Consider the following 118,152-nt stretch of genomic DNA (forward strand, 5'->3'; position numbering starts at 1 on the left):
GCTGGCCTGAAAGGTTTTATTGGTTCCCAAGGGTCCCAGTGCCCTGGGTATCATGCCTTGGTGGCCGCTGGGCATCTATTGCAGAAGGAGAGGTAGAAGCAGTGGCGCGGCTGGCTGTTCTCAGTCTCCAAGGAAGCTACCTGAATGGGGCCCCAGATTCCCCTTCTCCCTTGCTTCTGCTCCTCAGTCACAAATTCCACTCCATTTCTGCTGCAGGGACTCAACTCTGCCAGTGTGGGTACAAGGATCCACCCTACCCCCACCCTCCAGTCCCTAAATCTTCAACCTCTACTGGTATACTAGCTTCTTCCTTCAGACGCTATGACCCCATACTTTGCCCTTGTACTTACCTCAGCATCACTCCATATTACCTCATAGTGAGAATGTCATACCTCTAGGGTCTCATTAGAGCTGGGGCTCTAATGAGAGATTACATTAGCCAGGCGTTTTCAGAAGCCTGCCTGGAGAGGACAGTTCTGTACTTGGGCCTCAGTTTCCCCACCTGATATGAAGCCTCTTGGATTCAAGACAGAGAGAATGGAGTGTGTTGAGAGGGATGGTCTAGGCAATACCTTATGTTGAGCCTTATTCTCTCCATTTGTAAAATGGTTAACCTTAACCAGAAGGCCCAGTCAGTCAGACTTCCCTTGCCAACAGCGCAACCTTTGTCTTCTACCCCACAGGAGAAATCAAAACTGTAGGGCATAGAGGAGAGAGATCCTCACTCCTCTCCAGGCACTTCTGGCTCAGATCAGTTATGTGACTGTGTTTGGCATTTGCAGGAATCAAGGTCATGCTTAGGAACTAGAAATAGAACTTGGAAACTATTGATGCACACTGGTGGTGCTCATACTGGGAAGTTGTGAAGATGAGACCACGCTGAGGGAGAATGCCGTTGAGAGGAAGGGGAAGTTGGCGGACCTGTCAAGTTTCAGTTCCACAGCTATCAATGATTCTTGTGTGATCTTGGTCAACTTACTCTCTATTTCCCTTTTTGGATAATATGTGTATGTGGCAGAGGGGCATGCAGTAGTGGAGAGTGGTCATTGACACCTTTTCCCTGTGTTAACAGCATTCCCACAGGGACAAAATTAGATTTTTATTTCTCATTCTCATCTCATCAAAATTTATTTTATTTCTCATCACACCACCAGAGGTCACTATTGACCATTTGTCTGAAAAGCAGTTAACGCAGTTCACAACTTGAAGACAGACTTGGTACTTTCAATAGTTTAATACACATTACTTAGAAAAATGAAACAATGTCCCAGGTAAAGGCTTTGATTTATACAGCACCCTAAACACAAAAGGAAAAGGAGTCTGTTAAGACAGTGGTTCCCAAACTTTGTTGCAAACGGAATCTTTAAAAGATACTGATGCCTGTGCAAAGATGCTCAACATCACTAATTGGAGAAAGGCAAATCAAAACTACAGTGAGGTACCACCTAATACCGGTCAGAATGGCCATCAACAAAAAGTCTACAAATCATAAATGCTGGAGAGGGTGTGGAGAAAAGGAAACCCTCCTACACTGTTGGTAGGAACGTAAACTGGTGCAGCCACTATGGAGAACAATATGGAGGTTCCTTAAAAATCTAAAAATAGATGCACCATATGATCCAGCAATCCCACTACTGGGCATATGTCTGGAAAAGACGAAAACTCTAGTTCAAAAGATACATGCACCCCAATCTTCATAGCAGCACTATTTACAATAGCCAAGACATGGAAGCAACCTAAATGTCCATCAACAGATGCATGGATAAAGAAGATGTGGTATACACACACACACACACACACACACACACACACACACACACACTATAATGAAATATTACCCAGCCATAAAAAGGAATGAAATAATGCCATTTGCAGCAACATGGATGGACCTGGAGATTATCACACTAAGTGAAGTAAATCAGACAGAGAGAGACAAATATCATATGATATCACTTATATGTGGAATCTAAAATATGATACAAATGAACTTATTTACAAAACAGAAATAGACTCACAGATATAGAAAACAAATTTATGGATGGTTACCAAAGAAGAAAAGGGGGAGGGATAAATTTGGAATTTGGGGTTAACAGAGACACACTACTATAAATGAGATAAACAACAGGGACGTATTGTAGCACAGGGTTAATCAATGAATTGGGCATGGTGTGATTTTGAGAGAAACTCTCCATTTCTGCAGAAGATATCAAACTGACCTAAGCACTAAAAGTAGTAAGATTTACTTGAGCAAGAGTTTAAGATCTTTGTGTCACCTTATTGTCCAAGTGCCAGTCTCCGAATGCCCTACCTTTGCACATTCTGGGGTCTAAGTGCCAGACCATCAGTGGAGATGAGGGATGCCCAGTGAGTCCCTGGCAATCTTCCAAGATCTCCACAGGTGGAACCCGCTTCTGCTTGAGGCCTCTAAAATTCCTATTAATAACAAGGTTTCTATGAAGATATTATGTCTCTAGTTTCAGTTGTGATTATTGCTCTTGCTTTCAGCAAACCCATAAAGAAGAAAAGCGGGTGTATATGGCCTCCAGGCTGGCATCTGCTGAGATGTTTGTCTTCTCTGTTGATCTTCCATAGTCAGTCTTCTGCCTGTGACTGCAAGGCTTTTTTCATGTTGTTCCCTTCCTTACTTCCTTCCCCTCCAGTCTAGGACTGTGGGAAACCAAAGGGGCTGAGTATGGCCCTCCCCACCTCCCCACTATCCTTGGCTGCCCTGGGGTACACAGGGACGCATGAGGCTGCTCAGACCCCATTGTCTGTCTGTCCTCAGCTCAGTACTGCTTCTGCAGGGCATTTGGCATCTCTGCCTGCCAGCTCTTTATTTTGCTTTTGTTGTTGTTTTCTGGTCCTCACCTCTTGGATTCTTTAGAGTTTTTTAATTTCATCCTCCCCTGGGCCCCTCTTGTGTGATGGTGGGGAGGCTGGGTTTGGGCAGAGCCAGGACCCCTTTCAGGGACACATACCTGCTTTTAACTCCTTTGCTTCCCTCAAACTCTCCCTCTCTCACCTTAATTTAGCACACTTTGAACAGTCAATGGTTTGGGAGGCAACTGGTCCCACCTGATGGCATAATTTCCCAAATCTTTTTGTCCTATAAACCCATCTAAACTTTTAAAACTTAAAAGACATGAATTAGATTCTCTGGTTCTGCTCTGTCATTCTTTCCCTGAGGGTGGTGAGTATATAATTTCCTGGTTCCCACTGCCTAAATTGGGGGAAAGAGTCTTGGTCACAGAAATATCGTAGAAATAGCAGTTAAGATACCAACATATAAAAGAATAAAGGAATGTGTGGGCCACCTGCCATGTGCTGAGCACAGTGCTAAATGCTTTAAATGAATTATCTCATTTAATCCTCTCAACAACTCTTTATGGTAGAAAATGAGGAAACTGAGGCAGTGAGAGATTAAATAACTATGAGACCATAAGGGTCCCATTCAACTGGGTCCAAGCTCATTCATTCACCAAATACTTATCAAGCACCTACTGTATGTCAGGCAATATTCTAGGTGTTGGGAATATAGCTGTGAAGAAGATAAAGTCTCTACTCCTAATTTGCTTCTTTTCTAGTGGAGGAGAAAGACAAAAAGCAAACATGTATGTATAATACATATTATATATATGTATAATATGATGCTAGATAGTGATAAAAGGTAAATAAGAATGAGAAAAGTAAGATAGGGTGAGGTGATAATACCAGAAATCTGGGGTGGAGGGTATGTTACATGGACTCTCAGGGAAGTGATATTAGGAAGGACCTAAAAAGAAGCAAGGCAGTAGTAAGTCATGGGAAGACCTGGGAATAAGTTCTAGGCACAGTGAACAGTAAGTGCTAAGATCCTGAGGTGAGAATGAGCGGGGGATGTTCAGGGAACAGAGAGAGGGCGTCTTTGTGCAGGGTGCAGTGAAAGAGAGTGGTAGGGTAGGAAATGGGGTTGAAGAGAGATAATGAGGTTGGACCGATAATGTAGGGTCTTTCAGGCCGAGCTAAGAAATTTTAGTTTTAATCTGAATATCATGGGAAACCATTACAATGCTTTGAGTATGAAGGTGATACTCTCTCTTTTTTTAAAAAATTGAAGTATAGTTGATGTACTATAAGTTACAGGTTTACAGTATAGTGATTCACAATTTTTAAAAGTTATACTCCATTTATAGTTATTATAAAATATTGGCTATATTCCCCCTGCTGTGCAGTATATCCTTGCAGCTAATTTTATACCTAATAGTTTGTACCTCTTAATACCCTACCCCTATATTGCCCCATCATTCTTATTTTAAATGTTTGAAGTAATATTTATGAAGTACCTACTATGTAATTGAGGTTCATACAATGATCTTTACTTTGCCTCTAAGGAGCAGTATGATTTGGGGTAAGTCTCTTAGCCATTATATGTCTTGTGGTCTTTAAAAGAATTCCACATATTCAAAATATACAATCTGATAAGTTATGACATATGTACACACCCATAAACCCATTACCAAAATCGAGATAATGAGCATATCCATCATTTCCAAAAGTTTACTTGTGCTCCTTTGTAATCTCTCCCTCACATCCCTGCACCCCACTCAGACCCAGGCAACCACTGCTGTCTGTTACTATAGATTAGCTTGTATCTTCTGGAATTTCATATAAATAATTATTTATATAAATAATAGTAAGTGCTATTTTTGTCTGGCTTCTTTCACTCAGCATAATTATTTTGAGATCTATCCATGTTGCTGTATTTATCAAGAGTTCATTCCTTTTCATTGCTGAGTAGTATTTTCATGGTATGGATAAAACAAAATTTCTTTATCCATTTACCTGTTCATGGATATTTGGTTTTTTTCCCAGTTTTTGACTGTTACACATAAGGCTGCTATGAAAATGTGTATGCAAGTCTTTTAAAGGGTACACACCTTCAGTTCTCTTGGGTAATCATCTAGGAGTAGAATGGTTGGATCATATGGTAGGTTTATGTTTAACTTTTTAGGAGGCTGCCAAACTGTTTCAAAAGTTGTGCCATTCGACATTCACATTGTTGCTCCGTATCTTCACCAAAACTTGTTATGATGGGTCTTTTAAATTTTAATCATTATAATAAATGGTCTCCAATGGTGCTTTTGACTTGCATTTTTCTAATGACTAATGACATTGAACACATACTGGAATTCTAATACCCAGTGTGATGGTGTCAAAAGGTGGAGCCTTGGGAGGTGATTAGGTCATGAGGGTGGAGCCCTCATGAATGAGATTAGTGTGTTTTTGTTTGTTTGTTTTGTTTTTTGTCACAGGCTTGTGGGATTTTAGTTCCCCAACCAGGGATTGAACACAGGCCCTTGGCAATAAGAGTGCAGAGGCCTAACCACTGGACCACCAGAGAATTCCTGAGATTAGTGCTTTTATAAAAGAGATCCCACAGAGTCCCTAGCCCTTTCCAGCAAGTGAGTACAGAGCAAGAAGTAAGCAGTGTGCAAACCTGAAGAGAACCCTCACCCAGCTATTCTATGCACCTTGATCTCAGACTTTCCAGCCTCCAGACTGTGAGAAATTTCTGTTGTTATAAGCTGCCCAATTGGTGGTATTTTCTTATTGCAGCCCAAGTGGATTAAGACAGTGGCCATCGGCAAGCTAAGGAGAGAGACCTTAGGAGAAACCAGAACTGTAGACACCTTGATCTTGGACTTCAAGCCTCCAGAACTGTGAAAAAAAATTTTTGTTTTTTAAGCCATCTATTCTGTGGTATTCTGTTATGACTGCCCTAGCAGACTAACATAGCCTCCGGTAAGGAAATGATGACATGCCCAGGGCTGCCCCTGCATTTGTAACAGGAATAGACAGCTCCTGTTTACAGCTATGGACAAACACGGAAACCAGGCACATTCCCCACCTTCCCTTGGCTGGCATGTCTAGTCCCTAAGAATCTTAGATGAGCCAGGTGCAGGTGTAAGGGAGAAGTGGCCATCTCTAGAAGGGATTGGAGTTCCAGGCTTTGAGCAAATCTCACTTCTTCCTCCAAAACAGACATTTTTAATGTAGGTGAAATGAAAATAAAATTGTAATTTTAGTCTTGAAATTTTAATTTAGTACTGAAATTGTCATTTTCAGGCTTGAAGCAGAAAATTAATCAAAAGAGGGTCATAAGGCAGGTATTTGTGGAGATGGGGGTATTCATGAGTGTTGTATATAAAAGAATGAGTTGTGGGCTGTGTTAGTCTAGCTGTTTTCTATAGGAGCCTTCTATGAGTTTTCGGCCCCAGCTGGGGCTGACCAGAGCAACTTCCTTGTCCACTTCTTGGCCTCACTGAGTTTGGTGAACTGTAGTCTCCCAGAGAGTCCCTATTGGTTGGCTGAAGGAGAGGATATTACTTAGGGCAACTTTATTCATCTAGAGCAGCGGTCCCCAACCTTTTTGGCACCAGGGACTGGTTTTGTGGAAGACAATTTTTCTACGGATCGGGTTGGGGGGAATGGTTCAGGCAGTAATTGGAGCACTGGGGGGCGGCAGATGAAGCTTCGCTGGCTTGCCCACCACTCACCTCCTGCTGTGCGGCCCGGTTCCTAACAGGTCGGGGACCGGTACTGGTCTGCATCCTGGGGGTTGGGGACCCCTGATCTAGAGGGTTTAGGAAATGGAGGTAGAGTTTAATTGACTTCAATCCAATCGCACCTAATCTGTAAATTCTTAGAAGAGCTCATGAGGGCGACGAAAGGAAATTTAGCTTTTTCTTTTCAGTTCTCTTCCTGTGTGCCAAAAGACAGCATCCCTCAATCCATACTGTACTTACATATTTTTCTGGATGAATTGGAAAGAGTAGCTCCAATACCCGCTTTATCTAAATCTGCTTTTTTTTTTTTTAATTGGAATTTGCAACCAGGAGCTCCACATTGAGATGTCAGGAATAGGTACAGAATACAGATTAGAGGATAGTTTTAGGAGCACTGGAGTGAGAACCAGTGGATTTCACCCCTAGTGCATCTATCCTCTGGAGCTCGGACTAATCTTCTCAAATATTTGGAGTTCATTAGATGACATCCACAATTCTTCAGCAAATTTTTTTTTGCCAAGCATGTTCTAGGCGTTGCTCTTCCCAACTAAACAATTCTGAAATTTTCAGTACTTTTGAGCAACTCTTCAGTGTGTTTAGCCTGGAGTTGAGCTGTGTGCACTCCACTTCAGCTTTTTTTTTTTTTTTTTTTTTTTTTTTCCTGTACGCGGGCCTCTCACTGTTGTGGCCTCTCCCGTTGCGGAGCACAGGCTCCGGACGCGCAGGCTCAGCGGCCATGGCTCACGGGCCCAGCCGCTCCGCGGCATGTGGGATCTTCCCGGACCGGGGCACGAACCCGTGTCCCCTGCATCGGCAGGCGGACTCTCAACCACTGCGCCACCAGGGAAGCCCCACTTCAGCTTTTTTAAAAAAATTTTTAATATTTATTTATGTACGGTGTATTGGGTCTTAGTTGTGGCATGCATGCGGGAGCTAGTTCCCGACCAGGGATGGAACCCGGGCCCCCTGCATTGGGAGTATGGAGTCTTACCCACTGGACCACCAGGGAAGTCCCTCCACTTCGGTTTTTGCAGTCCTGTTCTCCAGAAGCTCACAGGCTGAAGCAAGTATAAAATGGTACAAGAAACTGATGATCAAGTGTTTAAATGTACTCAAGGGTCTAAACATCTCGCCTGGCCCAAATCAGTAACGTGAAAAGACGAAGGGAAGGACACAGTGACCCCTGTGCCCACCAACTCCTGGGCGCGGAGGCGTGGTCAGCCCTGAGTGGCCTGGTCCAAGGCCAAAGGACTAAGGGCCCGCGGGGCGCGGCGGCGGCCGGGCGGGGCGGGCGCGACCTTTCCTCCGGCTCCACCCTCGCCCGGTTGCGGCCTCTTTAAGAATCCGAGCAGCTAGCGGGCCTGCTGGCACTCACGTGACTCCGCTCAGCTCACTTGGTCGCGGAAGTGGTCCAGCCTCCACGTCCCGCGAGGCGGTCTCCGGGTGCCCGGCGGGGCGGGCTGGCCGGAGCGGGCACCGCCGGGCGGCCCGCAGCAGGTTGCTGAGATGGTGCAATTGTACAACCTGCACCCGTTCGGGTCGCAGGAGGTGGTGCCCTGCAAGTTGGAGCCTGAACGTTTCTGCGGCGGGGGACGCGATGCGCTGTTCGTGGCGGCCGGTTGCAAGGTGGAGGCTTTCGCAGTCGCCGGCCAGGGGCTGTGCCAGCCAAGGTGTGCCTTTTCCACGCTGGGCAGGGTGCTGCGCCTGGCCTACAGTGAGGCCGGTGAGTAGCGGTGGGGTCAGGGGGCTCCTGGGCCCCGGATTGGGGCCTCCTTCCTAGAGGGCCGAGCGACGCCTATAGCTCTGGATGGGGAAGTACTTTGTGCTTGCCGGACGGTCTTGCCGGGTCTGGCGGCTGATGGAAGTTGTGCGCTGTGCGGCTGTCCTGGCAACCACAGGTTAGAGCCCGCCTTTGGTGGGCGGGGGACGCTGATTGTTCCTGCTTTTCTGGCGTCCTCGCCGGGAAGTACCTTGGTTGGGTGGCTGGATTCCACTCAACCCAGACACTTCAAACCAAATAAACTTCTTTTCGTATAGAAAACAAGTACACACAAAAGTAGGGAGAATAGTATCCTGAACCCCCAGTTACTCCCATCTTCAACAGTTATGCCAACTCATGGCCAGTCCTTTATCTACTTCTTGTCGATTTTTGAAAGCTCACATTACATGCTGATTTTTAAATCTGTATAAATAGAGCTCAGGTCTTAGACCCCTTTTTCCCCAAACAGGGTAACAGCATCCACTACTATTTTTCCATCAGAAACGCGAAGCAGTGCCAAGGGGGTACTGTGTGGGTGTATCCCTATTTTAGAAAAATCCAACATTTAAAAACAGGTACTTAAGATTACAGAAAAATTCACAATAGGATTCTTTTAACTGCCTGATAATACACTTAAAATTTGAATCCTGCTTTTCAAGAGGGGTGTAAAGGTGTAAATTGCAGTATTTAGGGTGGAAAAGCCTTTGGCTGAGGTACTTTACTAATAAAGTGGAGAGCACGAACCTGGAGGATTGGAGATCTCTGCCTAATCGCTACTCTGTCTGCAACTGATTAGGTGTGAGTTTATAGAAACTTTTGGGTCTCAGTTTCTGTTTAAAAAAAAAAAAGAAGTAATTTGAATGCTAGATCAGTGATTTCCAGACATTGGAATTTTGTGGATCAGCAAAGAATTGTGGGGCTACCATACACAGTATCTGACTGTTCATTTTGTCAAGTAAAGATATATATTTAAAAAAATGAAAAGCCCTACTGTTTACCGTCATCGTTATTTATACTGATAATAGGAGAAACACTTAGCTCCAAACATGGGATGTCTTTCTTTATGGGCAACTTACTATACTGTTATTACTTTTTCTTTTTGATTAGTGAAGACGTAATAGGGGCCCGCAGGCCCACAGACCAGTTTGAAAACCACTTATTAGATCTGTAAGTTCTCTTTCAGCAGAAGATTCTGATTTTGGTATGTTTTATGATATTACTCTCCTAATCATTTCACAATATTAGTAGTTTTCCCCATCCCACCTCCTTTTTAGACCTAGGAGTTCTCACCTTCAAGAGCTCTGCTGAGTGGCAAACTCACCAGTTTCAACATTAGTATGTGTGTGTCTGCTGGTGAGGGTGAGACAGACAAACAGACACTGTTTACATGACTTGTACCATTTGTCTTCCAAATGGGCATTTAATCTACAATTGGAAGTGGCAGGCGTTATGTAAACCTCTAGCTTTCTTGCCTGTCAGTAGTGGTGATTCTGGGGAATCCTTTGATGCCGCTACTTGTGTATAAAACACCCGATTCCTGAACCACAGCCTTAGAGAAACTGTGTTTCCTGGGGTGTGGCCCAGCATTGGGTGAGTCTGGTGTTTAGTCAGGATTGAGAATCACTGACCTAGAGCCTTACTGGCTGCTGTAGGCGTTGAGTAGTATGGTACTGAAGCCTTGAAAAACAAAGATATTTTTGTAATTCAGTTGGCTGTCTTAAGAAACTTCAGGAGTCCTGTGGTATGGCATTAGCATGAGTCAGATAGCTCAAGGGTAACTTTCAGCTTGAACGCAATGCCTGGGTACAGCTTCTATCAATCCACAGGTAGCAGACTCCTAGCTATGTTGATATCCAGATAACTCGTCTTACACTTTCCAGCTTTTTCTTTTTTGTCTCTGTCCTTCCACTCACAGTAACATGGACATGGGGATTCCTGCTCTAAGCCCAGGGTCTCCTCCACCCCCCCACCCTGTCAAAAACAAAGTGAATCTTAGATCAGGGATTTATATTTACTGTAAATGCTTTGCAGGTCTCTTATCCAAACAGAAAACATTTTCAAGTTTTTGTGTTTTTTTTTTCCATTTCTAATTAGCAGGATGCCAGTTTCCTTTCATAAAGTTTGGGGGTATTAGAATGTAGGTCAAAATTTTGAAGAATGGGCCCTAAATATCATCATCAGTAATGGAAATTTAATATAGGTTTTGTGTGTGAAGGGAGGAAGAGGAGATGTGAGAACTCGCTCTTGAGGGAGAAAGACCTGGTGGCCAGGGTTGAGTGCTGTGTGGGGAGCTCTGGTGCTGGACACTTGCTTATGGGGTGTCTGGAGGTGGTGAGGCAGAGAGGACAAGACCTTGTGACCCTCATTGCCTGTCCTTTAGCACAAGTACATGAAAGAGCCCTAGAATGTCTATTATCTTCCCCCAAGCCCTACCCTCCCTCAACTTTTTTAAAATCATAAAACATATTTTCATACATTGTATGTTATTTCTGCCTTCTGATATCCATTTTGTCATAGGAGTGCAGCCTTTTCCTTAATCTGGTATTAGTGTTAACCAGGTTTATGATCTTGTGCACAAAAGGAAAAGTTTACTCATTTTTTAAAAAAATCAATGACTCTCAGCTTAAGGATAAATATAAGAATGATTTTTTAATTTACTTAATGAAGACAGGCTGTTGTAAAATAAGTAAAATAAGGCCCTGGGCACATAATACCTTAAAAAGTTTAATTCCTTTCTCTTATAAAGGGCTGTAACCTCCACAGAATCCTCTAGACTTATATCTCCTTTGGAACATTTTGAGAGACAGCGTGGAATGAACATTGGCTTTTGAGCTAACCAGATCAAGGTTTAAACCCCAATGCCATCCGTTTGTTGTCTGTGTTGCCTTAGGCAGGTTACTCAGCTTCTCTGAGTCTCAGATTCCTGATTTATAAAATGGAGAAGGATAGAATGTCTTGAAGAGTTGTGAGGATTAACTGAGAGAACTCTAAAGCTCTGTTCAAAAGGCTTACCAGGTAGACACAGCAAGTTCTAGTTCATCATTTGTAAGACAAGTTATTAATTTGAAAACATATTAATACAAGACAGCATAGGCACTATCTATAGTTTGCAAATTATATATAAAACAGTTGATATATAGACTTTCCCAATTAAATAAGCATATATTTATAGACATACGATAAAAAGCTTTTATTATAACTAAACATTCTTAGTTTTAAAATTCATTTAGTAACTTGAATATGACACCAAAGCACTGACAAAAGAAAAAAATAGAAAAATTGGATGTCATCAAAATTAAAAAGTTTTGTGCATCAAAGGACACTATCAACAGATTGAAAAGGAAATCCCCAGAATGGGAGAAAATATTTGCAAAGCATATACCCGATAAGGGATTAATATTCAGAATATATAAAGAACTCCTATGACTCAACAACAGAACAACCCAATTCAAAAGTGGGCCAAGGATTTGAATAGACATTTCTCCAAGTGGCCAACCAGCACATGAAAAGATGCTCAGCATCACTAATCATCATGGAAATGCAAATCAAAACCACAGTGAGATACCACTTCGTACCCATTAGGTTGGCCATTATCAAAACAAATAGAAAATAACAAGTGTTGATGAGAATGTGGAGAAATTGGAACCCTTGTACATTGGTGGTAGGAGTGGAAAGTGATAGAGCTGCTGTAGAAAACAGTATGATGTCTCCTCAAAAAATTTATAGAATTACCATATGATCCAGCAGTTTCACTTCTGGGTATGTACACAGAATAATTGAAAGCAGGGACTTGTGCAGATATTTGTACACCAGTGTTCATAGCATTTTTCACTAGAGCCAAGAGGTGGAAGCAGCCCAAATGTTCATTGACAGGTAAGTAAAATGTACAATATCCATACAGCCTTAAAAATGGATGAAACTCAGACACAAGCTACACCACAAATGAACCCTGAAGACATTTTGCTAAGTGAAACAAGCCTGACACAAAAAGACAAATATTGTGTTATTCAATTTATGAATTCAGAGAGACAGAGTGGAATGCTGGTTGTCAGTGTCTGTGTACTCAGGCACTACTTCTGATTTATTGCGGTGTTCAGTCCTAGTTTTCAGCTTTATTCTTTTTTTTTTAAACATTTATTTATTTATTTATTTTTGGCTGTGTTGGGTCTTCGTTTCTATGCGAGGGCTTTCGCTAGTTGCAGCGAGCAGGGCCCACTCTTCATCGCGGTGCGCGGCCCTCTCACTGTCGCGGCCTCTCGTTGTGGAGCGCAGGCTCCAGACGCGCAGGCTCAGTAGTTGTGGCTCACGGGCCCAGTTGCCCCGCGGCATGTGGGATCTTCCCGGACCAGGGCTCGAACCCGTGTCCCCTGCATTGGCAGGCGGATTCTTAACCACTGCGCCACCAGGGAAGCCCTATTTTTTTTTTTTTTTAACATCTTTATTGGATTATCATTGCTTTACAATGCTGTGTTAGTTTCTGCTGTATAACAAAGTGGATCAGCTATATGCATACATATAACCCTTTTGCATCTCCCTCCCACCCTCACGATCCCACCACTCTAAGTGGTCACAAAGCACCTAGCTAATCTCCCTGTGCTATGCAGCTGCTTCCCACTAGCTATCTGTTTTACATTTGGTAGTGTATATATGTCCATGCTACTCTCTCACTTCGTCCCAGCTTACCCTTCCCCCTCCCCATGTCCTCAAGTCCATTCTCTACCTCTGCGCCTTTATTCCTGTCCTGCCCCTAGGTTCATCAGAACCATTTTTTTAATATTCCATATATATGTGTTAGCAAATGGCATTTGTTTTTCTCTTTCTGACTTACTTCACTCTATATGACAGACTCTAGATCCATCCACCTCACTACAAATAACTCAATTTTGTTTCTTTTTATGGCTGAATAATATTCCATTGTATATATGTGCCACATCTTCTTTATCCATTCATCTGTTGATGGACACTTAGGTTGCTTCCATGTCCTGGCTATTGTATATAGTGCTGCAGTGAACACTGTGGTACGTGACTTTTTTTTTTTTTGCGGTACGTGGGCCTCTCACTGTTGTGGCCTCTCCCGTTGCGGAGCACAGGCTCCGGATGCGCAGGCTCAGCGGCCATGGCTCACGGGCCCAGCCACCCTGCGGCATGTGGGATCTTCCCGGACCGGGGCACAAACCCGTGTCCCCTGCATCGGCACGTGGACTCTCAACCACTGCGCCACCAGGGAAGCCCCTGTGACTCTTTTTGAGTTATGGTTTTCTCAGGGTATATGCCCAGTAGTGGGATTGCTGGTTGTATGGTAGTTCTATTTTTAGTTTTTTAAGGAACCTCCATACTATTTTCCATAGTGGCTGAATCAATTTACTTTCCCACCAACAGTGCAAGAGGGTTCCCTTTTCTCCACACCCTCTCCAGCATTTATTGTTTGTAGATTTCTTGGTGATGGCCATTCTAACTGGTGTGCGGTGATACCTCATTGTAGTTTTGTTTTTTATATAAATTTATTTATTTTATTTATTTATGTTTGGCTGCAGTGGGTCTTCCTTGCTGTGCGTGGACTTTTTCTAGTTGCTGCGAGCAGGGGCTACTCTACTTTACGGTGGCTTCTCTTGTTGTGGCGCACAGGCTCTAGGCATGCGGGCTCAGTAGTTGTGGCTCACCGGCTCCAGAGCATAGGCTCAGTAGTTGTGGCTCATGGGCTTAGCTGCTCTGCGGCATGTAGGATCTTCCTGGGCCAGGGATTGAACCCATGTACCCTGCATTGGCAGGCAGATTCTTAACCACTGCACCACCAGGGAAGTCCCCCCTCATTGTAGTTTTGATTTGCATTTCTCTAATGATTAGTGATGTTAAGCATCCTTTCATGTGTTTGTTGGCAATCTGTATATCTTCTTTGGAGAAATGTCTATTTAGGTCTTCTGCCCATTTTTGGATTGGGTTGTTTGTTTTTTTGATATTGAGCTGCATGAGCTGCTTGTATATTTTGGAGATTAATCCTTTGTCAGTTGCTTCCTTTGCAAAGATTTTCTCCCATTCTGAGGGTTGTCTTTTCATCTTATTTATGGTTTCCTTTGTTGTGCAAAAGCTTTTAAGTTTCATTAGTCCTAATTGTTTATTTTTGTTTTTATTTCCATTTCTCTAGGAGGGGGTCAAAAAAGGATTTTGCTGTGATTTATGTCATAGAGTGTTCTGCCTATGTTTTCCTCTAAGAGTTTTATAGTGTCTGGCCTTACGTTTAGGTCTCTAATCCATTTTGAGTTTATTTTTGTATATGGTGTTAGAGAGTGTTCTAATTTCATGCTTTTCCATGTAAGTGTCCAGTTTTCCCAGCACCACTTACTGAAGAGGCTGTCTTTTCTCCATTGTATACTCTTGCCTCCTTTATCAAAGATAAGGTGACCATATGTGCATGGGTTTATCTCTGAGCTTTCTACCCTGTTCCATTGATCTATATTTCTGTTTTTGTGCCAGTACCATATTGTCTTGATTACTGTAGCTTTGTAGTATAATCTGAAGTCAGGGAGCCTGATTGCTCCAGCTCCGCTTTTCTCTCTTTAGATTGCTTTGGCTATTCGGGGTCTTTTGTGTTTCCATACAAATTGTGAAATTTTTTGCCTAGTTCTGTGAAAAATTCCATTGGTAGTTTGATAGGGATTGCACTGAATCTGTAGATTGATTGGGTAGTATAGTCATTTTCACAATGTTCATTCTTCCAATCCAAGAACACAGTATATCTCTCCATTTGTTTGTATCATCTTTAATTTCCTTCATCAGTGTCTTATAGTTTTCTCCATACAGGTGTTTTGTCTCCTTAGGTAGGTTTATTCCTAGGTATTTTATTCTTTTTGTTGCAGTGGTAAATGGGAGTGTTTCCTTAATTTGTCTTTCAGATTTTTCATCATTAGTGTATCAGAATGCAAGAGATTTCTGTGCATTAATTTTGTATCCTGCTACTCTACCAAATTAATTGATTAGCTCTAGCAGTTTTCTGGTAGCATCTTTAGGATTCTCTGTGTATAGTATCACATCACCTACAAATAGTGACACTTTTACTTCTTCTTTTCTGATTTGAATTCCTTTTTTTTTCTTTTTCTTCTTGGATTGCTGTGGCTAAAACTTCCAAAACTATGTTGAATAATAGCGGTGAGAGTGGGCAACCTTGTCTTCTTCCTGATCTTGGAAGAAATGGTTTCAGTTTTTCACCATTGAGAATTATGTTGGATCATCATTTGTCATAAATGTCCTTTAGTATTTTGAGGTAGGTTCCCTCTGTGCCCCCTTTCTGAAGAGTTTTTGTCATAAATGGGTGCTGAATTTTGTCTAAAGCTTTTTCTGCATCTATTGAGATTATCATATGGTTTTTATCTTTCAATTTGTTAATATGGTGTATCACATTGATTGATTTGTGTATATTGAAGAATCTCTTGCATTCCTGGGATAAACCCCACTTGATCATGGTGTATGATCCTTTTAATGTGCTGTTGGATTCCGTTTCCTAGTATTTTGTTGAGGATTTTTGCATCTATATTCATCAGTGATATTGGGTAGTTTTCTTTTTTTGTGACATCTCTGTCTGGTTTTCGTATCAGGATGATGGTGGCCTCATAAAATGAGTTTGGGAGTGTTCTTCCCTCTGCTATATTTTGGAAGAGTTTGAGAAGGATAGGTGTTAGCTCTTCTCTAAATGTTTGATAGAATTCGCCTGTGAAGCCATCTGGTCCTGGGCTTTTGTGTGTTGGAAGATTTTTAATCACAGTTTCAATTTCAGTGCTTGTGATTGGTCCATTTATATTTTCTATTTCTTCCTGGTTCAGTCTCAGAAGGTTGTACTTTTCCAAGAATTTGTCCATTTCTTCCAGGTTGCACATTTTATTGGTATATAGTTGCTTGTTGTCAACTGTCATGATCCCTTGTATTTCTGCAGTGTCAGTTGTTACTTCTCCATTTTCATTTGTAATTTTGTTGATTTGAGTCTTCTCCCTTTTTTTCTTGATGAGTCTGGCTAATGGTTTATCAATTTTGTTTATCTTCTCAAAGAACCAACTTTTAGTTTTATTGATCTTTGCTATTGTTGTCTTCATTTCTTTTTCATTTATTTCTGATCTGATCTTTATGATTTCTTTCCTTCTGCTACCTTTGGAGTTTTTTTGTTCTTCTTTCTCTAATTGCTTTAGGTGTAAGGTTAGGTTGTTGATTTGAGATTTTTCTTGTTTCTTGAGGTAGGATTGTATTGCTATAAACTTCCCTCTTAGAACTGCGTTTGCTGCCTCCCATTGGTTTTGGGTCATCGTGTTTTCATTGTTATTTGTTTCTCGGTATTTTTTGATTTCCTCTTTGATTTCTTCAGTGATCTCTTGGTTATTTAGTAGCGTATTGTTCAGCCTCCATGTATTTGTATTTTTTACAGATTTTTTCCTGTAATTAATATCTAGTCTCTTAGCGTTGTGGTCAGAAAAGATACTTGATATGATTTCAATTTTCTTAAATTTACCAAGGCTTCATTTGTGATCCACGATATGGTCTATACTGGAGAATTTTCCATGAACCCTTGAGAAGAAAGTGTATTCTGTTGCTTTTGGATGGATGTTCTATAAATATCAGTTAAGTCCATCTTTTTTAATGTATCATTTAAAGCTTGTGTTTCCTTATTTATTTTCATTTTGGATGATCTGTCCATTGGTGAAAGTGGGGTGTTAAAGTCCCGTACTATTATTGTGTTACGTTGATTTCCCCTCTTATGGCTGTTAACATTTGCCTTATGTATTGAGGTGCTCCTATTGTGGGTGCAAAAATATTTACCATTGTTATATCTTCTTCTTGGATTGATCCCTTGATCATTATGTAGTGTCCTTCTTTGTCTCTTGTAATTTATTACAAGACTTTATTTTAAAGTCTGTTTTGTCTGATATGAGAATTGCTACTCCAGCCTTCTTCTGATTTCCATTTGCATGGAATATCTTTTTCCATCCCCTCACTTTCAGTCTGTATGTGTCCCTAGGTCTGAAGTGGGTCTCTTGCAGACAGCATATATATGGGTCTTGTTTTTGTATCCATTCAGCCGTCTATGTCTTTTGGTTGTAGCATTTAATCCATTTGCATTTAAGGTAATTATCGATATGTTTGTTCCTATTACCACTTTCTTAATTATTTTGGGTTTGTTTTTGTAGGTCTTTTCTGCCTAGTGAAGTTCCTTTAGCATTTGTTGTGAAGCTGGTTTGGTGGCACTGAATTCTCTTAGCTTTTGCTTGTCTGTAGAGGTTTTAATTTCCCCATGGAATCTGAATGAGATCCTTGCTGGGTAGAGTAATCTTAGTTGTAGGTTTTTTTCCTTTCATCACTTTAAGTATATCCTGCCGTTCCCTCTGGCTTGCAGAGTTTCTGCTGAAAGATCAGCTGTTAACCTTATGGGGATTCCCTTGTATGTTATTTGTTGTTTTTCCCTTGCTGCTTTTAATATTTTTTCTTTGTATTTAATTTTTGATACTTTGATTAGTATGTGTCTCGGCGTGTTTCTCTTTGGGTTTATCCTGTATGGGACTCTCTGTGCTTCCTGGACTTGATTGACTATTTCCTTTCCCATGTTAGGGAAGTTTTCAACTATAAGCTCTTCAAATATTTTCTCAGTCCCTTACTTTTTCTATTCCTCTTCTGGGACCCCTGTAATTGAATGTTGCTGTGTTTAATGTTGTCCTAGAGGTCTCTGAGACTGTCCTCAATTCTTTTCATTATTTTTTCTTTATTCTGCTCCCTGTCAGTTATTTCCACTATTTTATCTTCCAGCTCACTTATCCATTCTTCTGCCTCAGTTATTCTGCTATTGATTCCTTTTAGAGTATTTTTAATTTCAGTTATTGTGTTGTTCATCACTGTTTATTTGCTCTTTAGTTCTTCTAGATCCTTGTTAAATGTTTCTTCTGTTTTCTCCATTCTGCTTTTGAGATTTTGGATCATCTTTACTATCACTACTGTGAATTCTTTTTCAGGTAGGTTGCCTATTTCATCTTCATTTATTTGGTCTTATAGGTTTTTACCTTGCTCTTTCGTCTGTAACGTATTTTTTTGTCATTTCATTTTTTTTTTTTTTTGGATGGGTGGGGCTGTATTCCTGTCTTATTGGTAGTGTGGCCTGAGGCGTCCAGCACTGGAGTTTGCAGGGAGTTGGACAGAGCCGGGTCTTGGTGCTGAGATTAGGACCTCTGGGAGGCCTCACTCTGGTTGATATTCCCTGGGGTCTGAGGTTTTCTTTTAGCCCAGCGTTTCGGACTCAGAGCTCCCACCACAGGAGCTTGGGCCCAACCTCAGGTCTGGGAACCAAATCCCACAAGCTTTGTGTTGTGGCAAAAAAAAAAAGGAAAAGAAAAGAAAAAAAGATCAGTACAATATCAAAGAATAAAAAAAAAAATTAGAAAGATAAATAGATTAGGAAAAATAAAAATATAATTGATTTAACTGCAACAAGGTAAAATAAAACTGCAACAGAGAAAAGAAAAAAAAGGCGGGGGGGGGGGAAACAAGCCAAAAGGAGAGATCAATAACAAAGTATAAAGAATAAAATAAAATTAGAAAAATAAAAGATTTATTAGGAAAAATAAAAATATAAATGAATCAACAATAATGAATCAGCAAGGTAAAACAGAACCCCAATGTAAAAGAGGAAAGAAGAAAAAAACGTCTTGGCTGTGGGGGCAGAGTTTAGGCAGGGGTGGAATTTAGGCAAGGGTGGGGTTTAGGGTGGGGTGGGACCTAGGCCAGTGGGGCGGTGACATTTTAATATGGGGCGGTGCCTAGGCTTAGGACCCGGTCGCTGGTGGTTCCTCCTGTCCCCTTAGGTGTCCGTGATCCCCCACCAGTGCCTGGTAGGTGCTTTGGTCACGCAGAGATGAAAATTCCTCGTCCTCCTAGTCCGCCATCTTGACTCCACCCCCTCACTTTTATTTTTTATTTATTAATTTATTTATTTTTGCGGTACGTGGGCCTGTCACTGTTGTGGCCTCTCCCGTTGTGGAGCGCAGGCTCCGGACGCACAGGCTCAGCGGCCATGGCTCACAGGCCCAGCCGCTCCGCGGCATGTGGGATCTTCCCGGATCAGGGCACGAACCCGTGTCCCCTGCATCGGCAGGCGGACTGTCAACCACTGCGCCACCAGGGAAGCCCCTCACTTTTATTATTAATGCACTTAGTTTTGCTTTCAATTTTATGTACCTTAGTTCTGAGTTAGATCTGCAGATGTGTACAAATAGTTCATATTTATGTATTGCACATAATCATGCTGTTCAGCATTGGTGCTATACTGTATTATGTAAGTAATAAAAACCATGTACAGAGGGTAGGAATGGGGAGTTATTGTTTAATGGATTCAGAGTTTTGAGGAAGATGAAAAAGTTTTGGAGGTGGTGGTAATGGCTGTATAACAGTGTGAATGTACTTAATGTCGTTGAGCTGTACACTTAAAAATGGTGAAAATGGTAAGTTTTACGTGTATTTTACCACAATAAAAATTTTTGTTTGATGTATTTGCTGAGGGAATTCAAGGAAGATGGAGGCCACAAGGCATCTTTTGCCCCCAACTCCATCAGACTGCTTCTCTGGAACAGAGTGAGCAAATGTATGGGGCCTGCAGGGTATATTTAGGCATTCCACCAAGATCTCTGGGGAGAGAACAGGTACAGGCTCCACCTCTGTGGCATCAAAGGAACCAGCACAGGAGAAAGTTTGCTTCTGTTGAAGGCTGGTTCATTCTGGAGGAGGAGGGGCTTGGCCAGCCCACTTGGTGTCTGCAGAAAGCGGCTGCCCCCGCTTGCTTGCTGCATCTGTATATGGGAAGTTCGTGTGCTAACAGCAGCATTTCAGTTTCAATTCATTGGAAAAGGGCTTGTTTACCTAATAATGTTTAGCATATAGTAAGTTCTCTTTTCAGAATAACACTGACTTATACCCTCTGACCCACAAAGTTCTAAAGATTAAAAATTCAAATAAGGACTTCCCTGGTGGCGCAGGGTTAAGAATCCGCCCTCCAATGCAGGGGACACGGGTTCGATCCCTGGTCCAGGAAGATCCCACATGATGTGGAGCAACCAAGCCCATGCGCCACAGCTACTGAGCCTGCGCTCTAGAGCCTGTGAGCCACAACTACTGAGCCTGCATGCCACAACTGCTGAAGCTTGCACGCCGAGAGCCCGTGCTCTGCAACAAGAGAAGCTACCGCAGTGAGAAGCCAGTGCACCGCCATGAAGAGTAGCCCCCGCTCGCTGCAACCAGAGAAAGCCCTCACGCAGCAACGAAGACCCAATGCAGCCAAAAAAAAAAAAAATTATATTAAATTTAAAAAACCACTAAAATAGAATATGTAAGTGTGTGTTTATGTAATTGGAGGACATAAGAGACTGTTTAAGCAAGTTAGGAAACACAAAAACCAAGAAGGAAAAGATACATAGCTGGTTACATATTGTAAAAGATGCCATACAAAGTTAAACCATAGCAAAGTCAAAAGTCAAACTATAGACTACCAAAAATGATTTGCTCTTCATGGCCAATGAAGGATTAATTATCACTTTCACCCAGAGAGCTGCTCTTCCTTGATAAGAAAAATCAACCTAATAAAATAGTAGATAACTTGCAGAAGAGAAATTATACATGGCTGAATAAACATAGGATAAGATGGCTGAATAAACATAGGATAAGATGAATAAACATAGGATAAGATATAAGTTCTGCTAACCTCTTCAGAGTTCCTGAATTTATACCTAATTATAAGTGGTCTGGAAAATATAAATTATAATAACCATTAGAGTCCATGTTTCCCCCATCACATGGAATCAGTTCTAGTGAAGATGTGGGGAAATAGGACTGTTTAAACAGCTCTGGTGACAGCATGAACCTCTATTACATAATTGTGATTGTAATCCGGCAATATGTGTTATTTAAAATGTACCTGCCCTTTGACCTGATAGTCTTACTTTTGAGAATCTATGCTGTTGAAACTTACCCCCACTAAATAAATATATAGGTATAGGCCTATTTATTACAGTATATAGTAGCAAAAAAACCCTGGAAATACTTGAATGTAGTATCTCAGTAGGGGAATTGTTGAATAAATTATGGCACATGTACATACAGGATATTTTGCAGATGTTGAAAAGGATGTTAGATATCCATGTATCTAACCTGGAGGGAAAGATATTTGGTAATCTTTTGGTAATACATTGGTAATTTTTTAAAGTTGCAGATTGTTAAATATATTTAGTGTGATTCCATTTTGGTAAAAACAAAAACAAAAATGACAAACTACCACTCTATGATCTAAGTTTATATGAAAGAAAGGTTTAGAAGGACACGGGTTTAGGCTGTGTGTGTTAACATTGTCTCCTCATGGATCGGACTGCCGGGGAGAAATCATTATACTTTTCATTTTGCACCTCTTTATCACTTTGACTTCTCACAACAAAGAGTAATTCCAAAATTACTTTGTAATTTAAAATAATCCAAGAAAATCAACAACTAAGGGAAAATTAACTTGGATTGAAATTTTATTTAATATGTATGGCTTTATCCTGTTTCTCAGAGTTGACATAAAGATATGACTTTTGTGGGAAGGGGAAGGGTTGTAGTATAAGTTCTGCTAACCTCTTCAGAGTTCCTGAATTTATACCTAATTTTAACATCAGACTAATACCAAATTCTTTATGTCAGGAGAACTTTGTTAGAGCTGTAGATTCAGAGCTACAATAACACTTAGAGCTGTCATAGGAATAAATCGTAGAATTTCTCTGTAAGCTTCATGAATAATTAATGGATTATCTTAAAACATTAAAATGGGGAGAAATTGTATTTCAGAATCTAAATGTCTATTAGCTTAAAATACACCTAAGATCCTGTTACTTAGAGTTTCGTTCTAGTCAATCTTTAATTCAAACATTCACATTAGATTCAGTTATAGTTCCTTTTCATGGTGCAAGGAAAGTGGTGGTTTCTAATTACAAATTCTAAGTATAATCTTATTTCTTTCTCAGGAGACTATTTGGTAGCAATTGAAGAGAAAAACAAAGCTACGTTTCTGCGTGCTTATGTGAACTGGAGAAGTAAAAGGACTGAAAACTCCCGAGTATGTATCCGAATGGTCGGACATGACGTGGAGGCACCCTTCAGTGAAACCTTCAGAGACCAGATGTCTATTGTGGAAATGCCGCTTTCTGAGGCCCCCCTGTGCATTTCCTGTTGCCCTGTGAAAGGAGACCTTCTTGTTGGCTGCACAAATAAGTTAGTTTTATTTAGTTTGAAGTATCAGATCATTAATGAAGAATTCTCAATATTGGACTTTGAACGTTCTTTAATTATCCATATAGATAATATCACCCCTGTTGAAATTTCTTTTTGTATTGGATATGTCGCTGTCATGTCAGACTTAGAGGTTTTAATCCTAAAACTGGAGTCAGACCCCAAAAATCGAGAGAGTGTTAACCACCATCCACGTAAGACCAGCAATCCACTGAAACTGTCAGAAGGTAAATAATGAATTTAGCTTACTTTCTTGTGTTGGGTGCAGAGAAAACCCTTATTTCTGGCAATCTCTGAAAGGCTCTAGTATGTATATTGCAAGCCACGTTATTTATGATGTAGTTGTTCCTAATACATGGGATTTGGATTTATCATCTGGCTGCCCATATCTTATTCTGTAGCATGTAAATGTATTTCAACATGTATTTGTCATGAGAAATAATGAAACAGCTGCTGCTGGATGAGGAGTTTCTGGACCCAGTCCTCATATTTACTAGCTGAATTGACCTCGGGTTAGGAATACCATCTCTTGAGTTTCAATTTCCTCGTGTGTAAAATGGGGATGATGATAATAGCCCATTGTACTTTATCAGTTGTGAGGGATAAATGAGCAAGTGCTGAGACTTTTCAAAATCATAGTGCTTTATAAATACGTGAGATGTGTGTGCATAAATTATTCCTATGTCTGTTTAATTGGTGGGGGGATTTGTGCAATCTAATTTGCATTGGAGGGGTACTTGGAGTTATGAAATAATTTTCTTCAATTTTATTTTTGAAGACATCAGTAATGAGACTTTGCAGCTTGAGTCAGATGATTTTGTTATCTGCCAAAAGCCCATGGAACTTCTTGGTGAAAAAAGCAAACAGTCCGGAATAGCTGTTACACTGGAGTCAACAGGGTTAGCTGATGAAAAAATAAAATATTTCCACGTTCAGCACCTGCTCTATAGGTACTAGAAAGCTTTTTATTCACCAGCATTTAATATATATTTACCTACTTAAAGTACATGGAAATTAGATCTCTCCCCCCTCTCTCTCTCTTTAAACTCACAGACGTTTTGCTCCTGATATTTCATCCTGTGTTTTGTCGGATGACATCAAGTTGCATTCACTTCAGCTGCTGCCCATTTACCAAACAGGTAAGTATGACAGTGCAATGAGGTGAAAAGGCCCTCGGATGGGAGGGGAGACCGGTGTGAGAAATAGATTAGGTTCTTCTACTGAGGCTCCCTGTGGCCTTGGGCAGATTCCTTAGCAAATAACAGTGAGTGCTAGAAAGGGAAGTCGTGAGTGACTGCTAGGAGAAGCCATGGAGAGGATGTGACTGACAGAACCCATTTCCCTGTTTGAAATGGTCTCTAGGTCCCAAAAGGGAAATGGAAGCCCTGTTATAGCTAAGGTTCATCTGAGTCCAGCTGGGTCATTTGCCAGAGCTGCTTATGATGGCCTTGTGAGCCAGGTGGGAGAATGTGGACTGAATGGAAATCCATTTAGAGCGGTGGTTTTCAACCTTACTGCACATTGCCCTTACTTGGATGCGTTTCAAGATACTGTTGCCCAGTCTTTACGTGTTGGAGATTCTGACTTAATTGGTCAGCTATGCGGCCTGGGCATCAGTATTTTTTAAAACCTCCCCGGCAATATGATGGGCAGCCGATATTAAGAATCACTATTAAGTTTTGTACTTAGTCCTGGCCTGCTTAATATCTTTAGGAGTTGCCTAGGGAAAGATATGAATATTTTTCTGATTAAATGGGTTTATAACCTTCATTATTTTTTTCTTTCTTTTAGCAAACACTTACTGAGTACCTACTATGTCGGGTATTGTGCTGAATACTAGGGAACCAATAATGAGCAAAAGTAGGCAAAGTACTTGTACTCAGGGAGCCTGTTGTCTCGCGGAGGTGGGGGAGGCAGACATGAATGGAATGATCATAAGAAAGAGTACACAATTACACTCTGACCTGAGCGCTCTGTGAGAGAGGAACCCTGTCTCGAGAGTGTATAACAAAAGATCCTGACCTCCTCCTGGGGTCAGGGAAGGCTTCCTGAGAAAGAGGATCTGCAGAGTGAATAGGGGCCGATTTGGGGATAGGATTGGTACAGAGGAAGCAGTGAAGGCCTTGTGGCCGAGGGAGAATCTTTGCTTGCGGAACTGAGAGAAGCAAGGGAGAGGGAGGTGTAACACGAGGCAGGAGACCAGAGGGCACACAGCCACCTTAGAGGGTTAGCTCTTTATCCAGGGTTTTCCCCCAGCACCTGGAACAAAAGCCCAAATCCTTTTCATGGCCTCCATGACCCTGACTCGGAGCTCTTATTGTCCCACTCACCCTCTTACAATTCTCCATCCATGTGACTTTTCTCTCTTCCTCAGATACACCCAGCACACTCTTATCTAAGACCTGTTATTTACTCTTCCAGTGCTCAGAAGGAACCTCCCTCAGAGCTTGCGTTACTTGGTGTCTTCCAGTTCTTCAATTCACAGCTCAAGTATCACCTCGCCACAGAGAACTTCTCTGACTTCTCTACTTAAACTGTTCCCTCTCCACATACTGCAGAGTTTGTTTATTCTCCACCCCACTCCCCCTCACTAGAATGAATGCAGTTACTTTGTCTTGTGCACTGTGGTATACCCAGAACCTGGAACAGTGGCACGTAGTAGGTGTCTGGGGTGTCTGATGGATGTTTACTTAGTGGACAAATGAGGGGATGGGTAGTACCTGTATGAGCTGGGCCCTGATGGATGAGTAAAATTTTTAGAAGTTGGACATTTTGGTAAGGTATTACATAAAGGGAACCAACACAGGCAAGGTGTAAAACCATCATGTGTGTCTGGAGATTAGCAAGCAGCTCTGTCTAACTAGAGCACAGATGTGTGTAGGAAAGAAGAGGAAGTAGAAACTGGATCAGTTGCTTTGGGCCAGTTGTGGAAGTGCCATAATTGAACCTTTCTTCTCTTATTGATGGGTGTCCTTGAAGGGTATCAATCAGAGCTCTATGTTTTTTTTAAAACATTTTGATTATGAAAAATTTCAAGCACACAGATGTAGAGAAAATAGTACAGTGACCCCTATGTACCCATCACACAACTTCGACAGTGTTGCCTCATAACCACCCCCCACCCCATGCCAGATTATTTTTATGCAAATCTAAGAGTTTATACCTTTTCATCTCTAAATATTTCAGCGTGTGTTTCTAAAAGAAAAGGATTCTTTTATTTAAACAAACCCCAAATGTAATTTCACATTTTTAAAAAATGGCTTGATATCATCAAATACCCGTCAGTTGTTCAAATTTCCCTGATTGTCTAAAACAATTTTTTCTGCAATTTACTTGTTTGAATCAGATTTCAAGTAAGGTTCATACGCTGCAATTGGTTCTGATGTCTTCTACGTCTCTTTTAATATATAGGCTCTGCCTTCCCCTCTCCTTCTTTTTTCTTTGCAATTTAGTTAGCAAGAAACTGCACTATTACTGCAGAATTTCCCACAGTCTGGATTTTGTTGATTGACTCCCCACAGTGTCATTTAACATGTTCCTGTATCCCTGTATTTCCCTCTGATCTAAAACTGCATTGTTCAGTACGGTAGCCGTTAGTCACATGTTGCAATTGAGCACTTTGAAATGTGACTAGTCTAAATTAAGATATGCTGTAAATGTAAAATTAACACTAGGTCTTAAAGACTTAGTACACCAAAAAATGTAAAATATCTCAATTTTTTATTGATTGCTTATTAGAATGATAATATTTTGGATGTGTTGGATTAATGCAATATATTTTTAAAATTTGGCCTGCTTTTTATTTTTTAAAAAGTGATTACTAGAAAACTTCAAATTACATATGTAACTCACATTATAGTTCTATTGATGGTGCTGTTCTAGACAGGTTTGATCAGATGATGGTGATGATCATGATTTTTTTTTTTTTTTTTTGCGGTACGTGGGCCTCTCACTGTTGTGGCCTCTCCCGTTGCGGAGCACAGGCTCCGGACGCGCAGGCTTAGCGGCCATGGCTCACGGGCCCAGCCGCTCCGCGGCATGTGGGATCTTCCCGGACTGGGGCACGAACCTGTGTCCCCTGCATTGGCAGGCGGACTCTCAACCACTGCGCCACCAGGGAAGCCCTCCTTTTTCTTCTTTTACTGGCATTCTTATATAAAGAGCAACTTCCCCTAAGCAACTCTTTGGTTCTCCATTTATAGACTTTTTTGCATAGAAAAGTCAAAATATTGGTTCCCTTTATTTACTGGTTTCATGGTTGGTTTGTTTTTTTGTTTGTTTTTTCATGCAGGGTCTCTTACTTCTGAGAGAAAACATTCATCTCAGGAGAAAGAGTTGCTGAGCCTCTTTTGTTTTTTCTCATTACCTCACGTGGGCTATCTGTACATGGTTGTCAAATCTGTTGAATTAATGTCAGTCTACCAGTATCCTGAGAAGTCTCAGCAGGCGGTGCTCACACCACAATTTTTGCATGTCATCACAAGGTATGTTTCAGTCTCTTGCTGGCTTTTGAGTCACCTATTTCTCTGTAAATTCTTGAGGTGCTTTCTAAATCCTTAAATGAGAATTATGTGCACCGTTGTATGGCACTGTAAATCAATGATATACATCTGTGGGTTTTTTGTTCTTTTTTTAATGGCCCATACCTGCCTTTTCAATGTCAGAGATGTAGATTCCGGTTTTGCCTTTGTTTTATTTTCTTAGACTGGATGGGGATTTTTCTAAGGAAGTACAAAGTTCTTCACGAGGGAAGATTTTCATAGGGAATTCTAATGAAAAGTCAGTGGGGCCAGTCAGGGCATCTCTTTAGACTTTGTTTTAGATTTCCTCATTTTTTTTCACTGCTGTCCTATCTTTTCCGTATGAGTTGAGCTAATTGATAATGGTGTAGGACTGTCAAGAGGCCAGAAAGACTACCTGATTCTACCCTCTGAGTAGTGTAGATGGGGAAAGGATCCAGAGGTTGGTGGTGGTCACGGTCATGTGGCTAACTGGTGGTGGATGTCTTGAGTTGCCTTACCCTAGTAATCTGGCATGTAAACTGGGTTCCTGAGCAGGGCTTTAATGTCATTTTCTTTTTTCTCAGCAGTAAGTGATACTTATGGTTTTATTTCCTGTTTTTTCAGTTTAGATTATAGTCAAGGCACTGCATTAAGCCCTCTGGCCAACGACCTGTGAATAAGGCACACCATCTGCTTTCTGAAGCAACAACATAAAAGAGGGCCAGAGACCAGGGACGTAAACACTAGGAGATTAGTGAAAAATGTCTTAAGACTTTGTGAAAGGGGCGTAGGCTGTGGGAGGAGGGAAATTACTTCTGGCTGAGTCGCACAGGTAAGGTTTTTGCGTTTGAAGTGAAGCCCGGAAGCTAGTTAGAATTTGACAGACAGAGATTGGAAGAGAAAGACATTCTAGATAGAGGGAAACCTATAAACAAAGCTATGTCCAGGTTTACAGGAGTGTCCAATAATTGCATAGGACAGTGATTTTTGTTTTGTTTTGTTTTCAACTGAGTGGGACTATCAGAATCTCCAGCAGGTGCTGGAGTGTATTTCGCACAGCACAGGACCCACGTGGAGATTCTGACACCCACTCCTAGCGGGGGTACTCCCCTGTCTTCTCACTCCCTGGTGTAGGGAGAAATGCTATTGTGTGTTCCTTAAACGAACAGTGTGGAGGTAGCTAGTCTTTTTAATTTCCAAAGTGTTGTGTAGTTATGTCCTTTAAGTGTAAAGGAGCTGAAACATAGAGCAATGGGGAAAACAGTGCTTGAGAGAGAGCTCAGGGCTTTGGAAATTAAGGAATATTTTGAGATTTTGACCAAAGAAAGGGATGTGAATAGAGCATTGCTTTAGGAAAATGAGTGGTGACCACTGTGGAGGATGGTTTGAACATAGATAATGAGCTATTGGGATGGTTCAGTAAGGATAATGAGGGGTTGCATTTGGGCAGGGCAGTAGCAGTGAGAAGAGAAGGAAGCATGGATGGGAGAGAATTACAAGCCTTGATGTCTAGTGGGATACTGGGAATGGAGAAGACATGAGAAAACCCATCAGTTTTGAGCCTGCTTTTATGAAAGAATGGAGGCTGCTATGGCATGGGGTGAGAGAAAAGTTTGGTTTAGACATTGGAGTTTGAGGTGCTTAGGGAATACCAAGAGGAAATGTTGATAGGTTTTTGGACACATAGGACTGAAGATTAGGGAAAAGAGGAAAGGTTAGATATTTTTATTACCAACAAAAAAGAGCTCATTATCAAAGTAGTGATCATGACCCCAAGAATGTGTAGACAGAGAAAAGTAGTTGGAGAACTAAACTGGTAAAAGTCATGTTTAGAAAGTGAGGGGAAAAAGAGAAGGGTCTGTAAAGATGCCGAAGAATCCAGAAAACTATAGCTTCTCAGAAACCAAGGAAAAATTAAGAGGGAGAAGGAAGGAAGAAAATATTTATTTCTGCCCCAAAATATTTATACAACAGACTATCTTTTATCCATCTGATTGTATAAATGTACAGGACACTGAGAATTTAGTGAGTGGACCCTCTAAATGCCCCTCCACCCAAAGTATGTCATGAACTAGTTTGGAATGTAGAGTCCCGAAAACATAGTATAGTGATGGCCTGAAGAGACTTAAAATCTGTGGGTTTTGCCTGCTTCCAGGTGGGAAATTATTGAAGCTTTTCTTAATATTAGCACCCAAAGATACTTTGACATCATTAACCTGACTATGGAAGCATTAGACATTAGAATAGCGGTTGTTATATGTAGATTCAGATTCTTAATAAAAGATTCCCCACCCCTATATTTAAAATCCTATATTGTTGAACTAATTTTTACATATTTTTTATTTTACCCAATAGATATATATTTTAGAAATATCTTGATCCATACGTTTGTCTTGAAAAGTTTCTTGAATAGTGATGTGTTTATATACCCTCAAAAAAAAGCAATAAATCTTTTTTAAAGACTCTAAGAACAATATAAAATCATGTAATAAATGTCATCCTTGTAGGACATACATGAATCGGAAGGCCTCCCATCATCTGCCTTCTCAGAGTCAACCTTGTCAACACTTGGTCTATATTCATCCAACTTTTTTTTTTATAAGAATACATAAACAACTATGGTTTGCTTTTTACTGAAGTGGATCGTATGATGTCCACTTCTGAGCAACTTGCTCCTCTGCTTAGCAGCGTCTCCTGGACGTCTTTCCAGGCCAGCACACTTCCGTTCACTTTGTTCTTCTCTCATACTGCCGCTTAGTATTCCAGCGATAGCTAATAGCTGGATTAATGTTGCTGGAGGTGAGTCGGAGGACGCAGCCTTTTTCTCTCTAGAACCTAAAGGTCATCTTTGTGGTCATAGCTACTCTGACCTGTCATCCTGGCCCCACTGCAGGTACTTCTTTTGGTTCCCCGTATCTCAAAGTCCCTTCTGTTTAGTTTCCTTCGTGAGGGCACCCTCTACCCCAGATTTCTAAGTGGTGGTGCTACCGTCCCAGCTATTGTCATGACTCCAGAGGTCACATCCTAGAGCTCTCTGGACATGGACACAGTTGACAGTGGGCTGAGACCAAAGTGGAAGCCCCAGCAGACAGATGGAGAGTCCTGACTGATGCCTCTACATCGTGCCAAGTCTCGCAGCTGTGAAAATGTCAGAATGATTCTCTTGTTAAAGAAGTATTTCTTCTATTTTAAGGTTATTGTTAGATTTGCTTTAGTCCTTCATTTCTTTATTTCAATAGAGTTCATTTTTACTTCTCTCACTTTTTGATTTTTTTTAAAAAATTTATTTATTTATTTATTTAGGCTATGCTGGGTCTTTGTTGCTGCGCACGGGCTTTCTCTAGTTGTGGCGAGCAGGGGCTACTCTTCGTTGCAGTGCACGGGCTTCTGATTGCCGTGGCTTCTCTTGTTGCGGAGCACAGGCTCTAGGCGCACGGGCTTCAGTAGTTGTGGCTCGTAGGCTCAGTAGTTGTGGTGCACGGGCTTAGTTGCATGTGAGATCTTCCCAGACCAAGGCTCGAACCCGTGTCCCCTGCATTGGCAGACGGATTCTTAACCACTGTGCCACCAGGGAAGCCCTCTGATTTGTTTTTAAAAATCATTCCTGGGAACCCACGACAAGATGGGTTTCGTAGCAATTTCTAAGTTAACCATTGATGGTTTTCAATGTCAGTGTTGGAGGGTTGACTTGTAAGTCTCCAAGCACTTACTGTGGGGTCTCCAGGTTGCTTTGCTGTGCAGACATAGCCTGGGGTTGTGGAGAGAGCTAGAGGATTGTGAAGAGTGAGGAGACCTGGGGTCTAATTTAACTCCATTCTCCAGAGAGGACTTGGACCAGTCATGTACCTTGCAGGCCCTAATCTTTAAAAACAAGCTGCTGGACTAGGTAATTCTGAAGGTTCCTTCAGACAGTCTCTGATTTTCTCTACCATTGGATTGGGTTTGCATAATCTAAGTGTGTTGCTCAGCATAATCCAGGCTCCATTTCATCCCGAGGTAATAATCAGTAAACCTGGGTTCTAACCTTGGCTTTAATAGTCACCTCTCTGTACTTTGGGCAGATCCCAGGGGCATCATTTTGTCTATAAGATGAGGGTATTGACCCAGATCCATGGTTCTTAACTAGGAGTGTACGTCACATGAGGAGCTTTGTAGAAATATACGTGTCTAGATTCAGCCCCTAGAGATTATGATTTGGGTAGGAGTGAGGTGGGGACCAGTCATGTATTTTAAAAAACACTCCATAGGGTTTCTGAGGTACTCTCCTTGTTAAGAAGTAGCCTAACTTGTCAGCATTTGACAGATACTTGGGTCTTCCCCCACCCCTGCCATTGCTCTGTGCTCCTGTGAAATCCTCCCAACAGTGGGCACATTGGTTCCTGGCCTCCAGTTTGTTCAGTGGCATCTCTCCTCTTCCTCAGTAACAACCTGCAGTGTTACACAGTGCGGTGCAGTGCGGCGGCCGCTCGGGAGGAGGACCCGTATGTGGACACCACCCTGAAGGTTAGAGCTGGCTTATGACGGTGCAACCTAAAGATCACAGTATGAGTGCTTGCAAATTTGCTCTTCGTGTCTAAGCTTGGCAAACATAAAAGTCTTGTTTTTCTCAATTAGAATGTTGGAATGTAAAATGATAAGCATTTTGTGATTCGTGGTTTAGATGGTAATTTTTAAGATTACGTTGAAAGCATTTTACTCAGAATTTAGATGTAATACATAGTTTAAAAAATTTGGTAAAGAATATATATATAGTGTAACTTCAGAGAGAGCACTTCACAGCTATGGCATACTACAATTTTATTCATTTAATAGAAGTATTGGTGGCAATTGTATAGAGCTGTTAACAAAACAGTACAGAAATCAGTATATTCAAGAGCACAAAAGTGAATACAGCGCATTCAGATGATTTATTTCTACTGTTATCAGATATGCCTTTAATTCTTTAATCGTTTTACAAAGCCTTCAGCCACTTTCCTGTAGTTCTGTAGTTTTGATCTAGTGTAAATGGATATTCTAGATCAATAACCTCGTTTTTAGTGAGTAGTAATACGCTTAGTCTCTGAAAAGCTCTTGACCGCCAGATGAACGGAGGCAGTTTTATGATGAAATTCTGTTTTCTGACCTTGAATTTCTGTTCTCAGAAATACGCTGATCATTTGCATCGTATTTCTCATGTGCAGTTTTACCTCCAGAGCATAAGCTGTTTGAATGGGTGTTTGTTGTGCGTATCCGTGCTGTAGGGAACCCCCAAGTTATGATGGCCTCGATTTCACATGTTAATGTCCATCTGGCACCTGGAACGCCTTTTTCTGGAAAAATGAATGTTCAGTGATGATGGTGTGTAGTACTTAATGTGTCCGAGGCACTCTTCCATTATCACTGTCACCCAAATTGTGAAATGCACTGGTGTTTTCTGGAAATTGTGCCTGAGTTCTTTTTTGCTATGGGCTGCCTATCACTTTCTGCTGCTGACCAGGCTTACCGCCTACGCTCAGCCTCTTGGGAAATAAGAATCATAGCTTTCCCATGCCTTTCTGTCTGTGTTTAAGATATACACATAGCCTTTTCAGGAGATTTTGTTTGTTTGTTTGTTTTTTTGCCGTATGCGGGCCACTCACTGTTGTGGCCTCTCCCGTTGCGGAGCACAGGCTCCAGACGCGCAGGCTCAGCGGCCATGGCTCACGGGCCCAGCCGCTCCGCGGCATGTGGGATCTTCCCAGACCGGGGCACGAACCCGTGTCCCCTGCATCGGCAGGTGGACTCTCAACCACTGCGCCACCAGGGAAGCCCCTTGTTTTTTGTTTTAAGCCTCGGAGAGACATAGGCTTGTGTAGGTAGTGATGGTGGAGTGAGGGGTACATAACAGATTGAGGTAGGATCAATCTGCATTTGGAAATAAATCTCAGTTCTAGGCCTTCTCAGAGTCTCATAAAACCAGAGGGAAGGAACACAGAAGAAAGGAAGGTAGAAAAGAGGAGAGATGGGCAGCTGGTGGGGAACGCTGCCCCTGAGGCCAGTCCTCCTGAAGGTGGCAGAGGGAAGGACGGTGATCACACCTCCCGGCTCCCCCTTCCCTGCGATTCCACCATTCTGAAATCCTAGATGCCCCTGAATGAGTACACCATCATTTTGCTCCCTTGCTGACTCAGGCTTTGGGAGCTGCAGTGTCTGAGAAAGGTTTCACAACCTCAGAGTCGGGACCGAAGTACACGCGATCTTCATTTCCCTTTCCTCTGAGATTCTGGCTCAGCATCGCCAAGGCCAACTTAACTATTCTTAGGAATGTAAAAATAGATGGAGGTTTTCCCCCATGTGCTTTGTACCAAAGGGACAATGAAGATGACCTCAGAATCCAAACAGCATTAATGGAGGAGAGGGGGAGGCCTGGCAGCATCATTTTGTGAGTCGCAGAAAGAGCTCTTCCGTTATCTTCCGTATCCATTCTACTTGAGTGAATGGTCCCTTATAAGGACAGGAGGCTGGCTCCTGGTCCAGGATTTCCTCCAGTTTGCCTGACACACCCCAGCCTGTTGGCTGTTCCAGGCAGTGTTCACATCTACAGAGCTAACAGAAGCCATCGGAACATGAGAGTGTTTCTTTCGTCCACACGCAACCACTAAGAAACCATTTTATGTACTCTACCTGAAGTACAATGTCCTTTTATAGTGTCTCGTTTTGTCTAAAGAGGCCACTTGAACGTACCCTGAGCCAGCCCACTGTTAGTGGGGAATTTCCTGGGTGGCAGGTAATCAGCCCAGGGCTGGGCTCCTGGAGGGTCTCTGTAAGGCAGAGAGTTCCCGCAGCTTTGAGGGGCCTCAGGTGTACCCACTCTCTGCATTCCTTAAATCAAAGTCAACAGATACTAAGTAGCTCTTTGGCAGACACATGGATGAGATAGTTGGTTTAAATAGTTTAGATAGGAGAACCTCTTACTCTGATAAGAATAGCAATTTGAATTATTTGGGGGGAGAGTGAGGGGGAAGGAGACATTGTATCAAATACATTGATATTTGAAGATTAAAATTCATGCACTTTATTCCTTAGCTAAATTTCCGATTTGTTTTCCTTATTAGGCTTGCCCACCTGTCAGTATGGATGTCTGTGCTTTAAGAATACAGCTTTTCATAGGCTTGAAAGCCATCTGTCACTTTAAAAACCACATTATACTTCTGACCAAGGCAGACCCCGAAACAATTCCAGAGAGAAGAGAGTCACCCAAGAGGCTTCTGTAAGCATCCCCTCACCCCCAGACATTCCTGCGAAAGTTTCTGGAATGAATTGTTACTGCTATATTTTGCATACATCTTTGTTGATATTTTTTTAAATGAAAGCTTTGAATGATCAGATAGCTTTTCTAGGTGTTCTTTTTCCAGAGTAAGAAAAGAAGTTTCTGATGCTCTCTATAATATCCTTTATAATTGACCTTGAACTTTTAGAAGAAGATAAAGTATAAAATTAGTTCAGTAAATATCTGTGGTGTTTTAGATAAGAAGTTAAAGGGCATGCCTTTTTTGTATAATTAACAAGTAAGACAGAGCCTCTTATGCTGATCCAAGTGACAAGGCTCTTTATTATTTTTCTTCTTTGTTTTCTTCTTTGGTCTTTAAGTGGCTACATTTTTATCCAAAGATTATTTTCTGGTATTTCAATGAAAAAGAAATTAACAATGCATTTCTTACCTTAAAAGCACATTCATGATGTATAGATTATGTGTTAATCTACCTTAGAGTAAAAGTGCATTATTCTAATCTCAGGTTGACACTTCGGCTTTTTGCTTTCACATTGTTTGGAATAGAATGCTTAATTCCAGGGTAGTTAATGCTTCTATTCGATGTTTTCTATACTGTGAACTTAGTGGTAGGAATGCAATCTAATTTTGAACAGTCCTCTGTGGAAAATTAAGTAGGAAAGAAATCTGTTTGCAGGGGAGGAACACAGATTGTATTTCAAGGTCTAACATTGTTTTTCCATTTTTAACATAAGTTTAAGCTTCTCTGAATTATTTGTGCCTGTGCTTTGTTCCACCAGCAGGAATAACCAGGTTCCCTTGGGTAACTGCTCGCTTAGAGTGTGCACAAAGTGGTCTGAGACTGACTGATCCTAAAAGCTTTCTGGCGAGAGGAAAAATAGCTTGTAATCTCACACATTTGACATCTTAAAAGTATTATATATTTTTAAATGATTTTTTTAAAATTCTAATTTATTTGAAAATTCATTGGTCTAGGGTCTGCATTTTTAAAAGATTGCAATACCACAGAAAATGCATCATATAGTGAAAGCAAGAGATAAGGTAGTGCCTCCAGCAGATGTTCAGTTCTGTCTTTTGCATTTTCCCAGCAGCCCTGGCCTCATGAAGGCCATATCCAAGGCTTTCTTCCTTTTGAGGACTCTTGCCTGTTCCGTGAACTTATTGCCTATTTAACAATACTTGTGGAATGAACTGCAAGTGCTTGGTTTATCAGTCCGTGAGAGTGCAGTATGTTAAATGCTGTTTGGCCTATGTAGCATTGTGCACTAATGTTCTCTAAAAATCGACTGTGTAGGTAATCAACAAAGAAAATACTAAATGAAAATGATATCATAATTACAATATTTTAGGTATCTAATATTTACCATTTAAAATTCCCGTTTATTAATAATATGTCTTATAATTCTTGTCCTTTGTTTTGCTTTTAGTTCTAGAAAAGGTACCAGTGTTAATCTCAAAACACCTCCTGTAGCTGAGGCTGGGTGGAATTTGTATATTGTGAATACGATCTCACCAGTGCAACTGTACAAAGAAATGGTATTCCTTTCAGACTTGTAATTCTTACTGGTAGAAATTTTTAGAGTCTAATTGATGACTAGGAATTGATTCTAATTATCGTACATGCAGAATGCCACAGCCAGCCAGCTTCCAGGCTCTGTCTGACAGTGCAGTGTATTATCTTCACCGTCTTGTTTTCACAGCTCCTGATATTTGAGGAGCCAGGAGAAATTCCCTTCACTAAAATAAGATTCCCTTGTTCATACCCACTCTCCTACGAGAATTGATTAGCCATCTAAACATAAGTAGCCTTTGACCTTTATTTTGAACCCTAGCAAAGAGAACCATGAAATGGAGCCGAAAGAAATCTTAGATCATATGTCCCTGTCTCACACTTCTTTGAAATATTAGCAGATAGTCCCAGGGCACTGCAGCACTTGTAGCATTGTCCCATAGGCATCCTTCTTCCTCTTCTAAGAGTGACAACTGCCTACTCATCCCTGACAATTTTTATAAACTCTTTATTTTGAAATAATTTCAAACCTACAGAAAAGTTGCAAGAATAAGAATAGTACAAGTAAAACCTGTGTATTCCCCACACAGATTTGCCCATAGCCAACATTATACTCCCTTTGTTCTCCCATCTCTTTTCTTCTTTTTTGCACTCTTGTACAAATGCGCAAGCACGCATGTATATTTTCTCCTGATCCATTGGAAGGTATATTGCATACGTCATAGCCTAAGGCTCCTAAATATTTCAGTGCATGTTTCCTAAGAATTGAGATATTTGCTTATATAACCACAGGACACACACATGCTTCAGAAATTTAACAATGACACAATACTTTACTCTATGGTTCATATTCCAGTTTTGTCAATTGACTCAATAATGGCCTAGTAGAAGCCCCCAGCACCTCCTGCCCCAGGTCCAGGATCCATCAAGTAATGTATTTAACTGCCATGTCTCTTTAGCTCCTTTAATCCAGAATATGTTCACAGCCTTTCCTTGTTTTATTAAAAAAATTTTTTTTTGTTTTCTTTTGTTGAAGTGTAGTTGACGGAACAATATTATAAGTTACAGGTATAAACATAGTGATTCACAGTTTTGAAAGGTTATAATCCATTTGTAGTTATTATAAATATTGGCTATATTCCCTGTGTTGTGCAATATATCCTTGTAGCTTATTTATTTTATACGTAGTAGTTTGTACCTCTAATCTCCCTCTCTTATCTTCACTGGTAACCACTAGTTTGTTTTCTGTATCTGTGAGTCTGTGTCTTTTTGTTTATTCACTAGCATGTTGTATTTTAGATTCCACTCTTGTTTTATAACAGTTTTGAAAAATATTTCTCCCCCTGCCACTTTATAAAATTTATTTTTCATTTCATTTCATTTCTCATTTCATATCATTTCTCATGATTAGATTCAGGTTGTATGTTCTTCTCCTTGGCCAGAACATTGTGTAGATGACGTATCTTTCTCAGAGTATCACACTGGGAGGTGCAGAATATTCATTTCCCCTTCACTAGTAATGTTTAATTTGGTCATCGGGTGAAGGTTTTGGCCTGATTTTGCCCTGGCATTTTAATGCTGATAATTTTATCAGCTTTGTTTTGTTTTCAGTCTTGCTTAATTGAAAGTCTTAGACGTCATCTAGGTGATTTGCCGACTGGAATCTAAAAATACTGATTGACCTCAGATTAGCTAGTGATAACTCTTTTTTTTTAATTTTATTTATTTTTAGCCACATTGGGTTTTCATTGCTGTGCGCGGGCTTTCTCTAGTTGTGGTGAGCAGGGGCTATTCTTCGTTGTGGTGCACAGACTTCTCATTGCAGTGGCTTCTCCCGTCGCGGAGCACGAGCTCTAGGCGCTTGGGCTTCTGTAATTGCGGTACGCGGGCTCAGTAGTTGCAGCACACGGGCCCTAGAGCGCGCAGGCTTCAGTAGTTGCGGCACATGGGCTCAGTAGTTGTGGCTCGCAGGCTGTAGAGTACAGGCTCAGTAGCTGTTGGCCCACGGGCTTAGTTGCTCCAAGGCACTTGGGATCTTCCCAGACCAGGGATCGAACCACGTCCTCTGCCTTGGCAGGCAGATTCTTAACCACTGCACCACCAGGGAAGTCCCTAGCTAGTGATAATTTTTATAAGCCCACTGTAAGTTACAGAAATAGATGTAGCAGAACCTAAATTCACAGATTGAAACTAAGATAAGGAAGCACACTCAATCTGAATTGAGAAAGATTTAAATCATAGAACTTAAAAATAAAGTTATCAGATATGTTCATTAGCCTTATCAAATGTGATCAAATTATTGCTAAGTTACAGTATTATTAGTGTTACAGTATTAATGTACCTTCTCTAATGATTAGCACTGTTTAACAAGAGAATAGTTACAATCGTGTGTGTTAAACTGGCTCATAGATCGGGGGGAAAAGAAAACCACTTTAGCTAGGCTTATCAGAATGACAAATAACCACTTTTTATTTTTAGGATTTAATGTGTTCAGATATTGACTTTAGTAACAACTGGGTAGATATTAAGAACTGGGAAACTTTGGGGAGATGTCTAAGCAACATTAGCTGCTTGCCTTTTTTTGTGTTAGGTTAGACTACAGTAACACCTACAAGACTGCAAAAACGCAGAGCTGCATCCACCTTCTCAGCGAGGCTCACCTGTTAGTGAGAGCTGCCCTGATGGATGGCCAGTCAGCTGGAACCTGGAGAAAAAGCGAGCTTTTAGAAGCATTTAAAGAAAGCTGTGGGGCACCTTGGAGACTGCTACAGCAGGTTGGTGATGCTACTTGGAAACTTGTCAGAGAAGCCATCCTGAGCTTCAGGTGTGCTTACTAACTTTTCCAGCTCTGGCAGTTACCTGACAAATGGGAGGACGCATGAGGGGAGGTGGTTTAGTTATTCATTTATGCCACAGCATTTGTTTAGCACATCCTGTGGGTCAGGTACTGGGCTAAGCTTAGAGAAATGAGCACGACCTGTTGCCTGCCTTCAAGGACTTACAGTTTATTGGATGAGCAGTTCATGAGTCTCCAGCAGTTAATTTAGGAATTTGAAGTTTCTTTTCAGACCTTTGGGCAGGGGTGGGGCACGACCAGTGAACATCCCTGAGACAACCATATTACTATGAGCTGTAAGGGAGAGATACTAGTAGGACACTCCGTGATTTTAACCTTAGTAGTCAGTGCTTTTATGATGTCAGAAAAGGACATTAGGATCAATAGTGATTTCTCTTTTTGAGAATGATCTTTTTTTTTTTATGTTAATAGATTTAATGGTAACCATTACTCAATATTTCAGCTTTTTGAGGAAACTTAAAAAAATCTTTTTAATGGAGTTATACACATAGAAGAGTACACAAGTAATAAGTGTACAAGTCACAATAATTTTCACAAAATGAACAAATCCTGTAGCCATTGTCCAGATGAGAATGATCTTTATAATTTTTTTTCATATATAATTGTTTCCAAGGCTTACTTGACCCATGGGAGTCATTATAAATTGATAAAAGACTTTTCCTACTTATAAATACCATTATTTTAGAGCCACATTATGAATATTAAAATTCACTTAATGAACTGTTTTTGTTTTTCTTATGAGCAAGCAAAAAGAAGCTACATTAATTAGAATGACTTTGCAGAACAAAACTCAGGAGTATGTTCCAACTCCTAATGGCCGTAGAAAAGTATTTTGAGATTTATGTCTTCTGGAAATCATGTCTGTTTTATTATTAAATGTGTTAGACATCCAAACTTAAACATGACAAATCTGAAGGTTTTTTTTTTTTTTTTTTTTTACTTCCTTCCCTTTAGGCTTGACACCCAGTATTCCCACCTCACCTTGCCATACTATAAGATGTCTGGTTTGTCTATGGCTGAAGTTTTGGCCCGAGTGGACTGGGCATTAGAGGATGGAGCGCAGAAATACGAGAGGGGATTAATCTTTTACATTAATCATTCACTTTATGAAAACCTGGATGAAGAATTAAGTGAAGTGAATACAGTTTTCTCTTTAGTTATAGCTAATATTTTTAATTTTTCATTTTAGCAATTTATTTTATGTAATTCTGTTGAGAAATCAAGTTCCAAGTATTTTTCATTGGTATTATAGTCTTTTTTTTCTAAAAAAGGTAATTAGTGTGCCCTTTTCTTCATTAATAATACTCAGAATTACAGCTTGGAAGAGAACTTATAATCATCTTCTCATACTTTCTCATTACATAGACAGGGGGGTGTGGTCCACCGTGGTTGAGTGACCTGCCCAGTGTGACAGTGGCATGTCTTTAGAAGAATGACATAGAACCTGGGCTTTGCCTGCCTTCTTCTCATCTGCAGCCCTTTTCACAACCCTAGTTGCCCCACTCTCCAGGTGTCCAAAGTTTCCCTTGTGAAATCCTGGCCCAGCAACCTTCAGACATTATTAAGGATCATTTTTAGCTCCTCATGTATTTTTAAAGAGTTGAATGCCAGTATGCAAAGTTGGGTATTGTGATACCAAGTGTTTTAAGGTTTTAAGAGAAATGAAATTTTCTCTTATAAATATTAAGTATATTTTGCACATTAAATATAAGTAAATTTTGTATTAAGCAGTAATTTTCTATAATGGACTTCTGAGTATAATTTAATCCAATATTTGTTTTCTTCTTCTGAACTCTTGTTAAAATTAGAAATGCTGGCCACAACTTAGTATACACTTTCCCTGCTTTTTCTTCATTATAACTCAGCAAAGAGATCACTTTAGGTCATCTCAGCTCTCCCACGCTATCACCATCAACTCTCTTTTTAAATCGAAGCATAGTACTGTAATTTTATCTTAATTGGAATGTTTGTATCTTGGCTTTTTATCCTTTATTTTTTTTTTTTTTTTTGCTGATTTTGTTGCTTTCTATCGGCTGACTGACCTTTTATTTCTTGTTTACGCTCACCAAAGGAATTGGCAGCAAAAGTGGTTCAGATGTTTTATGTCGCTGAGCCGAAGCAACTGCCCCATATTCTCTGTAGTCCTTCTATGAAGAATATTGATCCTTTAACTGCCATAAGCTATTTAAGGAAGCTGGATACTTCTGGATTTTCATCAGTCTTAGTGACATTGACCAAGGCAGCAATGGCTTTGAAAATGAGAGATCTTGACATGCACAGAAATGAAATGAAAAGCCATTCAGAGGTACGGTGCCCTGCCTGGTATTAACAGCAAGCTAAAATAGGACTCAGTGGTCCTGAGGTGTATAGTTTTCTTCTGGCTTCTGTGTAGCTCATTTTTTTCTTAGTTGTAAAGGAAGATAGACTTAGTCTTAAAAAGGAAGTGGCCCAAAGTGGGAGTGCTTGGGCTTTGGATTTGGCAAATGAAAAAGAAAAAATGAAAGATAAATGGCAGCAATGGGTATCCAAAGACTTTTCAACATAGTGTCAGGTATGTTCAGAACACAGTGCTTGGCAGTGAAGAGTATATAGGCTCTGCCCTGAGCTGACAGTCTGACCTGGCACGAGGGGGTGGTGTGGTTTGTCCCTGAAAACAGAGCAGTGATGTATAATCAAGTACAGCAAGTAGGTTATTAACCTTGAGTCTTAGGAGTCCAGTAGTTGCAGAAATAGCCTGCATCTGGGAAGATCACAAACGACTGTGTGGGAGATTAGGCATTTGAATGGGGTATCAAAGAAAAGGTAGCTTCCCATTGGAAAAGAGGCCATTTAGGGATATAAGCCAAAAAAGTTAATCAGTAGAGAAAGAAATTAAGAAGTGACATTAATTGAGCACTTATTATGTCTCAGGTTAGCACTGAGATGTCCTCTACTTTGAAGAGTAGAATTCTAGAAAGATGAATTTTCTTTTCATAATTTTGAAACATCCTATATAGACCTCAATTTAAAGCTGTCTACAAAATAGGACATCTTGATGCTTAATTAAGTAATAATAACTTCTACAAAGACAGTTACCAATGATGTCCTTAGAACTTGTCTTTGTAAAGAAAAAATTAAGATTACAATAAATTATTAATGGCTTATCACTGATTCTTGAATTCACTAGCGTGTATTTCCAAGATGAATGCAATGTTTATCCTGTTCCTAAATTTTTTTTTTATCTGAAGATGAAGTTGGTATGTGGCTTCATTCTGGAACCTCGGCTATTGATTCAACAGAGGAAAGGACAGATTGTTCCAACTGAATTTGCAGTTCAGTTGAAGGAGACTCAGCCTGGATTGCTTGTGGCTTCAGTCCTTGGCTTACAGAAGAACAACAAAATTGGAATTGAAGAAGCAGATTCCTTCTTTAAGGTCTGTCACTTTGAAAATGCAATTGTTCTGGATGGCCTGATGAAGTTGGTGGGGGGACGGGGAGCAGAATAAGAGAAGTGCGTTTTCATTTGTTTATTGAAAAATGAGACTTACACATAACCACTTATAAAAGTACAGATTAAAAAAAACGTATCTAGAAAAATTCTGTTCATGCAACCTGGAGTCTGTTAAAATGTCTAAATTCGCTTTTGCCACGGCACTAATGCTAGAGATAAATTATTGAATACATGGCCCACATGATGGAGTGCTGTTCAGACCAGCTGTAACTTGACCAGTACTATATTTATCTGAGCTATGGGGGCTTCTTTCACTGTTCTCAAGGTGCTTTGTGGTAAAGATGAAGATACGATTCCTCAGCTCTTAGTAGACTTTTGGGAAGCTCAGCTGGTAGCGTGTCTCCCAGATGTGGTACTTCAGGAACTCTTTTTCAAGCTCACATCACAGTACATCTGGAGATTATCTAAGAGGCAGCCACCTGACACCACACCATTGAGAACATCAGAGGATCTGGTAAGATAATGGATTAGTACAGTGAATTAAACTTTATGTACATTACACATTATGATAATGACCCTTAATTTTTTGTTTGTTTGTTTTTGGGGTTTTTTGTGTGTGTTTTATGTTTTTGTTAAATTTTTATTTCTTTTTAATTTTTGTTGACCCTTCTTATTTTTAACAGCATTAAAATCAGTCGTAATTCATATTACCGGATATCTTTTTTTTTTTTTTTTTTTTTTTTGCGATACGTGGGCCTCTCACTGTTGTGGCCTCTCCCGTTGCGGAGCACAGGCTCCGGACGCGCAGGCTCAGCGGCCATGGCTCACGGGCCCAGCTGCTCCGTGGCATGTGGGATCCTCGCGGACCGGGGCACGAACCCGTGTCCCCTGTATCTGCAGGCGGACTCTCAACCACTGTGCCACCAGGGAAGCCCTACCGGGTATCTTTTTAAAGCAAGAGTTAAAAATACATTTAAAACTTGTCTGCGAGTGAAGTTGCCCACATTTTAAACATGTTTGTATCCTAAAGAGCGCCTTCTACTGCTCCTATAATACTTACCTACAGTGGTACTTCAGTAGCCAAAGTGTGGGAGAAAGGGCTTTTCCCCAAATCCATCTGTGCTCCCTTAGGCGACAGTCATGAAGCGGAACATGAGAGAAGAGACATCTGCAGACCTCCCTGCTGGGAGAGGAACTGCAGAAGGCTTGTGGGAGAGAGACTTCCTTACCAGACTTCCATTTCCCGTCAGCTGCACAGACAAGAGCTGTTCCGCAGTCTGCAGCAGCCCTAACAACTCTACTCTTATCCTTCCTGTTCACCCCGACCCCTGGCAGCCCCTTTGTCCCTCACAGTGACAGAGTCGCTAATGTGGGTTTGCTTGAATAAGGGAGTCTTTATGGGAATTGTCTTGAGAACTTACGGAAGAGATTTTGCCTCCCAAGGAAAGTAGTAGAAATAAAAATTATTTTCAGTATTACTGTTAACTTTTTTTGAGTGTAATTAGCTTAAAGGAAGTATTGCTCTTTTTGTGAGAAAGTGCCTCTTTGCAGTTTTTTGAAAGTTAAAATATTAGGAAATATTTAGTGAGGATTTATTCAGTGAGAAGCAGCAAAACTAAAACCTTTTCCAGGGGAATACATTCTAAGACTTTCTTCCCATTACCAGGAAAATGTATACCTAATTTTGGGACACGGCAGAATGTTAGGGATTGCTTGCTGTTTGTGGGATGGATGAAGAAAGTCTTGTTTTGTTGTATCTTTGTTTATGATAAATTTCTTTTACATTTTAGATAAACACCTGTAGTCATTATGGCTTAATCAGTCCGTGGGTTAATGTCTTAATATCATCTGAATCCTTGGCTGATAAAAATTATATGGAAGACCTTTCAAAATTACAGGTAAATAAAAATGCCTCCTTTTCTTATGAATATGCATATTACCATATAGTCTAGGACTTAAATTTGGTAAGACCCTGGGTGTCCAGTTAATTTAGAGTGTATAATTCTGGGGACAGAATCTATAGTAAGGCATACTCAAGAGCTGTGGAGGGAATTCCTGCCTCTGCCTGAGACTGCTGACGGGAAGTCTGGTCTTGTTGCCAGTCGGTGAGTGAGCTTCCAAGTCCTGTGACTCTTGCCTCATTCTCAGGACGTGCTTGAAAACACGTTGTGAAATGAAAGTACGGCAAATGTTTCGCGGTGTTTTCACTGACGAGATTCACTTTTATTTTAGTGTTCACTCACACAGTTTAGGCCTCTAGCCCAAACCAAGCACTACTATCTGTCTTATAGGAAATAGGTCAAAGTAGCTAGCTTATCTGGCTCCTGAAAGGATTTTTTTAAAAGTAAGAAACGTGATCAAGAGAATGCAGACCATCCTGCAAGAATTCTGAACGTGAATGTTTCCGACTGAGAATGAGAAATAAAGTCCACATTTGACTTGGTGGATTGGGCTGGGCTCAATGTGGATGTGATTTTGTTCAATGTAATCAGTGGCCCAGGGACTGAGTATAATCCTCACATCTGTTGTGTTTGGTCTTCCCAGTGTAGCTGCCAACATATGAAAATTGAGATTTCAAGTTCAGAATTTTGAGTTTCAAGTTTCTCTTTGAGAAACTCAGCAGAACTTTCATTCAGCGGTAACCCTGGGCCCTCACTGCCTGAGACCTGAAGGTCGGAGCCACCTACTGGCTCCCCTCCTTGGGCAGTGCTCGTGCTGTCCTGTCTGCCACAGTTCCACCTCCATGTCTCCCTGGTCCAGATTCAGTGTCTGGCATCCATTTTCCTTATACTCAGCCGCCTTCGTGCGTTTTCATCATCTGGTTTTCATCGTCTGGTTTGACCTTGTTAAGCTTTTGAGTGTGCAACCCCTGATTTACTCTGGGAACTTAGTGGAAGTGTGGTTATTGCTTATAGAAACCAAAATGTCAAATTGGGGATGGGGTGTCAGGATGCGAAGCTCAAGAGACCATATTGCTTAGTCTTAGCCTCTAGACAGCCTGTGATGTCACCAGGAATGGAGTTACTTACATTTTTTTTTAAATTGCCAAAGGCGGTTCTTGTTGGTTCTTATCTCTAGTACCCTTATGCTACAGAGGCTGCGGAGCACTTAGTCTCAGATTTGTTCATTCCACAAATATTCCTCAATCATGTACTGTAAATGTGATTGATGTACAGCATTGGACGAGGCAGGCAAGACCTTGCCCTCCTATAATGTATGTACTAATTACATATTTAAAATGCTAATTGTAATAAGTGCTTTAAAATATCCCCTGATAAATCTTCAAAGCATATTTATAATCTCTGCTTGAAAAAGTATAATTCAGTGATCTTTAGAATCCATTTTAAGGTATTTAAAAAGGGTATCTTGGGACTTCCCTGGTGTCACAGTGGTTAAGAATCTGCCTGCCAGTGCAGGGAACACGGGTTCGATCCCTGGTCCGGGAACATCCCACATGCCGCGGAGCAACTAAGCCCATGAGCCACAACTACTGAAGCCCACATGCCTAGAGCCCGTGCTCTGCAACAAGAGAAGCCACCGCAATGAGAAGCCCGCGCACCGCAACGAAGAGTAGCCCCCTCTCGCCGCAACTAGAGAAAGCCCGCGTGCAGCAATGAAGACCCAAGGCAGCCAAAAATAAATAATAATAAAATAAATAAATTTATAAAAAATAAAAATAAATAAATAAAAAGGGTATCTTCTTTCTGGGAATCCTTGCCATTAAAGGATAGAAAGTTGAGTCCGTCTAAACTTTTCTAAATCCTTTTCCTAATTATAACTCTTTCTAAATTATCTGGGGTCAATTAGTCTTAGTCATTAGGAAAAAACTAACCATCAAGAAACAAAAAGATCTCACCTGCTCTTACCTAGAGGAATGGGGGGTCGGTTCAGAATCACTTGGAGAGCTTTTTCAAAATTGTATGTCTCCCCTCTACCCACCAGCTCACCACCACCACACAGATTTGAGATAAATCTTTGTCCCTTGTTCTTAATCACAGTAATAGTGTATTTGCGCAAGAATTAAAAGCAATCTATAAATCATCTGTGTGTCAAAAAGCCACTATTCAGAATGACACAGTAACTAGTAAGTGCCCTGCCTTTTACCAGAATTCTCCTGGTCCCCTCCCCCTGCCTCCTTGCCATCCACCCCTCTTAGAGCCACAGGTGTGACTATGTAGAGAATTCTGTGGGTTCCAGCCCTGCAGAGTCAGCTGAGCCTGAGGGATCTAGATCAGAAAAGGGAATAAATAGTGCCTGTGTTCGGGGTGGAGAGTCCATTTCCAATATTGAAAAAAAAAAAAAAGGAACACACTGCTAAGAAGCAGACAACACTAAGAGTATTTTGAAGAGTAGTAGTAACCTGTGGGCCGTTTTTTATCCAGTGATATATGTGTTGTCTGGTGCTTCTTATTTTGAGGGTTTTTGTTTGTTTTGGTCGCCCTGTGTGGCTTTGGTATCTTAGTCCCCCGACCACAGATTGAACCCGCGCCCTCAGCAGTGAAAGTGCGGAGTCCTAACCACTGGACCGCCAAGAAATTCCCTGGTGTTTCTTATTTTTAAACTTCTTGATGATATGGATATAACTACTTAAAAGTTCATGGGTAACCCATTTTGTACCAAGATTTGACTCATTTCACTTTAACCACCTTATTTCATATTTGCTATCTTATTGTCAGGAAATTTTTCAGATGAAGGTGAATATTAAACTGGCAGGAAGGAAAGGGACCAACCTTACTCTCCTAGCCATTGCTTGGTAGATATTTGGAATAAAATCACGATGCTGACTGTAAATGGATAGTTCATGTTCCATGTCCTCCTGTGAGTCTGAGAAGACGCTGCAGTAAAAAGGATACAAGAAGAAGAAAATCAGGATATGAGCATTTCATTTTTTATCCAGAAGAAAGGGAAAGCAGAGATTATTTTGGTGGCAGAATCAAAAGTAGTATTTATAGTTTAAATGTTTAAAAGTAAAATATTGTCAAGTTCTGACTACCGAAATAATAGCTGCTCGGTGTCATTCAGGTTGTAGCAAATGGTATTGATACAAATTATTAGGTTCTTAACGATTGCTGTAGTTTTCTTAAATGTGAAATTTTATTTTTGGTTCTTTGTGTAGTGCATGCTTATTATTAGAAACCTTGGAAAATACAGGGAAGTGTGAAAAAGAAAGTTGGCTTTGTCCTCCCATTCCAGTGAACTGGTCTCTGTTTCAAATTTCGATGCTCTTCCAAAGGCATTTCTAGATGTGCATGTACCTATGTAGATTTTATACAACTGACCATGCTCTGAATATAATTTTGTATTGAGATTTTTTACTAATTTTATCATGAGCATTTTGTCCTTTGAAAACAATTTTGATAGCTATAAAATATACCATCGTTTGAATATATCATACTTTATTTACTCATCCCTTCTTATTTAATGCTTAGGTTTCGTCTAGTTTTTCAGTATTATAAATATTCTTGAGGTGAACATCATTGGACATAAATCTTGACCACCATGTTGATTCTATCCTAAGGATAGAATCTTAAAGCATCCGCATTAGTTTAAACTTACAGTCTATTCAGAGCAAACACAATCATGTTATTTTCAAAAATCATAGCTTTGTATTAAACAGATCTTTTTTTCTTTAAACTAGAGGTGTTTTCAAGATTATTTAATACTTTGGTCTAATTAGACTTACTAAGTAAATATATGCGTGTGCTCTAAAATTACATTCTTTTTTTTTTTTTTTTTTGGCAAGTGAGACTTATTCTTTTTAAAAACTGTATTCTGTATGTTGTGCTTTAGTTTTTTGGGTGCCTCATTCCATAACATTTCACTTTTCTGTTCATAGTCTCTCATATGTGGTCCTTCATTTGACATAGCTTCCATTATTCCATTCTTGGAGCCACTCTCAGAAGACACTGTTGCTGGCCTCAGCGTCCATGTTCTGTGTCATACGCGTTTGGAAGAGTATGAATGGTGCATAGACAGGCTGTTAGAGAGATGCCCGGAGGCAGTCATCCCATATGCTAATCATGAACTGAAAGAAGAGAATCGGGTATGCTTTTCAGATTACGGTTTTAGGCTTTATCAGTGATAATCAAATGTTGTTAATCTTGTCGCCTTATCTGCAAAATGGGGACAAATTATGCCAGTCCAACCTCACAGGGCTGTGTGGCTTAAAAGAGCATATATGTTACATGTTTTGAGTACCATTAGAGGCTGTTAAAATTTATGGTGCTTGTATGTTATCTTCACTAAAGGTCTCTTGTTTGGCGATGAAGTAGACTATTACCTGAAGATTTGGAAAACATAATAAATGATGGGAAAATTCTTTGTGGACTATCTGGTCTTTAGAAATTAGAAGAGTTTTTGACTTTAGAACTTCCTTGCTACCTAAGAGATGAAAACAAGACACGTCTATGTTTCTTCTTGAAAATAGCGGTGTACATATATGTACAGGGTATATATTATTAGATTTTCAAGTTACAGATCTGACTTCTATGCTCTAGCTTAAGCAGAAGACTGTTCTAACAAAGTCTGTTCCTTAACCAAGATGATGTATTTTTGCCCTGGGCTTCCCTGCACAATCTTTTTCTTCTTGTTGGAAATCTGAGTGTAAAATGCATCAAACTTAAAAAGTATTCATTTTCCCCTAAGATAGACTTTGTGGTGGAAAAAGCTGCTGCCTGAACTTTGTCAGAGAATAAAATGTGGTGGAGAGAAATACCAACTTTACTTATCATCACTGAAAGGTAAAATAATCTCTTTTGCTTGATTATAAATTGAGTTGAGGGTACTCATTTCCATAACTGGCTGAAGCCTTGCTGTCTCTCGTTTTTCATGTGATTCTCAAGTGTGGGGAAGAGGGTCTTCGCAGAATCAACTGGAGAGCTTATTTTTAACATTCACGTGCTCCCGCCACCACGTGTGATATTCATTTATCTCTTTTAGCTCTAGAGCTGATGCTTTTAAGTTAATCTTTCCAGACACTTAACAAATATCACGGTCAGAGAAACTCACAGCCTCAGTATTTTAAAAATTGGAATAGCCATTAAAGTCCATTTTATATTAATGGTCTGGGTGCTTAATTTACTTCATGTAGGAAATTAAAATTATTATTATTAATCATAATTGTAAGCAAGTACTGAGGAATGATAAATTTCTCAAAGATTTAGAAGTGTAGTGTGTCTAAATTATGCAGTATTTTACAGCGAAGGTAGTTATTGTTTGAATTTTTATAATTCATAGTCATTTATAAATCTTGATAGCTATATGGTTATCGGTTTCGCTAACCGATATCACCAGTTAATGGTTGGCCTGATGACAAAGGTATGGTTATATTGATACCAGTGTGCGTAAAATATTAGAAGTTGACAGTGTTGGAATTGGATTTTGCAGCTGAAGGAATTGACTTTCAAAGTGTTAGGCAAAGCCAAGTGGCCATTGGATGGTGTTTTTCTGGAAATTCCCATTAAGTTGTATGTTTTTGATTGGAAAGACAGGGAGGGGGCCTTTGTACTATTTGTCCTACCCACCTCTCTGAGTGATTTTTTGGTTGTCAGAAGGTGGAAGCTTCAGGTGTTTGATTGCCCAGCCCCATCTGCACCAAATTTATCACATAAATTTGAACTGATTATTCTTGTTGGTCGATCACTTTCCGGTACAGATAGCCCACGTCTTCACACCCCGGTGACATCGTTATCTTAGTCAAACGACTCTTTCTTCATCCTTTTCTGATCCACACCCACAAACTCATAACTACCCCATAATCTTTCCTCCAAGTGTTCCATTTGTCTGTGTCTTTAATATGCGTGTATTCACACACATGTGCATGTATGTATGTGTGTGGCTTATGGGAACTAAATGCTGTGTGTGATTTACCTTTATTGTAATACCTCCAGAGCTGGTATAGTGTTTTATTCATTTTTCATGATGCACTTTCCTTGCCCAGCAATTGCTTCTCCATATGGAGTATTCTGTAACTATTGATGGATTTGAAGGGAAGACACCTGAATAACCTCAGGTCCGTTTTCATGGGGGGTGTCTCTGTTGGCAGCTGTGGTTATACCAATAAGGGACCAGGATTGGAATTAGGAGAATTGGAACTGATGTTCCAAGTCTGCGACTTTACTGAGCGTCCTGAAGCAAGCCAGTTTTTTTAATTGCCTGGGACCAGTGGGAGGTTCAGGACTGACTCTAGAGTAAAATGTCAGGCAAGAATTGCAAGATGGTGAGGTTGGAGATGGAGGTCAGGGACTTACATGATATGCTGAGGAGCTTGGACTTCTTGCTCTCTAATGCAGCATTCCTCAGCCTTGTCACTGCTGACATCTTGGACCAGATAATTTGTGTGTAGGTTGCCCCCTGTGCATTTTAGGGTGTTACCAGCATCCCTGGCTTCTACTCACTAAATACACTAAATACCAGTAGCACTTGCCCAGTTAAAACAGAAATGTCTCCAGCCATCACCAGATGTCCCCTGGGGGACAAAACTGTACTAGTTGAGAACTGTTGCACTAATGCAGAGCCATTGAAACTGGGGTTAGTGGTTGACTTCTTTGTTTCAAGGCAGTACTTATGACTGTTTTTGTGACAGTGAGCTGTGCTTTTTAATAAAAATTCTAGTACTATAGTAAATTACAAAGTTTTTAAAAGTCATTTTAAACTTCACCAGCCAGAAATAACTAATTTCAACATTTGACACGTATTTCTAGACACACTGGAGGATTTAAAGTACTCTATGGATTTAAGATATTGACCTTGTTCTTGGCGTTGTAACCTGTATTAGCCTTTCACTAGTTGGAGGAAGAGGAGAATAGAGCAGTGGCAAGATTTTTTGTTGGCTCTATACCTACTTTACACTGGCCCCCACCTCAGTTTTTTGTATCCAGGATACTACTTACAGGTTCCACATTTAGGCAAAATAAACTAGTTTGATAGGGAAAACATCGGTAATTCATGGGTTTTACAAATTAGTTAGCAGTTATTGTTTATTAAAGTTCTATTTTGTGTCAGATGTGCATCATTGTGTTTTAAATTAATTCACAAAGGACTCTGGAAGCTAGCAGATGGTACCACTACATTATAAATGAGGAAACCAAGACCCAGGAGTTGACTTTCTTAAAGTCACCCAGAGCATAAGTAGAAGAGTGTGATCCCTGCCCGAGTCTGTACGATTCCAGAGCTAGGGAGCTTTCTCATACGTCACACTATTCATTAACTTGTTAGCAACAAGAGCATGTCATTCCTTTGTGTAAGGGATGGTTTAGGTTGGTGGATATTGGACAGATGACTTTGGATGGATGCACGCACACCTGAGCCGGAGATTTTATATTCCGGTTACTCTGCAAAGAGAATAAGTGGTGGGCATGCAAGAATCACACACGGAATGGACTGAAGAAGGTTTGGGAACATTGTTCTTAAATGTCACCCCCTTATCTTCCCAGCAGAGGGCAGCATGCATGCATCGAGAAACAACAGAATCATACAATTACATAGTTACCTTTACAAAAATGTTTACTAAATTCCTTAATATTTAAAATATTCATTAGAACACATTATTTTGCAGTTTGAGAAAAAAAGTAAATGGTCTCGAAAACATATTTGTGCTTATTAATAACATAAAAATCTTATAATAGAGAGGAACTGATTTAGGAAAATGTCATCCAACAATTAATAGTATTTCCTGTCCTAGCAAACAGTCTGTATAAATCAGCTGCAATATAGTCCTACATTAAAAACAGTGTTCAATTGATTGTATTTTCCTACAAATGATTCTAGAAAGAATAAATAAGAAGTTGTTAGAACCATAAAGCAGTCTGTGGATTTAAAAGACTGGTTTTCTGGGGGTTTTTTCTCTCTCTCTCGTAGTATAACATTTTGTAACCTGAATTAGCTTCTAATTGGTTGAGTGATAAGAGAATAGGACGAAAGACAGAATTTCAGTTCTAACTCAGATATTCTTTCCTACAAACAGAAACACTGTCAGTTGTTGCTGTGGAACTACAACTAAGGGATTTCTTAAATGTCCTCCCAGAAGATGGCACTGCAGCATTTTTCTTGCCATATCTTCTTTACTGCAGTCGAAAGAAATCATTGACTTAAAGGTATCATTTGAAATATACCACATATGAGACTGAATTTTTCAAAACTGATGCCAGATAAAAAATATATATATAAAGGATTTTTATATTGAACATGTACATATATTGCAAATGCTTTCGGGCTGCTTACCTCAGTGATATTATTAGTTTCATAATTTATGACCTGAGTCCATTTAATTGTCCAGAATGTAAAAAAGCTACAAGATATAGGAGTTTCCTCAAAGAAGGCATATATTTTTAAAGGTAGAGACTGACTTCTATTCCAAGGAACATCAATTTACTGTTGTTGGAGACATGACAATCTTTTTCATCCCGGGAACACAAACAATTTGTAAGTATGCTCGAAAGAATGTCATTCCAAGTGGTCCACAATTTAACTTTCTTGATTTTTCCAGATTTTTCTACTGGGTCCCTTTTAAAAACAGTATTTTCTTTGAGAAAGATGTTAATGTTTTCCCACAGTAAAAGATTTCAAACTCTATTTTCTTGTTACTTTTAAAATACATGCTAAGTTTCTCTCTGAATCAAATGAAATAGAAGTTTACAAAGCTGACTTTCTTCTTGTCTGGCTATTAACGTGATTTGCTGAGTGCATGTTTTTCAGCCAAAGCCTTGTTTCCATTTTTTGTTGATGTGGACTCTTGCTCTTTTAGCCAGAGTGTATGTGAAAATAAAGAAATATAAAGAACTGTGTCTTTTTTTAGCCTCTTATTAAATAATTTTGAGTCCCAATTCAGTTCCTTGATAGTAGGCTTTGACTTTCGTTAAGGCTGGGCAAAAATGTTACTCACCTGATGTTTCCACAATGGTATTTTGAAAACTTTTCTCCTGATGGCAACGTTCGTCTTTGCCAGGATTTAATTTATAGATTGTTTCTCAACTCTGCCTTTCTCCAGTTCCATATTAACTTCCTTTTGATCATCATTTTGAGGGTTCACAAAACTCAGATTGGCAACATTTTATTTTATTTTAAAAATTTGTTTTATTTTATTTAAACATTTTTCTAATTTAAAATTAACAAAAAAATTTTACCAGTTTTATTTAGGTATAATTGACATCTTCAAAGGGTACCCTATTGATTTTCTATTGCTGCTGTAACAAATTATCACAGGCTTAGTGGCTTAAAACAACACAAAATTAATTATCTTACAGTTCTGTAGATTAGAAGTTCAATATTGGCCTCACCGTTTTGAAATTTTATTATTAGTATTTTATTTTATCTGTTTAATTTTTTATTTTACTTCCTCTACACCTGTGCCCCTATTCCACTGGTCCATTAGGACTGATGTCAGCAGTCTGTTAGAGGGATTGATGGGAAGCCAAAGTTTGGAAACATTTCATTGAATCTTATTTGTTTGTTTGTTTATTTTTTAATTTATTATTGAAATCATTATCTTAATAGTGATCCTTTGAGGACTGTCCAGGACAACATCTGCTCATAGTTTTTTTTTTTAATACAGTTTTGTAAAGCCCTAATGGTGGTGATATGTGTATTAGAGTCAGTCATGTGTCATAATACAGTCTATTGATCTTTTCATATGAAACAGTGTAACACGGTTATCCCCATAAATGCACAAAAGTATATGTTTTCAGTCTTTTTTTTCAATGCTTATAGCCATTCCAAGTAAGCCTTCTATTCAACACTTTCACATACATTGTTATGAATCATTGTTTTTTTTTTTTTTTTCACTTATCACCAATTTATTTCTTTCATCCAGACTTGGTCTCTATAGAAAAAGAAATTTTAAGACCATTATTAAAATAGTATATATCATATGGTTAAAAAATTGGCACATGGTGCTATTAAATATATTCTAGTTTTTTAAAAGTTATTTCTTTATTCTTGATTCATTTATATTTTTCTGCTCTTTATATATTTAAAACACATCTCTCACTCTTAGTACTGCTTTACTTAAAAGACAAATTAACTTTCCTCCCTGCAAGATCTTTATTTATTATCAAGGGAAAATTAGTCATTTTATAGTGGAGACACCACCATAAGCCCAAATGCTCAAAGTGAACACAACCAGTAAGGGAACAAATCAACATCTTGTGTCTCTTGACATGTATGCTGAGAAAACCACAATATCCCTTCTGTGAGAATCTTGCCAAAAAATGCATAATCCGAATCTGATCATAAGGAAACGTTAGACAAACCCAAATTGAAGTCACATTCTACAAAGTGACTGCCCTGTATTCTTAAAAATGTCAAAGTTGGGAAAGACAAAGACCAAGGAAACTGCTCCAGACTAAGGAGACAAGAAGACATGTCAGCTGAACTCAGTGCATGAGTTGGATTTTCTTTTTCTCTGAAGAACATGATTAGAATAATTGGTGAAATATGGAAGGGGTCTGTAGTATTGGATTGTTTTTAATTTCCTGATTTTGATAGGTGTACTTTGTTTATGTATAAGAATATTCTTGTTCTTAGGAAATAGGAGTATATGTATTTACAATTTCTGTAGTCTGTGTGTGTATAAAGAGATACAGAGATAGGAGGAAGGACGAGAAAGTACGTGATGCTATGCAAAATGTTAACATTTGGGGAATCTGGGTAAAGAGTATACAGGAATTTTTTTGGTACTGCTCTAGCAACTTTTCTATAAGTCTGACGTTGTATCCAAAAGGTTTTTAAAATTCCTTTTTATTGAGTTAATATGTGGTTAGATATTTACCAAGCAGGGTATTGGATTGGATTGTGCACCTACTAGAAGTACAGAATATACACTCCCTGCCTATAAGGACCTTAAAGCTAAGTAAGCTTTTCCCCTCAGACAGCTCCAAGAGGTTATCTAACTGTCATGGAAGTGTCAGTCTAAAAAAAGTACCTTTTATATTTGTCAGAGGAGGTCTTTATTATGCTTCCTCTGGTAGAAATAAGGCATTACATTAAGCATGACAGGATATCCACAATTCTTTTCTAGTGATTTCTTTCTTTGTGGAGAAAATTGTCTCCCTGTGCAAAATATTGAAAGATTTCACTATAACTTGATTTCTCCCTTGTCTCTGTCATGGTAGGCTGAAATTCTTCTAAGATTTAGAATTAAGGTAAACTTGGCCAAAGCTTTATCAAACTTTTCATTTAAAGATAATTCAGACTGATAAATGTGGCTCCCCATTTTTCTGTGAATAGTTCAAACTATCTTTTTTGTTCATTACTGCTTCTTTCAGTTCCATGCAATACCTTTTCTCTTAGTAAAAGTCAAATTTCCCTTTAATCTTTTTTTCCAATATGTGTTTTGCCTCCGCATTGCTAATCGTTCTACAGTTTTTAGTAGGGCTTTTAAAACAGTCTCCCCTTTCTCACCCAAGGAAACAGTCATCTCCCTTATCCCCTCCCAGGCTTATACTACAGGAGGAATTTTTTCATGGCCTTTGTGTGTAGGCTTAGCCTGTAGCGGCATCCTCTACATGTCAGGCATTTGCACACATGACTTTCCAGAATGCCTGCCCTTGGTATTCCTTCACTTGATTATCAGTCTGAGCAGGACCATCCTTTTGTGTGGTTTACATGTGTGCTAATGTTCTTTAAGCTCTACTTAAGGTTTTCTTTCTCATGTTTGACTCTTCACCTTGTTCAGCAGTTACTGGCATTAGACCCAGTGGTTTATATATTCGTCTGAGCCTTTGGTGTTCTGGTGCTCTCAGTACCACACTTTGTCATAAAGAGTTTTAGTGGAAATAGTTTTTCATGTTATGAGGTCTTTGTGTAAGACTCAGGAACAGAAATTAAAACTTTTCGTTTGCACTGACAAGTAATCTTTCAGTGATTTTTAGGTTTGAAATATATTTACTTCTGTATTTTCTTCCATATGTTCTCTTTTATGCCAGTGTGAGGAGGAAACACGAGTTGTTTTTCTCTACATCATTTTCCCCTCATTGGATTTGCCATTGCCAATTCCAACAATTCTGAACTCAGAAGACTCAGGAAACACCAAAGCCTGCGACCAAAAAGCAGGAATTTTACTTTTTTTTTAACCTCAGTTTTTAAAATTGAAGTATAGTTAATTTACAATGTTGTGTTAGTTTCAGGTGTACAGCAAAGTGATTCAAATATATATATATTCTTTTTCAGATTCTTTTCCATTATAGGTTATTACAGGATACAGAGTATAGTGCCCTCTGCTATACAGTAGGTCCTTGTTGTTTACCTATTTTATATATAGTAGTGTGTATATGTTAATCCCAAACTACTAATTTATCTCCTGCCCCTGTCCCCCGACACAGTATTTCCTTTGGTAACCATAAGTTTGTTTTCTATGTCTGTGAGTCTATTTCTGTTTTGTGAGTAAGTTCATTTGTATCATTTTTTGAAGATTCCACATATAAGTGATACATGGTATTTGTCTTTGTCTGACTTACTTCACTTAATATGATAATCTGTAGGTCCATCCATGTTGCTGCAAATTGCATTATTTTGTTTTTTTATGGCTGAGTAATATTCCATTGTGTGTGTGTATGTGTGTGTGTGTATATATATATATATATGTACACACACACACCATATCTTCTTTATCCATTCATTTGTCGATGGACATTTAGGTTGCTTCTGTGTCTTGGCTATTGTATTGATAAATAGTGCTACTTTGAACATTGGGGTGCATGTATCTTTTCAAGTTAGAGTTTTCTCCAGATATATACCCAGGGGTGGGATTGTAGGATTATATGGTAACTGTATTTTTAGTTTTTTAAGGAACCTCTGTACTGCACCAATTTACATTCCCATCAACAATGTAGGACGGTTCCTTTTTATCGACACCATTGCCAGCATTTTTTATTTGTAGACTTTTTTCTCTTTTTTTGTGGTACGCGGGCCTCTCACTGCTGTGACCTCTCCTGCTGCGGAGCACAGGTTCCAGACACGCAGGCCCAGCAGCCATGGCCCATGGGCCCAGCCGCTCCGCAGCATGTGGGATCCTCCCAGACCGGGGCACGAACCCGTGTCCCCTGCATCGGCAGGCGGACTCCCAACCACTGTGCCACCAGGGAAGCCCTATTTGGAGACTTTTTAACGATGGCCATTCTGACTGGTGTGAGGAGATACCTCATTATAGTTTTGATTTGCATGACTCTAATTATTAGTGATACTGAGCATCTTTTTATGTGTCCATTGGCCATCCGTATGTCTTTGGAGAAATGTCTATTTAGGTCTTTTGCCCATTTTTTGATTGGGTTTTTTTTTTGATATTAAGCTGTATGAGCTGTTTGTATATTTTGGAAATTAATCCCTTGTTGGTAGCAGGAATTTTACTCTTTATATAATGCATTTCTTTAGTTTTTATCCATAAAAGGGCTGCTTGTTTTCCTGTGTTTTTATTGTGTGAGTGTATATGCATGTGCCTGCATAGGAGGGAGTGTTCTTGCTGGGGTGGGCGAAGCAGCAAGATTTTAGAATCTAAAAATAGATTCTGTTTTTTTTTTCCTGGATCTTTGCTATGGTCTAAATGTTTGTGTGCCCCCAAAATTCATATGTTGAAAGCCTAATGCCCAAGGTGATAGTGTTAGGTGGTGGGGCCTTTGGGAAGTGATTGGGTCATGAGGGTGGAGCCCTGGTGAATGGGATTAGTGCCCTTATAAAAGAGGCCCCTGGAGAAGTATCTTGTCCCTTCTACCATGTGAAGGTATAATAAGTCTGCAACCTGGAAAAGGACCCTAACCCAACCATGTTGGCACCCTGACCTCAGGCGAACAGCCTCCAGAACTAGGAAAATAAATTTCTGTTACTTATAAGCTACCCAGTATGGTATTTTGTTACAGCAGCCCGAATGGCCTAAGACAATCACTGACAAAACAATAATCAGTAATTCCTCGCCTCCCCCGGAAGCACAGAAAGACACTGTTCTGCCTGATTGACTATTTGAAATTATATTAGTTATATGGGTTTTTTTTTTGCGGGGGGGGGGGGGGGAATGCTTTTTCCTGTACCAGGTACTTCCTAGAAAAAAAGTTAATGTTTTCTATTAGGAAAGAAATTAAATTTTAAATGTCTTTGTTAAGTCACAACTACTCTCTTACACATGTCAGTTTTAGGAATATTAATTACACTGTATCAAATTGGTGTCAATTTGTATTAGTGTAGAGACTACTGGTGCTGTTATCAGTACCAGCTGTCAGAAGATAAGCAGTATCCCACACCACTTAGCAGTAAAAAAAATTCCTATTTGGAGGTAGAGAAGGAAGAATCAGGGCAGCAAATTCAAAAAAGCTTCAGTTGGGGGGAAGTATTGATATATAGGCAAAGTAGTACATCTTAATTATATTTGTGATATATACCTTCTAGAATTACTAAGTGGATATTCACCTTCATTTGGTAGAACGGTGTAAGTAGTTTCCATTCCAGCATGAATGTGGTCAGTCACATGGCAGTGGAGTAACCAGATTCCAGGTGTTTTTGGAGACATTTCTAAGGTTTGGTATGTCCCAGGGAAAATGTCAAAGACATCAGAACTATAAATGCCCCTGTGCTTAATTAGAAAATATAATGTTTATTATATGTGAGAGTTCATTTCATTGGCCAGCTCAGGGATATTAGAAAATGGATAAATCCGTTAAAAAAAGAAAGAGAGAGACCCTGCACATTGCTATGTCTAATACAAACAATGAGGTAGTGGTCTTTGCTAAACCCTTTGCACTGTGGGCTATTAAATGGGTGTGAAGGAAAGATACGATGAAAGTGAATTCATCAGTCAGGAACATCTGACTCCGGTTTGCCTTTTTTTTTTTTTTTTTTGTTGCAGTATGGGGGCCTCTCACTGTTGTGACCTCTCCTGCTGCGGAGCACAGGCTCCGGACGCGCAGGCTCAGTGGCCATGGCTCACGGGCCCAGCCGCTCCGCGGCATGTGGGATCCTCCCGGACCAGGGCACGAACCCGTGTCCCCTGCATCAGCAGGCTGACTCTCAACCACTGCGCCACCAGGGAAGGCCTGGTTTGACTTTTTATCAGAGCACTTGAGTTACACAAAGGAATTTAGCTGTGGCCTCATTTCAGTCTTAAATCTCACTCTTGCCGAACCTACCCTAGATGAGCTTGTCTGTTAAACTTTAAGGTTGGTAGGTAGTGAAGGGAGCAGGAAAGGAGGCCAATGGAGAAGCCCAAACCAGGGGCAGTTCAGGTAGAGTCTTGACAGAGTATTTGGGCGGTATTTCGGCAGGGATGGAATTGAAAGTCTGCTAATAAGTCAAACAAAAAGCGAGAATAAAATGGTTCTGCAGTGTGCTTTGTGGTAGCTTCTGAATTTTCTGTGTTAACGTGAAGGTAAGACAAAAGCATTTCCAAAAGGGTTATTGATTCCTGCTGAAATCAGCACTGGGTGAGAAGTCAAAGTAGGATTGAGATCTAGGGACCAATCAGTTGCTTGACACCAATCTTGTGCCGATCTTGTTCACTTCAGGCTATTTAAGGTCCAGAACTTAGAAGAGGCAAAGGTTATAATAAAGTCTTGTCTCTACTCTCTAATCCATCATTACGTGAACATTCCTACCCTCTCTGCTGACAATTCTGTTCAGAGGCCTTGCCCAGGAAAATGTGAGCAGAACTCCAAGAAGATCCAGTAAAAACGAAATCTAAGGGAGAGCCCAGGTGTAAAAAGGTTCGTAATGGTGACTGAAATTGCTGTGTGTCACACTCTGAAAATAATTTAGTTGTCTCTATTTTTTTTTTATTGGAGTATAATTGCTTTACAATGTTGTGTTAGTTTCTGCTGTACAACGAAGTCAATCAGCTATATGTATACCTGTATCCCCTCCCTCTTGGACCTCCCTCCCATCCCCCACCCCGTCCCACCCATCTAGGTCATCACAGAGCACCATGCTGAGCTCCCTGTGCTATATATATTTGACATAAATGCAGTACCATGTGTAAAATATTGTCTCTTAAAACCTTAAACTTTTCATAAGTCTCTCTGAGGAAATATTTTCTTCATTTGCTTTAAAACATTTTTAAATAGAGCAGGAATAATGACCATGGTTGGCCCTTACCTGGTATTGGAAGCTGTGGCCATGGAAATGTACCGAGTGCAAGTCTATTTCATTGCCCATTCCCATCAGATACCAGTTGACTTCATCTCCCACATGCATTGTGAGGCCTTGTAAGTTCCCAAACATTCTTCCATTAATAGCTGGGGAAGACACATGAGTTTTTATTACCTTCCAGGATATTTTAAACCAACAGCTATTTCACAGAAAATAGGTTTATTAGGTTAATATATGGGATCTTTTTGAGGTAACAGAACTTATTTCACTACAGATAGGGAAATGGGTACTTTAAGGTCAATAATATCACACTGCTTTTATAGTCACTTAGCACCGAAAGACTTATTCCTAATTTTGCATTTAAAAGGGAATGGGACTTTGGAACTGGGAGAGAAGTTAATGGATGATTTCAAATATAGTCCCCTTTTTGCTTTGAACAGAATTCTACCTCACATGTGAAATGTGGCAGAAGTGGTTTATTATAAAATAAAACAAATGAATAGTTTCCAGAGTAACTTTATTTGAAAGAAGAAAAGGGAAAAAATAGGTTTTAGAATAATGTATCATACCATGCATTTTATTGCTTTCTATGAATTCATCATTGGCTTTGTCTACTTTCTCAGGGTGATCAGAGTATGTTTTGATGTTGTCATCTAAGTACCAAGATTCATTCTCATCAAAAACAAGAAACAGAAGGGAAAATTCCAGTTTCTTTATGGGATTGAATACTCGCATGTAATGTTTCCGACAAACAATCAGTGGGCCAATTAATCCACTAAAGAGATCCTGAAAACAAGCAAAAACTTAGTCATCCTTTGATATAGGTCGAGATTTCAGAGAACTGGGACCTTATCCCCCATGACCTCAGGAACTTTGGAGGGACTGATTTAGGTAGTAGACTTTGCCCAATGTGGTTCTGTCAAGTCAGTAACTTTCCACTTGGAGTAGTTAAATTGGAACAATGTCAAATTTGTGTGGGTGACGCTCAAGTAACAGAAATGTGTTGCAGAGGCCAAATATTGGCTCATCTAATGAGCAGCAGTTGAAAAGAGCCCCAAGTGAACAGTGCTGGTGTGCTTCTGGAATCATAAGCCAGGGACTATGCCAGTCACTAAAAATCCAGAGATGAATCAAACAAAGACCCTACCTCCTACTAGGGACAATAGATGAATGGAAGAAATGAACCCCTTGCTGCGATGGAGGTACAAAAAGTGCCAGTGAACACAGGGAACACCACAGTGGACTTAAATCTACAAGAACTTTGGTTTGGCTGGGCATCAGTAATGGCAGATTAGATCTTGAATGGCCTTTGAGCTGTATTATGTTCTGGAATTTTAGATTTTGTCTTGTGGGTCATAAGTAGTCATTGAAATATTGAACATGGAATGGCAGTATATGCATTTTAGACCAGTGATCCTGGTGGTAGAGTGAAGGAAGGTTTGGATGGGGAAGAGACTGGAGACTAGGAGGCCACTGCAGTAGTTGAGGCAAATTACTAGCACCTGATCTGTGGAGATAGAAGGAATGGACTGAGCTCTGTATAGGTGGGTGAATTGCCTGGGTGAGCCAGGGGTAAGAATTAGATACTCTATATCCAGGGTTCTAGCTTGAACAAATGACTAGGTTTGGTACTTGTGCTATTTATCACAACTGGGAATATAGGAGGAGGTGGAGGGAGATCTCAGTTCCCATTGTAGACTTGCTGAGTTTCTGTGCCTGTGGGACATGCTGGTAGAAGTGTTCAATAGGCAGGTATATAGACAGGTCTGGAACTCAGGAGAGAGATTTGGACTAGAGGTTTAATTCTACAAAAGAGTCTTGGTACATGTTCTGATTTATAGTTGTTGAGTGCTTTTTTGGCTTTGAAGTATTTAATCAAACAGCAGCTGTAGCTGTGCTGTGATTTACTGCTGAGATCAGCATTTTTATTATGTGATAATAGAGCTCTGAAATCATGTACCTCAGTTCTTTAGTATGTATTTTCATAACAAAAGGGAAATAGAATGCCATTATGAATACTTAATCCTGTGGTAATTATGATCAGCACTTACAGAGTGGATACATTTATAACTATATTCTTAAACAAACCAAAAAAAACCAAAAACCAAAAAAACCCAAAGTGAATTTCAGAGCAGCTTACTTTCCTATAATTTTAACATAAAATTCGACCACAGGAAAACTCTAACCTCATCTTCCTTCAACTGTGTGTCTATTTTGGGAATTTGCACAAAACACAAATGATTTAAAGTTTACCTTAACCCGATCCACAGTTGAATAGTAGGCCCATGGAATACAAGGAGAATCTTCTGTTCCAGCTCCAGATCTTTCTGGGATTTTCCATATGTAAGTGCGAGTTTCACCTAAATTAATCAAGTGTTAATGTATCTGGTTATATTTGGTATGTATTTGATATATGTATGTCAAATTGTTATCAAAGCCTTGATAACCAAAGACCAGAAACTGGAAATGTCAAAGTAATTAGTTTTGAAAAGCAGCAGTACTCAAAGTTGTTTTTAAGAATTTAGTTTTACTAGAAGGAAACATAATAACCTCCATCATTTCAGAGACAATGAAAGTCAGGAGCACACAAGATATTTGCTCTAAGTTATAAAGCTAATAAATAGCAAAAGTACAACTTAGATCACAGGCATCCCAGTGCTCAGACCTGTGACCATCCATTACTATTTTTTGCTTCTCAGAAAACAGGCAGAAGTTTCATTGTCTTCAATGATGAAAGGAATATTAAAAAGGAAAATTGTTACACCTCTGACCTAAAGGATAATGAAGCCAACAATTAAAAAATAATTTCCTCTAAGTAAATTTTGTCTGAATTTGGGAAAAAAAAAGAATTTAGTTTAAAGACCAACTGTAAGACACACTTTTATATATTCTTTTTCAGTTATAAATTAACTAGCCATGAAACACAGGCCACGCTACAAAGCCAGGAGGTGGCAATTCAGTATCACAATTTGAAGAAACTTCACAATAGATCTTTCCTTAGACTTAGTTTGAAGTCTGCTTCTCTAATACACTTTTTTCTTTTCAACTCTCAAGCGATTTTCCCCCAGTGCCAGCCGCTTCCCCGCTGTCTTCTTTGTGTCTGTGTATCTGGACTACCCTGTGTAATTCCTACAGCTTCACCACTGCCTGCCTGCCTGTTTTCCTTTTTCACCATTATCCTCAGCGATTTCACAGTTCCTGGCAAGGAACCATTAGACCGCTTGATCTCATGGGTCACTGACCTGTCAGTGACCTCTCTTGTCCGCCCCATTCTGTCATACCATACACTGTTCTGTCACAGCTCTGTCACATACTACAGGACACGACCACACCCTGGACCTTCACACTTTCAAGTAGCTCCACCCTCCTATCTTTCTAAGGTCTTTACCTTCTTCCACTTGCCCTGGGCTTCTCTCCAGCCTGATCTTTGCTGCCAGTCGCCTCACGGCATCCTGTACAACTACTCACAAGACCTTGACTTTCAGCCATGGCCACTCACTGTCTATTTATGCAGACCTCACCATTATATATTCCTGCTGTCGGAGTTTAATTAGCTAGAATTTGACAAATTCCTTTACGAGGGAATCAAGCAGGACTTGAGGGATGGTCTCGGGATATGGTAGACTTTTTCCTTTTTCCTCAAGTCCTCCATCTTACCCGCCCCTGTGTCCTCACCCTTTTTGTAAACAGAATGTTTCACTGAAAATTTAAAGAGTAGGTTCATCACCTGAATATTTTGTCTCTTCATCTAAACTCCTATTGTCTCTTCTCCATTCCCCGCCCCCACCTGCTCTGCCATCAGTGTTTGATGGCTGGGCTTGTCCTTGACTCTTGCCCTAACAACCAACCTTTTAGCAGGTCCTTTTAGCACCACCTTTAAAATGGAACCAGAATACAATTCACCACTTCAGCTGCTTCTACCCTGGTACAAGTCTTACTAATTCTTTACCCAGATTATTGCGATAGTCCCCTAACTGAGCCTTGACTTCTGCCCTTGTCCCCTACAGTCACTTTTTCACACACCAACCCCCGGGCTGCGGGCCGGTACCTGTCCACGGCCTGTTAGGAACTGGGCCACACAGCAGGAGGTGAGCAGCGGGCAAGCAAGTGAAGCTTCATCTGCCGCCCCCCATCGCTCCCCACTGCTCACAGTACCCCCTGAACAGCACCCCCTCCACTGCCCCACTGTCCGTGGAAAAATTGTCTTCCACGAAACCGGTCCCCGGTGCCAAAAAGGCTGGGGACTGCCGCTTTAAAAAGTGTTCATCGGATCATCACTGTCCAGCTCAAACTCTCACATGGGATTTCAGAATGAAATGTAAGGTCGTAACCATGGCCTCTGATGTCCCCCTCCCTCCTACTGCATCTGGCTCCCTGACCTGCCTAGATCTCATCTCCTCACATTCTGCCCCCGTTTGCTCTGCTCTGGCCTTTGGCCATTCCTCAGATGCACCAAGTCCACTTCCATCTCGGGACCTAGAATGCTCTCCCTCTACAACTCCCTGAGGCTCATTACTACTCATCATTTAGGTGTCTTCACCAGTGGCACCTCCTCAAAGAAGCCCTCCTGACCAACCCCCTACCTAAAATAACACCCTTTTACTTACTTTCTCTCATCTGCCTTAATCTTTTGCATAGCACTTTCTACAATTTGATATTCTATCTATATTTATTTACTGTTTATCTTGGAAGAATGTGAGGGTAATGAAGCCAGGGCCTTTTATTTCTATTCCCTTATACTGACAAGACCAACTCTCTAGAGTAATTTATTTTTTCTCACTTGATGTATTTTGAGAACTGCTAAATTACTGAGAAATGGTCCTTTCCTAGAAGCCAACTTTCCAACGAATAGAAGAAAAATATAGCTTTTATTAAAGAAAATGCACATTTATGTATTTAATCCATTGCACTTATTACTCTGTATTAATTAAAGAGACATTTACTGAGTTCCTAGTCCATGCCAGATACTGGGCTAGATTCGAGGGATTTGAAATTCTAAGTGGCAGCATCTGCCCTTAGGACCCTGTCTTTGGATACAGGCATGGAAACTTTCAGCCACATGACAGATGCTGTCTGGGATGTGTTCTAGCTGAGCCTGGGGAGATCATCTCTGCTGACTCAGCCTTGAGTATGTGAGGGTGTTCAGTACCATCAGATTTTGTTCTTTACAGTCCTGTGGATTTTGTTTTTTGTTTGGTATGTGCATGTAGGCATATATCACACAGCCACATCTCTGTGTGTGCCCTCTCAACCACCTGCTTCTTCACTCTCTCTAGACGCACTCATGTGGATAACAGGTGTTTGTGGAAAGGCTGTAACGTCTATTAAAATGTACCCCTCCCCACACTGTGAATACCTGGTGCGGTTGGAGTCACTGTAGAACTCTCCGTTTTCACCCCATGGGCGTGTATTGAGTAGGACCTTGTGGCCATGTTTTTAAAGATAATATTAATTTTGTCTCCAACATCTGCATGAAGTTGTGGACCTGGCAAGAGTGAAAAGGAAGACTGGCTTATATAGCTATCAGATTGGGAGCTCTAACTCAGTAATAAAAGCAAAGATCAGGTTAACTTTTTTTATCGTTAAGGATGCTGTCTTTGTCGTGTCCCCCCTGCCGCCTCGCTTCATGCTGTAGTACTCTTGGATCGATACCCAGTCCCAGAGGATTCAGGATAAAAACACTAGTTAACGGCTGTCTCTAAAGATGGAGACTATGGGTGCATGTCTCATCAAGAGGTTTGGGCCTGAAAGTTCTAGACCTTCCTGTGAATTAAGGACAGTACTGCCTTTGAAAGGATGGGTGGGGCTACCCCACCCGTTCCTACCCTCTAGCCAATTTTAGCTTGTCTCCTGCCTGAGAGAATTTCTGTGACCCAAAAACAATGCCACTCTCCCTTGGGTGTCTTACTCCCGGAACGGAGGATAAGAAAGCCCCAGGGAATTCTGTTGATGTAGGAACACAGTGGGCTTGGGAATGGCTTCCCCTTCACTTGATGATTTTAAAGAAAATTCCCAAGACCAGTGTTGGTGGAGTTCTTAGACATTCTGTCTTAAAGTGATTCCTGAAAAATTGAAGTCGACTTTTCCCCAGCCTTGTGCACCATAACACTTTTCCCTTTTCCTTATTTCCTTGTTTATATGTATACTTCTTCTTAAAGTTGATCGTTTACATCTTAATTTTAAAAGTAAATAGTTACGATTTTTTTTGGGGGGGGGGAGTAGTAGAATAACAGGGAGAACTTGGTTAAGAATTTCAGTAGAAAGTAATTTCTAGCAATTTCATCAAAAATAAAGGCATCAATATGATAAACACCAAATATATATAATTGCATTAGTACATGGGATATTATACATTGTTTCTGATAGAAGTAAGTAAGATTTTCTTATGCCATATTTTTAGAAAATATAGGCTTCTCATTTTATTAAATAGATTTTGTTTTTCATTTTTATTTGAATAATGTTAATAAATGAACCAAGAAAAGGAAGCCCATAGACATGGACTGACTCTCACCGCATGGATTACCACATCACCAACCCACACCTGATGAACTGGAGCTAGGGCAGTACCTAGAATTCCCAGGTGTTCTTCTTCAGGTTTTCTCTCCCCAGGAACTTGGAATGTGCTGTCAGTGAATCGCCGATACACAACTTTCTTGTACTTTGAGCCTATGTAAAATTCTTCCTTATCTAAAAATGCATTTGAAAGACTTAAAATACACACACACACACACACACACACACACACACACACGACTAAGGTTAGTATTTGTCTTAAGGAAAGTGGAAGTTGAGTTTTAAATTTTGAATAAAAATATTTTTTTATTTAATTATGCTAGTTTTTAATATCACTGTCCCATTTGAGCAAGAAAGAATAAGACTTTATCAATAGACAGGTGTGGTAGAAAGTGTACCTAGCTAGGAGTGGAGTCATCAGAGTCCTGGCCCTGGCTCTGTCACTAGCTAAAATGATGTCTAGCTAGTCATTGCCTGTCAGAGCCTTAGTTTCTTCATCCCTAAAATGAGGTATTCAAGGGGATTCCCTGGCAGTCCAGTGGTTAGGATGCTGCACTTTCACTGTGAGGGCCCAGGTTCAATCCCTGGTCGGGGAACTAAGATCCTGCAAACCACGCAGCGTGACAAAAAAAAAAAAAAAAAAAAAAAAATGAGGTATTCGATGAGGTCGTCTCTAAGTTTTCTATATGGCTCTAAAATGTTATGAGTCCAGATTTCATCAATGAAGTGTTCTCTGCTTACTGCAGTATTTCTGGTCTATAGGAACAGAAATGGCCTTTTTATCCAGCCATTCCCTGATCTAAAGCTTTCATTGACTCCTAACGGCTCTGCATACTTTTAACAGTTCTATCCCAATCATTGAAATAAACTTTTACTCCCTTACAGCACAAATCACACTCACCATGGCCGTCAAACTGACCAGCTAACCACCTGCCTTGCTGTAGGTTACCAGTCATGTTGTGCACTCCAGATCTGAACACAAGCCCACCCTGATCTCTCAAATCATATCCCCAAAGGGTTAGTGCATAATGGGAGATGGGAGAGGGGAGAGTGCTTGGCAAAGTATAAAAGAGCTACACCTGGAAGTGTCAGGTGATGCTGCACTAAACGTACTGTTTCTGAAGCTCCAATAACCATCCTTTACTTATATTTGTTCACTGACCTCACTTTTACATTTCCACAGCGTACATGTTATTGGTGGTTTTTGAAGCATATTATCCTGTAAGTTCTTAGAGGGCAGAGACCATATCTGCTCTAGTGCCCTCAAAAATTTAAAATATTCTTCCATATATAATAAATAGTTTTAAGAATGTGAAATAACTGATTACTAGACTCATAATGAAATATCTGGACTAAAGATAAGCAACAAATGGTTGGTAAAGAAAATTATTTTAGCTGTGAATATAGGCATTAATTTTGGTTTTAGTTTGAAAATCTGACAAGGGCACATGAATATGAGAAGAGAATCTAACAGAAAAGAAAGTAAGATGAGTAACTGCAAAGAATCAAATGAGATAAATGAAAATTTTCCTGTGAGAAAATTGAGAGAAGCAGAAATGAATGAGGAGGGTCCCTAGGAAGCATTTTGTTGTTGTTTTTGTTGTTATTGTTTAATGCAACTGTTCGTTGGTTTTTAATTTAGCATAATTCTTACTACTCTGAAAGAGAAAGCTAAAAAAAATTGGGAATCAGAATCTGGAGAATTACTTTAGTTCTTGTAAATGATGCAGCTCCTTTTCCCATTTCCTACTTGGGGAATAATCCCATTCCACCTCCACCGCTGCGATGTAGTAGGTCCTTTCTCCCAGGTAGTGGTATGAATTCTCAGATGGCTGCCTGCACTGGTTCACAGTGTATTTTTGTTTCATGCCACCTGTGTAGTGATCAGTTGTGAGGCACTCAACATCAAAAGTCCCTGGAATGGTAAATAAAAAGGCAGTTCACCTCCTCTGAGTATTTTTACCCACCTTTCCCTATCAGTCATCAGCCCCTTCCCCTTCCCCATTTTTCTTCATAGTACTTATAACCACTTGATATACGCATTAATATACTTGCTTGTTGTCTGTCTCCCTGCATTAGAATTTCATCTCCATGAAAGCAGATACTTGATATATCTCTTTTGCTCACTGTTGTATTTACATTTGCCTAATAAAGGAAAGGTGACTCTGAACATGTCCTGCGTTTTAGTGGCATCTTATGAACCAAATAAAGCCTGAGGCAAGTTAGCATATTTTCACGTTTTGGTTAAAATTCTTTTTTGTTTTAGTTTGTTTTACTCATTCAGAGACAATTCTGTCAGTGTCTCTGAATTTGCATGGCTAGAGTTCTAATATAGCCTATTCAATTGTAGACAACTAATAAGCCAACACTACACCTAGGGGACAGAGACATGACAAAAAGTTTAGATGCAAAGCCTTTGTGGGAGTTCCCTTTCTAGTCTGATTTGCCAGGTATCTTTAAAGGCCCATAACTGAAAAGGAGACCATCTTGAGGATTTGACTAGGTTGAAATGGGAGAAACCTCAGTACACTTTTGTCACTCCCTTCCCTCCCCCCAACAAACAGGAAATGGACCTCTCTGGCATATACTTAGCTGACAATAGCCCAGACATATCTTCCAAGGGAAGGAAGAGTAGTTGGGAGGCTTGGGGAGGGGATGAGCTTATCCTCCAACACTGAATTTTAAACTGAAACCACACGAATCAATCCAACAGAAACTTGTCTTGACTTTAAAGGAATATACCTTCAGTGTCAGGCTGCATGAAGAGCCTCAGACTTGTTTGAGGGAAGAGGTTTGCTGTGTCTCTCCTTTCTCCTCTTGACAGATAAGTGTTTCCTGAAAAGTATATCCCGTGTACATCAACCTCATTTCCAGCACTGAATAAATACCACACAACTGAATCTCCTCGGCACATATTGAGACCAGGCTGATTCCCGTACATGAATCCATTCATGGCTGTAAAGGTTGGGAAATGATATTTTGAAAGTGGTTTAATCTTACATCCTACTTCATGACAACCTCCCAGACTTTCCAGAGCCAACTGGGTTTATTTAATTTTTAAAAGACCCATTCAGGCCTGCCCACCCCTGTATGCCTCAGGAATGTCTCTGCAACTCCTTGCTGTACGCAGCACTTCCAGGCAGGCCTTGGCTGAAAGGCATAGAGCTGAATGCAGGGTTCTTGAAGTTCTGGGCCCTGGGAATCTCACTGTTCTTCCCAGCGAGTCACTTCTCAGTTCTCTCAAGGGCCATATTTGTGAGCACCAAAATGGGTGGATAATAACAGCTCTTCCAGGGCACTGTAGGCTGGGAATGTGTTTGTTGCTCTAGATGGAAATGATTCATCTTGAATAACAGGGAAGAGTATACACAGGAAGTTTCCTGTCACCGCTCTTTTTTTATTTTATAACTCTACCATCCAGTTTGATAGATCCTTTTATTTATTTATTTATTTATTTTTGGTTGCGTTGGGTCTTCGTTGCTGCGCATGGGCTTTCTCTAGTTGCAACGAGCGGGGGCTACTCTTTGTTGCAGTGCGCGGGCTTCTCATTGCAGTGGCTTCTCTTGTTGTGGAGCATGGGCTGTAGGCGTGCAGGCTTCAGTAGTTGTGGCACGCGGGCTCAGTAGTTGTGGCTCATGGGCTCTAGAGCACGGGCTCAGTAGTTGTGGCACACGGGCTTAGCTGCTCTGTGGCATGTGGGATTCTCCCGGACCAGGCCTCGAACCCGTGTCCCCTGCATTGGCAGTCAGATTCTTAAGCACTGCACCACCAGGGAAGTCCCTCACTGCTATTTTTAATAGATAATATTCTTGACTCCTCCAAAATACAAAATCAAAAGAAGTATTTTAAAGATTGTGGGTGGTGTGACTATTATCAATCCAATTTTAAAAACAACATCAGTTTGTAATACAACTTTACTTTTTTTCCTTCTGGTTGTAGTGATTTTCATATGTTGTCCATTAGTGGCGTGGACATTATGATCAATCAGCTTGCTATCTCTAAACTCTAACTGTATTTTATGTATTTTTTAAAAATTTTATTTCTTAACAGCTTTATTGAAATACAATTCACATACCATATAAGTCAACCATTTGTTTATTTATTTTTGGCAACGCCCTCGGCATGTGAGATCTTAGTTCACCTGCCAGGGATTGAACCTGTGCCCTCTGCAGTGGAAGCATGGAGTCTTAACCACTGGACCGCCAGGGAAGTCCCTCTAACTGTATTTTAGAATTACAGTAGGAGTTAATCTGATGCTGTTTCAATTAAATAAAAGTCTCTGGAGGTTGTCCTGAGGATTTAAAAAATAGCTTTAATAGTTTGTTAAAATTCCTAGGGGATTCTTACATGTAGTCAAGGATGAGAATCATTGAAGTTCTTGACAGCAGAGATCATAAAAGGAGCCTGTCATTGTTAAGCCATAGATGAGAAAAGCATCTAATCCAATTGCTCTCAAATTTAAGCATATATCAGAACAACCTGGAGGATATGTTAAACAGATTTCTAGCCCCACACCCAAAGTTTCTGATTCAGTAGGTCAGGGATGGAGCCCAAGAACTTGCATTCCTAACAAGTACCTGGGTGATGCTGAGGTGGCTGACCCAGGGACCACATTTTAAGGACCATGCATCTAATTGGCATATATTATATGTTTTATTATTTTGAATTAAGTGAAACGAAGATTCAATTGACTTACATGTTAAATAATCAACAGTATTACCCTTAGAGCACTATGGTATTTAATCATTTATTGAAAATTAATCAATGGGCAAAGCTATTAGTATTTTGGTTTAATTAAAAGTATTACAGGGCTTCCCTGGTGGCGCAGTGGTTGAGAGTCCGCCTGCCGATGCAGGGGACGCGGGTTCGTGCTCCGGTCCGGGAGGATCCCACATGCCGCGGAGCGGCTGGGCCCGTGAGCCATGGCCGCTGAGCCTGCGCGTCCGGAGCCTGTGCTCCGCAACGGGAGAGGCCACAACAGGGAGAGGCCCGCATACCGCAAAAAAAAAAAAAAAAAAAAAAAAAAAGCATTACATGTGCAGCACTGAAATAACTTGATATTGGTGGATGATACAGTACTTACAGTGCATCTTATTAGATTCCTGAAAGTCTTCATTTTCCTTATCCACCTGATCAGGTGCTGTTGTAAACATTCTAATATTATCGTCCAGGAGTAAACTCTCATTCTCATCAAACACTGTAGGAAACAAATAGAACTCCTTGTCTACATCCTTCTGTAAATCAAAACAAGAACAATGAGGTGAAGACAGAATAAGTAAAGCAGAAAGACTTCCATATATACAATACTATTTATGCACAAACATGCTAAAGGAAGGACAAGAACTGAAGTTTCCATTCCTGTTTGAAAATGGAGCTCACAACATACTGCTGTTGACCACCAGAACTTTGATTGGTATCTGCGTAGTAGATTTTTGGCTCAACACAATAATCTAAGCCTCTCTCTGCACTTAAAAGTTCTGACTCTCCTCTCCCTACCTTTCTGCCAGCTCTGCCCGTTTCACTTGAACCCACCCCCAAATTGTTAAAATGGGGCATTTAATTGTTAAAATGGGGCAGGGATTTTGTGCTTGTGCTAGAAATTAGGGAAGGTGCTATTCACAGTCATGAAAGCTCAAAGAATTCCTGTAAAGCAGAGCACGTGGAAGCAGATACATCTTAAGTGCAGAAATAGCCTGCAAGTGAATTGGAACAAGAATTCACACACAGATTGGTTCAAGATGGCGGAGTAGAAGGACGTGCTCTCACTCCCTCTTGCGAGAGCACCAGAATCACAACTAACTGCTGAACAATCATCAATAGGAAGACACTGGAACTCACCAAAAAAGATACCCCACAACCAACGGTAAAGGAGAAGCCACAGTGAGATGGTAGGAGGGGTGCAATCACAATAAAATCAAATCCCGTAACTGGTGGGTGGGTGACTCACAAACTGGAGAACACTTATGCCACAGAAGTCCACACACTGGAGTGAAGGTTCTGAGCCCCACGTCAGGCTTCCGAACCTGGGGGTCTGGCAAAGGGAGGAGGAATGCCTAAAATCAGACTTTGAATGCTAGTGGGATTTGATTACAGGACTTCGACAGGACTGGGGGAAACAAAGACTCCACTCTTGGAGGGCACACGCAAAGTAGTGTGCACATTGGGACCCAGGGGAAGGAGCAGTGACCCCATAGGAGACTGAACCAGACCTACCTGCTAGTGTTGGAGGGTCTCCTGCAGAGGCGTGTGGTGGCTGTGCCTCACCGTGAGGACAAGGACACTGGCAGCAAAAGTTCTGGGAAGTACTCCTTGGCGTGAGCCCTCCCAGAGTCTGCCATTAACCCCACCAAAGAGCCCAGGTAGGCTCCTGTGTTGGGTTGCTTGAGACCTAACAACCAACAGGGAGGGAAACAGGCCCACCCATCAGCAGTCAAGTGGATTAAAGTTTTACTGAGCTCTGCCCACCAGAGCAACACCCAGCTCTACCCACCACCAGTCCCTCCCATCAGGAAACTTGCTCAAGCCTCTTAGCTAGCCTCATCCACCAGAGGACAGACAGCAGAAGCAAGAACTATAATCCTACAGCCAGTGGAACAAAAACCACACTCACAGAAAGATAGACAAGATGAAAAGGCAGAGGGCTATGTACCAAATGAAGAAACAAGAAAAAATAACTAAATGAAGTGGAGATAGGCAACCTTCCAGAAAAAGAATTCAGAATAATGATAGTGAAGATGATCCGGGACCTCGGAAAAAGAATGGAGGCAAAGATGGAGAAGATGCAAGAAATGTTTAACTAAGACCTAGAAGAATTAAAGAACAAACAAACAGAGATGAACAATACAATAACTGAAATGAAACTACACTGGAAGTAATCAATAGAAGAATAACTGAGGCAGAAGAACAGATAAATGACCTAGAAGACAGAATGGTGGAATTCACTGCTGCTGAACAGAATAAAGAAAAAAGAATTAAAAGAAATTAAGACACCTAAGAGACCTCTGGGACAACATTAAACGCAACAATATTCGCATTATAGGGGTCCCAGTAGGAGAAGAGAGAGAGAAAGGACCCAAGAAAATATTTGAAGAGAGTATAGTCAAAAACTTCCCTAACATGGGAAAGGAAATAGTCACCCAAGTCCAGGAAGCGCAGAGTCCTATACAGGATAAACCTGTATTTATATTATTATAAATATATATGCAACCAACATAGGAGCACCTCAATACATAGGCAACTGCTAACAGCTATAAAAGAGGAAATCGACAGCAGCACAATAATAGTGGGAGACTTTAACACCTCACTTACACCAATGACAGATCATCCAGACAGAAAATTAATAAGGAAACACAAGCTTTAAATGACACAACAGACCAGATAGATTTAATTGATATTTATAGGACATCCATCCGAAAACAGCAGATGACACTTTCTTCTCAAGTGCGCATGGAACATTCTCCAGGATAGATCACATCTTGGGTCACAAATCAAGACTCAGTAAATTTAAGAAAACTGAAATCATATCAAGCATCTTTTCTGACCACAACACTATGAGATTAGAAATCAATTACAGGGAAAAAAACATAAAAAACACAAACACATGGAGGCTAAACAATACGTTACTAAATAACCAAGAAATCACTGAAGAAATCAAAGAGGAAATCAAAAAAATACCTAGAGACAAAGGACAATGAAAACACAAAGACCCAAAACCTATGGGATGCAGCAAAAGAAGTTCTAAGAGGGAAGTTTATAGCAATCCAAGCCTACCTCAAGAAACAAGAAAAATCTCAAATAAACGCTCTAACCTACACCTAAAAGAACTAGAGAAGGAAGAACAAACAAAACCCAAAGTTAGCAGAAGGAAAGAAATTACAAAGATCAGAGCAGAAATAAATGAAATAGAAACAAAGAAAACAATAGCAAAGATCAATAAAACTAAAAGCTGGTTCTTTGAGAAGATAAACACAATTGATAAACCATTAGCCAGACTCATCAAGGCAAAAAGGGAGAAGACTCAAATCAACAGAATTACAAATGACAAAGGAGAAGTAACAGCTGACACTGCAGAAATACAAAGGATCATGAGAGATTACTACAAGTAACTCTATGCCAATAAAATGGACAACCTGGAAGAAATGGACAAATTCTTAGAAAAGCACAACCTTCCTAGACTGAACGAGGAAGAAATGCAAAATATAAACAGACCAATCACAAGTCCTGAAATTGAGACTGCAATTAAAAATCTTCCATCAAACAAAAGCCCAGGACCAGATGGCTTCACAGGCGAATTCTATCAAACATTTAGGGAAGAGCTAACACCTATCCTTCTCAAACTCTTCCAGAATATAGCAGAGGGAGGAACACTCCCAAACTCATTCTATGAGGCCACCATCACCCTGATACGAAAACCAGACAAAGATGTCACAAAGAAAAAAAACTACAGGCCAATATCACTGAGGAACATAGATGCAAAACTCCTCAACAAAATACTAGCAAACGGAATCCAACAACACATTAAAAGGATCATACACCATGATCAAGTGACATTTATCTCAGGGATGCAAGGATTCTTCAAAATACGAAAATCAATCAGTGTGATACACCGTATTAACAAATTGAAGAATAAATGATCATCTCAATAGATGCAGAAAAAGCTTTTGACAAAATTCAACACCCATTTATGATAAAAACTCTCCAGAAAGTGGGCATAGAGGGAACCTATCTCAACATAATAAAGGCCATATATGACAAACCCACAGCAAACATTGTTCTCAATGGCGAAAAACTGAAAGCATTTCCTCTAAGATCAGGAACAAGACAAGGATGTCCACTCTAACCACTATTATTCAACTTAGTTTTGGAAGTCCTAGCCACGGCAATCAGAAGAAAAAGAAATAAAAGGAATACAAATTGGAAAAGAAGAAGTAAAACTGTCACTGTTTGCGGATGATATGATACTATACATAGAGAATCCTAAAGATGCCACCAGAAAACTACTAGAGCTAATCAATGAATTTGGTAAAGTTGCAGGATGCAAAATTAATGCACAGATATCTCTTGCATTCCTATAAACTAATGATGAAAAATCTGAAAGAGAAATTAAGGAAACACTCACATTTACCACTGCAACAAAAAGAATAAAATACCTAGGAATAAACCTACCTAGGGAGACAAAAGACCTGTATGCAGAAAACTATAAGACACTGCTGAATGAAATTAAAGATGATACAAACAGACAGAGAGATATACCATGTTCTTGGATTGGAAGAATCAATATTGTGAAAATGACTACACTACCTAAAGCAATCTACAGATTCAATGCAATCCCTATCAAATTACCAATGGCAGTTTTTACAGAACTAGAACAAAAAATCTTAAAATTTGTATGGAGACACAAAAGACCCCAAATAGCCAAAGCAGTCTTGAAGGATAAAAACGGAGCTGGAGGAATCAGACTCCCTGACTTCAGACTATACTACAGTAATCTACAGTAGTATAGTAGATATACAATAGCCAGTAAAGCTACAGTAATCAAGACAATATGGTACTGGCACAAAAACAGAAATATAGGTCAATGGAACAGGATAGAAAGCCCAGAGATAAACCCACGCACCTATGGTCAACTAATCTATGACAAAGGAGGATATACAATGGAGAAAAAGATATACAGTGGAGAAAAGACAGTCTCTTCAATAAGTCGTGCTGGGAAAACTGGACAGCTACATGTAAAAGAATGAAATTAGAACACTACCTAACACCATACACAGAAATAAACTCAAAATGGATTAGGGACCTAAATGTAAGACCGGACACTATAAAACTCTTAGAGGAAAAACACACTTTGACATAAATCACAACAAGATCTTTTTTGATCCACCTCCTAGAGTAATGGAAATAAAAACAAAAATAAATAAATGGGACCTAAGGAAGCTTAAATGCTTTTGCAAAGCAAAGGAAACTACAAACAAGATGAAAAGACAACCCTCAGAATAGGAGAAAATATTTGCAAATGAATCAATGGACAAAGGATTAACCTCCCAAATATATAAACATCTCCTGCAGTTCAATATTAAAAAAATAAACAATCCAATCAAAAAATGGGCAGAAGACCTAAATAAACATTTCTCCAAAGAAGACATACAGATGACCAAGAAGCACATGAAAAGCTGCTCAACATCACTAAATATTAGAGAAATGCAAATCAAAACTACAATGAGGTATTACCTCACACCAGTTAGAATAGGCATCATCAGAAAATCTGCAAACAACAGATGCTGCAGAGGGTGTGGAGAAAAGGGAACCCTCTTGCACTGTTGGTGGGAATGTAAATTGATACAGCCACTATGGAGAACTGTATGGATGTTCCATAAAAAACTAAAAATAGAATTACCATATGACCCAGCAATCCTACTACTGGGCATATACCCAGAGAAAACCATAATTCTAAAAGACACATTCACCCCAATGTTCACTGCAGCACTATTTACAATAGCTGGGTCATGGAAGCAACCTAAATGGCCATCAACAGACGAGTGGATAAAGAAGATGTGGTATCTATATACAATGGAATATTACTCGGCCATAAAAAGGAACGAATTTGGGTCATTTGTAGAGACCTGGATGAATCTAGAGACTGTCATACAGAGTGAAGTAAGTCAGAAAAAGAAAAACAAATATCGTATATTATTGCATATATGTGGAACCTAGAAAAATGGTACACATGAACTGGTTTGCAGGGCAGAAATTGAGACACAGATGTAGAGCACAAACGTATGCACACCAAGGGGGGAAAGCCACAGAGGGGTCGGGGTGGTGGTGAGATGAATTGGGAGATTGGGATTGACATATATACACTAATATGTTTAAAATGGATAAGTAATAAGAACGCTTTGTATAAAAAGATAAAATTCAAAAATTCCAAAAAAAGAAAAAGAATTCACTCAATCTCCAACCATCTGGGCATTCTCACTTCCCCTTCCCCTATCCCTGGTGAAAAATAAGGAAGCAGAAACACTATCTGGTCTATGGAATGATTCAGTAGTTGACACGAAGGCAATTGGTCTAAAGAATCAAAGCATATGAATCCCTGAGGAAAACTTATTCTCTTAAAGAAGAGAAAACTTAAAAAAAAAAAAAAAAAAAAAGAAAACTTGAGAGATTATTGCATATCTTTTTCCTGAGATCATTTTTTTGGATGAAAAACATGCTTATCAAATTTTAAAAATCCAACTAACCTGAAGGTTAGATCCTGCAGACAACTGAATCACTGATGCAGATGGTCTTAAGAAAGCTCCCATAAGTCAGAAGAAAAGATTCAAAGATGAAAAATATATACCTAGTAATGATTTTAGAGAGAAGTTATAAAAGGGTGAGACATAATAATAATAAATAATGGTGGAAATATTCACCACTATTTATTCAGATTCAAAAGCCTCACTGAAAACAAGACAAAATTAGTAATATAGAACTATACCTAAAAATGTACTGGTAAAAATTTTGGATTTCAGAGAGACAAATTTCTACAATAATCCATTTTAAAAGTTACCATGAACATTGGACTCCTCTAGTACAATAAATGGCAGAGGAAGTTAGAGTAGCAATTACATTTTTGGGGGAAAAGATTATGATTGAAAAATTCTATACAGGCAAAGCACAACAAAGTGACATTTTCAGATGTGTCAGGATTCCAGCAGGGAACTTCTATAATCACTTACATACTGACCTGCAGAGAAAACTTCAGTGAAAATTTTACAGGTCACATTTCCTAATTATAATGCAACAAAACTGGAAATTACTCATAAAAGGACTAAAAGTAAAAAAAAAAATCATATTTTGTCCAAATAACTCAGATCAAAGAAGAAACAAAATTGAACTTCTAAGAATTTAGTAAGTAATGTCCATGAGAACACTACAAGTCATAATGTATGGAATATAATTAAACATATAAACTGAGAGTCTGAAATATTTATTTTAAGCAAAGCCAAATAAAAATAAATATTGTAAATATCTGAAAATTTTAGAAAAATAAAAAGAAGAAATGAGTTAATAAAAGCAAAAGAAATTTACAAAAATGTAAAGGTATTAACATTCTTCCCGATTTATTTAATGCAGATAGTACAACTATGATACATCACTAAAAAAGCACACAGAATCTAAACTAATATTACTTATAGCTTAGATGAGAAATTCTAAATAAAACACCATCAAATTCAACACAGAAATATATTTTAAAAAAACACATGCTCAAAGTAATATTTTTTTCCCCAGAACGGCAAGGATGGTTCAATAGGAAATTCTTAATGTACTTGGTCACACTTATTGGTCAAAGGAGAAAAGATAGGTAATAATTCAAGGAAATCTAAAAATAAATTTTTATAAAATTTGACATTCTGGCAGTAGCTGTTCCTTTTGTGTTTCCCTCAGAGTTTTGCAAGGCTGCCTCTTTAAAATTTAGATCTCACCTCAAATAATACTTCCACATTATCTAAACTTTAATTTCTATTCACTATCACATTACCCTATTTTGTTTTTTTAAAACACATATCACTTTCTGAGGTTATTTTTATTTTTTCTGTTTGCTTATCTCCTCTCCTTTCCATGCCATCACTCCCTTTGCCCCTTCCTTTCTGCTACACCACACACTAGAATATAAACTCTATTAGAGCAGGTCTTACTTACCAATGAATTCTGTGCCTAGCACAGTACTTTTTTTTATTTTTGGTTTTTCTTTTTTTTTTTTTTGAGCAGCTCAAGTGATTTTAAACAGAAAACACAGTGCCAGTAAACAAGAAATAGAATAAAAAGTAACTAATAGCCAATGTCATATTTAGTGGTAAAATAATAGAGAAATTTTCATTAATCTCAGACACTAAACAAGGTACTATTTAACTTACTCTGAATATTTTATCCAATCTGAAGCCACATGGCTAATACATGAAAAAACCAGGATGAGGACTTTTTTTTTTTTCTGGCTGCACCTTGCAGCATGTGGGATCTTAGCTCTTTGACCAGGGATCAAACCTGCACTCCCTGTATTGGAAGGGCAGAGTCTTAACCACTGGACTGCCAGGAAGGTCCTCAGGATGAGGACTTTTAATAGTTCCTGTAGACCTTCCTGTGTTGTGACTCTCATTTGACAAATGAAGAAAACAAAATATGTAGAGAAAAAACCTCACATTTTAAATCTCAACTCACTGAGTCTCAGCTCCTCTTCTGTAAAAATGGGGATAACAATACTTAGCCTCTTGGGTTGCTGTGAAGGTTAAATGAAGTAAAATGTGCAAAAGTGCCTAAACGGAGTTCAATAAACATTAGTCTCCTTTTATTCCTTTCCAAGGTAAGCACAAGATAAAATAATGGAATTTAAAGGTAGAAAACCAGGGACTTCCCTGGTGGTCCAGTGGTTAAGAATACGCCTTCCAATGCAGGGGACACGGGTTTGATCCCTGGTCGGAGAATTAAGATCCCACATGTGGTGGAGCAACTAAGCCCATGCCACAACTACTGAGCCTGCGCTCTCTGGAGCCCGTGCACCACAACCAGAGAAGCTCATGCACCACAATGAAGAGCCCATGCACCACAACAAAAGATCCCACATGCCGCAACAAAGATCCCACGTGCCACAACTAAGACCCAATGCAGCCAAATAAATAAATAGATAAAATTCTTTTAAATGGTTGTAAAAACCTTAAAAAAAAAAAGGTAGAAAACCATTTTTTTCAGTAACATATTTAAAAATTTTAAATGATAGCATTACCATTTATAATAGACAAATAAAAATAAAATATCTAGGCATACACTTAAAAAAATCCAAAACCTATATAAGGGGAACTATAAAATACTCCTGAAAAACACAAAAGTAGACTTGAACAAGTGGAAAGACATATGTTCTTGTGCAGGGTTACTCAACTTTATAATAATGGCTGTTTTTCCTAATTTGTATATTTGAAACAATCCCAATAAAAAGTCTCAGGATTTTTTTTTTTCTGGAGCCAGGTAAGTTTTTACAAGGTTCATTAGAAAGAATAAGTAAGCAAAAATGGCCATTAAAATGATGAAAAAAGTGCCTTGAGGTATGGCTACAAGTCATTTAAACACATTATAGAGGCTCTGTAATTATAATACTATGGTATTGGTGCATGAATAGATAGAGAACAATGGAATAGAACAGAAAATCAAGAAATGGACTCAATTGTGTATGAAAATTTAGTATCTGATAGAGGGGAGCATTTAAATCAATGGGCTAAAGTGTGACTTTTTAAAAAAAAAATTTATTTATTTAGGCTGCGTCAAATCTTAGTTGTGGCAAGCAGGACCTTCATTGCCACGTGCAGGATCTTTGTTGCGACCAGCGGGCTCTTAGTTGCAGCGTGTGGGATCTTTAGTTGTGGCATGTATGTGGGATCTAGTTCCCTGACCGGGGATCGAACCCAGGCACCTGCATTGGGAGTGTGGGGTCTTAGCCACTAGACCACCAGAGAAGTCCCCTAAAGTGTGACTTTTTAATAAATGGTGTTGAGATAACTGGATAGCCATTTAGAAAAAGATAAATTTGATCTATTCCTTAACTGTACACCAGCATAAATTCTAAATGGAACAGAGACTTAAAAGTGAAAAATGAAACCTTACAAGTACTTGAAGGCAGAATGGGTGAATTCCTTTATAACCTGAGAGTTGTGAAAACTTTCTTAACTATGACTTGGAATCCATTAACAATAAAGGAAAAGATGGTAGAAATAAAAATTTCACATGGTAAACAACAACATCCATAAGCAAAGTATAAAGGCAAATGATAAACTAAGATAAAAAATACAACTAATATCTCAAACACTTTCTATAACTAATATATAGAAAGCTTCTAAATCAGTGAAGAAAAATAACCTTATAGAAAAATGGGATAAAGTTATGAACAATTCATGGAAAAGAAGTGAATATAGTTCTTAACGATTTGAAAAAATGTTCAACAACTAATAATAAGAGAAACACAAATTAAAATTACAGAGGTACTGTTTATGTCCTATCAGACTGGTAAAAATCCCCAAATTTGACAATACACTTATGAACTGTGGAAAACAGATAATCTAATCTCATACCTGGTGGGAGTATAAAATGGTACAATTCCTATGGAAGGGAATTTGGCAATATCTAGCAAAAGAGTACATGTGTTTATCCTTTGCCCCACCAGAACCAGATTTATCCCAAAGACATGTTGTCAAAATACAAAGAGACATATGAACAAGGCTACCTGTTACAAATGTATTTGTAAGAGCAAAGACTGGAAAGAGTGGAAACACCTGCCAAATAGTGGACCGATTGTATAAACTGAGGCATGTCTACACCAGGGAGTAATATCCACTGTAAAAAAGAATGAGGAATATTTCCATATATTACAGTATAAAGACTTACAGATTATATTGTTAAGTGAAAAAAGAAAGTTAGAATATGAATACATACACACACATTTGTTTTTTAAATAAAATAAAATAAAAGAATTCTTTTATTCTTTAAATAAAGGAATAAGAGTTAGAGAAGAGATCAATGACACTGAAAACAGTAAATCAATAGAAAAAAATCAGTGAAGCTAAAAGCTGATTATTTGAAAAGATCAATAAAATCAATCAATCAGTTAGTCAGGCTAACTAAGAAAAAATGAAAGAGAACACGAATTACTAATATCAGAAACGAAATATGGGATATCACTACAGATCCTATAGACATTAAAAGAATAATAAAGGAATACTATGAACAAATCTATGCCCATAAATTTGACAACCTACATGAAATGGATCAATTCCTTGAAAGACACAATTTGCTAAAACACACAAGAAGAAATAGACACTCTGAATAGGCCTGTATCTACTAAAAAAATTGAACCAATAGCTAGTAACCTTCCAGAACAGCCCAGAAGTGTTCATTGGTGAATTCTACTAAACATTTAAGGAAGAAATTATACTAACTCTCTTTAAATCCATCAGAGGACAAAAATAGAACACTTCTTATCTCATTCTAGCAGGCCAACATTACTCTAATACCAAGACCAGACAAAGACATTACAAAAAAACTAGAGATGAGTAACTCTAACAAATATAGATGTAAAATACCTTAAAAAATTAGCAAATAGAATCTGAAAATGTATAAAAAGAACTATACCATGACCAAGTGGGATTTATCACAGGTACTCAAGCTTGGCTTAACATTCAAAAATCAGTTAATGTGATCCATCACATCAATAGGATAAAGAAGGAAAGTCATGTGGTCATATCAATAGATACAGAAAAAGCATTTGACAAAATCCAACACCCATTCATGATCAAAACAAACAAACAAACAAACCTCTTAGTAAAATAAGAATGGAGGAACTCCTCAACTTGATAAAGAATATCTACCAAAAAACTACCACTAAGATAATACTTAATGGTGAGAAACTAGAAGCTTTCCCACTAAAATCAGGTACAAAACAAGGATGTCTCCTCTCATCACTCCTTTTCAATATCATACTGGAAGTTTTAGCTAGTGCAATATGACAAGAAAAGGAAATAAAATGTATGCAGATTGGGAAGAAAGAAAGTAACTGTCTTTGTTCACAGATCACATGATCATCTATGTAGAAAATCCAAAAGGACTGACAAGGTAACTCCTGTAACTAATAAGCAATTATAGTAAGGTTACAGGATGCAAGGTTAATATACAAAAGTCAATCTCATATATACTAGCAATGAAAAGTGGAATTTGAAATTAAAAACAATACCATTTACATTAGCATCCTCCTAATGAAATACTTAGTTATAAATCTAAAAGAATATGTACAAGATCTTATATGAGGAAAACTAAAAACTCTGCTGAATGAAATTAAAGAACTAAATAAATGTTCATGGATAGGAAGACTCAATACTGCCAAGTTTCAGTTCTTCCCAACTTGATCTATAGATTCAATGCAATCTGAATCAAAATCCTAGCAAATTATTTGTGGATGTCTACAGACTGATTCTAAAGTTTACCTGGAGAGGCAGAAGGCCCAAAATAGCCAACATAATATTGAAGAAAAATGAAGTTGGAGGACTGACACTCCCCAACTTCAAACCTTACTATAACACTCCAGTAATCAAGACAGTGTGGTATTGGTGAAAGAATAGATCAATAGATCAAAAGAATAGAGAACGAAGAAACAGGCACATAAATTTAGTTAACTGATCTCTGACAAAGGAGCTAAGATAGTCTTTTCAATAAATGGTGCTATAACAGATGGATATCCACATGCAAAAAAATGAATCTAGACATAGACCTTACACTCTTCACAAAAATTAACTCAAAACGGCTCATAGACCTAAATGTAAAGTGCAAAACTGTAAAACTCCTAGAAGATAACATAGGAGAAAGTCTAGATGACTTTGGATATGGCAATAGCTTTTTAGACACAACACCAAGGGCACAATCTATGAAAGAAAGAATTGATAAACTGGATTTTATTAAATTTTATGCTCTGAAGAAAATATTGTCAAGAGAATGAGAAGACAAGCCACAGACTGGGAGAAAAATATTCGCAAAGGATACACCTGATAAAAGACTGTTTATCAAAACATAAAAAGAACCCTTAAAACTCAACATTAAGAAAACAACCCAATTAACAAATGGGCGAAAGACCTTAACAGACAAACGTACAGATGGCAAACAAGCATTTGAAAAGATGCTCTATGTCACATGTCATTAAAACACCAATGAGATACCACTACACACTTATTAGAATGGCCAAAATCTGGAACATGACAACAACAAATTCTGGCAAGAATATGGAGCAATGGGAACTCTAACATTCACTTCTGGTGGGAATGCAAAATGGTACAGCCACTTAGGAAGAGAGTTGGGCAGGTTTTTTTTTTTTTTAAACTAAACATACTCTTACCATATAATCCAGCAATTGGGTTCCTTGGTATTTCCCCAAAGGAAATGAAAACTTATGTCTACACAAAAACCTTCATATGGATGTTTATTCATAAAGCAGCTTTATTCATAATTGCCAAAACTTGGAAGTAATCAAGATGTTCTTCAGTAGGTGAATGGATAAACTGTAGTACATCCAGACAATGGAGTATTATTCATCGTTAAAAAGAAATAAGCTGGGCTTCCCTGGTGGCTCAGTGGTTGAGAGTCCGCCTGCCGATGCAGGGGACACGGGTTCGTGCCCCGGTCTGGGAAGATACCACATGCCACGGAGCGGCTAGGCCCGTGAGCCATGGCCGCTGAGCCTGCGCGTCCGGAGCCTGTGCTCCACAACGGGAGAGGCCATAACAGTGAGAGGCCCACATACCACAAAAAAAAAAAAAAGAAAAGAAAAGAAAAGAAATAAGGTACTGAGCCATGAAAAGACTTGGAGGAAACATAAATGCATATTATTAAGTGAAAGAAGCCAATCTGAAAAGGCTATACATTGTATGATTCCAACTATATGACAATCTGGAAAAGGCAAAACTCTGGAGAGAGTGAAAAGACCGGGCTTACTAGCAGTTGGGGGTTGGAAGGATGGGATAAATAGATGGAGCACAGAGGACTTTTAGGGCAGTGAAAATACTGTGTATGATACTGTAATGATGGATACATGGATCTACCCTGTTGGGGATGTTGATATTGGGAGAGGGTGTGTGTGGGGGAATAAGAGGTATATGGGAAATCTCTGAACTTTACCCTCAATTTTGCTGTAAACATTAAAGTGCTCTAAAAAATAAAGTTAATAAAAATAATAGTGAAAAATAAATAAAAGAATAAAGTTTTAAAAAGTTATCTATAGTGAGGGGATAGGTGACAGGGAAGAAAAGATAGACGCTAGATTTCTTTGAATCTGCTTCTTTTTGTAGATACGATGTTGGAGTCAGGCAAATGTTTTACATAATTATAAAATAATGTTACAGTTTAAAAAGCAATCCCTAAAAAATAAATACATTAAAATAAATAAATAAATAAACCTGTGTATCCAGTGGGTGGCAAAACTCCACAGGGAGGAACTATTCCAAGTGACTTTAAATCTGTAATTTGACTGAACATCCTTAGTGGGATCCACTCTAAAGACAAAAAGGGCTGCAAAACTGTTTTCAGTAATTATATTGTTGGCTATAGTGTTGTAATTCGAATCCTGAGACTGTTGTGTCTATATTGTGGGATGAAATGAGTGCATATTCATGCTGGTATTATTGAGAACTCAGCTTTTTCAGTGCAGTTGAAGGGAGATACAGATATAAGATCAATGAGGTTAAGTAAACAAACAAACAAACAAACAAAATCCATAGACCTGAATTTGAATAGAAAGTATCAGTATGAACCCATGATGAATTTTATTAAAAAACGTTTCTTTCAATTCTGCTCACTGAAAAGGCTTAGGAACAATGATTAATACAATAGCACTGAGCACCTCTAATGCTCTGACTGTAGTTTTAAAAATAATTTCTTACTGAAAAGAACCGGGACGTTTTGGGAGAAATGACTGATTTCAGGTCTGGCTCAGAAAATGTACAATATGAACCTGAAATAGCTTTTTATACTAGAAGTCAAAGAAGCTTCAAAGACTACTAAGTTCATGTAAAAATGAAGTCAACCTGAGCAAGTCCCCCAGTGGCAAAAAATAGGACATTTTGAGCATCAATAAGTATAATAGTAATGAATTGAAGCATACTAAATATGCTTAAATCCATGCGTTTACAATAGTACTTAAAAATAAACTATTAAGGGCTTCCCTGGTGGCGCAGTGGTTGAGAGTCCGCCTGCCGATGCAGGGGACACGGGTTCGTGCCCCCGTCCAGGAAGATCCCACATGCCGCAGAGCGGCTGGGCCCGTGAGCCATGGCCGCTGAGCCTGCGTGTCCAGAGCCTGTGCTCCGCAACGGGAGAGGCCACAACAGTGAGAGGCCCGCGTACCGCAAAATAAATAAAATAAAATAAACTATTAAAAACCTTTGAAGTATGCTAGGAGAGAACTAGTAATTCTAAAACTTGTAAATAAAGGGAAAGAGTCAAGCATTTGTCATTCCTTTCTTGTATAACATGTACCTCAGGGCAACCAAATAGTCCATTAAGAGACGTTTCTGTTTATACAAGTATAGTAGCTAATAAACACAGAAGGAATGATGGAATCCAAATATTACTACTGTTCCACACCTGATTAGTTTATGAATCTAGGAAATGTTTATCAGTAGCTGACAACATCCCCGACTGAGAGACAAGTATACATTATATACTCCTTGATCGAGGTACCCAGTACCACACATGAAGTAGTATTGCAAAAAATAAAAATAATCTAACCTGAATCTGATCAAGCTTGTAGATCTAGCCACTGATTTATAGGAAATAGAGTAAAAGAGAAAGAAATATGTTAAATGACACCACAGGAATGCAATCAGTAAAATCTAGACATGAGAACTTCTACAGGATAAAAGACTTTTGCAACAGAAAAACGCAAGAAAATATCTTGAGAAAAATATCAACTGATTGTAATGTGTGTAATTATTTGAGTGCCTATCCACACGACAAACTTGAAACAATTAAAGGACAAATGTTCAGTTAAAATGTGAACATTGATTGGAAATTTGATGATAATAAGGAATTATGATGATGCTTTAAGATGTGATAACTGTATTGAATGCATTTTAAAAAGAATGTTTCTCCTTTAAAGATTTATATTAAAATATTTATTTTAGAGCTAAAAACAATGGTGGGATTAGGGATTTCTATTTATAGATCAAAGGGTCATTTTCCCATTTCATTTTTTTAACTTTATTTTATATTGGAGTATAGCCAATTAACAATGTTGTGATAGTTTCAGGTGCACAGCAAAGGGACTCAGCCATACATATACATGTATCCATTCTCCCCCGAACTCCCCTCCCATCCAGGCTGCCACATAAAAAGTATTTTAAGCAATATTTCCTTAGTGAATGTTGAGTGACTTATTAATATGTGATTTTTTAAAATGTGTGTGTTGAAGTCTAATGGTATCATAATAGACTTTGGAAAATCTTGTTTCCAACTCATCTTGGAACAATCACGTTAGCCAGAGAATCTCTGCACGATATAGATATAAGCCTAAGTAAAAATTATAATAAACATTAGGCGTGGAACCCTCACTGCCTCAAACCCCAGAATTTTCCTTATAATAATGATAATTCAAAGGGATTGGAAAATCATTTTCATTTTCCCTCATTGGACTTACCAGTCTCCCATTTGCAAGTAAACTTCCGTTCCTACATATTTTCATTGGCCCGATAAGCCCAGTAAATATATCTTTGGTGGGATCCACAGCAGAATAATACATCCTAGCTAGACAGACAGGATCTTTGTAAGTGGGTCCTACTTCTTTGGGGACAGTCCATTCATAGGTGAATGTTCCTTCGGGTACCACATGGGAGGCTGAAGAAGGAGGCGCACCTGTAAGAAAGGTCACACTGGAGAGGTAAAAGTATGCTTTCTAATGTCATCATTTGAGCCATGGAGTAGACTGCGTTTAGTCTAGGATAACCCACTTCTGTGCTCCTTTTATGAATTAGAGTGGAATCCTACCAGTGTCAGGTCACAAATGGGAATAATTTTCTCCAGGAAGTCTCCGCTAAACCTCTGTCTGAGATTGGTGCCTGCTATAGTCTGAATGTTTATGTTTCCCCAAAATTCACATATTGGAATCTTAAGGCGCAATATGATGGTGTTCGAAGTGGTGTTTAGGAGGTAATCTGGTCATGAGAGTGGAGCCCTTCTGAGTGGGATTAGTGCCCAGACAAAACAGATCCCACAGAGTTCCCTAGCCCCTTCCTCCACGTGAGGATACAAGAAGTCTGAGACCCAGAATAGGGTCTTCATTTGTCAGCCTTGACATACAAAAATACCTAAATACTTTCATGTAATGGAATATTTTGTATCACTGAAATTATATTTATAAAATGTTTATGGTGCTAAGAACTCTGGGTATAAAATTATAGTGATAAGTATATTTATATTCTATGATCTCAAATACATGTAATTATTATTTACACAGATCAAAGAGTGGAGGACACACAAAAATATAATAGCGGTTGTCTATAGAACTATGGATAATATTTTTGGCTACACCTTTTTATATTTTTTAAATATTCTAAAATGTACATCTAATCTTATAATTGCAAGAATATTTTTCAAATTTAACAATCACCCAAATAGAACTCTGGAAATGTATAACTGATGCAATCCAAATCAGTTACTAGCAGCACTGTCAATAATCATCCAATTAAGGTAGGACAGAATTCCACAAACATACTGGAAATGGTAGGAAGAGATTTACTCGCTTCCTGGCATGATTCTGAGAACGGTATATGAGAAGTTTCCTCAGAAGTTCCTGCCTTTGGTTTTTGCAGGACGATTTCCCTGGGGGTGACCAGCACAGTAGGTTATTAAACATTATTGTTTGGTTACAGAGTGTTGTACTCACTTCTGCTTGAATTGTAGTACGTGCCCTCGTTGCTTTTATTGACTCTCACCCCAATCGGTTCAATACTGAGGGGATATGTTCCTTTGTTATGGAAGGTGACTCTGATGGTGTCTCCCACCTCTGCCGAAATGACAGGACCTAGGGACAAAGAGAGAATTATTATCCTCCCTGATATATAGCATACAGAATGCGTAAGACAGTTGTTTTCTTTGCCTTGTCCTCTGGCAAGAACCACTGGAAGCCACATGCTCATTGCTGCAAATGGAAAGCTTGGTTTTTAAAAAGTCCATTATCAATTTGGCATGAGGAGGCCAGAAAAAGATGAGAGGGGCTTTCTAAATTAACTTCAGGTAATGAAATTTGTTACCATTTTTATCCAAGTTAGTTCACAAGCTTCATACGTCTATAAAATACTGTTCAGAGTATCTACACTCTCCTCACCCTGTTTTTCTGTGGACCAGATGTGTGTTATTTGTCCAAAGACTCAGGAGAATGCCATAAACCTTGACCACCCAAAGAGGGTAAGTTAAATTGTCTTGGCTGTGAAAAGTAACACCACTGTTGTGGATTTCCCATCACCAAAATCAATACTATTACTAAATAGAGAACAAAAACACAGAAATAGAGTACAAAAATATTTTATGTAACATATAAAATGATACTTACTGAGAGCTTCTTATGTGCTCTTCTGTTTATGTGAATTAACTCATTTAATCCTTACAACAGCTTTATGAAGTAGGGACTATTGTTATTACTGTTCCCATTTTACAGAAAGGGAACAGGCACAGAGAGTTGAGTACTTTCAAAGGTAACACGGCTAATAGGTGAAGAGTGAGGACAGTCTGAATCCGCTCACTTGCTATTCTGCCCAAGTGCTTGAGCAAAACAGGTCTCTGGGCTCTGCCTGGGGGCAGCCTGCAGGAGGCTCTAAAAACAAACCCAACCTGTCTCATCAGTAGCTGAATTTTATTTCTAAGGGAATGTACATTTGGCTAAAAGCGGAAACTAATAGCTTTACCATCTATTTAAACAAAGTCACACAAACCCCTTACCTCTTTGAAGAAAATAAAAGTAATCATTTGAAGTCAGCCTGGCTTTTAATGCTGAAGACTTACTATGGGTAATTTACATTTGGCAAAGCTGCTGCATTTTATTGACGATTCCTCTTCCATGTCCATAGTTTATACGTAGAAATCATGCCACAGGTTCTGAAGCTTCTGTTCTTCCTGAGGTTGATTGTAGCTCAGGGGAAGAGTACATTAGTCATATGTATTCTGCACAGACTCACCCAGGATGCCAAGATGTTCCTCTTCAGGGCCTCTCTCCTTTCGGTCCGTAAAGGAGGCATCTGTGTACTCACGATAAACCAGCTTTTTATATGAGCCTCCAATTCTTGTTGAACCATGTTCAAAAAATACCTCTGAATCACTGCCAAAAGAAAAAAGGTTTAATTCTGGAGTTGAAAGCAGAACAGAGCCAGGTTGTCACATAGGATACTAACTGAAGACAAAAATTCTGACCTGTGCTTAGAAATTACCCATTATTTACCAAATACTCCTCAGAGGAACAGATAGTACTAAGCACCTTATAGAAGGATGTTCAGTTAAGGGGTGGAGACTCATGGCATAGAGATTTTATTTTTTCAAGCAAAGTGAAAAAAATTTCAAGAGGGTCCATGTCAACCCCTGAGAGTTAATAAATTGTCCTGCAATAGAATCTTTTAAATAAAGTATGAAATGTCCAAAAATACAGTAACTCTTGTTTGTTGCATGTTAGGCTTCAGAAGGTTTCATTTATTGTCTGAAACTCACAGGACAATGCAACAAAGTTGGTATTATCCTCCCCAGCTTACAGTAATCTGCATTTCTGTCAATAGTCTTCCTTAACTGCTTCAGGATTTTCATTACCTCCTTTTTGAACTCGGTGTCTATTAGACTGAAGAGGTCTGTTTCACTGTTTGTTCCTTCAGGGGAATTCTCTTGGTCTTTTAACTGGGAGTGGTTCCTCTGCTTCTTCATTTGCTTATATTTCTCTTACTCTGTGAGTTTAGGAGAAACAGTTATCTACCGTAGTCTTGGAAGGTTATTTATATGCGGGAGCATCCCTGCGTAGCTTGTGTGGTTTTACTATTTTCTGGCGTGAGGGCCACTTTTAGTTAAGATGCCTTCTACCTCTTTCCTCAGCACGTGCTGGCCCTTATCCCCTGCATAGAGGGCGTGCAGACGTGGTGACCAGCGTGCCCTCCCGGGCCCTGTGATGACGGAGGCAGCGATTGGCTCCCGATTCTCTCAGCGACGGAGGCCCAGCCCGCCCCCACCCCTGGAGCTCGCGTAGGCAGCGTCCTGTTGCCTGAGAGCGCATGCTGGTGGTGGGGGGGGGGGGGGAAGACGCTCCTTTGGCAGTCCTGCCCCTCCCCTCGCGCAACCCCCAACAATGGCACCCTGCCTTCAGGCTGTCTTCGCGCAGCCAACCCCAGTCCTCTCCCCAGGTCTAACCTCCAAAGCCTGAGCTAAAGCCACCAGTCCCCACCCACACCGGTGGAGTGTCTCAGGCTGGGGAGCTCAGGGTGGAGGTACCAAGCATCCCTGCAGGTTTCTCTCCATTTTACCTTCTGCAAACTGGTTGCTGCGCTCTCCTCCAAGGCTTCAAAGCTCCCCCTCTGTCCTGGTTGATCTCCCCGCCAGTCAGGGGACTTGCCAGGTTGTAGGAACATTTCTTTTTCCACAGCTCCCTCCCAGGGGCACAGGTCCTGTCCCAAGTCCTTTCTCTCTCTCTCTTTTTTTCTTTTGTCCTACCCAGGTACGTGGAGATTTTCTTGCCCTTAAAGAAGTCTGAGGTCTTCTGCCGGTGTTCAGTAGATGTTCTATGAGAATCGTTCCACATGTAGATGTATTTTTGATGTATTTCTGGGAGGAGGTGAGCTCCACGTACTACTCCTCTGCCATCGGCTCCCCATTCTCCCCATTTTATAAATGAAAAAATGAAATCTCAGAAAGGCATTTGACTTGCCAAATCCACCCCATTCATCTCTTCTCCCATTTGACAAACGTATGGAACATCTGCTCTTCACCAGGAACCCTGTTATATGCTGATGACATGCCCATAAGCAAGCTGGACCCGTCCCTGTCCACATGGACTTTACATCTGTCCCAGAAGACTACAAATCAATCAATATAATAACATGTAGGGCTCCCCTGGTGGCGCAGTGGTTGAGAGCCTGCCTGCCGATGCAGGGGACACGGGTTCGTGCCCCGGTCCGGGAAGATCCCACATGCCGCAGAGCGGCTGGACCCGTGAGCAATGGCCACTGGGCCTGCGCATCCGGAGCCTGTGCTCCGCAACGGGAGAGGCCACAACAGTGAGGGGCCCGCGTACCGCAAAAAAAAAAAAAAAAAAAAAAAAAAAAAATATATATATATATATATATATATAAAAAATAACATGTAATAAGCACAGAGTGTTATGAAACATTTTTCCTGGGGTTGGGGAAAATGATGGGAGAGGCCCCAAAGGCTTTCCAGAGGAATAGTTTCTTTAAAATTATCTAGAGGTGAAGTAGAGTTAAAATGATGGAATATGTGTGTGGAGAGAATGGGGCGGGTATTTGCAAAGAGGAAACAGCCTGTGGGAAGGCTCAGAGAAGACAGCAAGCATGGCATCTCTTATAAACTAGGGCAGGAGCATAGCAGGCAGGGTAGGGAGACGGGTCAGCAACCTGCTTTTAAAATCTCAATGAGAGGTAGTGATGACTTCAGAGGTATCAGCAAAGAGGTTGGAGAGAAGCAAACAGCCTTCCGAGATATTTAGGATATAATGAGGCAGCATTTGATGAGGAGTGAAGGAGGGAGGGAATCAAGGGTGGTGCTCAGGCTTTGGGCTTGAGCGATGGATGGATGGTGACACCATTCATGCAGAGAGGGAAACTCAGATTTGTGGGGAAGACAATGGATTCAGACTTGGACATATTGATTTGGAGGAGCCTCATCCAAGTGGAGTGTCCACTAAGCAGTTCATAATGCAATTTATAAGAGCCTTCAGGGCTGGAGATACAGCTTTGGGAGTCATTACAACTGAAGGTCAGTGTGGCGGGGACTTAAATCTCTGCTTCAGTAGTCACAGGCTTGGGTAGAGTCAGGCCCAGCAATTGACCTGTTTTTTGCCATTGAGTGAATCACTTAACCTTTCCAAGTAGATGCGTGGCAAACAAGGCTTCTCTAAAGAGGTGATGTTTGGGCAGAGACTTGGAGCAGGGGTGTGGCATAATCTCACTGACATTTTTGAAAGATTGCTTTGGCTGTTTTATGAGGAATGTACAGTAGGAAAGGAAGACTGAGGCAGGAAAAACAGCTGGGGGGCCGTAGAAGTCATCAGACATGTACCAAAGGTAGCTTGTATGCATCAAAGGACACTGTCAAGAGAATGAAAAGAAAACCTACAGAATAAGGGGAAATACTTGCAAAGCACATCTATCTGATAAGGGATTAATATCCAGCATATAAAAAGAACTCTTATAACTTAACAACAACAAAAACCCCCCAAATAACCCAATTAAGAAATGGGCAAAGAACTTGAACAGACATTTCTCCAAAATTGCCAACAAGAACACGAAAAGATGCTCAGAATCACTAAGCATCAGGGAAGTGCAAATCAGAACCACAATTAGATACCTCTTTGCACCTGTTAAGATGGCTATTTTTTTAAAAAATGGAAAATAAAAGTTGGCAATTAGAAGAGAAATTAGAACCCTTGTACATTGCTGGTGGGAATGTAAAATGGTGAAGCTGCTGTGGAAAACCATATGGTGGTTCCTCAAAAAATTAAAAATAGAATTATCATATGTCAAGCAATTCTACTCCTAGATGTATACCCAAAAGAACTGAAAGCAGAGACCTAAACATATACTTGTACTCCAGTGTTCATAGTGGCATTATACACAACAGCCGAAAGGTAGAAGCAACCCAGATGTCCATCAACAGATAGATGGATAAATAAAACATGGTATATGAATAGTGGAATATTATTCAGCCTTAAAAAGGAATGAAATTCTGATACATGCTACAACATGGATGAACCTTGAAAACATTATGCTAAATAAAATAAGCCAAACACTACATGATTCTACTTGCATAAGGTGCCTAGAATAGGCAAATTCATAGAGACAGAAAGTAGAATAGAAGTTACCAGGGGATGGGGAGTTTTCGTTTAGTGGACACAGCATTTCTGCTTGGAACGATGAAAAAGTTCTGGGAATGGACCGTGCTGGTGATTATACAACCTTGTGAATGTACTTAATTCTGCTGGATTTTACAATGCTATGTTTTCAGAAATGGAAAGCAAATGAAGTGATCTAATTGTATTCAATGTTTTCTGAGAGTTTTGTTGAGCATTTGAAAACTTTTAAATCTATTCTTTTTCATGGACTCAGAAGTCCTATTTCTCAAACTTGGACTCACTACCAAACCTTAATAAATATTTAGCAGTCCAGTTACTCAATTTCAGGTACCAATTAAAATTTTAATCACTGAATCAGCCTTTTATGATTTTTTTGGGGGGAAGGCATATTTTGAAATAATATCTTTTTTTCTGAATTACCTCCCAGGTGCTGTTAAGTTTTCTTTGGTGAAGGTGTCTATGCCGGAGGGTGCATAGTTCCAGATGATTTCCTCAGCAGCGATGTAGTAGTGTCTAACATGTTTGCCATGGATATCGTTCTCAGATGAAGGCTTCTTACAGTCTTGTACCCAGAAAAAGGCCTGCAAACCAGCTAAAAGCCACACAGGAGGAGACACTGGTTAATGAAGCCAATGTTTGTCTCTCCTATTGCCTTGTAAATGCTGCTGGTGAAATGACAGATGGAAACTGAAGAAATAGATAGCTAGAAACAATACTATAAACTAGAGTAACCAGTTGTATATAAATCACTCATGGAAAATTCAAGCAGTGAAAATCAATTCTCTAGATGGCACAGAGAAGTGATACTACTAGTGTTTTCAAAAATGTGGAACCAGTTTCTGTGGGGTTTCGCTTGGGAAGTCTTTTGATGAGAAAGAAAAAGAAAAGACACATTAATAGATAAGTGGTGTGGGGAGAAATGAATTTCACCATTTAATTTCACTTTTCTGGGGGGGCCATGCCACGTGGCTTGTGGAATCTTAGTTCCTGGACCAGGAATTGAATCTGCACCCTTGGCAATGAAAATGCAGAGTCCTAACCACCAGACTGCCAGGGAATTTCCTCGCTGTTTTATTTTATCATTGAGTCAGCATTGAAATAAATAATGCTGTCATGAGAAAAAATAGATAAGTGATGAAGAGATGCTCTGCCCTATTTTAGGGGATATGGTGGAGTGGAGGGGGAGGAATAGAATGAACACGTATTAGTATTGTTCTCTTAGATAAAATGGGTATGCACCTGCTGTGCTGTGCCTTCTGCCGCCATGATCACATTTGATGAATAAGATCATGTTTGAAAGTCAAAGTAACATACTCAGAGACCCAGATTCAACCTACTTTCTTCAGAAGACCAATACTGCAAACTAATATTTTTCAACAACTGGGGGTATTTTATTACCTTATATTAAAGGGATGGAGGAGAGATTTAGCCTGTTAAACTGAGGAATAGCTGGACTCAAAGGACAAAGTTGGTTATACTTAATAGAACAAGTCAAGAAAAACACAACAAGCTACCTTTCAGCACAATATACAAATCTTCTGGTGTTTAAAATATTGTGTATTTTACAAATCTGGGAAGCTGTATGCAGTATTATACTTTTAGGGTAGGACTATACATCAGGGCCAATTTTTTCTTTTCCAAAAATTAACATATTTTCCATTTTTAATTACTTTATAAATGCTCCAGTCTTTCAGTCTTTTTAAAAAATTACATTATGATGCATACTGTCAGAGGAATAAAATTAAGTTACCAGTTCAAAGCTCAGATCATTCCAAAGTTGTTTAGCTTTTAGATTCTGATTTCCAATCATCACCCCATTAATAGCGTAACTGAGATATGACTCTTTTCTCAACTGACAGCTAATTTCAGGTAAAGGTGCCTTACCTTTCAGGTGGTTTAGATTCTGACAGCTAAGCATCCATTCTCCAGGGTTCTGGGCCACCATAAAAGCATCAAAGAGGGTAGCAGGAAAGAGATTGATTGTATCAACACGGTAGTTCTTATTAGTCAACGTTTGCCCATGGAAGAAAGCTGCATGCACATCAACTTCATTACCCATACCAAAAAGATACCATTTTACTCTGTCCTCAGCACACATGGAGAGTCCTGGGAGACTTCCAAAAGCATATCCATTCACAGCTGTAAGTCAAGAGCAGAGACTGTGACTAACAGACATTAGTGACTGGGATATTGATAGTTACCTCTAAATAAAATCAGTTTGGGATTGAAAATACCTGGCACACATGCTGCTATTCTTCCCTCCTGTACCCACATCAGACATTGTTAATCAATCACAGTACTCTTTCATTTTGGACCTGAATTCAGCCTCAAGATTTTTGTCAACACAATATTAGCACATGAACACAACACTGAAGATGAAATCTATTTGCTCTCTTTGTTATAAACTCTACACCTTGGTATGTTCATGTGTATATTTGTAAATACAAATGTGTACATATATACATACATATATATAAATGTGCACACATACAGTAAATAGAAAAAACACTGAAGTTTATTTAGGAATCAATCATGTATCATGTTGTTGGTGGTGGTATGGATGATGTCAGTGTTTTTTGTTATTGTTTATCAGAACTTTTCCAATTTTCTACAGTGAATGTGAATTGCTTTTGTAATAAGAACACAAGGGAAGCTTTTTTTTTTTTAAAGGTTGAAAGACAAAATTGGAAGACATGTGAAGGAGGAAAGAAGAAATGCAGGGAAAGGACAGTAGGAACAAGTGACCAGAGCCACAAAGACCTAAGAGGTCAAAAGCAGGATAGCCTGATTCTTCAAAGAAACTAAGGGCCACTGCTCAAACTGAGAGGTCCTAGAGTTAAGATAGAAATCAGTTCTGGGAAGTATTGAGAGGTAACCAGATGCAACGGGGATACCAAACCAGACTTAGCCAGACTAGAAGTTTGAGTCTCTAACACCTATTTTGGTTAGCACATAACAGACGCTGGATTAAAATATGGAAAGAGGATCTTTCAGCCAGAAATAAGCAAAAGTTGGAAATAAAAATCCATACTTTGTTAATTAGTTAATTTTTCTTCTTTGATAGTACAGTTATTTTTGTGTCCTCAGTTTCTGAGTAAGGGTTATTTTTAAGAAGCTAAACATTCTGAGTGATGGACTATCTTACTAACCCCATTATTTTGTGTCTGAGAATCAAGGAGAAGCCCAGGCAGTAAAGAAAACATTTTTAGAAGAAATAAAGTGAACTAAAATATAGGAAAAAATGATGCAAGTTTCGGAGGGGCACGGGTGGTGAAGAACAATATGTATGTAAAAGAAATACCTTTTAGAACTAGTGGTTTGAACTATTTTCTTAATTATAGTGCGATACTTTACAATATAATTTAACAATTTTAGGCTGCCTCAAATAATTTTTAAAATGAGTTGGGAGAATAAAAAATATACAAATATAACATGCATATACATTTAACCATAATTGATAATGGTTTGGAAACAATTTGATGTATCCAGCTTTACCTGGCTCAGAGTTTTGATTGGACCTGTTTAGCTGAATATCAAGTTGCACATCCAATATGCTTTGTTACCAAGGGCATAGATTAGAAACACGCTACTTATTCATGTGAGGGAATAAGAGTAGCAGAATTAATGGACTGAGAAAAATAAGATAAAGTTAACAGATCTTATGTAATCTTACAATGCATTCTGTTACTCTCCTGGAAGTCTTCATTGTCTTTGTCAACCTCCTCTGGTTCAGAGCAGTAGGTCTTAATGTTGTCTTCTAGGTACCAGCTGAGATTTTCATCCACAACAGAAAACATCACCACAAATTCTTTGTCAATATTTTTTTCTTCTTCTTTATCCAGAGAATCTGAAGTGAAAATTACTATTTCAGTAGAACTTAATTTTTAGCATGAATTTTAGCATGTGATTTATAGTTTAAAATTTTTTTTGTATTTATTTTCCTAATAAACCAGAAATCTAAACCAGTCACTTCGGTTTTATAGACTTGGAAACATTTTGGGAATTTACGTTCAGTAACCTGAATGTTGTTCCATGTACCCATTTTTCTCCTTACCCTTCCCTGCTCTTCCTTTCCTTTTTTTCTAGACTCACTGCCTCTCTACCTTACCTACTCAATCATAACACATAAGACTTTAAAAAAGTATATTTAAAAAACAAACCTCCCTCTCTACTGTCTTTGGTCATTTATTGTGAATAATAATGAGAAAATGTACCTTTTTTACAGTGTATTAAAGGCCCAATGAGTCCTGCGGCGATATCTCTTGGAGCATCAATGTGGGAATGGTAAATCCTGGTCACACAATTGCTGTCTTCCTCACCAGGACCTTGTTCTGGGTTGGCATGCAATATGTACATACACTGTTCACCTGGCCGCACTTTGTCGTCTGCTTTTTGAAAATCTGTGGTGTTGTCAGGGTAGATGGCCCCTAGGAAACGACACGCAATGAAATTACAAATTGAATGTGTTTGAGCTTAAATGAGAAAATAGATGGTCTATTAATTCATTCAGCAAACATTTATTCAACATCTAGTGTGTATCCCCTTGGGAACGCAGTGGTGTTCTATTTGAGCACAGAAGAATAAAAGGCAAATGGCTACAGGGTGTGGAAGTTTCACAGAAAATGTTATCATTTTTTATACTTGGCTGAGCCTTCAAGGAGCAGTAATAGATATGTCAGCAGCATAATGACTGTTGGTTTGCAATTTAAAGAACCACTTTTGCCCTGGGGTTATGGTATGGAAGTAAGAGCAAAATGGCTACTTTCTCCTATCACTTGAAGCTTCTTGTATGATATCAGATTTTTGCCTGTGAAGTAAACATGGGATTGTTTAATTTTGTAAATTTCCAAACATACGCAAAAGCTGAGAGAATAATATAATGAACTTCCATGTGCCCAACAACCCAGCTTTAGCAATGATCAACTCACGGCCGATCTTGTTTCATCTATACCCTCACCCACGCTTAACAGTGAATTAGTCATCATCAGAGAATTATTCTAAAGCAAATCCCTGACATCATATCATTTCATTCATAAATAATTGAGTATCTCTAAAAGAACTCTTTTTTCTTCTAACATATCCACAATACAATGATCATACCTTAAAAATGATTAAAACCGTAATATACCATGAAATTGTAAAAAATAAATAAGAAGGCAGTCAGCTTTTATGCTATGAATGTAATTGTTTGGTTTAGAAAAACAAATTTAAAAATATAGACGATCCAAACATTCACCCTGTAAAGCAATACCTCTTTTAAATAGAAAACCAATAATTCATTAAAACTAATTTTATCCTAATTTCCAAACTTGATCCTTATAATTTCAATGAACGTGGTCTCAGCATTTTTGCCTATGATAATAGCTGACATTTATTGAGCTATTATGGTGTACTCTCATTGTCCCTATTTTATAGATGAGAAAACCGTAGCACAGAGAATTTAAGTTAACTTGTCCAAGGTCATTCAGTCAATAAAAGGCAATGCTGCACTCAAACATCGGTCTATTAATTTTGAAGCTCTTGTTCTTAATCACAACAAAACACCATCTCCCTTCATCATCATCACCATCATCATCATGTACTAAGAATGAGATCACAAGCACCAAATCTAATATTTGTCTTCCTGTACCATCTTTAAGGATTACAAGTCCTACATTCAAATGACCTTTTGGTTAACTGCGTCTCAGATGTGACTCTGGGACCACCCAGCCACCTGCACTACTTGGCTACTGTATGAGACTACTCACGCTGCCTTATCTGGGACAGAGTTTATCCAGAGTTAGGATGGAAGGTGACAATGGCTACAGTACGTTCACATGTAGGAACTTCAGAGATAAGATAATCCTCATCTTGGGGATTTCTTGTTTCTTCTTTCCTGTTTCCTCCTTCTGGATTTTTGTCTTTTCCAGGCTTTAATGCACACTGCCCATTTCTCTTATTTTGACCATGTGTCTGGAAAGGGGTTGGGCACTGGGAAGGAAGTCCCAGCTCTCACTGACTCTCACTACATGAGTCCACACAGAAATTCTATCACATTCACACTTCACACAAAACAAGTATAACCCAGAGAAACACAGCATTATTAGGATGAACCAAAATACTTATTCATAAAGTAGTTTAGAGCTAAACAACATAGTACAGGTCTTATCCAGGAGGAAAGTCCATAATGTCAGAAATTAAAAAGCGTTCCTACTGGGGGGACCTTGAAGATGGCGGAAGAGTAAGACGCGGAGATCATCTTCCTCCCCACGGATACACCAGAAATACATCTACACGTGGAACAACTCCTACAGAACACCTACTGAAGGCTGGCAGAAGACCTCAGACCTCCCAAAAGGCAAGAATCTCCCCACGTACCTGGGTAGGGCAAAAGAAAAAAAGAAAAAACAGAGACAAAAGAATAAGGACGGCACCTGCACCAGTGGGAGGGAGCTGTGAAGGAGGAAAAGTTTCCACACACTAGGAAGCCCCTCCGCGGGCGGAGACTGCGGGAGGCGGAGGGGGGAGCTTCGGGACCGCGGAGTAGTGCACAGCGACGGGTGCGGAGGGCAAAGCGGGGAGATTACTGCACAGAGGATCAGTGCCGACCGACACTCACCAGCCCGAGGCTTGTCTGCTCACCCGCTGGGGCGGGCGGGGCTGCGAGCTGAGGCTCGGGTTTCGGTTTTGGACGGAGCGCAGGGAGAGGACTGGGGTTGGCGGCTTGAACATAGCCTGAAGGGGTTAGTGCACCACGACTAGCCGGGAGGGAGTTCGGGGAAAAGCCTGCACCTGCCGAAGAGGCAAGAGACCTTTTCTTCCCTCTTTGCTTCCTGGTGCGCGAGGAGAGGGGTTTAAGAGCGCTGCTTAAAGGAACTCCAGAGACGGTCGCGAGCCGCGGCTAAAAGCGCGAACCCCAGAGACGGGCGCGAGCCGCGGCTAAAACCGCGGACCCCAGAGACGGGCGCGAGCCGCGGCTAAAACCGCGGACCCCAGAGACGGGCGCGAGCCGCGGCTAAAACCGCGGACCCCAGAGACGGGCGGGAGACGCTAAGGCTGCTGCTGCCGCCACCAAGGGGCCTGTGTGCGAGCACAGGTCACTCTCCACACCCCTCTTCTGCAGAGCCTGTGCAGCCCGCCACTGCCAGGTTCCCAGGATCCAGGGACAACTTCTCCGGGAGTACACACGGCGGGCCTCAGGCTGGTGCAACGTCACGCCGGCCTCTGCCGCAACGTCATGCCGCCTCTGCCGCCGCAGGCCCGCCCCACACGCAGTGCCCCTCCTTCCCCCCCGCCCCCACCCCCGGCCTGAGTGAGCCGGAGACCCCGAATCAGCGGCTCCTTTAACCCCGTCCTGTCTGAGCAAAAAACAGACGCCCTCCAGCGACCTACACGCAGAGGCAGGGCCAAATCCAAAGCTGAGCTCCTGTGAGCTGTGAGAACAAAGAAGAGAAAGGGAAATCTCTCCCAGCAGCCTCAGAAGCAGCGGATTAAAGCTCCACAATCAACTTGAGATACCCTGCATCTGTGGAATACCTGAATAGACAAGGAATGATCCCAAATTGAAAAGGTGGAATTTAGGAGCGAGATCTATGATTTTTTTCCCTTTTCCTCTTTTTGTGAATGTGTACGTGTATGCTTCTGTGTGAGATCTTGTCTCTATACTCTTGCTTCCACCATTTGTCCTAGGGCTCTATCCGTCCATGGTTTTAAAAAAAAATTTTTTTTCTTAATAATTAATTTTAATTGTAATAACTTTATTATACTTTACCTTCGTTCTTTCTTTCCTTCCTTCCTTCCCTCCTTTAGACAACGAATCACCCCAAATTGAGGAGGTGGTCTCTGAGAGCAAGATTTATGATTTTTCCCCCTTTACCTCTTTTTGTGAACGTGTATGTGTATGCTTCTGTGTAAGATTTTCTCTGTATAGCTTTGCTTCCAACATTTGTCCTAAGGTTCTATCCGTCCCTTTTTTTTTCTAAATATTTTTTAATTCAATAACTATATTATACTTTATTTTATTTTTACTGTATCTTCTTTCTTTGTCTTTTTTCCTTCTTTCCCTCCTTCCTTCCTTCCTTCCTCCCTCCATCCCTCCCTCCTTTCTTTCCTTCTTTGCTTCTTTCTTCCTTCCTTCCTTTCCTCCTTTCCTTCTTTCTTTCCTCATACTTCTACTAATTCTAGGTACTAAAAGTACCCTAGATGGGATCAATAGCAGAATAACTGAGGCAGAAGAACGGATAAGTGACCTGGAAGATAAAATAGTGGAAATAACTACTGCAGAGCAGAATAAAGAAAAAAGAATGAAAAGAACTGAGGACAGTCTCAGAGACCTCTGGGACAACATTAAATGCACCAACATTCGAATTATAGGGGTTCCAGAAGAAGAAGAGAAAAAGAAAGGGACTGAGAAAATATTTGAAGAGATTATAGTTGAAAACTTCCCTAATATGGGAAAGGAAATAGTTAATCAAGTCCAGGAAGCACAGAGAGTCCCATACAGGATAAATACAAGGAGAAATACACCAAAACACATATTAATCAAACTGTCAAAAATTAAATACAAAGAAAGCATATTAAAAGCAGCAAGGGAAAAACAACAAATAACACACAAGGGAATCCCCATAAGGTTAACAGCTGATCTCTCAGCAGAAACCCTACAAGCCAGAAGGGAGTGGCAGGACATACTGAAAGTGATGAAGGAGAGAAACCTGCAACCAAGACTACTCTACCAAGCAAGGATCTCATTCAGATTTGATGGAGAAATTAAAACCTTTACAGACAAGCAAAAGCTGAGAGAGTTCAGCACCACCAAACCAGCTTTACAACAAATGCTAAAGGAACTTCTCTAGACAAGAAACACAAGAGAAGGAAAAGACCTATAATAACGAACCCAAAACAATATAGAAAATGGGAATAGGAACATACATATCGATAATTACCTTAAATGTAAATGGACTAAATGCTCCCACCAAAAGACACAGATTGGCTGAATGGATACAAAAACAAGACCCTTATATATGCTGTCTACAAGAGACCCACTTCAGACCTAGAGACACATACAGACTGAAAGTAAGGGGATGGAAAAAGATATTCCATGCAAATGGAAACCAAAAGAAAGCTGGAGTAGCAATTCTCATATCAGACAAAATAGACTTTAAAATAAGGACTATTAAAAGAGACAAAGAAGGACACTACATAATGATCAAGGGGTCGATCCAAGAAGAAGATATAACAATTGTAAATATTTATGCACCCAACATAGGAGCACCTCAATACATAAGGCAAATACTAACAGACATAAAAGGGGAGATCGACAGTAACACATTCATAGTAGGGGACTTTAACACTCCACTTCCACCCATGAACAGATCATCCAAAATGAAAATAAATAAGGAAACACAAGCTTTAAATGATACATTAAACAAGATGGACTTAATTGATATTTATAGGACACTCCATCCAAAAACAACAGAATACACATTTTTCTCAAGTGCTCATGGAACATTCTCCAGGATAGATCATATCTTGGGTCACAAATCAAGCCTTGGTAAATTTAAGAAAACTGAAATTGTATCGAGTATCTTTTCTGACCACAGTGCCATGAGACTAGATATCAATTACAGGAAAAGATCTGTAAAAAATACAAACACATGGAGGCTAAACAATACACTACTTAATAATGAAGTGATCACTGAAGAAATCAAAGAGGAAATAAAAAAATACCTAGAAACAAATGACAATGGAGACACAACGACCCAAAACCTATGGGATGCAGCAAAAGCAGTTCTAAGGGGCTTCCCTGGTGGCGCAGTGATTGAGAATCTGCCTGCTAATGCAGGGGACACGGGTTCGAGCCCTGGTCTGGGATGATCCCGCATGCCGCGGAGCGACTAGGCCCGTGAGCCACAACTACTGAGCCTGCGCATCTGGAGCCTGTGCTCCTCAACAAGAGAGGCCGCGATAATGAGAGGCCCGCGCACCGCGATGAAGAGTGGCCCCCGCTTGCCACAACTAGAGAAAGCCCTCGCACAGAAACGAAGACCCAACACAGCAAAAATAAATAAATTAATAAACTCCTACCCCCAAAAAAAAAAAAAAAAAAAAAGCATGACACCCATTTAAAAAAAAAAAAAAAGCAGTTCTAAGGGGGAAGTTTATAGCAATACAAGCCCACCTTAAGAAGCAGGAAACATCTCGAATAAACAACCTAACCTTGCACCTCAAGCAATTAGAGAAAGAAGAACAAAAAAAACCCCAAAGCTAGCAGAAGGAAAGAAATCATAAAAATCAGATCAGAAATAAATGAAAAAGAAATGAAGGAAACGATAGCAAAGATCAATAAAACTAAAAGCTGGTTCTTTGAGAAGATAAACAAAATAGATAAACCACTAGCCAGACTCATCAAGAAAAAAAGGGAGAAGACTCAAATCAATAGAATTAGAAATGAAAAAGGAGAAGTAACAACTGACACTGCAGAAATAAAAAAAATCATGAGAGATTACTACAAGCAACTCTATGCCAATAAAATGGACAATCTGGAAGAAATGGACAAATTCTTAGAAATGCACAACCTGCCAAGACTGAATCAGGAAGAAATAGAAAATATGAACAGACCAATCACAAGCACTGAAATCGAAACTGTGATTAAAAATCTTCCAACAAACAAAAGCCCAGGACCAGACGGCTTCACAGGTGAATTCTATCAAACGTTTAGAGAAGAGCTAACACCTATCCTTCTCGAACTCTTCCAAAATATAGCAGAGGGAGGAACACTCCCAAATTCCTTCTACGAGGCCACCATCACCTTGATACCAAAACCAGACAAGGATGTCACAAAGAAAGAAAACTACAGGCCAATATCACTGATGAACATAGATGCAAAAATCCTCAACAAAATACTAGCAAACAGAATCCAACAGCACATTAAAAGGATCATACACCATGATCAAGTGGGGTTTATTCCAGGAATGCAAGGATTCTTCAATATGCACAAATCTATCAATGTGATAAACCATATTAACAAATTGAAGGAGAAAAACCATATGATCATCTCAATAGATGCAGAGAAAGCTTTCGACAAAATTCAACACCCATTTATGATAAAAACCCTCCAGAAAGTAGGCATAGAGGGAACTTTCCTCAACATAATAAAGGCCATATATGACAAGCCCACAGCAAACATCATCCTCAATGGTGAAAAACTGAAAGCATTTCCACTAAGATCAGGAACAAGACAAGGTTGCCCACTCTCACCACTCTTATTCAACATAGTTTTGGAAGTTTTAGCCACAGCAATCAGAGAAGAAAAGGAAATAAAAGGAATCCAAATCGGAAAAGAAGAAGTAAAGCTGTCACTGTTTGCAGATGACATGATACTATACATAGAGAATCCTAAAGATGCTACCAGAAAACTACTAGAGCTAATCAATGAATTTGGTAAAGTAGCAGGATACAAAATTAATGCACAGAAATCTCTGGCATTCCTATATACTAATGATGAAAAATCTGAAAGTGAAATCAAGAAAACACTCCCATTTACCACTGCAACAAAAAGAATAAAATATCTAGGAATAAACCTACCTAAGGAGACGAAAGACCTGTATGCAGAAAATTATAAGACACTGATGAAAGAAATTAAAGATGATACAAATAGATGGAGAGATATACCATGTTCTTAGATGGGAAGAATCAACATTGTGAAAATGACTCTACTACCCAAAGCAATCTACAGATTCAATGCAATCCCTATCAAACTACCACTGGCATTTTTCACAGAACTAGAACAAAAAATCTCGCAATTTGTATGGAAACACAAAAGACCCCGAATAGCCAAAGCAATCTTGAGAACGATAAAAGGAGCTGGAGGAATCAGGCTCCCTGACTTCAGACTATACTACAAAGCTACAGTAATCAAGACAGTATGGTACTGGCACAAAAACAGAAAGATAGATCAATGGAACAGGATAGAAAGCCCAGAGATAAACCCACACACATACGGACACCTTATCTTTGATAAAGGAGGCAGGAATGTACAGTGGAGAAAGGACAGCCTCTTCAATAAATGGTGCTGGGAAAACTGGACAGGTACATGTAAAAGTATGAGATTAGATCACTCCCTAACACCATACACAAAAATAAGCTCAAAATGGATTAAAGACCTAAATGTAAGGCCAGAAACTATCAAACTCTTAGAGGAAAACATAGGAAGAACACTCTATGACATAAATCACAGCAAGATCCTTTCTGACCCACCTCCTAGAGTAATGGAAATAAAAACAAAAATAAACAAATGGGACCTAATGAAACTTCAAAGCTTTTGCACAGCAAAGGAAACCATAATCAAGACCAAAAGACAACCCTCAGAATGGGAGAAAATAGTTGCAAATGAAGCAACTGACAAAGGATTAATCTCCAAAATTTACAAGCAGCTCATGCAGCTCAATAACAAAAAAACAAACAACCCAATCCAAAAATGGGCAGAAGACCTAAATAGACATTTCTCCAAAGAAGATATACAGAATGCCAACAAACACATCAAAGAATGCTCAGCATCATTAATCATTAGAGAAATGCAAATCAAAACTACAATGAGATATCATCTCACCCCAGTCAGAATGGCCATCATCAAAAAATCTAGAAACAATAAATGCTGGAGAGGGTGTGGAGAAAAGGGAACACTCTTGCACTGCTGGTGGGAATGTGAATTGGTTCAGCCACTATGGAGAATAGTATGGAGGTTCCTTAAAAAACTACAAATAGAATTACCATATGACCCAGCAATCCCACTACTGGGCATATACCCTGAGAAAACCAAAATTCAAAAAGAGTCATGTACCAAAATGTTCATTGCAGCTCTATTTACAATAGCCTGGAGATGGAAACAACCTAAGCGCCCATCATCGGATGAATGGATAAAGAAGATGTGGCACATATACACAATGGAATATTACTCAGCCTTAAAAAGAAATGAAATTGAGCTATTTGTAATGAGATGGATAGACCTAGAGTCTGTCATACAGAGTGAAGTAAGTCAGAAAGAAAAAGACAAATACCGTATGCTAACACATATATATGGAATTTAAGGGAAAAAAAATGTCATGAAGAACCTAGGGGTAAGACAGGAATAAAGACACAGACCTACTGGAGAACGGACTTGAGGATATGGGGAGGGGGAAGGGTGAGCTTTGACAGGGTGAGAGAGAGTCATGGACATATACACACTAACAAACGTAGTAAGATAGATAGCTAGGGGGAAGCAGCCGCAAGGCACAGGGATATTAGCTCGGTGCTTTGTGACAGCCTGGAGGGGTGGGATGGGGAGAGTGGGAGGGAGGGAGACGCAAGAGGGAAGACATATGGAAACATATGTATATGTATAACTGATTCACTTTGTTATAAAGCAGGAACTAACACACCATTGTAAAGTAATTATACCCCAATAAAGATGTTTAAAAAAAAAAAATTAACACAAAGAAGTGTTAATAAAAGTGATGGCTATCTCTAAATAATGCATGCATTTTACCAATAAAAGCTAAAAAAAAAAAAAGCGTTCCTACTGAAAAGGAAGAGGAAATTCCAGCTAGCATATGAGCTGAACTTACCCTCATGTTCCTTATAGTAAGTCATTCCATGTGCATGAAAAGTATAAGGCCTAGAGGCAAAGTTTTTTAAATGTACATAAACTCTATCTCCAGTTTCAGCTTTGATAATAGGGCCTAAAAACCCCAGCCAGACAGGTTTCTCTATAATCGTCCCAAAGGTTTCATCTGTGTACTGAAGATACACGGCCTTCTTGTAGACTTTTCCAATTCTATTGGAGCCATTTTGAAGATAGATATTGGAATGTTCCCTGCAAAGGAAAAGAAGACAACTCTATTAGAAGCCATCACTTCTGGGGATAACATTATGATGAAAGAGAAATGAATGACCGTATCACATTAAATGTTTGCCAGTTGTTGTAGGGATGCCTCCAAAAAATGAAGAGGAGAGCTGGCATTTAGCCCTGTTATTTTAATTATGTGAGGTGTCACACATCAGCTATATGGCAGACCACCATGCGTGGATGCGCCATAAAAATGTAATGCATCTTACCAGAGTATTTCCTGTAAGATTTTCATGGTAAAACACAGAGGCATTGTGGGATAGAATACAAAATTAAAGTGAAATATTAAAATAAAGCAGTTAATGAAGGCATTTCTCACTTATGGCATACCTCTTTCAACCACTGGAAAAATCTGAGTTTATAAGCATTCAATCTGGATATGTGAGATGTGAAAGTGAGTGCATATTTTTTCCCTAAAGTAAAACTAATAATGCTAAAGTAATTCCATCTTTCTAATTTCTTTTAGAAAAACTAAATCAAAGTTGGAATTGATCATCAATGTGTGTGGGTCTTAAACTTATCTTTGCATTTGAATTACCCCTGTGGTTTTTTAATCCCTTGCTAGCAAAAATACTTGAACGTTGACTGTTTATATTCAGGTTAGTGGCTGATTAATAGTTGCTTAAAACTTTCCTAAAAATATCAGCAAATTGAATAGTACCCAGGAAAAAAAAGAAAAGAAAAGAAAGCAAGTTTGACATTCAAACTTTTGAACTGATTCTTAAGTTATTGTCCTTAATGCAAGCCCAGAGAGTTCAGTGGGATCTATTTGTGGGCAATGCCATCTAGCCATTCAGGGGAACCCACTTAAAACCTGGGCTTTGGCAAGCCCTTCTACAACCGAGGTTTCCTCCACTAGAATAAAAACTGCTAACCCCAGCTGATGGTCTGGGGTTTGTGTTTGTTCGTGTGTGTGTGTGTGCGCGCGCGCCTGCGTTTTGCGTACTTTGATCTCCGTGACCTTTGACACCTTACCATTTTCCATTCAACCCATATGAGGCCAGATAACGTGACTGAGGAGAAATAAACTTTGTCTTGTTTCCTTAGCAGGAAGCTCATCAGAAAGAGTGAGGGGTACTTTTCCATTCTCTCTTCAAGATGAGGGCAGGGCTTGTCTGGGAGCTCTGGACTTTCTCTGTTGCAAGGTCCAAGTTTAAAGATCTGTTTTTTTAAAAATCTAGGGCTCAGGCCTAATGTTTCTTAAGTTTTCATGTGCACAGGAATCTACTGAGGACCTTGATAAAATACAAGCTCCTAGGCCCCAGCCCCACTGATTCTGCTTCTGTGCTGTTGGTGTGAGGGTCAGGCATCTGCATTTGCTAACAAATACCCCTGTGTGTTCTGATGTCGCTCTGCATTCATGGGCAACCTGAGTAGGGGAGGCTGCAAGGGGAAGGGGAAGAAAGTGGCCCAGTCCCATAGGCAGTGGGATTCCTGGAGGACATGAGACAGAAAGGTGGCAGGTTCTGTTTCCAGGCCATACCCTGGTCGTGGTCAAACGTCTGCTGGCAGGGCAGCATGGAGGCACCAGATTGAGCCTGAGTGCTGGGACCAGTGAGCAGGGCCGCTTGGCAGTGGTCCTGGTGGCTGCGTTTGGGCATTGGGAACAGGCTTTGGAGACAGTAGAGCCCCCGTGTTCTGAACTGACCAGGGGGTTTCAACAATGAGCATCTCATAGTTGTCACACTAGGGACCCCAATTTTTTAAATCCTGGATTGTTTAAACCCCAGGATTCTCAACTTGTTCACTGAAAGATGAATGAGATGGGGTTCCCTTCCCCTATCATGGTGGGAGAAGGGCCAAGCTGGAAGTTAGAAAAATAAAGAAGTGACTTTTTTTGTACCCAGGATGGCAAATCCATTCTTAAGCCTTTATTTCTCATATTTGTTTTCATTTTCTAATTGTTTATTGCAGTTTCCATTTTGTTAGAACCAAACAGAAAAAAATTAAGAAAGGCTCTGAGAGACTTCGAGGACATCAAAATACATGGGAAAACATTCTTCCCTGGAAACAGCAGCATTAGCACGGACAGGAGTATTCTTAATAAATAGATGTTTTACCAACAGGAAAATTCTGAGGCACTGAAGGCCACTGAGATTAAAGGCAGATTCCTCCAGTCCACACTGCTGAGAGGAGGTCAGGAAGAGGGCAGTTCAGTCAGGCACGCAGCGGCAGCTGCAAAGCTTACGGTGCAAGGATGGAATTACTCTTGGGTCACACCAGAGGAACCTGGACAACTCAGTCTCACACAGGTCCGTCTAAGCCTCGAGGTAAATTTTCTCCAGTGTCTGTACACACTCTTATTGCTAGGGGATTGGTCCCAATGATATTTAAATAGAGATTCTAGTCTGTGTTCTACCATGCTCTGTTGATCCATATCTTAAATAAAGCCAGAGTTTTAAAATAGCCCTCAAATTCTTAAGACTTCATTTATAGTGTGTATTTATATTTCCTAAATGTGCCTCTAAAGCATTAAGAAACATGTCACATCCCTTTTCAATAAACGGTAGCAGACTTTGTCAAAATGCTTTCATTATATTGAAATTCTCCTGTATTAATCATTTCCTGAAATAGGAGGAGCATTGTCTAAGTTTTGGGATTCGTTTTTTTGTATACAAAGATTTTTGGGGGAGGGGTGTGAAAATTACTTAAAAAAATAATTGATCTGAAATTATAATCTACCCAGTATTTTTAACATTTGGAATTCCTTTTATACACATAGCAATATGCAAAATGTGTTTCCCATCTTGTCTTTTTTTCTGAAACAAAATTAAATCTTAACCAAATTGGGAAATATTTCACATCATGTGATAGCTTGGGGGAGGCCTGTTTGCTTATGCTCTGTCTCCAAAGAAACATCAAACTGTCATTAGGGAATGTCTATTTAACTTTAAGAGCTTGGCTTTGGGGACAAAGCGTCAGTTACTGGAAGCTTGCAGGAAGTTTGCCAGTCAGATATCCAGTCAAAAAAAAATCTATTATGGTTGTTCTTTGACCCAAACAAGTAATTCACATTAATCATAGTTCTTTCTGTTGGCAACTGTAACATGTTCTCTTCTATTCATTACAATAGATATGTCCCCCTCTCAGTAAACACATCCTTCCTTTTTAGCGCCCCCAATTCCTATAATCCTATAGCAATTCCTCTAATTTCTGGTAGATTCAGACCCAGAAGTGAGTTTTTAATGGTAGAGGAATTAAAACATTTTTTACACTGCCTTAGTAAGATAATAATAATGCTACTCCCATCCATAAATTCAGAGTGCACTCAAGGGGGCCTTGGTTTATGTTTAGCCATGGTTACTAAAATGTGGGTAACACACGTGAAAAGTTTCTGGATTCTTAGCTTCATTAATTGAGACACAGTATATTAGTTTTCTCTTGCTGTGTAACAAATGATCATAAAGCAGCTTAAAACAGCACCTATTTATTATTTCACAGTTCCTCGGATCAGAAGTGTGGCATGGCATGACTGGGTTCTCTGCTCAGGTTATCACAGCTGGCATCAAGATGTTGGCTGGGCTGAGTACTCATCTGGAGGATCTGTGGAGAAGTCTACTGCCAATCTCACTCAGGTTATTGGCAGAATTGAGTTCATTATGGTTGTAGGACTGAAATTCCTGCTTCCTTGCTAACTACCAGATGAGGACCTCTCCCAGTTCTTTAAGACCATCCATATTCCTTCCCAGTGGCTTCTTCCATCTTCAAGTCAGCAACAGTTTATTGAATCCCCCTCAAACCTCTTTGAATCTCTCTGACTTCCTTTTCTTCTACTAGAGAATTCTCTGCTTTGGACTAGACCCACCCAGATCATGTCCTTAGTTTAAAGTCAACTGTATCACTGAATATAACATAAATCATGGGAGTGATATCTTATCATATTCATGGGTTCTGGAGTTTTAGGGTAGGATATCTTTGCGGGTCATTAAAAAAATTCTGCCTACTACACACAGGAATCACAAAGAAAACAGTCAAAAATTAACTGGCAGGCAAAGACTTAACCTGGGTATGCATAGCACAAATTCAAGTGAATTATAGGTTCTCACTGGCCTGGCTTCATAAACACAGCATGAAAATGGTACCTAGGTGTCAGCCCTCTTTTGGATATGTTCTTGGGGAAAATAGCAGCTGTGATAATAAATTGTAGAGCCTGAAAGGTATAAAATGGTGTAGTTACTTCATTAGTTCCTGCACACAGGCTGTCCTATATGAAGTGTTTATACCACACTAGATTTTGCTTACTATTTTTTATTTGGCAACCTTGGAATATGAGTCATCGTAAGTGACTTTTCCAGATAACTTTAGCTCATAATTATACCTCTTTAAGAATTATTTTAAATTTTAAGACCATTTTTGAAGGGGTAAAATGAATGGCTTCGGTGCAAGTTTTTTCTTTAAAAATGTTTTGTTTGCTTCCTTGTTTTCTTAAACAGGGTGTACTGGGAAAAAAATCAACTTCTTTTCTGATAATGATAGTAAACATTAACATTTATTGTATATTTATGGTATCCTGATCACTCAATATTACAATACTTATGATTATACCATAGTGTGGAATGTTCTTGGTTTGTTCTCTATTTCTTCGGGTAAAATTTGAGCTATCATTTCTTCTGGTCATTGGGTCTGCTTATGATGACATCTTCACTATAATATTTCTGATTTATTTCTCAAACCTACAGTGGGCTGGAAAGTTGGTAACAATGTTTGTAAGAACTGTTTGTTAATTAAGTCACCAAGCCTGAGTGAGAGCCTATGAAGTTAGTGTAAAAGGGTTTTGTGATGGCTCTTCTTGTGTTTAAGGATTTTTTTCACTTATTTCTAGCATCCTATATGTCACCAGGAAAAAAAGTAACCTGAAGATAAGAGGAGTATTGCTACTTATTGCTACTATGTAGCCAACACATATTTAATTAGTGTCTACCATGGGCCCAGAACAAAGTATTGCATTTGCTAATTTGTATTGCATTTGTATGTCTTTTATTCTCATTTAAGTACAAATAACTTAGGAGCAGGAACTATATTTTATAGACCTTTACTTATTGATTTGTTGAAATGACAGATAAGGCACAGACCTAAGTAAATGACAGTGCTGAGCATAAGGAAATTACTTTCTACCTCACCCCATTAGAAATAAATATTACTGATATGACAAAAAAAAGTAAACTCTATTTTCCTAGTTAAAAGACATCCATACATTTTCTCTTTTATATCTGCCAGTGTTTTCAGTTCCACTATCCCACATATAACTCCATAAACTGACTTTTCTTATTTCGTTGTATCTTCTGATTTATTTCATTTATTTATTTATGGTGTGAATCTGTCCATACTAGGAGCAAGGGAAAATTTTTACAACACAGCCTATAATTTTGTCTAGCTTCCTATATACTTTTATTCATTCACTTTCATTTACTCAAAATTATATTTATTTAGTGTGTCCTATGTTCTAGGTACTAGTGATCACTAGTGCATGAAACAGATGGAGTTTCTGCCATCTCAATACATACTTTCGTCTTCATTGTTCCAGACCTTCAAGGTCAACATCAGCTTAAACCTAATTCTCTGCCTAACAACTATCTTGCACTCTTTCAACCTGTTTCTCAGCCTATTTATCTCCACTCCTTTTTAGCCTTCACACAACTGAGTGTCAGTAATCATGCCTGGTGATATCACATCAGTCTTTGCCATATTTATGTCCTACCCCCCACCAATTCATATGTTGAAATCCTAATCCCTAATGTGATTGTATTAGGAGGTGAGGCCTTTGGATGTGCTTAGGTCATGAGGGAGGAGCTCTCATGAACAGGGTAGATGCCTTATAAAAGAGGCTCCAAAGAGATCCTTAGTCCCTTCCACCAAGTGAGGACACAGTAAAAAGGCTATGAACTCGGAAGAGCGATGACCATATTGGCACCTTGGACTTCTCAACCTCTTGAACTGTGAGAAATTAATTTCTGTTGTTGATTAGCTACCCAGTCTGGTGTATTTTGTTATAGAAGGCTGAATGGATTAAACAGCTGGACATTCTGCAAATCTGAGACAAAGAGGAAGCAAAACTCATCTATACTACGCTATCTAAACTCATCTATACTATGCTATACTATGCTATCTAAGCTCATCTATACAAAAAGGTTAGCATAGTACTGGCAAAATTGCTAAAGGCTTATTCAATATTTGCTGTTTAGATGTATTAAAAATTTCACAGACAGAGTGAGCATTGTCGTCTAGAGTTTGCACAACTCTAGGCTGTTGCTGAAGCAAAAGAAGATGATCAAGCCAATGCTGTATAACCTCTCCAGCACACGCAGGACATTAGAGTATTTAATCTTTTTTTTTTTTGATTGTGCTGTGCAGCATGTGGGATCTTAGTTCCCCAACCAGGGATTGAACCCATGCCCCCTGCGTTGGAAGCAGGAGGGTTTCCAATCTTAACCACTGGACTGCCAGGAAAATCCTTAGAGTATTTAAAAATAAAGGAATTCTCTCCCCTCCCTGCAAAATAATTCTTAACAAAACCTTTTTCTCTTCTAAATTTCTAGAATTAGAGAAGACTTTACTAAAGTGTGCTTGGGGCAATGTCTTGCACTTAGTTGATGCCCAGTAAAACTGATTTTATTTGATTTTTGACCATGAATAATGGCAGAAGGATGGTGGGTGAGGGCGTGGAGTAGGACAGTACTTTTTTCCCCCTAATATGTCTGACCTTTTAAAAAATGTGTCTAGTTTCCCTATTAAAAAAGGCATAATTTATATTATGTTTAGCTAGGGAAAGTGCTGAATGCATACAAAATAATCATCCTTATGAAGCTATAAAAATATGTCATGTCCCTAAGAAGAGAACAGTAGCTCAAAACCAGGCTTAAAAAAATAATTGTTAGATATACTAGTTTTATTTACAATTAGTTATCTTTAGGTCAGAAACTTTCCTCACTGCATATTACTGAATTAATAACTTAACAATTAGGTATTATTATCAGCTTTGAAGAATTTCAAATGTACATAAAATTAATGAGAATAGTGTATACCCATCAACAGAGTCAATGTTATGAAATTTGGCATACTTTATAGCCAATTTTTAAAGATACAATCTCAGCAGTTAATGGTCATTGGTTTCATTTGTCACCATTAACATACATTTTTAAGTATCACTATTAAGATACATTTATCACCTTTAAAATATATTTTCACCACTAAAATACATCTTTAAATGTTGTGAATATGGTTTTGAATAACAAATTTCAATTTGGTGTTAAATGTTTAACTAACATTATTAAAAGTGATGACCTCTGTATAGATAAACTTCTATCACAAAAAACTTCAAGGAAAACTATACCCCTGGTTTTTCATGTGGTGGATGTTTCTGGAAATAAGGGACCTTTCAACTGAAACAAGAAAACCTTTAATTTACATAGAACTTTTTGAGGAGGCATTATAATAACTATCTCACATTTTTTTGCACATGTATTATGTGCCAAGGACTGTACGAAGAGCTCTACGTGCACCCACTCTTTAAACAACCCCCTGAAGTATTCTCATTGTCTTCATTTTACAGGTTAGGATGCTGAGTCTGAGAAAGATGAATGTAATTAACAGTCCAGAGTCACCCAACGAGTATTAGGCAAAATCATATTAAAATTGTATTTGATTTCTATAAATGATTCTTTGAAGGATTAAAAAACCTTTTATTTTTACCACTAGGAATCAGTAAACGGTATAGGAAATATAAAATTTTATACAGTCATTCTTTAGATGAAAGAACTTCTGCATAAACAGACAGAAAGACTGAACCCTGATGGGAGATGTGGTAAGAACCAGAGGGGGTAATAAGAAGCCCACACAGTTCCTCATACCAAGTGGAAAGGAGTAAGGCAGCCTCTCAAAAAACAAACAAAATCCCAGGAATTAGAGATTTATTAAAGTGTCTAATGTTTCAAGTCCATATTTTGCAGTTTTTGTATATACAAATTAAAGAAATATTTCATCTTATTGGCTTTATTTTTTAAATCAATAATTTATAAATTTGGTCTATAATCAAGAAAAAATAGTGACTTACGTGTCAACTGAAATAAGTTTCTTTTCCCCATGGTCAGAGGCATAGTCCCAAGTTGTTTCAATAATTCCAATGTAATAATGTTTATCTTTCGCCCAGGCTGAGGTACTACATAAAATTAGAAAAATACAGAGCAAGGAAGTCTTCATTTTTTTTTCCTCTTGGAGCCTGAGAAGCAACGGAATGAAATCAGAAGCCAGAAACTTTATAAATAAGCCTTTCTCCCTTTATTTGCTTGATTGACAGAATTTTTTGTTGCACAAGACGAAATTATTTCGTTAAAGCAAATAACATTTTCCACTTCAGTTCAGTTCTCGTAAACCCAGGGAAAACTTAGTTGTTCATTGCCAGGATTCTCTGATTGCAAATAAAAAGTCAACAGTTATTGTTGGAGGCGCTGGAGTGTTTATAACTGTGCTTCTACCATTCATTGTGTAAATTCCAGGAGGGCAAAGATCATGTCTAAATGCTCCTTTTGTTCTTCCAACAATATGCTACAATACAATGCCCTCTTTCCTTTCGAAAAGCCTAACAATACCTAGTTACAACTTTAAGCTACAAAACATGATATTTAGCATGCCAGATTTAAGTACCCTCAAATAAGAATTTATTTTGAAGGCTTTATTTATTTTGTAAGCTCCGAACACATCATCATAGAAAGTTTATCAGATTATTGTGTATTGCTATATGCAAATAACTAGCAGAGAATAACAGGGGTTGATGATTCTGTTTTAATTATCAAAAAAATCAGACATAAATAAACCTGTCTTCAAAGGCAAAAGTTGATTTTAATAAAGAGAAAGAGCTCTAGTTTATTAACCTGGGGTTTCTCTCTTTGATGTGGACATGAATTTGGGGGTAAAAGACTTTTTATTTTTTAGTTGAAGAAAATCCTGATGATAACAGTGCACATTTTGTGCTGATGTAATCTTTTTCTCTAGAATACCTCAATGCATTCTGTAAGTATTTGCCAAAAGGTGTTTATAGAAATGGATTGGTATAGGAGAAGGCACCACAATGTTTGAATGATTCATTCATTTAATAAGTATTACTGAATGAGCCCTCTGTGTGCCAAACACTGTTCTAAGCACTGTGGGGATACAGCAGTGAATAAAACAGACATGAATCCCTACCCTTGTCAACTTATGTTCTACTGGGGAGAGACCAACTATATACAAATGAAGAGTGAAATATTTATTATTAGCAACTAGTGCTACAGAGAAACATAAATCAGAGGAGACTGAGTGCTAAGGAAAACAGCAGGATGAAGATCAAAGTCTGATGACACCATGTGACCCCAGGCAAGATACATACTTGACTGCAGCCTCAGTTTCCTCATCTTTAAAATCTCAGCCTCAGAGGGCTATTGTTCAAATTAATTGAAATGACCCATGTTAGGTCACATAGTGGAGTCTCTCCTTTCACCAGCTAACAATAATCTTAACTAATTATCTTGATACAGAAAATTGAGTCACAATGCCCAGGATGTCCCAAGACCTCCTTCTTGAGGCACCTTAAACAATTGTGCCCTCATGCCCACTGAGAGGACCTGAGTGGGACTAAAATCTTGCCCAGACGCCACTGGCCAAACCCTGTGTCTTGCAAGATGCTGTCCCTTTTAAAAATTGGTGCCCAGAAAGGTTCCTTTTTTCCAAATGGTCCACACAGAGAGAACATCTTTTAGTAGTTTATTCTTGTAGAGGGGGCACTTTATTTTTGAGGGGGCACTTTTTAATTGGCATGAAGCCCCTGTATGAGCCAGTGTATTGCTGATGGTGTAAATGATGCCATCTTGGGACTGCACAGTTCCTGTTCTTCCACTGACCTTACCCAGGGCTGTACTATGCGGGAAATCACTTATCTATCATCGAGGGCTTTGTAGTTAATAGATATTGTTTAATGATCTTTAGATCCAGGTGGCCTCTA

At 39.4% G+C, this 118,152-nt stretch overlaps 2 protein-coding genes across 3 annotated transcripts; one reads left to right on the plus strand and one right to left on the minus strand.

Moving 5' to 3' along the window:
• Nucleotides 1-7,948: 7,948 nt before the first annotated feature.
• HPS3 (HPS3 biogenesis of lysosomal organelles complex 2 subunit 1) lies at nucleotides 7,949-53,085 on the plus strand. The gene is given in 18 exon segments (XM_032630038.1): nucleotides 7,949-8,268; nucleotides 22,314-22,805; nucleotides 23,357-23,528; nucleotides 23,632-23,717; nucleotides 26,870-27,062; nucleotides 31,502-31,583; nucleotides 34,154-34,308; nucleotides 35,757-35,866; nucleotides 38,432-38,586; nucleotides 38,588-38,613; nucleotides 39,651-39,831; nucleotides 40,768-41,001; nucleotides 41,924-42,109; nucleotides 42,452-42,640; nucleotides 43,917-44,024; nucleotides 47,963-48,169; nucleotides 48,776-48,866; nucleotides 52,091-53,085. Coding segments are annotated over 18 exon segments (3,012 nt in total). The 5' UTR covers nucleotides 7,949-8,051; the 3' UTR covers nucleotides 52,219-53,085.
• CP (ceruloplasmin) lies at nucleotides 42,191-116,433 on the minus strand. 2 transcript variants are annotated; one of them, XM_032630036.1, is made up of 20 exons: nucleotides 116,230-116,433; nucleotides 107,899-108,146; nucleotides 98,530-98,742; nucleotides 97,989-98,162; nucleotides 96,200-96,454; nucleotides 94,736-94,907; nucleotides 90,432-90,571; nucleotides 89,144-89,281; nucleotides 87,899-88,113; nucleotides 71,786-71,936; nucleotides 69,445-69,657; nucleotides 68,410-68,617; nucleotides 66,757-66,896; nucleotides 65,546-65,674; nucleotides 62,443-62,549; nucleotides 60,759-60,975; nucleotides 60,196-60,335; nucleotides 58,519-58,681; nucleotides 46,857-46,961; nucleotides 42,191-42,637 (listed from the first exon to the last, which is right to left on the minus strand). In XM_032630036.1, the coding sequence occupies exons 1-19, from the start codon at nucleotides 116,373-116,375 to the stop codon at nucleotides 46,858-46,860; spliced, it is 3,273 nt and encodes a 1,090-aa protein (XP_032485927.1). In that variant the 5' UTR covers nucleotides 116,376-116,433; the 3' UTR covers nucleotides 42,191-42,637; nucleotide 46,857. The 2 variants fall into 2 exon arrangements, with proteins under 2 accessions (XP_032485927.1, XP_032485928.1); XM_032630037.1 differs by lacking the exons at nucleotides 42,191-42,637; nucleotides 46,857-46,961 and adding an exon at nucleotides 53,591-53,944.
• Between the last annotated feature and the right edge of the window lie 1,719 nt (nucleotides 116,434-118,152).

Source organism: Phocoena sinus, chromosome 4 (assembly GCF_008692025.1).
Source record: "Phocoena sinus isolate mPhoSin1 chromosome 4, mPhoSin1.pri, whole genome shotgun sequence".
Taxonomy (NCBI): domain Eukaryota; kingdom Metazoa; phylum Chordata; class Mammalia; order Artiodactyla; family Phocoenidae; genus Phocoena; species Phocoena sinus.

Coding starts and splice junctions, on each gene's coding strand:
- CP (XM_032630036.1), bottom strand. CDS start 116,375: ATGAAGACTTCCTTGCTCTGTATTTTTCTAATTTTATGTAGTACCTCA. Junction 62,550..65,545: donor AGTGACTCCAACCGCACCAG/GTATTCACAGTG, acceptor TGATTAATTTAG/GTGAAACTCGCACTTACATA. Junction 46,962..58,518: donor CACCGTTCTACCAAATGAAG/GTGAATATCCAC, acceptor TTTTTACTGCAG/CGTCTTCTCAGACTCACAGG.